Source organism: Lissotriton helveticus, chromosome 10 (genome assembly GCF_964261635.1).
Source record: "Lissotriton helveticus chromosome 10, aLisHel1.1, whole genome shotgun sequence".
Taxonomy (NCBI): Eukaryota; Metazoa; Chordata; class Amphibia; order Caudata; family Salamandridae; genus Lissotriton; species Lissotriton helveticus.
This window is the reverse complement of record NC_136071.1, coordinates 488,856,551-489,000,729: the sequence shown is the minus strand read 5'-3', so window position 1 is coordinate 489,000,729 and position 144,179 is coordinate 488,856,551. Positions and strand designations below refer to the sequence as shown.

Here is a 144,179-nt window from a genome sequence, read left to right as displayed (position 1 = left end):
CAGAGGCAGAGCAAGGGAGAGCGAGGGATGCAGGCAGAGCGAGGGAGAGAGAGGGAGGGAGACATAGGCAGAGCGAGGGAGAGCGAGGGAGGCAGGCAAAGTGAGGGAGAGCGAGGGAGGGAGACAGAGGCAGAGCGAGGGAGAGTGAGGGAGAGCGAGGGAGGGAAAGCAAGGGAGGGAGAGCGAGGGCGGCAGGCAGAGCAAGGGAGAGTGAGGCAGAGCAAGGGAGAGCGAGGGAGAGCGAGGCAGAGCGAGGGAGAGCAAGGGAGGGAGACAAGCAGACAGAGGGAGAGCGAGGGAGGGAGACAGAGGCAGAGCGAGGGAGAGCGAGTCAGAGCGAGGGCAAGGGAGGGAGACAGAGGCATACCGAGGGAGACCGAGGGAGGGAGAGCGAGGGAGGCAGGCAGAGCGAGGGAGAGCGAGGGAGGGAGACCGAGGGAGAGCGAGGGAGGGAGACATAGGCAGAGCAAGGGAGAGCGAGGGAGAGCAAGGAAGAGCGAGGGAGAGAGAGGGAGAGCGAGGGAGAGAGAGAGAGGGAGGGAGAGCGAGGGAGGGAGACCCAGGCAGAGCAAGGGTGGGAGACAGAGGCAGAGCAGGGGGGGCAAGGGAGGGAGGGAGAGGGAGGGAGAGAGAGGGAGGGAGAGAGAGGGAGGAAGACAGAGGCAGACAGAGGCAGAGCGAGACAGAGGCAGACAGAGGGAGAGCGAGGGAGGGAGACAGAGGCAGACAGAGGGAGAGCGAGGGAGGGAGACAGAGGCAGACAGAGGGAGAGCGAGGGAGACCAAGGCAGAATGAGGGAGAGCGAGGGAGAGCGAGGGAGGGAGACATAGGCAGACAGAGGGAGAGCGAGGGAGGGAGACAGAGGCAGACAGGGAGAGCGAGGGAGGAAGTCAGAGCAAGGACGGAGACCTCAGAGTGAGGGAGACCTCAGAGTGAGGGAGACCTCAGAGTGAGAGAGGGGGAAGGAGAGAGAGGGAGACAGAGGGAAGGAGAGAGAGGGAAGGAGAGAGAGGGAGGCAGAGGGAAGGAGGGAAAGGGAAGGAGAGAGAGGGAGAGGGAAACAGTGAGTGAGAGGGGAACAGAGAGAGGGAGAGGGAAACAGGGAGAGGGAAACAGAGAGAGGATGAGGGAAACAGAGAGAGGGAGAGGGAAACAGAGAGAGGGAGGGAGACAGAGAGAGAGTGAGACAGTCAGAGTGAGTGAGACAGAGGGAGTGAGACAGTCAGAGTGAGTGAGACAGAGGGAGAGAGGGAGTGAGAGGGAGTGAGACAGTCAGAGTGAGTGAGACAGAGAGACAGAGGGAGAGAGAGGGAGGGAGAGGGAGACAGAGAGAGAGAGAGAGAGAGAGAGAGAGAGAGAAAGAACGACAGAGAGAGAGACAGAGAAAGAACGACAGAGAGAGAGAGATGTGTGTATGCCGGGTCTGGTGGCTCAGTGGATGAAGGCGTCCGCTGCAGGGACCTGTGATCAACCTCATGGTCACAGTTTTTTTTATTGCTCTAGCCCCGCCCCCTCCCCCACTGACCCCGCCCCCACCGGTGCAGCCCTCAGACACAAACCACACTGTAAATTTGGCCCCAGAGAGAAAGTTTGTGAGTACCCATGCTCTAGAAGAATGGAAAACAGAGGCATTTGAACGAGACAGATCTAGAAGTACTAGGAGGTATAGAGGATTCTCTCCTAAACGAGTGCGTGAATCACGTGAAGATCAGATGAAACAATGGAGACAGGCAATGGTTACGGAAGGACTGTATCCTGTAGTGATGTTAGAGGAACAGAAAGAGGTAAATGTACCTAAAAAAATAAGCATTTAGGGATGACAGGTTTTCGGGAATCAGAAGATGAGTTTATGGAAGATATCCTAACAAAGAATCCTCCACCATACCAGGAAGAACCTAATAGAACTACCCCAAGTGCCCCTGCTTTAGAAAAAACATTTGTTCCTCAGATTATGCATGACTCAATAAACAGAAGAATACTTCGGGAGAAAGAAAGGGAAGCAATAAATAAAAATAGAGAATAATTAATACAGAAAATAACCCAATTAAGTGCACACCCTGAAGCTTTAACTATACTAGTGACTATAGGTCCTGTTGTCCCATTGTATGGGGATAAGGGAAGTTGTCCAAAACCACCAGTTGTAGCCACTCCTATAATAGAACCTAGAAAGGAGAATATATTAATTGAAGATCAAGTCAGTGAATTCGAATCGGTTATATCTCTAATGGATTTGCCGATAAGGGAACAAATATATGAAACTCCAAGAAGAGTTGTTCCCAGTTGTTCAAAAGAAATACGATTAGAAACATCTACAGGAACTAAAAGTGCCACAATAGTATCCCCAGAAAAATTAGAAAGGTGGGCACAGGGAATAGACAAACCGAATTAACAACCGAAGATTTTAGACATTTTTAAATTAAAAGTAGAATTGGAAGAAATGATAGCTGGAAATGTAGGAATAGACAGGCTAAATACATTCAGTGAAGAAAATTTGTTGTTCATATTGAGAAGCATAACAAGAAACGTAAAATTATTCCATGAAAAATTGACAGAGCTTGCTTTGGAGATGGGAATTGAAATAGGGAGATCAAAGGTATTATAGAAACCATACAGAGCAGATTTTACTGACAAAGACTTGGAAAATATGAATATGTCCGGAAGTAAATGACAGATTAAGGAATTAATGACAATTCTGCAAAAATGGGGAGAATTGGACAGGTGGAAAACTAGGTCGGCAAAGAAAAAGGTGGAAGCACAAGCAAATAGGACCGCATCTGAATATTTTTTAAGAGAATCCAAAAAGACAGAAAGATTATGCCCAATGAGAGAGGTACCAGGAGGAGGATATGTACATGTTCCATGGGCCCGACAAGATATTCTGTCATTTACTAATGACTTCCTGAAATTGAGAGAGAAGCCAGTTGAATGGTATAGACAGGTTGAAAGATTTGTGAAAGTTTCGAAAGGTTAGTTAAAGGATCTAGATGGTTTATTTGACATAGTAGTGCCTACAGATTTATGGACTGAATGTAAAATCAAAGTTGATTGGCCTAGTGATGAATACCCAAGAGAGGAGGAAACGGGAGCACCCTCAGAGGAGGTAATAAAGAAATATCACCAGGTGAACACTTTCTTTTTTTTTTTTTTTTTTTTTAAAAGACCTTTATTGTCCAACATACAGTGTACACAGCATTGTAGCTTACAACCCAGCCGGGCCAGCTGCAGGTAATGAACATTGTGCTAGGTAGGGCAAGTGAACACAGCTTCAAGGCCGACAACCCTGGGGTCCGGCAGCGCATACCAACATGTCTCATGACACCGTAATCATATTTTTATTTCGTGTTAAGTAAGTGTGTGGTCCATGGTTTTTCTTTATATAGTCAGAGGATCAAAGTAGCTGTGCCGATCCTATCCTCGTCGCCAGCAGTGGTGGCAGCAGAACCTACCATATCATACATGTGTCATCGGGAAGTGTCTCAATGTGGGTCAACTTTCAGACGGGTATGGTGCCGCATGAATGAGTGACGAGGGTGTTCAGCATCTAAGCGCGTTTGGGGCGCACGACCGTCTCGGTCACCCATTCCTTTGGACAGAGCTGTTCTGTATCGTAGCGCCCAGGTGTGCTTCTGAAGCCTCAGCCGTCACGTCCGAGGGCGCCTCGTGGTGCTGAATGGTATGTAACATGGAGTTGTATGTGGACGGACATGGTCTAAGGGGAGATGAAACCAAACCAGTAACGAACTACAAAACAGGAACATGAGGTGAGTGGGAGGTAGGTGGGGGTGGTTGTGCGCAGAGTTTGCCATATCATTGGGAGGGGGAGTCGGAATCGATGTGCCAGCCGTGTCTCGCGGTGCGGGCGGGAGGCTGGGGGGGGGGTGTGGGAGAGTGCAGGTTGTCCGTGTAGCGGAGCTGTTAGGGGGGGGGTCCTCGAGTGTTTAGTGGATGTGGCAGTCCGGTGTGGTGCCTGGGCTCTTGTCGTAGCGCCGCATCAGGCGGCGTGTGTCCGGGAGTGGGGTTGGCAGTCGTCAGTGTGAATCAGTTAAGCACATGGCAAACGGTGGGCAGAGCCTAACTGTCGGTTGGGTGGTGCATGTCTCATCATGCGCGGTGCGCAGGAGTCCGTATCGGGGAGTGGAGGTGATGGTACATGATTCTTCACGTAATTCCCTGTTCCGTACATTTCTGTAGGAAGGAGCGCAGTACGTCCTCCCATTGTTGTGCAATGGGGAATTTTCTAAGCCCTGCCGTCTCTTCCCACCAGGTGAACACTTTCTTGAAAAGGAAAATTCCTCCAAAAGAATCAGATTGGATCAAAATAGACAGAACAACTCAAGAAATAAATGAGACTGTACATGCTTATTATGAACGCTTGTTGCAGGTGTTCAAGCAGTATCGTGGGTTTGAGAATATCGGAGATAAGGGTATGGGACATTTTGTGTATCGGTTTGTTTCTGGACTGAGACCTGAGATTTGTCAGATGATTCAGCACCATAAGTTATGTTGGCAAGGAAAACCAATAGATGAGGTACTTAAATATGCAAAATACTGTGGAGATGAAATTGAAAATAGACGCAAAAAGTTAGAAGAAAAGGTAATGTGGGCACAAGTAAAATTAACAGAACAACAAGAGAGTAAATTAAATAATTAGACTAATGAGCAATCAAAAGGATATGGACAAAATAAAAATAACGGGGGAAAACCAAAAGGGAAAATGAGTAGATAGGAAGCAAAGAAGAAATGTCCCTGTCATGGGTGCTGAAAATTGGGGCATTGGAAAAACGAGTGTAAAAATATTCAAAATACTAATGGCCCAAATCAAAATTTAAATCCACAGACGCAGAATGAGGTGATAATGAGTCAACCGCAACAGGTTGTTAATCGACAGAGTCAGTTACCACCTGCCCCTATGCCAAATTTTGTGAACAGAGCAAAGTTCAGTGTGGATGCCGGAATTCCAGGAGAAAGTGGTAAGATAAATTCTGTAACTTCACAATTTCTTTTGTAGAATAGTTGTTCATTTGAAGATGATCAATGCCAGTGCCTGAGGGGGGAGGAAGTGGAGTGCGTACTTGGCGCTTCCTTACCGGAAGATCAATCTGGTCCATATATTGATGGGAAGGTAGAAGGAAAAGATATTACCTTTTTATTGGATACTGGTGCTACCCGCTCTACTGTGAGAACAGCAGACGTCCCAAACCTACCCCTCTTGGGAGAAGCCATTCAAGTAGTAGGTGTTTCAAACAAACAGATTAGAACTCCAATCACAGAACACATGGAGATATTCATTGGTAATTTTAGGAAAATGCACAAATTTGTAGTGTGTGATTCTAGTCCAGTAAACTTGCTAGGAAGAAACTTATTATACAAGATGAATTGTACAATTTATTGCACACCATATGGTGTTGCGATTCCGACCCCTGATGAAGATGGTGTTTACAAAATAATGCTAGCAAAACAAGGTGCAGAAGTAGATATGATGTATTCAAGATGACAAAAGATGACTTGCCTGATGAATTGAAATTAACAGTAAATCCAGAAGTGTGGGATTTCACTGGAAAAGAAGTAGGATTGATGGCAGATGTAGATCCAGTGAAAGTGACTGTAAAGGAAGGTGCTGTCTACCCAAGCACAAAACAATACAAAATGAGCCCTGAAATTAAAGCAGGCGTCATGACAGAAATAAAACGGATGATTGAACAAGGTATTTTAAAAGAAATAATGAGCAGTCCTTGTAATTCACCTATAATTGGCATTAAGAAACCTAACGGGAAATATCTGATGGTGCAGGATTTGAGAAAAATCAATTAAATTGTGGTGCCTTGTTGTCCTGTAGTGCCAAACCCAGCAGTAATGTAATCCTGTATTAAATACCATAGAATGCAGGATGGATTACTGTAATTGATTTATGTCATGCATTTTTCTCCATCCCTTTACACCCAGACAGTTAGTATCTTTTTTATTTAAATTTAAAAATCGTATTTTTGTGTGATTTTGAAAAAGTGTTTAGAAATGCTAGTAATGCCCTGGAATTCAGTTTTGGTGCAATATATTGACCACTTGCTCGTTGCATCAAAGTCACGAGATGATTGTGTCATTGACTCCATTGCTTTATTAAATCATTTGGCTGATGGAGGACACAAGGTATCACCAGAAAAGTTACAATTTTGTCAGACTAGAGTTAAATATTTGGGACATCAATAAGAAAGAGGAGTAAGAAGAATGACACCTGAGAGAATGCAAATAATAAAACAAATGCAGTTACCACAAACCCAGAGGAAAATCAGAATTTTTCTTGGGGTGGTAGGGTATTGTAGATAATGGATTGTAGGGTTTTCCTTACTGGCCAAACCACTAATACAAATGACAAAAAAGCGAGCAAAAGATCCAATAGTCTGGGATGATAAAAGCATGGAGGTTTTTGTGAGATTACGAAATTGTCTATGTGAAGCACCTGCCCTAGGTATGCCAGATTATACAAAAGAATTTGCATTATTTTGTTGTGAACGAGAAAATTGTGATTTGTCAGTATTAACTCAGCGACATGGTTTGATGCATCCTCCGGTAGCATATTTTTCTGCTACTTTGGACCCTGTAGCCTCAGCATTACCAGGCTGCCTAAAAGCAGTAGCTGCTGCTTGCATGAGCCTAGAACAAAGTTAGTCCACAGTGATGGGGCATTCAGTGGAGATTCTTTTAACTAGGACAAGGACTCAGTATCTTACCCCAAGTCTAATGACTAAGTACGAAAGAATAATTTTGGGAGCAGAAAATATCACAGTATTCAGGTGTACAATCCTAAACCCAGCTACCCTATTGCCTGATGTACATGGAGAAGAAGTGAATGCTGATGTTGAGCAGGATTGCCTAGATGTCACTGAATATTGTACCAAACTTCGCCCAGACATACAGGAAGAGCCTCTGAAAGAATGTGAAAAGTAGCTTTTTGTAGATGGCTCATGCATGAGGCATGAGGAAGGAGGATTAAGTGCTGCTTATGCTGTCTGTACATTGGCTGGAATAGTTTAAGCATCCTATTGAGCAGGAGTCAAGTCTGCACAAATAGTCGAATTGATAGCCTTGATTAAGGCATGTAAAATTGGGAAAAATTGAAGAGTAACCATTTACACTGATAGTATGGTTACGGGGTTGTGCATGACTTTGGCCAACTCTGGCTGCAAAGGGATTTCATAACTTCTTCAGGAACCCCTATTAAAAATGGAAAATTTGTGAAAGAGCTTTTAGAAGCAATGCAATTGCCAAAAGAAGTGGCAGTGGTCACGTGTGCTGCACATCAGTCTGGAGATGACTATGTGACTGCTGGTAATCGATATGCTTACCAAGTTGCCCAATACTGTGCCAAAACCAAAATGGCAGTAAACAAGAAAATTGAAATGAGTGGAATCAGATGCCAACTTATGTTAATCTTAGAATTAGAAACATGGGATGAAGTAAGCCATTTATAGGAGGAGGTGGAAGTGAGTGAAAAGGAAGGTTGGATTAAAACAGGGTGTCACAGGAGAGCAGAAGATGATGCCTGGATATATCCAGATGGTAGACCGGTCATGCCAGACTGTTTACTCTCACAAATGGCCAGGATGTACCATGAAGATACACATATAGGTAGAGATGCCATGATCAGACTCTTTAGACAAAATTGGTATATTCCGAAGTTTAGGACTGTTGCAGAGAGGCTTTGCCGGATGTGTTTAATTTGTCAACAGAACAACCCAGGCAGGAAAACAGTGGTCAGTTTGGGTAGAATTTGCAAGGCAGAAGGACCATTTATAAGGTTGCAGATTGATTTTATTCAGTTACCACGATGTAGAGGATGGAAGTACATTCTTGAAATAGTATGTTTATTCTCATGATGGGTGGAGGCATATCCTACTAGAAGGAATGACAGCATAACAGTTGCCAAATTACTGTTGAGAGAGCTGATTCCACGTTTCGGTTTTCCATTAACTGTGGAATCAGATAGAGGATCTCACTCTAATAATGAAATTATTTGTTTAATCTTTGAAGCATTTAAAATTGAACAAAGATTGCACTGTGCTTACCGTCCAGAGGCTTCTGAAGTGGTAGAACAATTGAATGGCATGATAAAATCAAGATTGGCAAAGGTGTACGCATCTACATCATTGTGTTGGCCAGATGCACTACCCCTTGTTCTGATGGGACTCAGAAATAATCCTAACAGAAACACAGGATTGAGTTCCCATGAAATATTCATGGGAAGAACAATGAGATTAGCCTTTATACCAGGACATAAACTGTTAAGTATAACTTATGATCTGGTATTAGACTATTGTAAAAGATTGGCTGACCTGGTGCGTTCTTTCTCTCATCAGGTTGGAGAAGAAATAGTTGTCAGGCAGCCGGATCAAGCACATGATCTCAATCCTGGAGACTGGGTGGTGGTGAAGAATCACACAGGAGAGACGTGCCTAGCACCCAAGTGGGATACCCCAAAACAGGTCATACAGGTTAAAACAACAGCAGTGAAACGTGCAGTTTTGCCTAACTGGATACACGCCAGTCATACCAAGAGAGTACCAGCTCCTGAGGAAAAATATTCACAACTGATACTAGCAGTTGAGGGTGCTGAAAGTTGTGCAGCTGAAGAGTCTAGAATAACAAATTCTGAAGTAGCTGATCAAGTACAACCAAGCACAAGTCAGGGGTATTGGATACCAGTGGTTGATGTACCTGATGTGAATATCAAAACAACAAATAGAACCAGATTAGAAAATCTAGACACTAGAGAGGACCAGGCAGGTATAGAAGAACAAGCTCAGGAAATTGAATTTGAGATTGTTGGAGACCCTGAGCAGGAACAGATAAGGAAAGACAAATATACTCAGACAGAGGTGAACCAAAATATTCACAACTCTGATGAGGGACAGGCAGGAATATAAGAACACATTCAGGCTGCAAACAAGCAAAGTGCAGTAAGACCTGAGCAGGACCAGTTAGGAAAAGAAGAACAAGTTCAGAAACAAGAAGAAAGGGTGTGTCACGGGACGAGGGTTACGAGGGAGGAATTACACTCAACCAGGGACAGGTGGGAGGTTCCAGATGTCACCACAACTCTTGTTTCCTCACCACAGGACAACTGGTTCCATCTGTCGGAAGTTACTCACGGGGCACCGATGGAAAAAGGACATGGGCCCTTTAATCGGGACATAACGTTCGAGGGCTCCACCCACAGAGCTGAAGTCACGGACATCGGGCCAATAAAAGAGGATGAAACCAGGAAGTTGGTGTGCTGTGACACTGGAGAACGGGAGAAGCGAGGAGAGGAGGACGTGAAGTAATTGGAGGAACAGAAGCTGCCCAGACGTACACCGAGAGAAGGAGAAACCGCCGAAAGAGTGAGATCCATGGGAGAGCCAGGAGGCTATCAGGAACGTGCTACGTCCAGCCACGCTCCAGGAGGAGCGTGGCTAACACAGGTACGCGAGCAGTTCGCAGCCTGGGTAGGGAGGCGGGAAAGACTGGACGCCTGAACCCGTTAGTCACCTACCGGTCCCTGGGTTGGTCAATTCCCCACCCCCGCACTATCACTCCCCTCAATAGACGTCCGTCACAGCCTTGGGGTTTGTTCCCTAACTCCCCTCCCTGATCATACAAACGATACACAAACACTCAACTATACTTTACTTTTCTTTTGTTTTGAGCGAACGTGAATACTACTATACCCGTCCTCATTGAGGTCCCAGAACATCAGACGGAGACTATCCGAAATCATACAAACAAGAAGAGGAAGACCCAGATTTGGGATAGAGACTTTTTTCTTTGTGGTGACTTTACAGTTGTTTTATTCTTTTTGTGATACTGGCTTTGAAATGAAGAGTGCTTCATAAAATAAAACCTTCCCTCACTAGGTCTGTTGTCCAGCCCAGTCATTCGAACCCGCAACAGGGTTGAAGTAATACCTGAACAGGATCAGATAGAAGAAAAACACGTCGGGCGAATGGTGCCACAAAAATAAGCCCTGAACCAGGACAGATAGAGAGGGACTCAGAAGACGAAAAACATCAAATTGTGCCACAACTTAACAAAAATAAAAGAACTCTTGAGAGAGACGAGGACAGTGAAAGTACAGTGCAAGGTAAAAGAGTAAGAAAAGGTGATAACTGGCCTAGATTAAAATATCACCTAAAGATAATAAATGAAGAACCTGAAAAAGTGAATGAATTTACTAGTCGGTCAAGACAATCAATTGAGAAACACAGGCGAAGAAGTCAAAGACTAAAAATACTGAATAATAAATTCAAAGGCCCTAAGTGGACCAATGTGATTGTCGAAGAACTTGAGAATTTAGATTTAAATTAAGAAAGTGATGAATAAATAATTGCTGAACAGATTGAGGAAGGAGAAGTGAGATCCCCTTGAACTAATAAAAGAAAAATTTAATTACGAAAATGAAGGAAAACAAAAAAGAGAAATCTTCTTAAAATGGCTAGAGAAAGAGTTGCTGAAAGACCGAAACAAAATTGCTCAAAAAAGTGTTGTAGAATATGTATATGTAGCCCAGTGTTAGTGATGGTAATTTGGTTATTTTTAACAATAGCGATATCTTATTTGATGAATGTAGAAAAGAAAAATAATACAGACACTAATTGAAAGTTAGCTAACATAAAGGTCGACAGAGTAGAATTAGAAGTATCAGATGAGTCAGAAATACATCACACGGTAACAGATAATAACACAGCTTTAAATGTCTTCACCAAGTTATTGTTTCGGTATGTAGACACTATGGAAATGAGTGATTGTTATGTATGTATGAAATTACCAGCTTCAGTAGCAAAAGGTGTCACATATCACCATTTACCGCTAACATATGGCATATCACGTAGCGTATTAACCAGTCTATTTTATAGAACAGGAAAGATACAATATTATTATTTAAATGTAGATGTGTTTTTTTCCGGAGTTTCCTATTCAAAAGAATATGAATACAGTGCTTAGTAATCAAGCTGCACAGTTTATGGGTGCATTTTTCTTAACACAAAAGAAAATTGATATAGAAGAAGCTCATACGAATAATTTAACTTGCACCATAAAAGAAGAAAAGAAGATATTTTTGAATTTAGTAGAAGAGAGGAGACAGGATTTTCAGAAGAAAGCAATTGACCAGAAAAGCCATATTCCACCTTGGGCTGAAAAGTAAGGGATTTATACACCTGACAAGACTCATGCTGCGATATCTCTAGATTTCGAAAAGAAAGGGAAAATCTGTCTCCATAGATTAAAGACTGACTATACCAATGTATTTTTTGATTCCAGTGAGTGTGAACATAACGTCCTGATTCTTGGAGGTTGGGGACTAAAAGGGGGAACTGATCAGTATTTCCTGGAATTTACTATGTATGTGGGAATAAAGCTTATTTCAAGCTACTCGACGATAGTATGGGAGTTGCTATTTTGGAATAGTATTCCCTAAAGTTTATCATGTGAAAAGAATCACTGGAAGCAATGAAAACAATAAAGAACTAATCCGTAATAAGAGAGTCAGTTTTTATGAAATAGTAGGTGACATATTTAGTGCATTGATACCTTCAGTGGGAGTAATTCTGAATTCACAAAGAATTTGTCAGTTATCAACAGAAGTTTCTCATGATCAATACTGAAATGGTTGCGATCAGATTAATGGTTTTACAAAATCGACTTGCCCTTGATATATTATTGGCAAAAGAGGGTAGAGTCTGTAAAATGCTGAAAGCGCAACATTGTTGCACTTATATTCCAGATAAAAGTGTAGAAATTGGAGGATATATTAAAAATATTAAAAGATTTTAAACCCCTTGAAGTTGATAATGTATGGAAGAAATTAACAAATAGCCTAACATCAATAGGGTCTTGATTTGCTAACCTAGGTAAAGGAGCTGTACCTCAAATAATACTACCTATACTTGGAATAACAATAATAGCTCTAGTAATAATGATACGGTGCAAATGTTGCAGAAGGAGAAGAACGTACGAAGTAAATAAACAGAGAAAGGAAAGTAAATATGAAGAAATCAAACTTGAAGAAATAAAGGGAGAATTGTACAAGAAGATGAAAAACATGAAAGAGTAAGATAAAGTGGAAATTGAAAAGACAGGGAAGGGATTTGAGATGTGCTAAAGTTGGCATCTGGTTGGATATAAGTAGTTTATGATGGCATAAATGCAATCAGAGAGGGGATTGATGGAGCAAGGACTCGTATAAAAGAGACTTGCTCGGGCGCAATCCTCTCATATAAACCATAACGAAGTAATAATAATGTAATGTTATACTAATATGCACATCATTTCACATATTTCATAAATAGGGAAAGCTTGCCTATGTGTTCTACTAACAAGTAACCCGAGTGTGACATAAAAATGGCTGCTAACGCTGGAAGATCTATTGTGCATGCGTCTGTTGCACCTTCGCTGAATGACGTCTTTACGCTTGGAGGGAAAACTTTGCTTCTGCGCAAATGCATCTAAAATGGCCGCTTGGAAACTCACATGCTAAGCATCTGCTTTGCTGAAACTAAAATGAGTTATATACTAAATGCTAATGCATGGAGAGTCTTTATAAGTAAATGGGGTTAGAGTAGAGATAGGTGGTATACAGTGAAATAATTTTATTTTGAAATTAATACTTTCTCTTTTGACCTCTCTATTAGTTTGTATTTGGGCCTCTGAGTGATGCTAAAAGCCTGCACCCCACATGGTTCTTCACGCATGCGCAAAGATGGCAATGCCTAAACAGTGATGTAAAAGCTTGAAACTCGTCCAAGGACGTTCTCGGTACATGTCCTGGGAACCAGGTGAACATCCTGAAGAATCAGTGGACAAATGAAAATTGTATACATTGTTGTTGATAAAGTTTGCAAATATGGGTGTGAAATAAAGCTTGGGAGAAGAAATTAATGGGTGGGAACCTAAAACAATGAACTAAAGAAAATTATTAAAACTTAGCCTGGTGTGATGATCATCCCCTTAGCTTGTCCAATTAGAAATAGGGATTTCTAAAGTTAAAACATTTAGGGGTGTTTCATGCCATTAGGAAAGTATAATTGAGGTTGTTTAGTTAGAATAGTAGTGAAAGTCGTATCAAGAACGCTGAGAGATGGAGATGCTGTCCGAATGCTGATCGAATAACTGAAGAAGCAGACTTAGAATTTTAGAGCGAGATAAATAGAAGAAGGTCATGGAAGATTCAAGGAGGAGATAGAATTAAAAGCAGATCGCGGAAGAATCGAGGAGGTACTACAATAAATAGATGATCACGGAAAAATCGAGGAGGAAGTTAGTGTTAGGGAGGGGTAAGATGCAGGTGTCGAATCCAGAAGAGGTCATCTATCCTGTCCTGAAGTCCCTGTCACCCGTCTTTTCCCAGAGGTCCCATTAAACTCTCTGCCAGAGGGGGTCTGGTTTTCACAGGGTCAGACTGATTTGCATATGGCCATGTCTGAACTGGGGTGGCAGAGTGGGCTAAAGAACAGTGATGGATTAAACCCAGATCTGTTGACTGGGTGTGAGTGTTTGATTGGTTCAGATGCTACGTCCATCACCACCCCCTTTTGTACCGTCTGGTTTTCACACCATCCTAGGTAAATATATCTCCATGTATTGTGTCAATGTACTTCTCTCTCTTTCTATCCTTTTTTAGGTCTCGCCTGGCGTTGCAGCGTGAAAGCGCTGTCGCCAGCGAGACCTATTGTTGTTGTTTAGCCTCCCAAGTGGTACACACCGGTGCACGAGCCAATTAGGGTCTGTGGACGCGCTTCGCGCGCACATACACACAGCGTTACTTAGGTCGGCCGAAGGCACGCACACACGTGCATACACACACAGACAGACGCACACACACACACACACAGACACACATACACACACACTGTCGCCGCCCCCATCGGCGCACACACACACACACAGACGCACACACACAGACACACATACACACACACCGCCGCCGCCGCCCCCGCACGCCCCCTCCCTCCCACAACTAAGCCCCACTTACTGCCTCAGCCGCCACTCCTGACTTCTGCTGCCACCGCGGGGCTCTCCCTCAGGCATGGGAGCCCCGCGTCACCACTGCTCCTCTGGGCCATCCACTCCGTGGGCACGGGCTTCTCGCAGAAGACGGAAGTCCCGCCTCACGACAGGCGTGACGCTCCCGAACTTCCGGTTTCGGGATGTGCACGCTCACGCCTTGTTTAGCAATAGGTTTGCTTTATAGTTTAACCGTTATTGGTGTTTATGCCTATTTGATCTTGATAACGTGCTCTTAACGGTAGTACGTATAAATTCCTCCTGAAACATTATTTTTTAGGTTCTTAATGATATTTTAACCGTCCAGCTTTATTATATTGAACAAAAAGAGAGTATCTTTTAGTATTGTGTAGCGTCAACTTTCTGTAGATTCAATCATGCTTGCTGACCCCTGCTTTGTCCGATTATCCGTGTTTTACAATAAATTAGCTCTCAGGTGTGATGTTCAGGGCCTTGTACGTTTCATGTAGCTGACACATATTACACAGATCTCGTCCTGAAATCTTCAGGTTGGTTAACAGCAATCCAAGCATGCATGGTTTCAGTCACGGGCACTGTTGGACTTGGGCCTTAGGGCAGGTTCACCCCTAGACTTTTTGCTTGAAATGGTGACCTGGCAATGGTGATTTTAGGGATTCTGCGCACTTTCACTGTGTCCCAGTGGAAAGTGCGTGCGCACTCTGAGTGCATGTGCTGAGCTAGGCCTGCCCGCCCATAGGAATGCATGGGGAATGTATGTGTCCCTGGTAGTTCCTGATGCGTGGGGTGTACAGGCTTGAGTCTGGTATGTGTGAACTCGTGAGAGTGAATGCTGCGAGATGGTGTATGCAGCATGTATATGTCTAGTAGGGAAGTGCCATTTCTAGACATGGCTGTACGTGTGCAGTGAGGGTGCTGGAGTGTGATTGGCTGGAGCTGGCTGGCATGCCAGGCTCCAGGAAGTCTGGATGGGTCTGCCCGGTGGTGAGTGGGAGATTAGCATGAGTGATGTGTGGGAGGAGTGTACCTGTGTCCTGGATGGGCTGGGTTTTCCCCACACAATGCTGGCTCCGCCCCCCTGTGGTGTGTCTAATGACCCAAGCCCTGCCAGTGAATAGAGAGGGTGGTTGAGGTAAACAGAGTACTCAAAAACCAGCTGCGACTGGTTCCGCCCCCACCCTGCACCTTCAGACAAAGGGAAATACTGTATAAAAATGGGGCTGTGTCCCCACAGTTGTTGTTCTCTTCCAGGATCCTGAGGGGGCTGTTGCTGCTGCTGCTGGGCCAGAGGACCGCCACTTGGACTGTCTCCCTGCCTGGAGAGCCAGTGAGCTGGCTCTGGGCCCAGCCTTGCCCCCCTGCCTGCCCAAGGACTTGCTGGAACTCTGCCCTGCTTGCTGAGGGCACCTGGGAGCGCTTTATCCTGTTTGTAGCGCTAGGAGCGCGCCTTATGCCCTCTAGCGCTTGGAAGCGCTTTATTTTTTATTATAGCGCTTGGAGCGCTGTGATTGTCCGCCTAGCGCCTGGGAGCGCTGTGGTTGCAGAGGCCGGTGCCCACCCGGCATTGTCCGCCCCAAGCGAGTGCCCACCTCGCTTATTTGTGGTTCATTTGCTGCTTTTGCCTCGAGGGAGCCCACTCCTCGGTAAATTCAGCCCCCGCCTAGAAGCACCGGAGACGGGCCGCCGCGCTGCCCGCAACGACCCGGAAGTGTTTCTGCCGGCCGGCCAATCCGAGAGCGGGCCGACCGGAAGTCCCGCCCCGCAGCCGCGACCTGGAAGTCAGGCAGGCCGGGGGCAGGAGAGAGGCAGGCGGAAGCTGCTGCCTGCCGAGGCTCCCGAGGACGAGGGAGAGCCCCGGAGAGAGGGAGAAGTGTGGGAAGGGAGCCCCCGAGGAGCGGGAGCTCCCGTGAAGAGCCGCCGGGCAGAGGAAGTCTGCAGCAACCGCCGGAAGGAGCCCCCGCCTACAGAAGTGCCGGTAAGTGAAGCCGGCTGGGCGGGAGCTCCAAGTCCAGGGCAGTTGAGAGAGAGGGGGGACGTCGGGGCACATTGTCGGTGCTCGCGCCCCCCCCCTCCTGTGTTCAGAGCCTGCGAGGCTCTCGGGGCATGATGTGTTTCTGAGTCCCCCATGAGGGACCCCAACAACCCAACAATTGTGTTTTGATCCCAGAGAGGCTCAACGAGGGCATTGTGATTTACTTGGAGCCCAGAGAGGCTCAGGAGGCATGATTGTGCTCGAGTCCCCAGGAGGGGGGACTCCAACAAAGCTTGCCCCAGCTGTCTAGAGCCCTGAGAGGATCAGGGGGCCAATTTATTTCTTGAGAGCCCAGCGAGGCTCCCACATTGGCCCCATTGTTGTTTTAGAGCCCTGAGAGGCTCTCCCTTGTTGCCCACATTGTTCTGGCCAGAGCCTGCGAGGCTCCAGCAGTGGCCCAACAGTGATTCAGCTGCCCAGCACTTCGTGGGCAGCTGCCACGTTTAGGACCCTGACACTTTGGACACAGGGACAGTCACAGGTGGTGACTTACGTGGGTTTGGCGCAATTGTACTTTCTGCACCTCTGAATGTGTTTTTATGCGTCATGTGCCTTACACCTCTGAATGTATTGTGATGCATCATGTGTTTTCCTCCCTTACACCTCTGAATGAATGTTATGCATTGCATCATGTGTTATGTGCTTCCACCCCCACAGGTATTGTGATGTGTAGGTGGTTGTTTTCTCCCTAGTACAGGTGGTGCTAGTGAGATCCTGGTTACCAGTGATTACTGGTTGTGTGCTATTTTGTGCTAAAATAATTTTACATTCTAAGTGCTATTTGTGAAAGTGCTACTTCTGATTCCTGACAGTGGTCCAGGTGGCCCTGTCTTGTAAATATCCCCTGTAAATTCTGCCCGTGCCTCTGGCACATTGTAAAGTGTGTGTTTTATCTAATGTGTTTTGGTGTAATACAAAGGCTATTTTTATATAACCTTGTGTGGAGTTTCCTTTGTGGTGGGCCTGGGTGTTGTTGCTGGGGTGCGTGCGCAAATACTTAACTTACATCGCCTCCAAGTTTAGCCTTGCTGCTCGCGCCACGTTACCTAGAGGGTGAGTAGGGGTTATCTTGGCGTGTAACTCCCTTGCCCTGACTTGGGAGTGGTGGTCTCTGACTGACTTTGGCGAAAGCCCTGGCCAGCCGGGGATCCCATTTCCAACATTGGCGGCAAGCGGTGAGGATAAGGATTTGTGTTTGCCTTGTACCTTAGTAGCAGCTGGCTGCACCACAAACTCTGCATTTTAGATGACCACATTTTAGGGGATTGTTTTTGTTGGAAGTTTCATATTTTCTTCTCCTGAAGGTATCATTGTGCAATTGTGTCAGTACATTTGTCCCCCTGCCCTGCGCCCAGAGTCCGGTACCTGTGTCACTTGTGGTCAGGTTGAGGAATCAGGGGTGGTAGAAACTGCCTTACCAGTCCGAGGGGAGGGTTGTGTGTGGATGAATGGTGTGTGGCACTAGGCAAGTGAGTAGGAGTTCTCTGGGGTAGAGAGCTTGCTGAATACCTTTGTGAATTGTGTACTCCTGTGTTAGCTCAGACCCCTAGGTTCCCTGTGTGATCTCTTCTCTAGAACGTCCGCCAGAATGGAGCCTGCTTTTGATTTTTGTGTTCTGTTTAGATACAGTATGGGAGAGTTGGTAAGGTTCTGTGAAGAGAGAGACATAGGGATGGATGAGTTAGACACTCAGTCCGAACTTAGGAGCAGCCTGATCCTATGGCAAAAGGGTCAGTGGGATCTTGAGCGCAGTGAGGAAAGGGCCCGGGCTTCACACCAGGAGGGTGGTGGGTCTGTGGGGAGCCCTGAAGATTCAGAAGAGGAGGAAGAAGATGATAGCACAGGGACGCCAGCAGATAGTGAGGACCCCATAGATAGGGAGTCCCTTGCTGGGTCCAGCGTAGGAGGCAGCGCCTCATCCCTTTCCCTGTCCCCAGAGGAGCTGGAAGATAGGAGGAGAGAAAGGGAGCACCAGCTGGCTTTAGAAAAGCTCAGGTTGGAGCATGCCCAGGCTATGGCACAGCTGGGCGTTAGAAAACAACAGCTGGAGGTTAAGAAGCAACAGCTAGAGACCGAGAGGGTCTTAGCGCAGGGAAGGATAGAGGAGGCTGAGAGGGCCGCCACCAGAGGCAAAGTAGCTCTGGAGGGTAGACTATCCCCTGCGCGCAGTGTTGAGTTTCTGGATCCCCCAGGGAGGGTTGGGTCCAGTGGTGGCAGCTATTTAGATTTCAGTGTAGGAAATCCCAGTCCCAGTTCCCCCAGTCTGGTACCTGTTTCCCCAGAGGAGGAGTTAAGGGTGAAGTTCAGAGACAGTAGGAAACTGTCTCACCAGTCTTGGGAGGAATTTGAGGATGAATGTTGTGATACACTGTGGGCTTGGGTGCAAGTTCACACAAAAGATGATTTTGACGTATTGTTTGGTCTGATTGTCAAAGAGCATCTGCTCAGTTGTTGTTCACCAGGGTTGCGCCAACACCTGTTGGGGTGTGGATTGTCTGAGGCATGTGAGCTTGCAGATGAAGCAGACCGCTGGGAAAGGGCCAGAGGTTCTCTAGAGTCATTAGGGAGTGATTCCAAAAGTAGCGGTTCAGGGACCTTCCAGCCCAGCGTGGTGGAAGAGGCTCAGTGTAGCCCAGCTAGGTCCCAGGATAGCGAGGAGGGTGTAGGGGCTCACTGCCTGGCTCAGTGGAGCAGGAGTGAGGGGGAGACTGAGGTTCCCCAGACGCCCAAAGCCCTGTGTTAGACGGGGACCCTGAGGGTCGGCCGGATACTGCGGGAGAGATCCCCGAGGGGGTCCGTCTCCGGCGATCGTACAGACAAGTTACCTCCCTCCCCACAAACAGGCACCACACCAGGTCGAGTTCAATACTTTATATAAGGTTCGTAAGGCAAGGATATCAGCGATACAGGATATCTCGGACCCGGGGGTCCTCTCACTTCTAGTCTCTGTAGGGAAAGGGGGTAGCGGGACAGTCTTGGTACCGGATTGGTACAGGTAGTGGTAAGAGGCGAGCTCACAATCCTCGAGCTGGAGAGTCTGTGGGTCGGGCCGCGGCAGCGCCAGGCAGGCCAAGACGATGGTTTCACGAGGCAGAGGCCCGCGGCAGCGCCAGCAGGTCAAGACGATGGTTTCACGAGGCAGAGGGCCGCGGCAGCGCCAGCAGGCCAAGACGATGGTTTCACGAGGCAGAGGGCCGCGGCAGCGCCAGCAGGCCAAGACGATGGTTTCACGAGGCAGAGGGCCGCGGCAGCGCCAGCAGGCCAAGACGATGGTTTCACGAGGCAGAGGGCCGCGGCAGCGCCAGCAGGCCAGTCACGGATGATTTCTTCTCGGGTCTCTCGACTCCAGGATACAACTGCCTTCCTGGTCTGGCACTGCCCCAGTTATAGGTCTGGTCCCCTTTGATGTCCGGACCCTCGCGCCTGGGGGCCGGGAGGTCCGGGATGAGGGAGTCCAGACACCCAGCAGGGGGGTGGAGCCAGCGCCCAGGGCGGCCGGGGGTGATCGACACCTGGCGGAGGAGAGCCGTTGACGATTCCTTCTCCCATTGACTCGCCAAGTGGTCACTCTGCCTCCTGGGGGGAGGTTGGTGCCTTGATGGCGGGGCCGGCCGGGCCCAGGGTTAGGGTCGAGTTGAGGCCACGCGGCCTCGTGCTGCAGTGCCCCAAGATGGCGGCCGGGCCGATGTCGTGGTGTGGATGGTGACCCGGGCCAGCTGGGTCCGGAGCTGGTGTCTTGTAGTGGAGGGATTGCAGGGTACTTCGGGTGGTCGTTGGGGACTCTGGCTGGGGATGCAGGGAGAGCCAGGGTCCCGATCCCATTGCGGGGAGGGGGGACAGCCCGAACATGCGGCCTGTCCAACATGCGTCCCCCCCAGCTGAAGGCGGGGAGAGTCAGCCATCTTCCTGGGGACTCTCCTCGCTGAGGCGGAAAAAGCGTGACAGGCCGTCGGCGTTGGCGTGGTCCTGACCTGGACGATGTTCCACCGTGAAGTCCATCCCCTGCAGGGAGATGGACCAGCGCAACAGCTTCGGGTTCTCCCCCCGCATTTGCATCAGCCATTGCAGGGGTCGGTGGTCTGTTTGCACCCGGAAGTGGGTGCCGAAGAGGTATGGCCGGAGCTTCTTGAGTGCCCAGACTACGGCGAAGGCCTCTCTCTCAATGGTGCTCCAGCGCTGTTCTCGGGGCAAGAGGCGTCTGCTGATGAAGACCACCGGATGGTCGACCCCTTCGGCGTTGAGTTGGGAGAGGACGGCCCCCACACCATGATCGGAGGCGTCCGTCTGCACAATGAATTCCCGGCTGTAGTCGGGAGCCTGGAGCACGGGGGCCGTGCACATGGCGGTCTTTAGTTTCTCGAAGGCCGATTGGCAGTCCGGGGTCCAGTTGACGGTTTTGGGGCCCTTCTTGGAGGTGAGCTCTGTGAGGGGCCCCACGATGCTGCCATAGTCCTTCACGAACCGCCGGTAGTATCCGGTGAGCCCCAGGAAGGCCCGGACCTCCGTTTGGGTCGTAGGGGGTTGCCAGGCCTGGATGGCAGCAATCTTGAGTTGGAGAGGGGCCACCAGCCCGCTTCCCACTTGGTGTCCCAGGTAGGTCACGGACCCTTGGCCAACCTGGCACTTGCTGGCCTTGATGGTGAGCCCGGCTTGCTGGAGGGCGTGTAGAACCTCCCGCAGGTGGCGGAGGTGGTCGGTCCACTGGTGGCTGTACACAGCAATGTCGTCCAGGTAGGCGGCGCTGAAGTCTTCCAGGCCCGCCAGTACCTGGTTTACCAGCCGTTGGAACGTTGCCGGGGCGTTTTTCATGCCGAAGGGCATGACTTTAAAGTGGTAGTGCCCGTCTGGGGTAGAGAAGGCGGATCGTTCTTGGGCCCGAGGGGTGAGGCCGATCTGCCAGTAGCCCGCTGTTAGGTCGAAGATGCTCAGGTAGCGGGCGGCCCCCATCCGGTCAATTAGCTCGTCGGCCCGGGGGATGGGATGAGCGTCGGTCCGGGTAACTGCATTCAGCCCACGAGAGTCCACGCAGAACCGGAGCTCAGGGGCAACGCCCGGGGCAGCTGCCTTGGGAACCAGGACGACTGGGCTCGCCCAGGGGCTGTCTGAGGGTTCGATCACTCCTAGGGTCAGCATTTTGGACACCTCGGTCTGGATGCAGGCTCGTACCCGGTCTGGTACGCGGTACGCCCGGTGTCGAATAGGAGGACTGTCCCCGGTGTCCACATCGTGGAGGCACCAGGGGGTGACTCCGGGGGTGAGGGAGAACAGGGCGGCGAACTGCCTCAGGAGCGTTTGGCAGTCTTGGCGTTGCTCCGGGGACAGGGCCTCGGAGAGCTGGACCCCTTCCACTGAGCCATCCTGCTCGAAGGCCCTCAGTAAGTCCGGAAGGGGTTCGGAGTCTTCTTCTGTCCCATTATCGGTAGCCATCAGGAGGCTGAGTTCGGATCGCACAAAATGGGGTTTTAGCCTGTTGGCATGGAGGACCCGTAGGGGGTTCCGGGCCGTCTCCATGTCGATTAAATAGGTGACGGGCCCTTTGCGTTCGATTACCTTGAAGGGCCCGGACCATCGGTCTTGGAGTGCACAGGGTTCAACCGGGGACATCACCCAGACCTGTTGTCCCGGTTCGAACTCAATGGAGGACGCGTGCTGATCGTACCACCTCTTCATGTCCTCCTGACTGGCCTCGAGGTTGGCTTTGGCGGCGTCTCGGAACCGCCGGGTCTGGTTGCGGAGAGCCAGGAGGTACCTGTAGATGTCCGGGGGAGTTTTCTGGGGGGGCTGCTCCCAACCTTCCTTGACTAGGCTGAGGGGGCCCCGGACGGGGTGCCCGTACAGGAGTTCAAATGGGCTGAAGCCGAGGGACTTCTGCGGGACCTCCCGATAGGCAAACAGGAGGCATGGAAGTAGCACGTCCCACTGGCGTCGAAGGGGTTCTTCTAGGCCCATAATCATCCCCTTGAGGGTGCGGTTGAATCTCTCGACCAGTCCGTTTCCTTGCGGGTGATAGGGGGTCGTGAATTTGTAGGTGACCCCGCATTGTTGCCAGAGAGACTTCATATATCTGGAGATAAAGTTCGTGCCCCTGTCACTGACGACCTCCCGGGGGAACCCCACCCGGGAGAAGATCCCCATCAGAGCCCGGCCCACCACGGGGGCCGTCACCGTCCGAAGAGGGATGGCCTCGGGATAGCGAGTGGCGTGGTCTACGAGGACCAGGATGAACCGGTGTCCTTGGGCTGTTCGAGGGTCGAGGGGCCCCACAATGTCTATTCCCACTCGTTCAAACGGGGTGGTGACGACAGGAAAGGGTTGTAACGGTGCTTTGATTTTTCGGCCACTTTTTCCGCTGGCTTGGCAGGTGGGGCAGGCCTTGCAGTGGTTGGTGACATCCTTTCGCATGTGGGGCCAGAAAAAATGGGTCACCAGGCGGTCGTATGTTTTATCCTGCCCCAGGTGTCCGGCCAGGGGGACATCGTGGGCTAAGTTCAGGAGGAAGTCTCGGAAGCGAAGGGGCACCACCAGCACCCGACTGGCCCCTAGTTCTGCCACTTTCTGCTCGCTGTAGAGCAGGTCTTGGTCCCAGTAGATCCAGTGGGCCCCCGAGGTATCCCCGGTGCTCTGGGCCAGGGCTTGCTGCCGGAGTCCTTCGAGAGAGGGACATGTCTTCTGTTCGGCCCGGAATTGTTCCCGAGTGGGGCCTCCCTCCTGCCGCCATTGTGCCAGGTCAGGGATGTCCCGAAGCTGGTCGGCTCCTTCTTCTGTTTGGGTCGAGGGACTGGCGTCTGGGGCGGCCTCCTCTGGGATGAGTGCGGGAGGAGGTTCTGGCCACTCGGGCTCTTCTGGACTGGGGACCGCGCGGGCGGTCATGGACCGGGTCGTGACGCAGACCCATTCGGGGAGGCCGAGCATCCCCAGGTGCTCCCTCCGTTCGACAGCTGCCCAGGGAGAGCTTTCCAGGTCGTTTCCTAGGAGGCAGTCCACGGGGGCATCATCGCGGACAGTTACCTTTAACATCCCCGTTACTCCTCCCCACTCGAAGGGGACGCAGGCCATGTGGCATAGGCTTTCGGAATTGTCTGCTGAGCGGACAGGGCAAAGAATGTTCGGCAGGATTTGGTCTGGAGTGACGAGGTGGCGTCGGACCGCCGTTACACTGGCCCCGGTGTCGCGGAGGGCTTCCGCCCGGCGGCCATTAATGTTGACCCATTGACTGTACTTCTGCGTGTTGGCGGGAAGGGGGGCCCGCGGAATCATGTCTCTCTCCCCTAAGCAGACCAGTGCCATGGCGGCGGGTGCCCATTCCGATGGATCGGTCTCGTACTCTTCTTGGTCTTCCGGGCTTAGTTCTTCCCCTAGGGCGGCCGCTGCAACCTGGCGGGGGGTAGTGTTCGGATTCTTTGGGCAGTTGGGATCACTGGCGTAGTGGCCGGGTCGCTGGCATCTGTGGCACGTAACGTTGGCCCGGAAACCGGCCCGGACGGCAGGGCTTCCTCGGCCAACCGGGGTCGAGGGGTTGCTGGGGGGTGACGAGGGGCCGGGGTCTCTCCCCCGACCCTGGCCTCCTCCTCCTCCTCGGGGGCGATGGGGCCCTAGGTACGGTCTGGATGATTCGCTGGGTGCGTTCCGGCCAACTCGGGTGCTTTCCCACCGGTCGGCTTCGACGGCGAGTTGTCGAGGTTCGGTTAGCTTACTGTCCAAGAGGTGTTGCCGGAGCTCCACGAAGCAGTTGTTCGATAGGTGCTCCCATACGATAAGGTCAAAGAGTTGTTCGTAGGTGGTCACTTTGTTGCCCTTGATCCACCCCTCGAAGGCTCGGCTAAAAAAGTTCACGTACTCCACCCAAGTTGTACCCGGAATCCGTTTGCAGTCGCGGAACCGTTGGCGGTACATCTCAGGTGTGAGCCCGTATCGAGTGAGGAGGGCGGCCTTCATGTGGTCGTAGGAGGTCATCAGATGGTCCGGGAGTTGCAGCAGGGCGTCCCGCCCTTCGTTGACAAATCTCCCCCATAATCCGGCTCCCCAATCGCTTCGGGGAATCCGGTGGGAGGTCATTGCCACCTCATAGGCTTTAAACCACTGCTGTATATCATCGTTCTTGTGGTATTCCCGGATGACATCTTTGGGGATGTGAACCTTGGGCTCGGTCGAGGCAGACGGGGTCGGTCGTTCGGGGAGCCCGAGGTCTCTATTCTGTTTCTGGATCTCCAGTTCTTTGAGATTGCGCTCATGTTCGTACGCTAGTTTCTTTTCCTCTAGCTCTCTCTGTCTTTGCTTTTCTTCTCGCTCTTCCCGGAGCCGTAAGTGTTCCAGGGTTATTTTTTGTTCTGCCAGCTTGAGTTCCCCATCCAAGCGAAGTCGGGCTAGTTCTAATTCGTGGAGTCTGGTTTTTTCTCTTTCTCGGATCTCTTCCAGGGAGAGACCCGCTCTTCTTTCTTCAGTTGGTGCGGGGCTCGTCTCGGTTGTTTGTGTTCGGGGTACGGCCGTACCCGTTTCCGCCCAGGCTTCTAGGGCTCGTTTGAAGTCTTCCTTCGTACTCAGACCCGTGGTTGGGAGACCAAGTTCTATGCAATATTGCTTCAGTTCTCGGTGGTTGTAGTCTCCCAATTTTTCCATCTGGAATTTCTCCGTTGTTCCTCTCTCTGTTGTCATGGTGGTCGTGTGCCGTGGGTCGGGTGACTTTCTGTACGATTATGCGTAGGTTCGGATCCCGTCGCTGGCCACCAATGTTAGACGGGGACCCTGAGGGTCGGCCGGATACTGCGGGAGAGATCCCCGAGGGGGTCCGTCTCCGGCGATCGTACAGACAAGTTACCTCCCTCCCCACAAACAGGCACCACACCAGGTCGAGTTCAATACTTTATATAAGGTTCGTAAGGCAAGGATATCAGCGATACAGGATATCTCGGACCCGGGGGTCCTCTCACTTCTAGTCTCTGTAGGGAAAGGGGGTAGCGGGACAGTCTTGGTACCGGATTGGTACAGGTAGTGGTAAGAGGCGAGCTCACAATCCTCGAGCTGGAGAGTCTGTGGGTCGGGCCGCGGCAGCGCCAGGCAGGCCAAGACGATGGTTTCACGAGGCAGAGGCCCGCGGCAGCGCCAGCAGGTCAAGACGATGGTTTCACGAGGCAGAGGGCCGCGGCAGCGCCAGCAGGCCAAGACGATGGTTTCACGAGGCAGAGGGCCGCGGCAGCGCCAGCAGGCCAAGACGATGGTTTCACGAGGCAGAGGGCCGCGGCAGCGCCAGCAGGCCAAGACGATGGTTTCACGAGGCAGAGGGCCGCGGCAGCGCCAGCAGGCCAGTCACGGATGATTTCTTCTCGGGTCTCTCGACTCCAGGATACAACTGCCTTCCTGGTCTGGCACTGCCCCAGTTATAGGTCTGGTCCCCTTTGATGTCCGGACCCTCGCGCCTGGGGGCCGGGAGGTCCGGGATGAGGGAGTCCAGACACCCAGCAGGGGGGTGGAGCCAGCGCCCAGGGCGGCCGGGGGTGATCGACACCTGGCGGAGGAGAGCCGTTGACGACTCCTTCTCCCATTGACTCGCCAAGTGGTCACTCTGCCTCCTGGGGGGAGGTTGGTGCCTTGATGGCGGGGCCGGCCGGGCCCAGGGTTAGGGTCGAGTTGAGGCCACGCGGCCTCGTGCTGCAGTGCCCCAAGATGGCGGCCGGGCCGATGTCGTGGTGTGGATGGTGACCCGGGCCAGCTGGGTCCGGAGCTGGTGTCTTGTAGTGGAGGGATTGCAGGGTACTTCGGGTGGTCGTTGGGGACTCTGGCTGGGGATGCAGGGAGAGTCAGGGTCCCGGTCCCATTGCGGGGAGGGGGGACAGCCCGAACATGCGGCCTGTCCAACACCCTGCCTCAGGACTTGGATGGTTTCTGTAGGGAACACCAGGTTGGGGACCTAGGCTGTCCTGTTAGTCCATTTGAGGAGGATCTCCTAGTGAGTAGAGGACCTGGAGCGTCTGTAACCAGAGCTCCTGTGGTTCTAGAGTCTGGCAGTACCGCTCCGGTAGGGAGGGTACAGGAGTCCAGCGTGAGGAGTGATTGGGGGATGAGTTTCCCAGTGGATGCACCAGTGGACCAGGGACTAGCCAGTTGGGCTAGATCTTCTTGGGGGGACCCGGGTGGCGCCACTTCTGGTCTGGGGTATCGTCACGCACTGTCAGGTGGACAGAGGGCGGGAGATCTGCGCCAGACAGACAGTCACGCAACAGATGTGTCATTTGTTAGCCTCAGGGGGATTGAGTGTGAATCCCCAGAAGTCCTGGAGTGCCAGGCAATTGTTCCACCGAAGGTTTTAGACCAGAGGTTGGAAGGCCAGGTTCAGAATCAGCCTGACCTGAAGGGTAGGACGACTGTAACCAGTGTCCTGACCGGTTCTTCTTCCAGAGGAACTTCTCCAAGTGGGAGAGGGCAGACCTCTGGAAGGGGGTGCAGAGGGTGGGAGAGCCCACCTCTGACCCCGGTGCAACCTGAGTGGATAAGCCCTGGGTTGGAATGGCGTTCTAGGTGTACCCCTCGCCGGAGGAGGAGGAACCCTAGAAGAAGAGGTAAGGGGAGGAGAGCCTTCCGTGAGACTCCTGGTCCGCCTGAGGTTGTAGGCCCTAGGCTGGAGTACCAGTGGCAGTCTAGTCCTGTCTTGCAGACAGGAAGAGTGGAAAATGGCCGCTATGTGCCAGGGGTTACTACCCCCCGCTCTGCGAATAGGCAAGGACCAGTGGCACCTGGGTGGCCCAGGGCCTGGTCCTGGCCGCGGACAGCTTGGGAGTACCAGTGGGGTAGCCCAGTTGGTCCAGACAGTGTGTTGGGAAGGAATCCCATGGGTTCACCGTGGCGTAGAATAGGAGGGTGTCCCTGCAGTTGCGGGCCCGCGTCCGTGTTCTATCGCCCCAAGCAGGGAAGTCCATCACGGTGGTGATTGGTCTCCCCTGCGTTTTGGCTGGAAGGGGGTTGTGTTGGACTTGGGCCTTAGGGCAGGTTCACCCCTAGACTTTTTGCTTGAAATGGTGACCTGGCAATGGTGATTTTAGGGATTCTGCGCACTTTCACTGTGTCCCAGTGGAAAGTGCGTGCGCACTCTGAGTGCATGTGCTGAGCTAGGCCTGCCCGCCCATAGGAATGCATGGGGAATGTATGTGTCCCTGGCAGTTCCTGATGCGTGGGGTGTACAGGCTTGAGTCTGGTATGTGTGAACTCGTGAGAGTGAATGCTGCGAGATGGTGTATGCAGCATGTATGTGTCTAGTAGGGAAGTGCCATTTCTAGACATGGCTGTACATGTGCAGTGAGGGTGCTGGAGTGTGATTGGCTGGAGCTGGCTGGCATGCCAGGCTCCAGGAAGTCTGGATGGGTCTGCCCGGTGGTGAGTGGGAGATTAGCATGAGTGATGTGTGGGAGGAGTGTACCTGTGTCCTGGATGGGCTGGGTTTTCCCCACACAATGCTGGCTCCGCCCCCCTGTGGTGTGTCATATGACCCAAGCCCTACCAGTGAATAGAGAGGGTGGTTGAGGTAAACAGAGTACTCAAAAACCAGCTGCGACTGGTTCCGCCCCCACCCTGCACCTTCAGACAAAGGGAAATACTGTATAAAAATGGGGCTGTGTCCCCACAGTTGTTGTTCTCTTCCAGGATCCTGAGGGGGCTGTTGCTGCTGCTGCTGGGCCAGAGGACCGCCACTTGGACTGTCTCCCTGCCTGGAGACCCAGTGAGCTGGCTCTGGGCCCAGCCTTGCCCCCCTGCCTGCCCAAGGACTTGCTGGAACTCTGCCCTGCTTGCTGAGGGCACCTGGGAGCGCTTTATCCTGTTTGTAGCGCTAGGAGCGCGCCTTATGCCCTCTAGCGCTTGGAAGCGCTTTATTTTTTATTATAGCGCTTGGAGCGCTGTGATTGTCCGCCTAGCGCCTGGGAGCGCTGTGGTTGCAGAGGCCGGTGCCCACCCGGCATTGTCCGCCCCAAGCGAGTGCCCACCTCGCTTATTTGTGGTTCATTTGCTGCTTTTGCCTCGAGGGAGCCCACTCCTCGGTAAATTCAGCTCCCGCCTAGAAGCACCGGAGACGGGCCGCCGCGCTGCCCGCAACGACCCGGAAGTGTTTCTGCCGGCCGGCCAATCCGAGAGCGGGCCGACCGGAAGTCCCGCCCCGCAGCCGCGACCTGGAAGTCAGGCAGGCCGGGGGCAGGAGAGAGGCAGGCGGAAGCTGCTGCCTGCCGAGGCTCCCGAGGACGAGGGAGAGCCCCGGAGAGAGGGAGAAGTGTGGGAAGGGAGCCCCCGAGGAGCGGGAGCTCCCGTGAAGAGCCGCCGGGCAGAGGAAGTCTGCAGCAACCGCCGGAAGGAGCCCCCGCCTACAGAAGTGCCGGTAAGTGAAGCCGGCTGGGCGGGAGCTCCAAGTCCAGGGCAGTTGAGAGAGAGGGGGGACGTCGGGGCACATTGTCGGTGCTCGCGCCCCCCCCCTCCTGTGTTCAGAGCCTGCGAGGCTCTCGGGGCATGATGTGTTTCTGAGTCCCCCGTGAGGGACCCCAACAACCCAACAATTGTGTTTTGATCCCAGAGAGGCTCAACGAGGGCATTGTGATTTACTTGGAGCCCAGAGAGGCTCAGGAGGCATGATTGTGCTCGAGTCCCCAGGAGGGGGGACTCCAACAAAGCTTGCCCCAGCTGTCTAGAGCCCTGAGAGGCTCAGGGGGCCAATTTATTTCTTGAGAGCCCAGCGAGGCTCCCACATTGGCCCCATTGTTGTTTTAGAGCCCTGAGAGGCTCTCCCTTGTTGCCCACATTGTTCTGGCCAGAGCCTGCGAGGCTCCAGCAGTGGCCCAACAGTGATTCAGCTGCCCAGCACTTCGTGGGCAGCTGCCAGGTTTAGGACCCTGACACTTTGGACACAGGGACAGTCACAGGTGGTGACTTACGTGGGTTTGGCGCAATTGTACTTTCTGCACCTCTGAATGTGTTTTTATGCGTCATGTGCCTTACACCTCTGAATGTATTGTGATGCATCATGTGTTTTCCTCCCTTACACCTCTGAATGAATGTTATGCATTGCATCATGTGTTATGTGCTTCCACCCCCACAGGTATTGTGATGTGTAGGTGGTTGTTTTCTCCCTAGTACAGGTGGTGCTAGTGAGATCCTGGTTACCAGTGATTACTGGTTGTGTGCTATTTTGTGCTAAAATAATTTTACATTCTAAGTGCTATTTGTGAAAGTGCTACTTCTGATTCCTGACAGTGGTCCAGGTGGCCCTGTCTTGTAAATATCCCCTGTAAATTCTGCCCGTGCCTCTGGCACATTGTAAAGTGTGTGTTTTATCTAATGTGTTTTGGTGTAATACAAAGGCTATTTTTATATAACCTTGTGTGGAGTTTCCTTTGTGGTGGGCCTGGGTGTTGTTGCTGGGGTGCGTGCGCAAATACTTAACTTACATCGCCTCCAAGTTTAGCCTTGCTGCTCGCGCCACGTTACCTAGAGGGTGAGTAGGGGTTATCTTGGCGTGTAACTCCCTTGCCCTGACTTGGGAGTGGTGGTCTCTGACTGACTTTGGCGAAAGCCCTGGCCAGCCGGGGATCCCATTTCCAACAGGCACGTCATAAATCTTAGTTCTCAAATTGCAGCATAAACCCTCAGGCATTTTAGAAAAGTATGTAGTGGTTGTTATCGTGTTAGTATTATGTCGGAAACACTCAATTAGTCACATTAAAATCACCAGCAAATTGTGTCAGACTGTTATTAGTGCTAAGCAGCGCGCGGATGCTGGCACGTGCCTAGTGACAGCCTGTCCAGAAGTTAGGAACAGAAGAGCGCGTGCGCGGGATGTTCCTCTTGAGCAGCACATGAAGTCTGCAGCAAATGAAGTCTGCTCCTGTAGCTAGACGTCGACTGTAGCTCTGCTTCCTCGCACAGATTACAATCCCGTTTCTAAAGCATTTTGCAAACTGAGACCAGCCGTGGAGAGCGCTTAACCAATTGAGCGTTTGACAAATGTCACTGGCGTACAAGACCATAAGATAGTAGGTGATATGTCAGCTGAAGTTTGCTTCCTACAGTTTTCATCTTATTGCTGGTTTATTCTTGTCTCATGTTCCTTCTTATGATTTTACCTGAGCTACTGCATCTCATTTTATTCCTGGTTTACCCTAAGAGAAGGCCTTACTTGCCAGTTGGCTATCTTTGTTTTGTAGTTGGAAACCCATCCAGGCCACTGTGACTCAAAAATAATGTGCACATAGCCTATATAGCAACACAGCATTAGCTGAGGGGGGGTGTGAGAATACACTTCAAATAATAATCACCATCCTTGTCAGGGTGAACCACTAAAGTCACAAATAAACCTGTACTTAACCCTCTGCTCTGGTAGCTAGGCACAAAAGCATTCAGGCTTAATTTATAGACAATGTGTAAAGTATTTATGCTTTACTCAAACACTTTCAAAGTGAAACAAGCATTGGCAAAGCCAATAGGTCTCACCTTTGGGACCTTATAAGTATTTAGATATTCAGTACAATATCCTTGGTGCAACAACAACTGTTGCATGGCTAAACACTTATAAGGCCCCAAAGGCGAGACCTATTGGCTATGTCAATGCTTGTGTGTAATGGCTTCGGGAGCAAGGGGAGGAGAGAGATTTAGTTTGCTACGGGGTGGGGGGGGGGTTACTACTGCCGACGATCACACATTCCGCTGCCTGAGCGATGCTGCACTGTAGCTGGTAACAGATGGCTGCCAACCAATTCACAGGTAACACCTGCCGTAAACTCTTTTAGTCTAGCTTTTAGGCAGACTACAAGACCCTTATTTGTGTCCGAGTGGGGAGTGGGGCATAGCGGAAGTGAGTTCCCGCCATGTTTCTTGTAATCCTGACTGCGTTTATTTTCTCTTCAGTAGTGCAAGCTAGACCCAAGGGCATCAAAGCGCTTTAAAAGAGTTTGTTCCTGGCTTGAAAACTAATTGAAGCCTGTGCGTTTATTTCAGGCACATATACAGAGCGCTTACTTCAGACAACTCCATTGATTGCTTTGCTCCTTCTTGTCATTAGAAATTGCAATGAAATGTGCACGCTGCGCCGACCAAGCCGTTTGTTATTAAAAGGGCATAAACAACCAGTAAAGGCCCGCTTTGCACAACGTTGAATCATGGACCATTACTCCATCACCCAGTCAGAGTGTGATTCCATTCCACTTGTTGCTGCTGCTAAACGCATTACAAAAGTGCATTTGACACCAACTCGCAGAATTGTTTTTAAACTACGTACACATCAGGGGTAACAAGCCCTATACAATTGCACAGGGGTAGTAATAGCCATATAAATGCAATTACAATACAATACAATACATAAGGATGTTTCCGAACCCGTGCTGCTCCTACCATTTAAACATATTATAACAGCAAACGTTCTAACGGGCAATGACTTTCACAATCGCCTGTCATCATCGTTAAGCGCTATCGCCTTTGGGCCTGTACATAAAGTGGCTGGGCAGTTATCTTTTGATAATGCCCTCTGGGACTTCTATTAATGACATAAAAAGCCCCCTTTATAGCTTTCTTCCGAGTATGTAGGTGTGTTGAAAACACCTAACAGGTTCGGAAAGCACACACAGGAAGCACTATAAGTGTCCGATGTTAGCAGGCAATGTAAAGACACTATGAGTTCGCATGTTGCTGTACCGTTCTTTGTGTGTTTTTATAGCATTTTTATGATTGCATTTTATGTTATCCTTATATATGTATAGCTCGTATAGAGGTCATCCAGGGAGCTATTCAAATATTCTCGATGTTCTAACTCAGTATACATACTTCTATGTAAACACTTATTTTATGGGCACTTTTATCAACCCGTGGAACTTCACTCTCCTATTTGATTGCCCGCAAAGTTTGAAAGGCTGAGGCAATAATTGCGCAGTGCTCCTTTACCCACATGGATTCAGTAAAGTGCCTACACACAGTTGAATATTCGGTCACGGTTCTCAAAATAGTGGACTTATCCGCCGTGTGTAAATAGAGATTACATACCCTACCACTACTACGCATTCATATTTTATTAATGTTTTAATGGGAATAGAGTGCCCTATTCATGATACGCCAGACTCCATCTGTACATTGATGCAAAGCTGTGACCCAGAGTTCACTCACACTGTACCCGTTTGTGCCACCTATGCCAAGCTCGGCGCTCTTATGTCTTAAGTTAAACTTCCTCAAAATCCACGTGACTACTCGAAATCGGATCCAAACACGCAAAGAAGAGCAACCATTACGTTCCTGATTATTTTAGTAGGTTTTCGACGTCAGATATAGGAAGACCAAAACACATTAATATAGACAGGCCCAGTGTGGGCGCGTGAATGTGACGCCCGGAAGAGCCCACGCAGGTATGTAACTTCCTCAGCCCTGGTCCTTTCCCTGGCTCTTCCTAACTCTGAGAAGCAGCCCCGGTGTTCCATAAAGCAGTTAACAGTACACATGTTAACGTGCTATTAAAAGGGTAGTGCCTGGCTCCTCGCAGTACAGCACCTTGCAGGTCAGTGTGGCGGTGAGCTATGTGCTTCCGCTGCTGGGACACAGGGGCTAGGCGGCCTCCTTCGAGAAAGCAGCGCACCCGGCCGGATCTCATGATTTACGGTTCTGGACTCTCTGGACAGACACGGGCAGTCTGCAGGAACTGACTAAAGTCAAAGCGGCCAGACTGTAAGCAAGATTAGTGTGAGTTAAACTAGTGTGCTAAGCTGTAATAAAAAATCTTTTAGGAACACTTTGTCTATCTCTACAGACCTTGTATTACGACCCCTTTCAGCGCTTTACACGGCATAATTTGCCCTTTTTTTGCCTCACAATTTTGTCATCTCTGCTGCGTAATTTGCGCTTCCTCTATTAGTAATTCCAGACCAATGTATCCTCAATAGGTACAATTGTGCAGCAACCAAAGCACAGATACCTAAGCCCCAACCAGCCAGTCCACAAGTATTTAACAAGCATTGGAAATGCAATAGGTCTCGCATTAGAAAAGTTGGAGCTATTGGTCTTGTAAAATGACAAATATTTTATTTATTTGTTGGTTTTTTAAATAGCTAAATTGATATCTTTGTCATTTACAATGCCAATAGTTATAACTTTCGCGAATGTGACACCTATAGCATTTGGAATGCAACATGTTTTGTATTTACGTGACTTAGATGGCAGCTCTGGTCGTTAGGCCACATCTCTAGAGAGCAGGAGAGTGCAGCAGGGGAGAGAAGCACAGCAAGGGGTGTCGGAGGATAGGGGGGGGCAGCTGGGGTTCTTGGTGCTGGCTTCACTGGCCCGGGACCGTGGGGGTCGGTCGTGGGCTAGCTTGGGGGTTGGTGAGGGGCGGAGTAGGGGCAAGGGGTCTTGTGCTGCACGCAGGCAAGGACATCGCGGGGTGGCAAGTAATTGTGAAAGTTATCGTTTAAAGGGAAAGACGAGGCGGATATTACATGTGTAGCAACATCATATTGTTGGAGGTCACTCGTTGGTGAAGAGGCACGCAAGGTATACTGGAGGGATTAGGCATATATTTGTGAGTATGGAGCTGGTGGGGGCTCCCAGCAGAGGTGACTAGTAGATGGAGCGATTAAGGCATAGAATGTCATTAAGAGCGGTCCCAGTGAAATGTACGGGTGGTTGGGCTCGGGGTGATAGCAGGGTGCAAAAGAGAAACTGTGGTAGAAGGAAAGGGCGCCAAAGGGATTGGGGGGATGGGGCACCAACGCAGGCAGCCACAGAAGACCCGGTCTAAGGGGTAAGTGGCACCCAGCACCTCCCAAGGGGGGCGCATCTGAGGAAGGCGCTATACTTTTAATGGGCATGTACAGTACTTCACAGCGGGGACACTATGTAATACACAGGTTATTACATGTATTTCTCGGGATGGCTGCAAAGTTTGCATTTTTTTAAATAGAACAACGCCTAAACTCCTTAGCGTGAAAATAAATGACGTCAGGGAGGATCGTGGAGTTCTAGACAGGCGTGCCACGCACCGAATGGGCGCCCCTGCATTGCTTGGACAGAGCGGCTGTACTTTTAATAGGGCAGGACTGAGACGTTTGCCGAAATCAGGGAACATCTCTCTGTTCAATTCAAACGCTCACCCAGTTTCTTTCTATCTCTGTTTCTGTCTGTCTCTCCCTATCTCTCTCTCTTTCTGTCTCTCCCTCTCTTTCTCTCGCTCTATTTCTTTTTTTCTGTCTTTGTCCTTCTCTTTCTGTCTCTCACTCTCTGCTTTCTGCTCACTCAGGCATCATTTCTTTGGGGGGGAGGGGGAGGATATCCTTAAATTAAGCGCTGCCTGGACTACAAGGGTAGAATGGGGTTTCTAAAAGTCCCAGGATACTTGCGTTTTCAGGTAAATGATTTAGGTTAGAAGTCTGGGGCTCACCAGCTGCAGCAGGAGGCCTCTCGTCTGCAAGTTGACAGCCGCTTCTAAAACTTATTCTACGTCATGTGATAGCTTTTGTGCAAGCACAGCGCCAAAGTCCAATAAAGAGCTGCATTTGAAGAAGAAAAAAAAACAGTCAGAAGATCTGTGGAAAGCAGGGTCGTGATTGGGCGGGAGCCTTTGTGGGACCTACAGGTGATGTGAATGCATCGAGTCGGATGAAGAGTCCTCGCACGCTCGCCAGCCTCTTAGGAGGTCCCACTTTTTATTAAGGAAGTTCTCCACAAATTGACAAACATGCACTCTTTAAAGTGCCACACTGCAGGCTTCAAAGTGCCACACTGCAGGCTTTAAAGTGCCACACTGCAGGCTAATTTGAACTTGTCAGTGTTTCATTTCCCTCTTTTATGCTGGCTTGGCTGGTTGTATTTTATCATGCTGAGTTGAATTTCTTTGTTTATTAGTTTCTGGAAATGTGACGTTCTTTCGTTGTTTTGCCATCTAAGCAACAGTGTAGCTCATTTATGACACTAAGCGTAGCATCGAGGCGCTGAACACAGCCAGCAACACAGAACAGAAACAGAAAGCAGCCCGGGCTGAGTGAGAGGGCGGGGGCTGCCCGCGCATGCGCGCTCCGAGCCCCGGCGCCAAAGCGGAGTGCGGCATCTGAAGTCCCGGGTCCCAGGAGGGGGCCCGGGTGAAGACCAGCGCTGCGGAGGAGACACGGAACACGCCAAAAGAGCCCGGTGAGTGGTGGGGGAGTGTTGGGGGGGTGGTGTACGCGCGTGTGTCTGTGTGTGTTCGAGTGTGTCTGTGCGTGTGTCTGTCTGTGTGCGCGTGGGTCTGTTTAAGGGGGGGTGCGTGTGTGTATGCAGGGTCTGTTTAAGGGGGGGTGCGTGTGTGTATGCAGTGTGTGTGTGTCTGTGTATGCGTGTGGCTGTGTATGTGCGCATGCGTGAGTGTGGCTGTGTAAATGTATGCGCACGGGAATATGAGGCACGAGAGGGGCACGGCGCCGTGCGCGCCCACTAGGTGAAATTTGCGCTCGTGCCCCTCTCGTGTCTACATTCCCAAATACGGGCAACAATAGGTCTCGCGCAGACTCTGTCTGCTCGACCTAAAAACCCAACACTGCAAGGTTATAGAAGCCACTGGTGATATTGGAGCAGCCCCCAAGTAGATATCCACTTATTATAGTTTTCATAAAACCTTGAACTGGAACTACCATAAGACTAGAGCCCATTGCTACCAAAGACTGCTATTGATGTACACCCCCGCTGACAGCAGACACATACCAACCGTGTTTTTGAGTTGTACATTGAATTGCAGAAGGAACAAGGGCATTTGTTAACGTAATCAGCGCTTTACTGCTTTGGCAATTGTCCTTATTGGCTGATGTTGCATTTTGATAGGACATGGTTTTCATTTAAAATCATTTGAACTTTAAACTTCTGAGCAATGCTGACACAAGCCCACGAGTTCACTGCATCTTGTATCTCTGAATATAAATGGCATTTTCTTTAGAAATGTCTTGTTTATGGAAACCCACGTTATTAGTAAAGCTGAGTCTGTCTCATCTGCCACTGTGTTGAGGAGCCACTGCCTCATTTCAATTAAAGGGTGATTACGGATTAGCAATCACTCACTTCCTCAGATCACCAGGCGAACAAAATGTCCATTACTCCTAGAACTTAATGGTATTAAGGAAGAACGTGCCCCTCTGGATCAGTTCTTACGTAGCATACAAAGTGTAAAGAAAGTCATAACGTAAGAATTTTTATTGGCATATTTTCATTGCGTTACTTAATGCTTGTTGGTTGTTGTGTCGGGGCACTGCAGAGCCAGCCATCAGCATCATTTCACTCAGCGCCACACAGTTCCACGCAACATAATCCCACTCCAAGTAATTTTAGTACACTCAATACCACATAATTCAACTACCCAAACATGGGCGTCCGCAGAACTGTTTCCGGGGGGGGGGGGCAACATTTTAACGTCATCACCATCCTCGACTTGATTGAGCACAAGTATTAAATACATTTTTTTTTAAATCTAATAAGACAAAGAGCTTAAATAAACAAAGAAACCCATAGGGGGGAGAGAAAAATCTTGTGAGGCGCCACAGCAGACGACCTGGCAACTACAATAAAATAGAGAGAAAAACAAAAAATGGCCGGAAAAAAACAAAAAAATTCTAAATCAGGTTGATTTTGTTCTAGAGCATGGGCACTCACAAACTTTCTCTCGGGGGCCAAATTTGCAATGTGGTTTGTGGCCGAGGGCCGCACCGGTGGGGGCGGGGTTAGTGGGGGAGGGGGGTAGGGATAAAGCAACAAAAAAAACTATGACCATGAGGTTGAACACATGCCCCTGCAGCGGACGTCTTTGTCCACTGAGCCACCAGATCCGGCATACACCCATCTTTCTTTCTCTCTCTCTCCCTCTCTCTCTGATTCCCTCCCTCTCTCTATCTCTGTCTCCCTCCCTCTCTCTATCTCCGTCCCTCTCTCTCTCTCTGTCTCCCTCTGTCTCACTTACTCTGTCTGTCTCTCTCTCCCTCTCTCCCTGTCTCCCTCCCTCTCTCTCCGTCTCCCTCCCTACCTCTGTCTCCCTCCCTCTGTCTGTGTACCACCCTCTGTTGCCCTCCTCCCTCTGTCTGTCTCCCTCAGTCTCTCTGTCTGTCTCCCTCTGCCTGTCTCCCTCTGTCTCTTCTGTCTGTCTCTCTCCCTCTGTCTGTCTCTTTCCCTCTGTCTGTCTCCCTCTCTGTCTCCCTCCCTCTGTCTCCTTCCCTCTGTCCCCCTCTCTCTGTCTCCCTCCCTCTGTCTGTCGCCCTCTGTCTGTCGCCCTGTCTGTTGCTCTCTGTCTGTCACCCTCTGTCTGTCGCCCTTTGTCTGTCGCCCTCTGTCTCCTTCCCTCTGTCTCCCTCTCTCTCTGTCTCCCTCTGTCTCCCTCCCTCTCTCTCCCTCTGTCACCCTCTGTCTCCCTCCCTCTCTCTCTCTCCCTCCGTCTCCCTCTCCGTCTCCATCTCTGTCTCTCTTAGTCTCTGCCTCTATTTGTCTGTCTGTCCCTGTCTCTATCTCTCTGCCTCCGGCCCTATCTGTCTCCCTCTCTCTGTCTCCCTCTCTCTCTGTCTCCCTCTCCCTCCCTCTGTCTTTCTCTCTCTCTGTCTCCCTCTGTCTCCATCCCTCTGTCTCCCTCTCGGCCTCCCTCTCTCTGTCTCCCTCTCTCTCTGTCTCCCTCTCTCTCTGTCTCCCTCCCTCTGTCTGTCTCTGTCTGTCTCCCTCTATCTGTCTCCCTGTCTGTCTGTCTCCCTTTGTTGCCCCCTCCCTCTGTCTGTCGCCCTCTGTCTCCCTGTTTCCCTCCGTCTCCCTCCTTCCCTCTCTTTCCCTCTGCCTCCCTCTGTCTCCCTCTCTCTCTGTTTCCCTCTGTCTGTCTCTATCTCCCTCCCTCTGTCTCCCTGCCTGTCTCCATCCCTGTCTCCCTCCGTCTCTCTCTGAGTCTCCCTCTGCCAACCTCTGTCTCGGTCTCCCTCTCTCTGTCTCCCTCTCTGTCGCCCTCTCTCTCTGTCTCTCTCTCTTTCCCTCTCTCTGTCTCCCTCCCTCTATCTGTCTACCTGTCTGTCTGTCTCCCTCCCTCTGTCGACCCTTCCCTCTGTCTGTCTCCCTCTGTCTGTCGCCCTATGTCTCCCTCCCTCTCTCTCTCCCTCTGTCTCCTGCCCTATCTGTCTCCCTCTCTCTCTCTGTCTCCCAACCTATCTGTCTCCCTCTCTCTCTGTCTCCCTCTGTCTGTCTCTATCTCCCTCCCTCGGTCTCTCTCCCTCGGTCTCCCTCCCTTTCTTGCTCTCTCTGTCTCCCCTCTGTCTTCTTCCCGCTGTCACCCTCTGTCACCTCAACCCAGCTTCCCAGGCACACACACAGCTGCACCTGAGTACTTCACAGGTCTTTAAAAGACCATTTACTTAATAATGAGGCTTTGTTGTGATTCACCCAGCCCCCATAGAGCAGAGTGTCTGCCCACACTCCTGGTGTTTGCTGACACTCTTCAATTTTTTTAAATAAAAAATAAAACACAGGTAGGATGTCTGCAAGGCACGTTAAAGGTAGACGGCCCATTGTCATTGTTTATGTGATGATCAGCAGCAGACAGAATGACAATGGGCCTGTCCACAGGGATGGAGCAAGGTTTCACTCGTAAAGAGACTTGCTTGGATTCAACCCTCTCGAAATAATATATAATACTCTAATAAACATGTTTTGTCTTACTAATAACGCACCACAAGACATTTCTAGTATCTAAGGGAAGCTTTTCAATATGCTTCTTACCAACCGTAACTTGAGTAAACCAAAATGGCCGCCGCAACGTGGGAACTTTTCTGCGAATGCGTCGGTCATACTCACGTGACATGACGTATTCTTAGCTTGGTGGGAAATCTTTGCTTCTGCGCACTAGAACTAAAGATGGCTGCTCTATGTTTCACATGCTGATGCTTGCACTGCTGCTTGTACTAAACCCTGTTCGTTCTGCCTAATCACTACTGCTATAGTTAAAATAAATTATTGGGAATAAAGTAGAGATAAGTGGTATACAGTGCATTTGTTTATACTTTGTTCTAAAACTGTTCTTCTTTGATTTTGCTATTAGCTCGTGTTTGGACCAATCAAGTACAATGTTGCTCCATCTTGGGTCCCGCGACTGCGCATGTACTGCATTTTCAAGAGTCCACAAGCCATGGCATTGAATTCATGCCAACGACAGTCTTGCCTGAAGATGCGCCTGGGAAACTCACCCCGCGACCTCACAAGAGGAAGACATTTTGGTAACTTGTTTAACATTGTATTGACTATCAGAACATTCATTGTTGGGTGGAATAAAATGCATGGGTAAAATTAAAGTTATGGGCGGGAAGATAATTTGCATTATTGAATCAAGTGACCTCATAACTGGTATGGTGTGATGACCTCTCCTCGTCTTTTGGCCAATCAAACTGAGGGAATACACACATTTGCAACATTGGGGGGTGGTACACTGCCCTGGAAAATGGTATAACTAAGGTAGGCTTAGCTAGTTAGATTGTCCGACTTGTCCGAATAGCTGACCTGTCTCCGACCCAACGCACTCAATAGGCGATCTAGAACAGAGGTGCTGGCGGAGCACTCTGTCAGAAGATTCGGGAGCAGAGGTGCTGGCGGAGCACACTGTCAGAAGAATCGATAATCCAATTGGGGTTCTGGGAAGGAGTTTGATTACCCAATCGGGGTTCTTGAGGTAGAAGATTCGCTAACCCAATCGGGGTCCAACTGTTAGCCGCAGTGAGGGGTGTAACGCTGGCATTGCACTTAGCTGAGGGTATCTGGTTCCATCCTGAATCCATCCTAATTTGGTCTTCACTGGTCCTGATCTACACCTGTGCAGTTTTACTGGCATCTGAAATACAAGAAGTCCTGTCTTTTATCCCAGCCCGTGGCCGAGGGTTGGTCTTCACACCATTCTAGGTAAATATAAAATTCCTGTGTGTATGTCATTGTACTGTTTCCCTTTTTTACCCTTCCTATGTTTCAATGTTTAACCCCTTGCATGCTGGTGACGAACCACAGCCGTCACGCTCCGCGGTGCTCGTGTGCTGATGACGGCTGGGGTTCGTCATGGCCCTGCCCTGTTCGTTTGTTTACCGCACAGCGGCGGAAACGGGCCAGCAGCGATGGGGTTAAAGAAAGTTTCATAGTATTTTCGCATCATCTTGCTTTGATTGTATTCTTCCTAATTGAACGAGCTTTGATTGAATTAGTATGGAATCTGACATTTAATAATTTACATAAAGTGTTTAATTTCTTCAGATAATGTGTTTATTTTATGAGGGCAAATGTTTATTTCCTACCTATTATGCTAACACCCTTGATACCTTAGGACTCTAGATACCGGTGACAAGAATTGGTAAGACAAATGGTATAGGTCCTAAACGGTTAAAATAAATCCTGATTTAGTGTAGGCTTACCTGTTCAAAGTGTGTATGTGTTTACGGGCCCAGGTGAGTATGGTAAAATATGGGGCAGGTGAGCAGTCTGCTCGAGGTCGGGGAGGGTCTGCAGCAGCCTCTAGAGTTAAAAGAGAAGAGCGAGAGGCCCCAAGTGAGAGAACATTTAAACTCCTAGGGCTTCTCGCAGGGGAACAGCACAGTCTGCTGTTATTGTGAAAATTAAGGGGACCAAAGGCTCCGTAAAAGGAATGTTGACGGCCTCCCTGCTGCCAGCACTGGACGGACCAGCGATCCAGGGGGGAGCAATCGCCCCTCCTTGCCCCCCCGCGGACGCCCATGTATCTATACTACATAATTCCATTCCACACCACTCCATATCACAAGTGTAAAAGACATTGTCGTTTACAACGCCAAAATCTCTAACTCCCGCAAAAGGGAGACCTATTGGCTTTGCAGATACTTGTTCAGGATTTGTGTTTGAAAAAACCCACTCATGTTATGACAATGCAAAATTTGATTGACCAGAGCTAATTAATTTATGATAACTTAAGATCCAGCAAATGGAAGGTGTTTTATATTAAATGCCTGCGAATACGATGCTGTTCGAATAAGGTGCTATCTTTATTCTGGGGATAAGATGTCGGCTGAATAAAACGCTTATATCAGCATTCAATGAGATTTTGTCTAAATAAAAAGAGACTGAGTAACTTAAGCATCCTGGTGGTAGCGGTCGCATCTTTCAACAAACCGTACTTGAAAGTAATAAAACGCCTTTGCTCATTACACGAGGGATCTAATCATGACCCACAGAAGTGCATCATTTTGGGGTCCCCCCCCCCCCGTCATCATAAGAATTAGGCAAAATACTCGCTGACGAGTGTTTAGGACCTAAACAAGGAAAGAACGAAGAAACCATTGTGTGGCTCCGCCTCTCGTAGTAAAGGAAATCTGAGGAACAACCCAGGTCCTACTGCGGCGATTGGTGGACAGCATCGATAGACTCTCCCTTCAGTGGTACATCACACTGTACTTCACATTGGTCGAAGAAACACAGCCAGCTCTCATCCACTGCCGCGATTGGCAGCTGCAGTGATTGTCAGCCGGGTGTAAACACTGGTGCTGGAAGAAAGGTTCATTGTTACAGCGGTCCAGCAGGAGAAGCCGCGTGATCCGAGACAATGAGCGTGCCAGCTGAGAAAGGTGAGAGCTTGTCCTGCGCGTGGTCGAATTAGGGACACGGGATCCGTGGAGAAAGAATTCCTAGGGCGACGTGCAAGAGCTGTTGCAACATAGACATAAAAGTTGGACTAGTGCTGCTCATTTAGAGACGGTGGACATATTGGAATGTGAATTTTCATCTTGCTGTTATGTCTTAAGTAACGACAGCTACTTTCTAGCTAAGTCTTGGCGCTTATGAAGTTATAATTAATCATGCTACGAATAGCGGCGTGGCGGCTAGTATTTTGATTAGTAAATGTTACCAATTTTTTTTTTATTCATATGCAGTAGTTATAAGAATGTGCATACTTGATTTTCAATCTTAAAGTTCTTCTGCCATTCCATGTAGCTTGGAGGTAAGGGCGGTCGCTTTTGTTCCAAGATGACGGCTTTGATGTGTACTGTGTGATCTATCCAGAGAAGGCGTCCAAGCTGTCATGTGATGTAGTCTATAGCTGCCAAGTTTTTCAGACTGCTTATGTGTTTAATCTTGGTGGTTACAGTGTGCATATGAGTGACATTCCACTGCCAAATGAGTGACACTTTGAGTGAGAGTGCTTTTCTTTGAGTTTCCGATTATTATACCGAGACACAGAACAACATTTAAACACACACTTAAAATGAGTCAGAACTGTTGTAGGTATTACAAAAGCTCGTAAACATTTTCAGCTAAAGGAGGAATAATGTTTTTGTTGGGACTTCAGATTTGAAAATGTTTCAAGTCTTAAAAGATTTGTTTATGAATTAATAATTACTAAGATCTGTGAAAGGGCTGCGGCTACTGGTCTTTAGAGTTTCTCATTCTGTTTGCTACTGTCTTCCCTTCACACTTCTTTCAACTGCAGTCCTTCACTGTTAGCCCCTCTTTCTTCGCATCTTTCTGAAAATCCTTAATCTGCATATTTTACACGCCATATCTCCTCTTCATCACTGTTTTTTTTACTTTGTCCTGCATGCATGACGTGTATGGCCCCTGTCACTATACCCCCACCAACCCTCTCTCTCTGCACCTGTAAACACTATTTATTACCTTTAGTCAGCCCATGTCTCTTGTCTTTGCCCACGATAACAGGTTGACACAGCAGCTGCAGCGCAGGATGGCAGAGGCGATCTGTTTAAGTGTCCCACAGATAGCGCCATATAGCCTGCCACCCATATACACAACAGCCTAGAGGATCGCGCAGCACGAAAAACATTACAAAAATAACATCATCTAACAAATACAAATTCGCGCAAGAACTCCTGTCCACAACTTCTTAGTTAGCAAGAAAGGCCACTTTATTAAAACAGGTGTAAACCAAATACTGATCAAACATCTTCAATTCATTATTTATTTCATGAACCAAAAACTTCTCAGCTTAATTTACCATTCTTACTAAAGAGGAAACCACCCCCACCAAGCTAACCCCAACAAACCCAGAAGCAAATGACTCTTGTTGATACCCCCTCCTTTCCTTTAACTGCCCTTTGAGAATGGACCAACCCGCTCCAGGCTGCCCAGCCCCCATAAAAACCCGCCTAAGCTGATAAAAAACAACCTAAAACCTGTCTTAGCGTGGCAAACCTAAAAAAAAAACCTAGAAGCTTAAAAACTAATACCGAAGGGGAAAGGGAAAGAAAGAAAAGAGAAAATAAAGCAAACAAGGGGAGGGTGGGTGGTTGCAAAACAAACTCCTTTAACCCGCCTCCCTCCTACGCCGTTCCTTTCCCGCCCTGGACGCTCCTATTTATGCCCTCTGCCTCCTACCTAATTGCCACCTGTCCCTGTGGCCAGCCCTCGCGCGAACCTACCCAGGGAGAGACCGGCTCGCGCACAGCTCTCCCTCGGTCCCCCCCATGGACTGCAACATAAGGTAAACTGTGGCTGTAATGCTGAATTAGGTTAAAGAGAGTCAGGCTGTTGCTGCCTGTTTCAGTTTTGTTCGTGAGCCAGGTGCAATCATATGATGTCTTAACACATCAGATACTTAAGATAACAACGTTCTATCTTTTTACAGGCTTTTAAAGCACTGGCGTCAGGTCATAAAAAGATATTTAAGAGGTAATCTAACCCACAGCGTATCATTATCGGCGATCTCCCACACTGGGGTAGGGGCGATGCCATCCCAGCGGACTCAACCGAAGTGCGCTATCCCAGGATTTCTAATATTATTTCAGGACAGCCAATGGTCCAGTTTATATCATAAGAATTAAAAATACCTAGGACTATACTCAAGGAATTTCCTTTATTAATGAGTTCCTCTGATGTTGATTAAAACCAAAGGAAATGGTCAGTGGATGAAATATAATGATATCTGACCATGCAGAAACCGTTAACTGCCAACATGTTTCGATCTATAAATATACTAATGCTGGTCAAAATTCTTTGTGAGAGTAATAGGACTCCCTAGCTATGCTATGCCTTCATACCATGCAAAAAAGGAAATTTTTCTCCAACTAGATACACATTAGGTTGGACGTAAACCCAAGTCATACTAAACTACAGGCTGCATGGTTCAGTGTGTGGGAACGTCACCTCTGTAATCACACTTTTGTCAAGAGGAACGAACGCATTGACTCTGCACCTAGTCCGGGCCCCAGGTCCACTGTTGTTTCGCAAACATATGATGGGTTGGGTCTTTGACCTGCTCTCTCGCCGTGGAGGGAACACCCGACCCCGGCCACTGACCATGTAGTGTTGAATAAAATAACTGCAGTGGTGGCACCGGATACATCATGTGAGGCTGGGCTGGGCTCTTGATATTTGTTTATTTTGTAAAAAAAACTCCTCTGTCAATACTTAGGTGCCTTGCAGTAAGTTGATCCAGGGTCGCAACTGTGTCTCTAAGGAGCGTAGCCTCCAGAGCACAATTTGTCCTTTGCTGTGCATTGCCAAAACAATGTTTCTGACTCAAGTCTAATAAAGCAACGAGTGAGTGCCTCCGGCTGCAGGATATTAAGCTGTATGTAACGCAGGAAAGAATTGCTTGCACGGTGTTCTTTTATTCAGCCAAGGAACACCTTTCATGATTTCCCAATGTGTTGAGGAGTTATGTAAACGCATGGGTAATGCATTTTAGTGTGGTGATGCGGCACCAGTGTTAAAAAGTGTTAGTTTAACCCGTGATGCGTGGTATCTGGCAGGGCTGATAGTCATGTAATTCGGGCTGTTCTGACTATCCACCTGCTGAGAACAAGACTTTCACCAGAGCACAGGTGGTACTTCATGTTTGACCCGCCGAGAACAGTAGATAACGAGAGCTCTATCGCTTTCTGCAGGTTGCTGCTGTGAAGGTAAAACAAAAAATGCAGTTGCTGCTGCTGAATGTTCCCAATGTTGACAAACCAGACGTAGACGGTCAGTAGGTTTCTTCAGGACTACTGATTAGAGGTCAATGTGGGGAGAGTCTGTGGGGAACGACGTTCACATACTTTCTTAATTTTACGCTTATATCTCCTACTTATTGTTCAAAGACCACCATATTTGAATTGTTAATACCAACAGCTGAGTTTTTCTGGCTTAAAGAGAAAGGGAAGTGTTTGCTTGTGCTGTGGAGTTGAAGGACTAACAGCGTTAAACAAGCATTGGCAAAACCAATGGATCTCGCCTATGAGATCCATTGGTTTTGTCAATGTCTTTAAGTCATATTGTTCAGCAGTGTTGCTACTGTGCAGCATGATTGAAAGTATAAAAAAAAGATGTGGTCCGCGCTCTTTATTTTTTCTTTCAGTTATGCTGCACAGCAGCTGTACAACATGGCTAAAACACAATAACACAACCAAGAACTCTTTTAAGCTGATTCACAGCCCATCTAACAAGAAAAGATATCAATAGATTTTTCAGAATTCCCTGTTTTTCTGCTGCTGAGTAGAGAGCTGCTGAGGATCGGTCTCATTACCAATTATGGCTAACCATAGAATTAAACGTCTAGTTCTAATACCTGATGAAAAGATAAGCAATTTATCAGGATGAGAAAGAGTGTGTGCGTGGGGGGAAACACACTGCCTGCACCTATCTTGTAACTGGTATTTGTGTTAAAAAAGCTAATGCTGCTTTATAAAATTAAATTATTGAAACTAGTGCAGGGGGACGGAATACAAGATAGAGGGGGGCACAGTGCACAAGGGGGAGCTTAGGGTACAATCATCTCTTCACAAGCGTACATAGTCAGCATTGGGCTCAATCATTGTCTTTTCAGATCACTTGGTCAGCGGCAACCATAAGCCTCCATCCTGAATCTTCGTTAAACAACTTAATGCATTCTCTGAGTTCACTTAAGTACAGCTAACTGACTGACACACTTTAAAATAGTGATTTTCTTTTTTTCATTTTTAAAATGCTATTGTTCTAGCAGAGTAAAGAAAGGCAAAAACAAGAAAAGGTATGGTGTGAAACATTTCGCTATTTGAAGATAGGAAAAAAACCAATATACATAAAGTTACAAAATGAATACATTGTCTAGCCACAAAGCATGATGCTCGGTCTATATCTAGCGCATGGAACATCTGTGAGTTTGAGTTAATTTGTGAAGTTACAATGACTGTAGAAGGAAAAGCCCAGAATTGGAGGACTGTGTCCTTGGTGACATAAAGTTACAGGGTAGCATTATCAGACAACCATGTCTTCATCCTACAAAGGAGGTGCTGCGCAGCTTAAGATAAAGACATAGCATATTAAGAGGGGCTCCAAGTCAATTCAATTTGACTTTATTCGGTTAAAAGAATCATAACCATAAAAGTACATAAAAAGCAGTTCATAATAATACAGTACCATATAAAACATGAATTAAATTTAAGTACAAATTGATTTGCGTAATCTAAAAACATTGCTAAAAAATTCCGAGATGCAGGCATTATTAAAAATAACATCTAGTTTCTGGAGTTCCAGAAAGGCAACCCTACAGCGTCTCACCCCCATTTCCCTTAAAATTAGTATACTCAATCTTTTCCTGGGTAGAGTATAATATTTGCAGAAAAATGTGATATGGATATCAGACTGTTCCGATAGGTCATCACATGGGCATTTAGACAAATTACAGGACAAGCAATTCATTTCGGGGAAAACTTAAGGCCCTAAAGAGGATACCTAACCTGAATCGGGTCAAAATATGCAGCGAAAATTCAGTCAAAGAAAGGGTTAAGTATGGTTGGATTTTCCCTTGAGTTGATACAGGTAGGTGGGCTAAGACAGTTTTCTTTTTAAGTTCCACTGTCATTCTACATTCTTCCAGGTGTTTCATACATTTTGTTTTTAGTGCCTTTCTCGTGATGTTACACATGGACAAAGGATTGTCATAATAGCTCGTACAGTCCATATCTCCCAAAAAGTCCCTAATGTATATAAACCACCTTATCCTCCCAACATAATCCAAACTTAGTCCATCCCTTAGGATAGCACGGTTCAGTACACATCCATCACTAGTCCAAGCCCTATGCCACAGCAGTATTGGTTGAATTCTAATTGTGTCTTCAATATAACATTGGCCCAGTTCCATATGACAAATATAACTTGAGGTACTCTCAGGTACAGCCAAGATGTATCTCAAAAATTTGTTTTCAACAACTTGTATAGATTTAACATTGTCATACCCCCAAAGTCCAGCGCCATAAACCGCAATAGAGACACAAGTGGCATTATAAATTTTCAAAAGTTCTACAGTTGGTTTTTTCCCCATCTTTTTTGCAAAATTTTTAAGGGCAGTGATAGATTTACAGAGCAGGGCTTTCCTTACTTTTATCGCATCTGTCCAGTTCCCTGCTTCATGAAATAGAATGCCAAGATAGGAAAAGGTGGCGGTGTAATCTATAGGGCTGGCTTTAATGAACACCCGCCTCTTTCTTCTACTAGAACCAGGGCCACAGTTCATGGTGAATGTCTTAGAGCAGTTGATTTGCAAATCCAGTTTAGACATAAATGTATTAAAAGATGTTACAAGGCGTTGTAGAGACACCGGCGTGCGAGCCATTAGGACCGCATCATCTGCGTATAGTAACGCAGGGATCGGTCTTTTTGCTACCCTGGGCATATCAGAAGATGTTTCCACTAGGGCATTCTCTATTCCATTTATGTATAACAGGAATAGGAATGGTGCTAAAACGCAGCCCTGGCGTACCCCACGCCCTATATCAAAAGGTCTAGTACATTCACCTTTTTTACCATAACGCACTGTTGCGATGGCACCCGAATACAAGTCCTTAAGGAAGGAGATTATATTTCCCTCAACACCAAGAGATTCCATGATAACCCATAATTTGCTGTGTGAAACACAGTCAAATGCTGACGACAAGTCAACGAAGGTGAAATAAATGGGTTCACGTCGTGCCTTGATATTTTTCTGCTGGAGGATAAATAAGTTCAAGCCCTGGTCTATTGTCCCCTGCCCCTTTTGGAACCCATATTGAAGATCACTGATTATAGAGTTATCTTCCGACAATTTTTGTAGCCTGCCTAGGATTACTCTTCCTAATATATTTACAGTGATGTCCAATAGGGAGATGGGGCGATAGCAGATAGGGTTTTGCCTATCCCCTTTTTTAAAAAATTGGGACAATAACAGACATAAACCATGATGGAAGTAGGCTCGTCTTTAGGGATGCATTAAATAATTGCACTAAAAATGGGCCCCATAAATCAATATTATTTTTAAACAGGTCAGGAGGTATGCCATCTGGACCTGGGGCTTTACCGCCCCGTGTTGCTTTGAGGCTCTCATGTATTTCCTTTAGGGTAATTTTTAATTCCGTGCCATTCACTCTCACTTCCCCCTGGTGAGGCATTAGTAATTGCAACGATGGAATCTGCTCGTCAATTGGGGTACTGTACAGGCTAGAATAATGGTCCACCCAAGAGTCCTCGGTAATGGCAACTTCAATGCGTGCTTTTTCTGCGTCAAAGAAGGGGGCATTTACTGCTTTCCAGAAAGCGCAAACATTCTTGCTCAATGAAGCCTCACAGAGCGTCTCCCAGGCCTCAATTTTAATTGCCAGCTTCCTTTTTTTCAATGCATTCTGGTAAGATTTCCGCACGTCCCTGACCCTTAAAGGATTACGGGGGATAGCATGTAAAGCTCTCTTGAGCTCAGAATGAGCCTTTGTACATGTGGAATCAAACCATTTTACCTTCTTTTCCTTACTTGATTTAGAAACCACCCAAAGGTTGCCCTTAATTTGAGAAGCAATGACCTCAAACTGCGCAAGAATCTCCTGGCTAGCCACACTTTCATCCAAAATGGTCAAGAAGCTAGGCAAACATTTGGTTACTAAATTGCGTAAAAAGTCACTTGGAACCACCCTATCCCATTTTAGTGCGTAACCATTTTGTTTTGCCATACTAATATCAGAGACATTCTGCACAGATCTCCCTTCTATGGCCAGTGCCTGAAAGGGATTTATAATCTCCATAATTGTCAGGTAGTGGTCACTAAGTGGGATATCGAGGGTCCAACACCTTTTAACCATATGCCTATGTCTAACAGAAGTTATTATAAAGTCTATTGTAGACAATACGCCCCTGCCATTAAACGTAGGGGCAAAGGGGAGCTCTACTTGACCAATTTCAGTTGCATACCCTAAATCTTCGGAGTGAAGAATCTCATTTAATAGGTCTCCACAAGTGGAATGCTTAAAGTGTGTTAAGTCAGTATCAGGGTCCAACATGAACCCACATGCTCCTTTCTGGCTTTTCTTGCATATGGTACAGTTAAAATCTCCCCCCCAAACAACCCAAACATCCTTAACATTTTTAGCTGTTTCTTTACCTAAATCATTACCTAGCATCTTAAGGGTCAATTCCAGGTCTGCAGGAAGAATATTGTTATAGAAATTTATAATTAAAAGACACAATTCCTTACTTACATCTATCCGCACTAGCTGGTAATAAGGTTTATGGGAAAATAATTGAATCTTCTGGCAGTTTAGGGAATTAGAGATAAAAGTGATCAATCCCCCTTTAGGCCTACCATGGTGAACCTTAACTGCTGATGTAAACAAGGTTTTGTAGCCTGGAAGATGGAGGGGTTCTAAGGTCCAAGTTTCCTGTAAACATAGAATTACCATCTCTTCTATTGTTTCTAACCAGATGGGATTCAGTATTTTGGACCTAAGCCCTGCCACGTTCCAGAACATTACACAGACAGTTTCCCTGCTTGATGAGTCAACTACTGAGCATTGGCCCATATCTGGAACTGGATTATTATTGGTGGTTCCCATTCCCTGAAAGGGTGAGTAGGCCGGTGCAATAGTAGAAGGCGTTACAGGGGTGGGAATGAGAGAAGAACTGGTGCCAGAAGTTACAACAGAACCATTGCCAGGAATGACTGGGATTGAATCTAAATCTAAAGGCAGTCAGTCAACCCCATCCAGTCCGTTAAGACAATTAAATCGGTTGTAATCATGGAAGGGTGTCTCCGGGGGTCGGAAAACTGGTCGTGCAACATACCCCCGATATCTGCCCCTCCGTTCAACCCTCGTCCAATTACCTTGAGATAAATCATGGTGGATATGGTGCATATGGGTAGGGGGGAGAAAAAGGACACTGGCAAGGTCTGAATGGTGGAGTCGAGAGATCTATTGGACCCAGCACATATATGTGAAACAGTCCTAGGATCTCCAAAACTCACCATAATACAGTCCCCATTTATAGTTTTTCTGGTTTTCCCCAACCAGGGTACCCTTCTCACCATGATGATTTCATTGTTAAAAATGGCCGGGAGGGGTTGTTCCAATTCAGCCATCTGATAATTTTACTTTTAAGTGAGTGGAAGTTCTCACCTTCACCCACTTCAAGGGGGGGAGCACCGGCCATAACTACCATAAAGTTATTAGCCTCAGGGGGCAGGTCAGGTCTCCGTGGTCTGGGGACAGGTTTATCAGGGGGTGGGGGAACAATACTGTCATTAGGTATAGCCCCATCAGAGGTTGTCACAGGAGGGACTGGGCCTACTAGTTTTAAGGAAGGAATATTGGGTTTGTTAAGTTGTGTCGGGCTAAGTTGGCCATAAGAGGTTGCGGAATGGGGGCAGCAGTAGTCACCAAGGGGACTCCCGAGTTAACTGAAGGGATTTTAGTGTTAGGGGAGGGATTTGAAAGGGGATTAGACTCAGAAGGTCTACCCTGGATAATACCCAAGGTTTTCATACTGCTTATAGTTGCCTCCAAGATAGTGAGTCTGATCTCTACTTTCTTTAGGCTCTCACTGATGGGCAGGAGCAGTGACCTAAGTAAAAATTCCAAGTTCCCTATAGAGGTAACGGGAGGTGATGTGTTGGATGAATTATCCCCAGAAGCATTAACAAGATCAGTGATGTTAGTACCCTTAACAGGAGGAGCTTTATGTACATCTACTATTATCCTATCAGGGGCAGAAGGGAGCTTAGGGGCTTTCCCGAAATCGGAGTGGGGGATTTTGGTTTTACCCTGCCCTCCCCTCAACTTCCTTCTACGCATGTTTGGAGGTGGGCCGTGCATCTCTGCCACAACTACTTGCTTCGGCTTTGTTTTCCTTGGTTTAACTACTGGGGGGGTCTGAGTGATTAAATCAACAGCCATACTACTGGGACTGGGGGGGGGGGGTGACGCTAGAAACCTGCTCCGTGGGTAAACAAAGGTTAGGAATACGATCCCGCAATAAAAGAGGGATGCCTTCCTGGGATAATAACTCACGACTAGTGTTAAGAGAACCTCCCTCTTGGGAGATAGAATGAGTAATAATATCACTAGGAGGCCTATTTTTCATGTTCTCAATTGAGCGGCGGCGCTCCGCCCTACGTTCCGCCAGAGACGTTTCCTTATCCCCATCACCCGGTGCCCGAGAAAAATAATTGTCCAGGGTCCCAATTCTAACTCCCCCCGCCTTTGCTGGTATTCCCTCCATAGCCGGTGATGGCATATCCGATACCTGTATCAAGGTCCACGAAAAACCAGTACAATATAGGCGAAAGAGAGTAGGCCCAGCCCGGCCTCGTTTGGCCCCTGATGGCCACAGACGGTCCCGCCCTTCTCCCGGGCTTCTCCCGGTCGCTCCCGCGCGGCGGAACACGGCTGTAGAAAATATACAGTCAGAGTGAGAGGGGGGGGAGGAGCCTGCAGGGAGAGCGTCCCAGGTGGTGGCAATTGGTGGTTGCGGGCGCTCCTGGGACTTGTAGTCCTGCGCCCGCAACACGCTCGCAGCCCTGCTCGATCAAACTCCCTCTGGCAAGGTACCAGCGTTGAAAGACTGACTCCTCATCTAGCACAGACAGCCCCACACGAAGCGGGACCCGCGCGGCGGGTTCCGCGAGCAGTTAGCAAAGATGCGGGAAGAAGATCTGCAGCACACAGTCCCAGATTGGAGGTAAAAACAACTTAGAGTGATCCACCAGAGAACCAGCGTTGACGGCTTTTACCGTGAAGATGATGGGGAGGAGCCTGCAGGGAGAGCGTCCCAGGTGGTGGCAATTGGTGGTTGCGGGCACTCCTGGGACTTGTAGTCCTGCGCCCGCAACACGCTCGCAGCCCTGCTCGATCAAACTCCCTCTGGCAAGGTACCAGCGTTGAAAGACTGACTCCTCAGCCAGCACAGACAGCCCCACACAAAGCGGGACCCGCGCAGCGGGTTCCGCGAGCAGTTAGCAAAGATGCGGGAAGAAGATCTGCAGCACACAGTCCCAGATTGGAGGTAAAAACAACTTGGAGGCTCCAAGTCATCTTTTCATTCATTTGTCAAAAACTCAAAGAGCAATGCGTTCATTTCCCATGTACAACGAAAGAGTTATTATTTCAGACCAACGAAGACGAGGTGTTTCCTGGAAAATTATGTGTACAGCTACAGAGGGTAAGAATGTTTACACATATATTCATTTATGCAATATTATATAGCCCAAACTTTACCCAGGGGTGTCGGAGCGCTTTACAATAGAGCAAAGTAAATTGTATAAGGAATGAGGGTAGCATGGAAGAAGGTAAAACTAATTACTGGTACTCGTGGTGAGAGTTACAGACTAGCAAGTTATAGTTTCCTTCAAAATTTCATAATATGTAAAGGTGGCGCAATTAGGGTTACATATTTACAAAATTGAGCTCTCATGATTGTTATGTGGCAATCAGGGTCATGACCTGGTATGAGGTGCATTATTCATAGGAGTGTCTTTGGAAGAGAAGAGTTTCAAGATCTGTTTCGAAAACCCGGAAAGAGGTTGCGGTCTGAAGATCTGGATGTAGCCAGTTCCAAATTCTAGTCGCATTACCTGAGAAGGATTGCTCCACAAGTCTTTTCCTTTTGAAAGTTCGAGCAGTACATTTTCAGCATTGCGTGAAGGTCTGCAGCCGCCTGATATTTTGAGTTTGTTAGCCAGGTAGGGGGGGGGGGGGTGTAAGTGTGTAGGCTTTATGGGTGTTGCAGGCAGTCTTGCAAATTACCCTAGCTTCAATGGGAAACCAACAAAGAGAAATCAGTATGGGTGTAATATGGTTATTTCTTTTGGCCTCATAGACAAAACGTGCCGCAGAATGGAGGATGGATTTCAGAGGGGATAGGTGGGTTTTGGGAAGGCTAGCAAGGAGAAAATTACAGTAGTCCATAATAACAAATTGTCTAGAGTAGAAGTGGTTTGGTTTTTGCCCTTTGTGGGAAAGAAAACGTATCTTGTGGGTAAAAGTATCAATATTCGTGTCATATATTATGGTGCTAAAGGGTTGAAACATCTTACTACCCAAGGTGTAGTTAACAAGTGGGGTTAAAAATCCCACCTGTATACAGTATTTATGCAATCAAAAACCCGAGCACTTATGTAGTATTATAACAATATGAAATCCAAAAACAGTTTATTAACACAAAGGAAATATTCTTGTTTTTTTCTATACAATACACTTTAGTAGTTTCTTGTTTCACAACCACAGCGGACACGTGTTTCGTCACTACATGCCCTTTTCAAGGCTGTAAAATTTTAACATGTGGAAATAAAATTAATGTAGAGTTAACTAGGTCTGAAGGTGCTTGAAATAAACATGGCTAATTAAGGTAAGAAATCCATTTTGGAATCTGTTCTGTTATGTGAATTATGTAACAATAATTCGTTAGTATGCTGTCAAAGAAATTGTTTAGTAATGCAGCACTTTAATTTCTTATTCATTGAACCACGTGCCAAATAGTGAGCTTTTGCTTTGTTAAAAAAAAAGTATCTGAACCGCAGGCACAGCCTTCAACCAGATGTCGGCAGCTAGAATTGCCTTTTCATGATTTTTTTTTCTTTGTCATGAATAAAAATGCATTATTCGACAGTATTTTTTGCGGAAGTGTCAAATTGAGCAACAAGGCAAAGTTGTTGATTTTAAAAAAATGGTTAAATGCTTGGTGCACTTTTTCCGGGGTTAAATCTTCACTGGTGAACAATGGGTCGTTCTTGTTTATTTCATGTTTGGAGCACTTCTATGCTGATGGTAATCTTTGTAACCAACCCTGAAACTTGATCAACACACACTATTGTGAAACTTCCAAAGAAACAAAGAGGCCAGTCGGCAGAGTCAATATCTATCTCTATTGCACTGGTCAGCAAATCCGTAGTCCGTTTTGAGGGAAATGAGTAAGCGACAAAAAAAGTCAACATTTCATCTTTTATTTTAAGGTCTGGCACCGCGGCGCTAGCACTTAGAAAGCGTCTTGTAATTTAAGAAAAATAGTAATACTTACACAATGCATATACCGAGAGGCCGAGGGACTTTCTATGCACCCCGTGTCACTGGAGGGGGTCGGGCAGAGGCAAGCAGGGCTGTCAGAAGGGAGGGGAACAGTGAGCGTTATTTCTCAGGGCACCTGCTTTTTTTCGGGGCCACTGCGGGGCCTGCGCTCGTGCTGAAAAATGTATTCATAGATTTTAAATGAAAGATGCATTGTTTATTCGGGGCGAGGCGCCTAATACTATTAGATTGTGTCACGTGTCATGTATTTTCTTTTCCTGTAGGACATGTTTTGTTTAACGGGCGCTCCTTTAATTGTAGACCCTCCTTAAGCTGTTGACTTGGGTCCCGCAAAAAACCTGCCATGCTTAATGTCGGGGTGCACTTGTCCCCGCAGCCCCAGTACAAACCACACTCAAATGTAACCCCTGCCCCCAGCAAATTCGGGCGCGGTGTTCTTGCACCCATTGAATCTGGGTGCGGGAATACTCAACTTTGAGCTGTTTTGCTCTGCCGCAGGCAAGCCAGTCTTTACTCGACAGGCACTGGGGAGTGATGGCATTATGCCTGCTTACTGTGCTACTGACTAGTAAGGGTCAAGTATTGCCAGGCAGAAGAGTCCACATCAAAAAAACACGAGAAAGAAGCAGCTCTCCAATTTCCAGGGCCTCGCTCTCTATTGTTTATGGCAAATACCTTACAGGAAGGGCAGTGCTAACACTGTATTTCATTGACTTTTATCTGCCACCTCTCTTCATCTCCCAGGGGCGTAGAATTTTTTGAAGAATCCAGTAGTCCAAGAAGGCATGCTTTTGAAAAATGTTCTGTTATAAAAATGTACTTGTTCCTTTTTGTGCCATATGATGGCAGCATTCTCACTATATTAGATCCGTGATAGTAGCCTCTCTGATTATGCCAAGGCGCGTATTATATCAGTGTTTGGATTCCAGCTAGGTTCTGATTTTGCCTCCTTTTTGCAGATGGTAGGTGAAAAGCAGTAGTTCCAGGATTGGAATCTGTTCACCGCCACAAACAGATATGTGTCCAGTGGGCAAAATAAACGTAAAAACTTCTTGTCCTTGACCCTAAATTATATTTTCTGGACTAGGGCAATGGGCATTTCATACCCCTATGCTCCACGCAACGTACACACTCTGCAGCGCAGTTTCCATGGCAGCGGATGTGTAATGCCAGCCAGAACTCTCAGCTTATGTGCCTTTTGGTCCTCTCAGCACTTCTTCAGGTGTTGTATTCAGTAACCCCCAAATTTCCACCCGTAAATATATTGCCTTTCTTCAGACATTCTGAGACAAATAGTTTTTTGTTTTTTTTGAGCGCGGCTTTGTTAGTTTAGTAAGAGGGTCAAATACATATAGTTAAATATTTTCAGCTTGAAGGTTTCCCAGGGTGTGAAAAAAGAGCCTGGTCTCATTAAATTAAAAGCATATGCCATACACGTTATGAGAATAAATTTGCTTTTAAAGATGGCTCCTTCGCATGGAAATAAAATGTTGGAGTACATGTGGAAGGACACCCGCCTCTTTGTCCTTAATCACATGCGCATTAAGCAGCTCTCACCAGTCCTGATTCTACAGACTATTCCCCCAGATTCATCATTGTCCTCTTTTGCGAGTCCTTAATAGCGATTATTAAGGAATCGCTATTAAAGACTCGCAAAACGGGATTCATGTAGAAATCGCAATATTATTTGCGATTTCTACAGCTGCCTTATTTGCGATTAGCAAATTGCTAATCGCAAATAAGGAATGACTCCCCATTCATTCCTATGGGCCTAAAGGCAATTCCTCGCAATTTAGCGATTTCGCAATTTGCGATTTTTGCATTTGGGGTGATGAATCCCAAATGCAAAAATTGCGCTCGCAAAAGGCCAGATTCTCAGAATCTGGCCCTTTGCGAGCCGATTTTCCGTTGATGAATCTGGCTGCTAATGTTTGTGTCAGAGGTGCTGGCGGAGCTGGAGTGAAAAGTAGGGGGGTCTTGTGGAACTAGGGTGATCTCGGTACCATCAAGTCACTCTGTGCTATTTTTAAGTACTATTGATGTAGTCAACAGGAATATAGTTTTGCTACTCCTTTGTGGTAATAATCACAGTCCTGGTTGTTTTCACTTTGTCAAATGATAAGTTCACGCATACTCCAGAATTGTTTGCTGTCCTCGTTCTCATCTTTTGGAATCCCAGACAAAGATTTCTGGGAATGGGCCCAACAGTAAAAACCGTAACCTTCTACAAGCACTGAGCTTGTGGGTGGTTGGTTGCTAGAATGGGCGAATCAGTAGATGAATGAATACATTAGTCTAAGGATGAGCGAGAGAGTGCTTGCATGCTGAGTGATTGAGCGCATAGGTAGGTAATTGAGCCCGTCCAATGAAGAGACCCCTTCAGTTATACGACAACTATGTACTTTGTCAGTGCTTGTTATCTACTTGTTAAGTAGACGTGAAAAATGTCTATCCCTGCAGACAGAGAGACAAAGAGATGGAAAAGGGCAAAGAAGAAAAAGACCGACCAAGATGTACCCAAGGAGGAGAGCCGGCTGATGATTAAGGGAGCAAAGTGGTTTATTTAGAGTTAGACTGAAAGGGAAATCTAAGTAGGGAAGTGATTGATGGAAAAGACAGAAAGATGGCAAGTATAAAGGCAAATGTCCACAGAGTAGGAAGTAACACACACATTAAATATGTATTTGTCCTTCATTTTGAGCGCACACATCATTTAAAGATGTAAATATTAAACAAGCACTGGCAAATCCAACATGTCTGGTTATAGCAGAAACTCTTCATTCTCCTTGATTGGTGAGCTTTTATGTGAGTTATTGTAGATGAGTGAATGGGTGAATTCTGGAATGAATCAAGGTGTGGTTGAATTTATGCATTAGTGCATTGAGTGGCAGAGTGTGTTGATGCACAAGAGTGTTGCATGGCAGGGGCCAAAGATGGACGTTTCTCAGTCATGGTTTGCCCAAAGTCATACAAGGTAGCCAAGCCGTATAAGCGGGAGCCACCTCTTTTAATTTCAAAGTCATCACTTTAATCTCTAGAGCACATCTCCTGTGTCGTGCCAATGTGATTCCAAATGGTCAACTGGTGCAAATATCACTCTCAGCAGACGTTTACATCGGACATTCTGGCTGCATACTAAACCAATAGCATGTGAATATATAGTGCTTCTGTTATGTGATTATATAATGTTACAGTCTTCGGGTGGCTTGGTTCAAACACTGGTGTGCTCGATGACCAACGTTTGCGATTCTCCCACTGAATCAAACATTGATAGCTTTTAAACACTGCTTGGGGCCGGTGAGAGGCAGTACATATACCAGTGGTTCTTTAGGAAGAAGATATAATTAGGCACTAACTAGGGTATAGCAATAACTATGACCTGTTGCCACTTGTACCCATACCATTTCATTGAGTGGCAACAGAACACTTCTTAAAATAAAGATTTGTCGGTCTAGCGAAACCCAATGGTGACCTTCATCTTTGCGCCGTTACTTCCTATTGGTGGCACAATGGGAGTCAGGAAAATTGATATTTTTGCAAGAGATAAATCACTTGCATGAATCACAGGTCCTCTGCACCTTTCTCTTCTAAGAATGTATTTCAGGTGTGATAGCAGGAATTGGGGCAACATGTATCTAAGAGTGCAGAGCTTGCTGTCTCAAAGAAGACTGCTGCATCCATGCTCAAATGCATACATGTAAGCATCCAAGCAGTGTGCGTTTGTTGATGGCAATACTCCCATCTGAGATGGAGGCTGCGTAATTATGTTACTTGACAGCCATGTTACAAGAGAACTATTGAAGTTTGCCTGGCAGGTAGTGATTTTTTTAACTACTAATTAGTGATGTCATGGGTCTGTTATTTATGGTGGCAGCTCAAAAGGGGGTGGGGGGGGCAACATTCACTGAGTGGCTGAGCAGTAGCAGGGAAGCCACTAGGCAGTCTTTATGTTTAATAAGTAGAACGCCTCAGTTGTCTAAGCTCTCATCCTCATGTACTGAGTAGCGACTGGCAGCAGAGATGCTGCCAGTTACTCTGAATGGGGGCGGGGACTGGAAGCCGGGCATGTCCAGTAAGTAATAGTGGTAGTTACAGTCAGTGGCAGCTACCATGTACGGCAGGTGGGGGATGTTAATTTTTTTTTTTTTTTAAAGTTACTTTCCTACACAACATCCTGCTCCGGTCTTCTGGCAGGCTCCAATGCAGGACCTACAAACTCCCCTAACCAATCCTTTCACTGTTCTCACCAGCATGAGAGCAGCGCCAGCATTGGATGAGGTGGGTTCACTCAGCGCTCTAAAGAGCACTGGAGACCTGCGCTTTCTCTAAACCAGGTGTCTAAGACAGCCAGGTTAGAGAACTTTAAAATGTGGATGTCTGGCTGGCCGTTGCAAGAAGGCCGCCCAAAGGGATATGGGCATTTTAATGCGCACAGCTCCCTGCTGCTGCCACACGGCAGTACTGGCCCCCCCCCCATTCCAACACTTTTTTTGGGCTGCTTAAAAATAAAATGGTAATAAATAAACTTTATTACCATTTTATTTTTCAGATCTGGCTTAGGGCTTTTTTTAGTGGAGCGACGCTCCTCCGCTCAACCAGGTGAGCCGCCCCTATTGGAACTATTTATTACCTATACCATAAAGTCAGTTTCACAATGTATCCATTCTTTAAATGTATACGGCTTGACTGATCGGTCATCCAAGCAATTTCTAAAAAGTAGGGAAGCCCGTGACTTAAAGGGACTGCACTAAAGCCCACTCTCTTTATCCTTCTTCTTTGTATTTAAAAAAAATAATAATTTATGACCAGGGTTTTCCAAGTTCACAGCTAAAGCAGTATGTAGCCAGACCTAAAAGCGATTTACAAATGTGAACAATATATTGCCTACATCCTGGTGGTCCACAACATTTTAAAGGTTCATAGTGTTTCAAATTTGCTCTTTATGCAGGGTTACCCTAAGTTTTATGCCTTTTTGCCTTTTTGCTGAACTTTATTTCTGCTGGCTTTAGAGCTCTGTGCACTTTACCTCTGCTAATCAGTCATAAAGTGCTTGTGTTCCTCCTATCAATATTACCATGTTGATATAATTCTGATTGGCATAATAATATTACCTAGAAGCCTAGAATAGCCTAAAATTGCCTAGTATATGGTATCAAGGTATCTGTAAGTTAAATGTCACAAGTGGACTGCAGCACCCATTGTGTCATACACTACAGTGACAATGTAAATATGACTGCAGACTTGCGACCAGTAGCATGGCTAGGCAGGTTTTAACTGCAAATTTGAACTGTTAAAATAACCCATTTTCACAGGCATAAACCTTCCTTTTAAAGATGTGTAAGGCACCTCTATGAAGGTTTTATTGCCCATAAAGGCAGGGTGCATGATATTTAAAATTAGGGCATTTAAAAGTTTAGTGTTAAACTTCTCCTTACAGTGAAAATGCCTTCACTTGTTTTACTTTTTCACAGGAAAATACTGCTGCGAGAAGTCTTTGTAGGAAAAAGTACAAAGGGATGATAGTGCACCCTGTTTAGGTCTCGACTGTGAGATAGCAGTAGCCGTGTAGCCAGACTTTCTAAAAAATATTTATTTCCACTGTGCTTGTATGGTTCAGTCGCACTTCAATTATAAAGTCTTTTTTTGAGTTGCCAATAACTTTTGACCCTATAGATGGGTTTGTACCAAATGTAGCAGTCACTCGGCATAGCGAGCTAAGGTCTGGCATGCCAATTTTGTTTTTTAGGTCTCGGCTAGCGTAGGCTGCGCACATGCGCAGTCTCACTGGCGAGATTTAATGACTGAGTAGCGAGGGTAAACCCCGCCCCTCTTCTCCATTGGCTGGCCTCCTAAACGGCGGCCAGCCATTGCAGAAGAGGTCTCAGTTACGCCATTCTCTCGCTCTAAGCCCCGTCTTTTTTCAGATTGGGGGGGCGTGTTTTTTAGGTTTGTTCTACCCTCTTCTCCATTGGCTGGAATGGTAAACAAGTCAGAAACACGCCCGTTGTTTACATTCCAGCCAATGGAGAAGAGGGGAGAAAGAAAAACACGCCCCCCAGTCTGCAAAGGACGGGGCTTAGTGACAAATGGCGAGCGCGTGGAGCAAAGCCTGCCCCTTCCATCAAAGCAGAGCGGCGTGGCTGGAAGAACATGAATGTCACTGACCCGTCTTTCTGCAATGAACTCCTGATAATCAGGGCTTCCTTCGATTTCTATGTGGCACAATCGAGTCTGAAATGCCAACTCCGTCACCTGGTTTCCAAGCCCACATTCAAGTGACTCCGCGAACAGGGTTATTTACAGCAAGCCAACACACTGCCCGGAAAAGCCACGAAAACACAGCATAATAATGATGGAAGATAACAACAACGCTCTCGGGTTCTCTGGTTAAGTTTGCCTGCCTTTGCTCGTGTTTTCGGAGGCTGGATGATAGGTTTGCGTGCTTGTTTATTTAATACCAGAGAACTTCCGAGCTCTCAGCACCACCTACCCCCGCCCTCTCCCCCCAGACACACACACCGAGGAATGCTGACTGGAGTGAAAGTCGTAAATTAAAATAATAGCGGAACCGAGGCTCAAGCGATCTCTTCACTGCACAGAGTGCATCATAGTGCTCCGCTCGTGACTTGGCACTGCCATTATTTACATTTATGACTTTTAATCCAGTTGGCGCTCTGAATCCCCTCTCCTCACACCAGAATTGTATAAGTGCACCTGTTTACTTTCAAAGACCGAGATCGTGCTCGATGTTTTTAGTGATACAACCTCCGAATTCAAAATAAGCTTTGACCCGCAGTATTGAGGCGCATAACATGATCTCCAGTTACCTTACATTAATTAAATGGATTCACTCACATTTATAGGTTTTTGAGATAATACGGACACGTGAAACTGGCCGCCGGCAAAATTTTACAGCGCTTGGTGCTTTGTTAGCAGTTGAGCCACCAGGCATGTACCCTATCATGGTACACGTCACTGCAAGCGCCATCGACACAAGCGCTCGTTGCTCTTATCTGTGTGTCACCTGCGCCCCATAATTTTAAATCTTGTTAGGAACAGGCCAGCCTGTCATCTTTCTGACTTTAATGAATGGGGTAGTATTTCGCTAACAGGTGTACAAACTGGGTGTTCTTACCCCCTACACACACACACACATACTCTCACCACACCGCATGCACACACACGCAACTCCCTGCTCCTTGGTTTGCCTCAGCCGGTTAAATTTAACACTTCGGGGCACGATATGGAACTTGCTGGTGTGTTATGGCCTTTTCTATTTATATACTACTAATTGAAAACAAACTCCTGGGTTGGCAGCTCCAACCGCACGTCCTTTACAGCATGTCTGATGCCGTTTCATTGCTGTTTCTTAAATGTTGCCAGATGGAGTAATTTATAAGCTCAATTGCTGTTCAAGTCACATTTGGTGCCGTCTCTCCCCGCCCCCACACCGCTTTCATTTTTTACATCACGTCTTGTTTCCTGCTTACCCTGTGCCATCTGTGTGTGTGTGGCTCTGTGTGTGTGTGGCTGTGTGTGGCTCTGTGTGTGTGTGGCGCTCTGTGTGTGTGTGTGTGTGGCGCTCTGTGTGTGTGTGGCGCTCTGTGTGTGTGTGGCGCTCTGTGTGTGTGTGTGTGTGTGTGGCTCTGTGTGTGTGTGGCTCTGTGTGTGTGTGTGGCTCTGTGTGTGTGTGTGTGGCTCTGTGTGTGTGTGTGTGTGGCTCTGTGTGTGTGTGTGTCTCTGTGTGTGTGTGTGTGTGTCTCTGTGTGTGTGCGTGTGTGTCTCTGTGTGTGTGTGTGTCTATGTGTGTGTGTGTGTGTCTCTGTGTGTGTGTGTAGCTCTGTTTGTGTGGCTCTGTGTGTGTGGCTCTGGGTGTGTGTGTGTGGCTCTGCAAATGCAATAGGTCTCGCATTTGCGAGAGATTAAGCTATTGGCATTGTAAATGACGATGCCATTTATTTATCTGTTTTCAAAACCAACACATAAATAACAATTTTGTCATTTACAATGCCAATAGCTCTAACTTTTGCAAAGGCGAGACCGTTGCATTGTAAATGCTTGTTTTCTTTCTGATCATTGCAGGAGTAACCAGAATCACTGAAATGTAATGGTTTTGCATGTTTGAGCCAGAACCATAACTTGGTTTTCAACTGTGTTTTTTTAGTTAAAAAATATAATACATACATATGTGGGGGTAGTGCTTTGGATCATGAAGACTTCATCCACTGGACAAAATTGGCATTCACATTTTACATTCTCCACCCACCATTCACAACTGGCTACCTTCACTGAACTTTTTCTGAGCACATCAGCCTTTGTGCAGGTTAGAGTCTGGGCACTGTTTTGTTTCTTTGCAAATGTTCTGTCATACGTCCGTCCTGTGACCGCAGAGAGTGTGCACAGATGCTGCTGTCATAAGCAACAGTGCCTCATCATGAGTCCCTTGTTTGGACTTTGGGCACTGTATACTTAGGCAGCGGGCTGGAGGCACCACTGGAAGTGTGTGGAGCTAGTAACCAAAGTAGGCAGCACCAATCGGCAAAGTGGCCGGCCGCCTCCTAAGACAAAGTTTGTGGCCTGCACTTATATTTTTCCAAACTAAGCAGTTGATGCAAATGACATACATAGGCGGCAACATTCAGTAGGTGGCAGTAGATCCGTATAGGGGCTTAAAGCCACGATGGGCAAAGCAGAATGATCTCTAGGTTCAGTGATGATGGAGTAGATGGTTTGAAAATAAATATCTCATGTGCAGGTAAGTCAAAATAAATACAAGTCCATTCTACAGTCTGGCTAATCACAATCATATTAAGAGAAAAGAGCAATCATCTGGGGCCTTTCCAACTGGGAGTATTGTCCTAATGTTTAGGGTAAACACATAGAAGAGTTCTGAGAGGTCTCATTACCACCTCTGTGAGTGTAAAGTAAAACAAATGCTTTCTTCTGCAGCATACTACAGGTTCCTGGTGCTCTTCTTCAACTGCCTCTTGACGTTCGGCTCCTACTTCTGCTTTGATATCCCAAGTGTTCTGCAGGATCAGTTCCAAGGGGTGAGTAAATGGGCATCTGGGCTCCGATGATGCCCTTCTCTCTGGAGAGTCTGTCTCAAGTGTGACTGCTGATAATTGGTCCAGACAACATGTCTTCCAACTGTTCGGTCTCCTTTAATTGCCTGAATTAATTTAAATGTACTTATTAGTGCCAACAGAGAGGGGTTGGCAGCACCAGTTAAAGAAAATGGATAGCGTTCATGTGGATCCCATGACACGTGTCTAGCAATGCTTTTCTTCCTCCTTCAAACTATAGAAACATCTGACCCCATTAGGTGGGAGGGCACAGGGCAGAGAGGAGCTACTGGGCACCATCCCTGGTGGTTGAGGTAGTTTGCCTCTTTTGACCAGTGGTCTCTTCTGCAAAAAGTATGCAAACTGAGAGAAGTACAACTCTTTCTGCACTTAACATACAGGGTAGTGAGCATGAGCAGTCACAGGCTTCTCAGGGAGTCAGTGTGTAGATGTGTGGGGAGGGCGCTCAGAAAGGAATAGTCATAAAGTATTGTCCAGACCAGTACTAGTTATTTAAGTAACAGATAGTTCTTTAATCACACAGTGTTACTAAATCCTATACATTTAAAGGTCGTTCAGTTACAGGGTTTTATACCCCCTATGGGACCTATTGAAATGCAAATATCCCTATGGTGCCTACCTTCCCCCACCCCTTTCACTCTCTCATGGCACTTTGACAAAGATATAAGTACAGGCATAGGCTAACTACAGGCACAGATCATTATTGTTTGTGCAAAAGATTGGTCTATAGGTCAGTGCAGTTTTCTTTGTTAGAAGCAACAGGTTTCCCTTGGTTCACATTCAGGCACAGCCTATGTAGACCCAGTAGTGTGTTACCTGCTCAGTGATGCTTGTCAGTGGTTGTGGCATTCTGGCCCGCAGAGGAGCCCATACATCTTTGGTAGTTGTGGCCCTTGGGACACTCGCCTTCAGCAATTGCTGAGTGGGGGCCAGTACATGTGGATACTCCTCTTCCATAGTTGCGGCCCTGGGGGGCGGTGCAAGCGATCACTCCTCTTCAGCATGTGCAGCCCTTTCGGCTGATGCAGGCAGGTGCTTTCAGGTGGGCACTTCGGGTGGGAGTGACAGCAGTGAGTCCTCAGGGTTAGTGGCAGAAACACCAGGCCGCACAGTTACAATGTGATGAACACTTCTTTCTACAACCGATGGCAGGAGCGGCAAAAGGAGACCAGGGGACCTTTTTGAATTCTGTTCAGGAGCAGCTTTGCTCCCTCTAAGGAATCCTCTATTTAAGGGTACACCACACCCCGAAATATACTAGGCTTCTTCTCCTGGGTAGTTTTTCTCCCTGCAGGGTCAGGCACCCTCTTTCCCTTTCTGAGCAGCCAGACGTGCTCTAGGTGCATAGGCATACTCTTCGCTTTTCCAGCAAGATGCCGACTTCAGGTAAGGTCCCATCACCCCTTAGAGACTCATTGTCGTCTTGATACAAGACCTGGCTGCATAGCACTCATCGAAGTGCTGTAGGAAGTGCTCCCTTCCTTGCTACTTAAGGTCTTGAAATGGGAGTAAGGCGAGGTAGTTCGGATCCCACTTTTATACACCTTTTCCAGACTGAGAATGTGGATCCACTGTTTTAGGCTTCTGTACCAGTTTGAGTTAGTTATTCTTCAGATGTCATTTCTAAGATGTACTTAAGACACAGCCTTTGTGCCAAGGGATGATTCCGACAGGTCAAACAATGGGACTGGCTCTTAGCGGCTGTATGTCAACACATGGCTTTTCCGCGCACATGCCTTTAGAATGCAGCCATTTCACATATAAATATACTATTATATATAATAACATAACAAGTGCCTGAAGCTTTCCTGGTGGAATTTGGCTTACCTTAACAATTTGTGACTTCCAGCAGACCCCCAAGGTGACACCCAGCTTTTGTTGTGAAGAGGACGTAGCTATCGCTTGGGGGGAAGCCGATGCGGCTGTCTCCGCCGCCGCAGGGGACTATACATCCACCCCCCCCCCCCCTGTCCTCACACCTGTGCCTCATTCTGTGGGAATTTAAGGTTCCCTGCAGTCCTGCAGCACGGGGGAAAGTGCCTAAAGCTGTCCTGGTGGAATTTGGCTTACCACAGCAATTTTTGAATTCCTGCAGCCCCACAAGGAGTCATGCAGCTTTTGTTGTGCAAAGTATGTAGCCATCGCTTGGGGGGACGCTGCTGCAGGTGTCTCTGCCGCCGCTGGAAACTACATGTCCCACAACCCCCTCTGCCCACACACCTGTGCCTCATCCAGTGGGGATTTAAGGATGCCTGCAGTCCTGCAGAGCAGGACGCGCCCAGGCCAATGGCGGGCCCAGAGGAGGCTGGACTGGTCCACCCCACTTTTCGTTGCTCCTTCTTGGACTGCCTAAGGTAATGTTCCCTAAGAACTTTATTGATTTTAAGATTATTCTTCTTATTGAGTTTAACTATACTTTAGCGATCCATGATATTGATCCCTAGACTTGATGTTGTTCTCTGTCGAGAATACATTTTGAAGTTGTGTAAGTTTTGGCATATAACTGTGTTTAATGCCCTCGTCCTAGATGGGGGATAGGAAAACAGTGGAAGGGGGGCTGGATTAGGGCAAAAGAAAACAAAACAAAATGTTGTTGGAAATTGTGTGCTTGATAGAATTGATAATTTATTGGGTGACTGTGAAGATATTGTTCCGTCAGTACCAACCATTTAAAGTTTAGCTGCGATCAGATCTCCCTCTTCTAATGGCTCGAGCAGTAATAGGGAGAAAAAAGTACATTGGATGTTTAATATACAAAACAGATGGGTTCAGCTAGTCACTTTAAATGGAGCGTAATCTCCTTTACCATCACCGGCTTTGACTGACACTGTTCCCGACACGCAATCCCAGGCAACTGCTGACGATGTATTAACATGTAGCAATCATTTTTCTGTTCTATCTGAACCCTCAACTGATAGTTACTATGGAAATAAATCTAGGTCTTCTAAAGTCCCTCCACCCATGCCATTTGATCATGCTCATTACTCTGCTCTTATTGCTGAATCAAGAATTGAAGTGGGGATATTAAAATGATTGGTCTGCTCATTAATAGAGTCTCTGAAACAAGTCATGGTATCTACTAAAGAGTCTGGAGGTCCTGAACCCAGTACACAATCTATGAACAATTCCCACTCATCCATTTCTTCTTCCAATCAGTTGATGGTCTCCCTTGTGGTATGTCCTACACCACTGCTTGTTTCTGTGCTTATTCCTGATCGTGCATGTATTTCATCTAGACCTGTGGTGCCTCCTCCCCCTGACAAATCTAGGGAATCTTTAACCGGCCCTATACCCAGCTCCAAGAAAGTCTAGCAGGTTGCCATGATTTGTAGCACCATTCACCGTCTTTTTCCCGAGGGGTCTTCTTTAGGGGGTGTCGCCAATTCTGCTTCCATCTCCTATATTGTTGCAAAAGTCTGGTTATGACAGGGAACATTCTCTCCAAACTAAGGTAACACATTGGTTTCGTCACGTTCGGGGCTGTCACTCACTTATCCGTGATGACATTATTAGTGCCAAACAGATGACTGTTTCTCACTGTCCCTATGATCAAATAGAATTGACTTTAAGGTCCAGGTTTTTGGCTGACAATTTAGTAGCCTTGGATTTTAGGTCTTGTCCTCCATCCGAGTCAAATATCCAATTCAGATACCCCAAATCTTTCAGTCAACAATACCTAGCAAAAAGGAATTTGTTTGGGATCATTTAACTCTTCTGTTCGATCTAATGACAGGGGTGCCCCTTCAACATTTTACTGGCCAATTCTCCACTTAGGATTTTAGACTGACAGGCATTCTCTAGCATCCTGAAAGGCAAGGGAGATGTCCACCTGGCTATCCCAGACTCAGCAAAACGGGGCGTGTTTTCGTCCACTTTTACAGCTGTTGTCACTGCCACTCACTCAATTACATCTTCTTTACCACTAGAAAATTCAATTCATAATGCTTAATTTCTTATCCTCAAGCACTGATAACCAAGACATGATTGTTCTAGAGATCGGTGGCCAGATGTCAGGTAGTCCTTTTAACAGTATTGTCGAGCCTGATGTAATCAAATCGGTGTCACCTGACCAATGCTCATCTCGGAAGTCTGCTTTGATTAATAATGGGATCTCCTTCTGTTTATTATGAAATGTTGTTGGCCTCCAGCCTAAAACTTATCTTCCTGATTGAAATTCTTTTATTGAGCTATATGACATATGTTTGTTTCAAGAAACTTGAAGTGCGAGAACCAGTTTTTAAACCTGATTATTTTAATTATGTTGTTCCTGCCACCTGTGGACCGGTTGGCTGGCCTTCTGGGGGCCTTACCATTTGGGTTAGAATGGATTTGTATTGTAAAATCCAATTGCTTAACATTAATTTTCCTGACATCCTGGCTATTCACCTCTCTGTCAAAAGAGAGGGGCTAATTGATATTGATATATTCAACATATATGCTAGAGGTGTCAGGGGTGGCCTAAGGTCTCGCACCATTACAGCCCTAGAGGAATTTCTGTCAGTACACCATTCCAATCCAGGTTTGATAGTTAGGTTGATTTTTAATACTGCATTTGAGCCTTTAGACAATGATGACTTTCTTGATGTAGACAACAAGGAGGAGATCTGGGGAATACCAAAGTGTGATCTTCCCCCAACATTGAGGTGGACAGAGGCTGCTCTTCAGTTGAAAGTACTTAAGCTGAATTTTGGTCTGAGAGCCACCAATGGTAGAGCTCTCTCTGATAGGAAGGGTGCAGACACATCTAACAATTCATTCAAATTCTAGTCAAATTCATTACATTCTTTTAGATCGGTCTTTGGTCATAATGTGTCGATATGTCCGTTATCATTAGGAGCGATAGTGATCATGATCCATTTAGCCTTTCCTTGAACTCCCTTTTTTTCCTACATTAGGAACTGATCAATTGTCGATAGCTACGTCGGGGGATATGATACCAATGAATGATATGCACCAGCTCAAATGATGCCAGATTGTGGAGACGGTCTGTCTGTTTTAGAGCAAATAAGCTTGAGTGCCATGAATAAAATGTTCTTTAAGAAAATATTGTGCTATCTCTTGGTTCCCCCTACTAGTCATGGAAAGAAATCTCTTAAAGAGAATAAGTGGTTTGATGGAATGCAGTAGTTCTCGCAGAGATTTGGGTCACGCATTAAGGGCCAAGCATGTTGGAGAAATTCATCTGGCCAGGAAGAGATTTAAAAGGGCCCAACTTAATGCTAAGAAGGCCTGGGATGAAGCCAGATGGAAGGACCTTCAATACGCCTGCTCCCACAAAGACTCCACTAGGTTTTGGACCCTTGTCAAACAAGGGAGGGATGTTTTTGTGGATCCCATGCATATAAATATATCTCGACAATCATGGATTGAACTCTTGATCTTGTAAAGGTGATAGAGATTGCTGAAGATTGTATAGATACAGCAGATCTTTTTTTTACATTGTGATGTTTTGTCTGCCTTGAGTGCCATAACCTGAGGCAGAGCCCCAGGTTTGGATAGTATCCCAGCTGATAACTCTTTGCTTGAAAGAGATAAATGGGCTCAATATATCCACATGCTGGCATATGCATTTGCGCGCAGTGTTCCAGTACCCGATTCATGGAAGGGAGCATAGATCATTCCAATATAAAAAGGAGGACAGATCCATCCCAGCAAATTGCAGGCCGATCAGTTTGATCAACTGTATACAAAAGATCTTTGCTCGATTGATTCTAAGCAAAATTTAGGTATGGATTGAGGAAAAGACCATCATTTCCTCCTTTCAGGTTGGATTCCAGAAGAAGATATCTACGATCAACCACATTTTTTGCTTTCTTCTACTTTATTGGAAGACCGTTGTGGTTGACGGGGGTAACCTTTATGGCTCTGTGTGACTTGTTATGGCAGGTTCTGGGTGATCTGGCTCTCCCCAACAAACGTTTGCTACTTTTGATCTGTCTCCATGAAGGGAATATTCTCAAGTCCGCTGGGGATCCCAAGGACAGATGACAAACCGATTCTCCATCATGTCTGTCAGGGGTGTTTACTGGCTCCCACCCTGTTTTCTCTCAACCTCAATGATGTTGTCTCCTAGCCGTCTTCCCTTCCAGCTAATGCTTCATCCATAACAGATATTAAGACATTGATCCTCCTCTTTGCGGATGATACCTTATTGATTTCCATGACCTGAGTGGTTTGCAACAGGCATTAGATTGAGTCTTGGAATTTTGCACCTCTTGTGGTTTGGAAATCAATTGCTTGAAGAAGACAAAGATAATGTTTTTTTAACAAGCACTGGTCTTTAAAAGGGAAGCTTGAGCTGGGAGGCAAGCCTCTTGATAGTGTAGAGATATTTAGCTATTTGGGAGTCACCATAGCCTTGAACCTTTCATGGAAACCCCAGTTGGATCTTCTAACTCTTAAATATTGCCAAATAACAGGGGCCAGAGCAAGAGAACCTAACAGATTCCTCATGACATGTATTTCTCCCACTTTGAAAATCTATGGTGCTAAAGCTGTTAGCACTTGTTTCTGTGGCTCAGAGCTTTGGGATTTTTCAAATCTATCGCTGCTGACCAGATCAGACCGCAGTTTCTTGAGGAATTTGATTCATTTACCACAAAAGCACCCCCCCTCAAACCTCTGATGATGGATCTGGGTCAACGTCCACTGCCAGACAGAGCTAAATTGTGCCCCTTGTTGTTATGGAGGAGGCTGTGGTTTCAACCTGAACTGGTACAATATGGTGATGCACTAAGGGACGTGATGGCTGTTGAGTAAGTTCATTCATTAATAACTTTGTTCAGAGGTGTAAAAACATCAATTAAAGCATCACTCAGTACAAACATCATTATACAATTCTTATCATAAGACAGAAGTGTACATAACATTGCATACAATGGCATACAGTTCAGGAAACAGACGAAAACTGTTAAATCTTATAACTATCAAACATAAGGAAGTTTAAGCATGTGTATATTAATTGTGGGTTTCTAATTAAGGATGGAAGTTTAAGCATGTGTATATATACTATCCGAATATTTCGGGCGGCCCGCTTTATAACATCTTCCTTGGCGATTAGTTCATAAAAACCAGTCTACAGCAATCCATGCTGGAAACTAGTAAAATCTATTAAAAATTTAACAGAATACTAATGATTCAAGTATTAAAATATGACTGTTAAGATTAAAATGAATTGATAGAGGACCAGGTCTACTAACAGCTGCCCCAGCGCCCTGTTCAGTATTGCAAACAAAATGGAGGGCAGCAGTAATACGGGAGGTCTCAACTTAAATGACTTTTCAAAAGCCCATTAATTTTCCAACAGCAAACACTCTCCTCACAAAACTCAGAAACGATTTAGTGAAACGTCACTAGATTAGAAAGGCACAGCAGCTTTTATCCTACTCTGTGCCTTTTTTCAGTTTAATGCATTTCGGCTAGCTATTGCTAAGGTATGAGCCAAATGTAGAGAAAACCAATGTGAACAAAGTTAATTGAAATAAATGTACCTGGACATGCGCAGTACACATTCACACCTCCTCCCTCCATAAGTCTGAGAATATATGGAGGGTTGCGCATGAGACTCACTGCTACATTATGCATATCAGGATGGGTCTTGATTATACAAGATATGCAAATATTTCCTTAGATTGTCTGACGGGCCTAGGATGGATGAAAAGGGCCTCACACAACCTCCAGGGCTGCCCATAATCAGAGAGGGGCTAGACATATGAATCCAAGCCTAGGCCAAAGGGGTGGGTGGGGGGGGGGGACTGGGGTGGAGGGGTTGATTTTGTATCCTGTCCCCTGTTTTGCCTAAGTGCCGTGGAGGGGTGCAGTATGCCCGTACCCTCCCGCTTGCCAGTACGAACATGAAAAGGGAGTTCAGGTTGACTAATACCTTTGCTGGTAGATTCACCGCTAAGCCTTTAAAGGACATGAATTAAAAAAGTTATGGTGCTACCTTCCCTTTTCACTTGATGTTTTTAGGGAATATATATGTATGTGTGCATATTGTGTATTTAAATGTGTGTTTATATATATATTTATGTATATATATATATATATATATAGTTAAAATTGTTGTTATTGTTAAGGAGAGTAATGGTCGTGACACAAAAAAGAAACAAAACTGAAATTGGTCACATATAGTAATTCTTGTTAGTAGAACAAAACGGCACAGAGTGTAACATTTGAACTGAAATAAACATGGATTGCAGTATATTGATTATTCGGGTGAAGGCGATTCTGATGACAGGAACTGGACATTTAGTTTTTTTCCGTAAGCATACAGCTAAATTGAGCGAAATATGCCTTAATGTAAGACTGTTGGAGGACACTGAACTTGAGGCATTAACTTTACTCCTGATTCTGATCAAGTACACACATGCTGACTACCCAAGTGTATATAGAGACACAAAATGTAGGAGAAAAATCCTTATAGAATATGAAATGAATGGTAATATCCTGAAAAGAGTATTTCAAGTGAAACTAAGTTCATCCTGAGCTTTGCTAGAGTCCTTCAGAATTGTGTTTAGCTTCCTTCTTTCTGCAAATGATTAATTAGAACTTCTCTTTAATTTCTACTAGAACTTGACCTGTATCAATACAACTCACCACAATGGCACTTTGGACTGCGTGGAAGGGCTGGGGATGACACCACAGCAATACAACCTTCTTTACGCCATCTACGCCTGGACGTGAGTTTCAAATGTCTATTTCCAGCCAGACAAGCTTTCAGTGAAAAAACTGCCTTATTTATATCTATTAAGAGGTAGAGTTTATCTAGCATCACGCCTGCACGATATCCTGAGGGGGCAGTTGTGTACTTAAGACTTTGACAATATATGGGATGCTTTTAATAGATAGCTCTACTAGTTAGGCTTTATTCCTATTGTATCTGTGAACCTATGATTAGGTGCACCATCTGATGACATGGGCCTTGGGAATTCAAATGTACACAAAGGGCTTACATGGCTATTAAAAACGGAAGGGTGTAATTTGGAGCTGGTTGCTAATACAGCATTTATCAACTATAGCAGGTGATCTTGAACCTATGGAACCAGGTTTGAGTCTCAGCTAAAGGCTTAAAATCCAATAATTATTAGCAAAATAATTATTATCTCCGTGCCTGGGAATGCCTCCTATTGTAATGCAACTGGTGCACGTGTAAAGCGGTCCGAGAGTTCGTGCTATCTTAAATTGCTACGATCTAATAAACAAGCACGCCTGAAATGCATGCAGCCATGGAGAGATTAGGTAAAGGTCGGAGGATAAGCAAAGCACGTGCTGTGCAGGCAAAACCTTAAAACAAAAAGTCCCACAAAGCAGATGAAAACAGTACTTGTGCCATGGGAGATTGATAAGAGAAATACACAGCGGAACAACAAGAAATAGTATGCTATAAGCCAATAGAAACAGAGGAAAAGTAAGTGGCAAGCACAGGAACCAATGAAAGGCAAACAAACAGGGTGTATGCCCTTTTTATTTGAAAAGTATTTTTATTGAAAAGATAACAAAAAAACAGGAGGTCAGGCATTTCAGGGACATATATTCCCAACAAGAATAGCGACATTATGTATGCCCCTTTTATGGTTTATATTGAATACAATAGATTTCACAAGCACAGCACATGCACTGTGCAGGCAAAACCTAAAAATGGGCCATGTAGGTGGGAGCACTTTCAGCAAAAAAAAAAAAAACTGTAAATAGTGTGAGCTGCAGTGGCTTGGCTCCTAGCCCACCAAGGACTAATTGAGGGTCTAATAGAGTGCCACTGGATTTATGTGGCAGGAGAGGGCCAAATTGTGACAGAATTTACCAAATTATGTGGCAAAAGAAGACAAATTATGCGGCACAATTTGTGTTAATTATTTTGGGATTCTGACCTCCGTAGTACCACTTTGACACTGAACTAGAGCAATAAGCTACTGAGAGGTGACCAGTCAACCTTTGGGAAGGGTATTCCATTTTGCGGCAATACGTTGTTTTTATAACTTTTGAACCCTTTAAGCAAGAAACTATTCTTTTGTTAACATTCGTAAATTATTGAGGAGAAGATGGATTATGTTTGGCAGATCCATAATTATGACAAAAGAGCTACCGATCCCATAATCCCATTATTCCAGTGGACTCGGTTGAATGAAGAGTGTATACAGTTGCAACCAGAAGGATTGTGTGAAGGGTGAATGGTCATTGGGATCAAGCCTTCCTCAGTAGTTTCTTTTACCATTTCCTGGGGAATAAATGTCCACTTTATTGTTTCTCTTCCTTATAGGAATGCCTTAGTGGTGATTGTGGCTGGATTCCTCATTGACAAGTTGGGGAATCGCTGTAAGTAATTGCGGTTTTGCATATCAAATACAAAAGTGTTTACTTTACAGGTGGGTTTGTTAAGTCCATGCAGCACCACAGCCTTTTACTCTTACTCATTAGTCATGACCTAGGCATCTTTTGGACAGTGAATATGGAGCTGGTCCAGTTAAGTTATTCTTTTTCCCACATACATACAAATGCCCACCCATGCATTAGGGTGCTCAACACCATTTAGAGAGTGTATGATGTCCACATAAGGCACCCCACAAAACCAATGAAGTCTGACCCCTCATATGTTTGGGAGATTCCTAATTTGCAGTTAACAAATCCCCTTGTTTTGTAAAATCACTGATGCTCATAGGTTTCTACTGAACTGCAACTCTGTAGTGTTTCCTCCGGTCAGAAAGGGCCATTCAGGGCTCCTAAAAAACAAATATCTGCTAGCAGCTGCATGTGTACGAGTAAGTTAAAATTGTTAGACTTAAAATCCTGGTGCAGCTTCAATAGGCTAGAATGATAAAAGTTGGATTAGCATGTACTGTTGGACCTTATATTATGTTTACTATTATGTGCATGTATTTATTCATATTTTTATGTGCTTTTATGATTATTTTTGAATGATCGAATAAAGTTTGGTCTACCTACTTTGCATTGAATGCGCAACTTTTGCATATTTGTCCCCTTCTTTTCCAACTTGTTCCTGTCTGAAAAGAGAGTTAGTACTCACCACATACGTTGCTTTGATCTGTGGGACACAAATTTCTATCCAGGTGAAACTTTATATGCCAACGTCAATAACATGATTACCATTAAATTGGATAGTAGTACCTTTTATTTACAATGTTTAAATACTTAAAATATGGAAGAAGAGCAGTGTAGCGCTTTATGAAACAAATGATTATATCGTTCCTAATAAGGGTCCTACTCTTTGAGAAATACTCTTGAAGTATATAGATAATTGTATGGTGTATCAAATTCACATTCTGGTATTTATGTAGGACCAGAACTCAGACAAATGGTGAATTACAGTGTTGGGACTTTCAGGCTTCGTTGGTCGCAGTGGTGACTTCTTGGGGGTTTAGGGCTGGGAAGCCAGAGTTCCAAAACTCCAGTGATTGCTACCATCTGTGCAAAGTGTACTGTACCCTATTTGGTCTTGCAGTTCTCCTAGTCCAACGCTATGCGGGTCACTTGCCATTGTCCATTGGAGATGTCTGACTGCATTCATTGGCTTTACCTAGCAGCAAATCATAGACTGTCAGTTGTGTTCACCATCCCATCATTTACCTTTGAAGTAGCTTGGAGCGAAAAAGGCAAACATGTTAATTTTCTCAAAGTTTCTCAAATACTTTGTTTTGCTAATGCCTCCTGCATTTGTCTCGCTCAGTAGTTAGGTGTTCTTAAAGTGTTGCCATTGCTTACTGTTCTCCTCTCTTTGCAGTTGGAGTCTTCCTCTTCTCCTTTCTTACTGTCCTGGGCTCCTCTGTGTTTGCCCTTGGCTCTCACTTCAAAGGGACACCATACCTTCTGCCACTAATGTTGACTGGTCGACTACTCTTCGGCTCTGGAAATGGGTCACTGACTAGTAAGTATGCACCATCTTCATTGCTTTGTGGCTCAACTCTTCGTCTTTATTCCTTCCTTTCAGCATCTAAATTCAATTGTTGTCTCTCATGGAGACTACTAGAATAGGACAGCAGACCTTTCTAGTCTGTTATCCCCAACTGTAATACTACAGACTGGGTCAGGTTTTCAGCTTTATCCTGGTATTCCTTTGGACCTATTAAGTGTTGTGAGAAAGTGCCTCTTTTGACATGGTTAGCCCACACTTTTTGCCTGGAAAATGATGTGGATTTGATTGTTGTGCACAGGCTATCTGCCATCCAGGACCCCTGTGCCAGGGCCTCTTCCTTAAAAATGATTCCACAATTGGCCATTCAGGCCTTCTTTAAGTCCCTAGTAAATGGTACTTTGGTACCAAGGTCATTGGGACTGAAGACCCCTCACCCTGGCCATGCAGATTGGCACTACAGCATGCATGTCTTGGTGCAGAAAAAATGACAAAGTCGACACAGCCTGGGTGCCATGGCAGTGCCATGATAGAGATAAGTCACTCTTCTAGCAGGCCTTACCAGCCCTAAAGCAGGGTGTACTGTATTACAGGTGTGGGCATATCTGTATGAGCATATATGCCCCTACAATATTAGGGTCTATTCCTAAATGTTGTAAGTGTTGGTAATACGTCACAGAAAATTGGGGACCTAGACCGCATAATGGTCCAGCATACATGCTCCACTGTTAATTCTCCAAAGAAAAGGGTATTCTGTTGCTAAAGGGGATAAAGGATAAAGGGGAGTAGGTCAGAGAAAAGGAGCCACTACAAGGGGAGTAGTTCCCTTTTGGAAGTGGGGCCCTCACACAGCCTGGCGGTGTCATGCTTCATCATCTGGCTTGCTCCTCGTTGGGCCTGCGCTGCAATGTCGGATGGGCACCCTCAAGGGGGCACTTTATCAGAGAGATTTTTCCAAAGCTGTGATGTGAAGTGCAAGTTAAGGGCCTTTTGTGTAAATTGAGGAAACATAGGTGTCGATGTAGTGATTAGTGACTTAAAAAGGGCTAGGCAAATCTCAAATCAAATTTAATCTAGGAGCATGACTGACTTATTAAACAAGCATTTGCAATGCAATAGGTCTCGCATTACTAAAAGTTGGAGCTATTGGCGTTCCATTATTATTTGCAACACCAATATCTCCAACTTTTAGTAAATGTGAGACCTATTGCATTGCAAATGCTTTTTTTTTGTGCCGAAAGCAGTGCTGTAAATGACCCGGTACTGTCTGGTAATGAGTACTGGCACTTTTTAATTTTGCAAGGGAACGAACCGGAACTTCTCAAGAGAAATGCAATACCTTTAATTGGAGAGTACCAACACTTCTCAGAAACAAGTAGGTACTCTGGTGCACAGTGCCTACACTTCTATCTTTCCATTTCAACCAGTGGCCGAAAGTAAGGCAAGGCTCTCAAACACTTCTTCAGATATTCGAGGACAAGAGATAGTATATTAATTCACCTTATTCTCTAACATTTGGGAGTGTTTGTTTTCACACCTGCCAAGTTACAGGTGAAGTATAGAAATACGAGCCCTTATGTGGCCATAGCAGAATGGGTGAACTTACGTGAGAACAGCTGCAGTTTCTGTGGTGGCTGCTCTTGGTATAGCAGAGTGCACTTAAGACCCTATGTTCTTGTACTTTTAAGCTGCATTTTACGCAGGAGAGATGTATTTGTTCCTCCAAAAGCCACATTTACCCAAATGCACAGTTTAAATGCTAGGGTCCTTGCACTGTTCTATTGTCATTTTGAGCAATTTTATAAGGCTGGTGTATTCTTCTGCCGCTGGCGAGAAACAAGCAGACTTGCTGGAAGGCATGATAGACTCACCACAGCTTACGTCACGCAGACGGGACATGTAAACTCCTCCGTATTTAAAGTTCATACGACTGCATGACTCTGGTTAATTAAAGGAGAGTATTGAAAAGCAGCACACGAACCACCAGTACCCACAGTAATGAATGAAGACACTGATTTGCTAGGCTGATAATTCTCGCCGATGGTAACAGCAACAGTTTAATATGAAAAGAATAATAACGAGTGTGAGCTATTGGCATTGTGGGAAATAAATAGAAGAGGCGAAGAGATGAGAAAAACTGAAATGAAGACGACGGACAGCCAAAGAAGGAAGAGGGCATGAAAGAGCAATAACTCGAGGAAGACTAAATACACAGACGCGAGAGGAGTGTATCAAACAGAAAAGTTATAAACGAGGGAAGAAGAAATCTAAGACAAATAATGAAATTAGGGAGAATTGAAGAGCATAGAAAAGGGAGAGGACAGGACATAAAAAGAAAACAATGAAGAAGAAATAGGTGGAAGCAAAATAAAGTAAACGAAATAGAAGAGAAAGCGTGACAATAAAGGCAAAGAATAGAAAGTAAAATAAGCAAAAAGGGCAGGATAAATACAAGAGAAGAAAAAAGAGAAAATAAAATAAACAGAAGACAGGAGAAAAAAGGCCACCAAATACAAGAAACACAAAGGATGAAAGCGTAAACACGCAGTGGGACGATGAATGTACGGAGAGAGAGGGACAGAGAGGAGGAAAGGTGGGAGGGAACACGGCCTGGAGGAAGCTGGCTGGGGAGGGGGAGGAGAAATCTGAGTGAACAGATGGCCGTGAAGCAGGGGGCGGGGCGGGGCAGGACTGTCGAGTCATGGCCTGCGGCCGTGAAAAAGTGATGTGATTAATTAGGGGAGGAGAACTTTGCAGAGGCCGGCCGAGCGCACGCTGGGAAAGCCTGTGGGAGGGCAGCTGATGCCTTTGATGTGGGGAGGGAAAAGCGCGTGCTTGTGTGGTGACTGACTCTGACTCGCATGCACTGTGAAGAAACAGGAACAGATGGCCATGAAAGTGTATGGGCCAAATGCGCGTGCCGCGCGTGCCTGTACGTGCACTTGAAGAAAACGCCACGGAGAAAAGCGGTGGTTTGACTATCCGATGGAGCACATGAATTCTCCCCCATTTCCCATTGCTTCGCAATGGAAAAGGACGAGACCTAAAAAGTGATGTCACCAGTGGGGAACATGATCCCTGTTGACTTATGAGGTCAGCATGTTTCATGCCGTTAATTAGTCAAGATGTGATCTTGGGCAGTTCTTTAGGACCATAACAATTCTAACCAATTACAGTGTCTGGGACCAAGGATGCAACAAGAATTGTCCAAACACTAAGTACCCTATTAGTGTACTCGCAGAATGTAAAATTACTGATCTGGGGGAGGAAGATATGAAAAGAAATAATAAAATCGCTCCATACAGAGCAGTCTTGTATAGTGCTTGTAGAGGCATGCAATACTAGCATGCATTAATTTGTGATTTGTAACAAGTAGTGACAGTACGGAGAAAACAAATAATGTGTGAAAATCGCATATGGCCAGGATGAGATTATGGAATGATTACTGAAGGCTACCAGTTGATCTCTCCCCATGGTATATCTTCATTCAATCTCTGAATATGTGTGGACAGACAGAAAATCATATGTTGTTCCATTTTAAAGAGTGCACCCTTTCTCAGACTGGAAGGGGCTTCCTGCAGAGTCCATCGTAAGTCATCAGCTGTGTGGTCAAGGTCAGTAATGGGTGTGAACATTTTAGTGCTAGTTCTCTTACACCAGATATTGCTGCAGTGCTCAGTAATACTGGTTTTGACCGGTCTGGTAGTCATCCCTATGTTTCTTTTATCACAGAGGCGTGTGATTGTGTAAATGCAGTTTTTTGTATTGCAGTTGGTATGTGCCTTTTGTGTCCAGGTGAACGTGTTTGTCAGTTGTATTTCTTTTGTCACTGTAGTCAGTTTACAGACAGTGCTGGAACCACAGGGGAAATGTCCCTTCACAGGTGGCAGGGACCAATGGGTCCCTTGGTCTGAACTGTCTGATACCCAAGGTCTTTTGTGCAGCAGCATGTCGTTTATGTTTGAAGTGCGTATGAAAGCGAACCTAGGTTGTGGCATGGTTAAACTCCCAGACTAGAGGATGTTCCAATGTTTCTTTATAATCTTACGTATTCTGTTAGCTGTGTATGTGGTAATGCAAGTGAGCGTGTCTTCTGGAGGTTTTGCTTGTTCTTCCAAAAGTCGTCATATGCGCCCATTCTATGGCGCACTGACACAAAATTGATTTTCACGCTCTTTCGACTGGATGCCCCTTTCCCATTTATTCAGACCATGTTTATTTCTTAAACGAGCACCAATTTCGTGTCAGTGCGCCATAGAATGGGTGCAATATGACGACTTGTAAGGACGAGTGAAAGAGGCACTTACTGACAGCTTCTGCAGGAAGGATTTGAGGATTTGAAGTGAGTGGTGTTTCTTCACCTTAAAGAATTGGAGTAACCAACACTTATATTTAGCCCTGAAGAAGTCCCTTGAGAATGGGACGAAACGCATAGGCTGTATCTTGTGACTGTACCTTATTATACCTGTGTATTGAAATGAAGATTTACAAATAAAGAAAAGAAAAAGAATACAGACTAACTAAAAGAAAGAATTCACTGTGTTGTCTCTTTCCATCTCAGAAGTATCTATTTGTTCTTTCTCTATTGTGCTTTGCACCTTACAAGACAATAGTCTTTTAAAAGATTGCATTCACACATAGTTACTGTGCTCCTCTACCATTGTCCTTTGCATTTTATTTACTTAGGGCGTTTTCAAAACGGTTGACTCAAAGAGTGAGCACTGTAGAATACTCTGAAACAACAGTGTGCGGCAAGTGTATACCATAACCATTTGTTCTAGTAGTACATAGTATCTCATATTGGTAGTGGGGGGTGAACCAAGAAGTGTTGCGTAGTCCCGAGTCAGTTTTTTGAAGACCAGGTTTGTCCTGGAAGAATGCCCTCAACCTTATTTTCCGGAAGAAATTATGGAGTTCATAATTATCCCGGAATTTATCTATTCAAGGTGTGAGGACAAAGCCAATGCTCTCTTAAGTACCTTGGTCCCTGTATCATTCAGGGTTCTCTTCGACAGGTTAACAACTAGTTTTTCTTCCCTGTCTGACTCTTTGTTTGTACCTGGTGCGGGGGTGGTTTCTGCCGATGTACACGCTTGTGCCTCCCTCTTCTTCGACCTCTTCCTCTGCCCCAGCCTCTGTCTAAAAAAAAAAGCAGGGTTGTAGGGTTGAGGGAAGAGTTGTTGGCCTTCTGGAAACAAGGGGTATTGCCAAAAGGGGTCTGCCTGAAAGGGTGGCGTTCTGTAATTCATGAAGGGCCTCTCTTTCCCCGATTGTTGCTACTCCAGCTATCCTTGCTAGAGTTGCTGAGGAAGGAAGAAGTTCTTCTGCGAGATGTTTGGCTTGCATCTGACGATGTCTCATCTGTTGTGACAGAACTGCAGGGAAGCCATAGAAAGTACCTGGGCTGGAAACTCGGGTTCCACAGCATCATGATGGCTTCACTGAACACAGGAGTGTTTGGTACCAAACTTATCCTCTCAATAAACCCACACTGATGCTAGTGTGTGGTTTATTTGACTATATACCCAGAGGGCATGTCAGAGGTGCCCCTTGAAAACCTACCAACCCATGTGTGCTCACAGACTGACTGTAGTCCGCCTGCCACCACCAGACAAGTTCCTGGACCCCTGGGTCGAGAGCCTTTGCTCTCTCGGACCAGAAACAATGCAAATCCTGAGTGGAGGTGTCCCACCTTCTCCCCCAAGATCGGGGAAGCTTTAAAGACCTGCCACCTTTGTAAAGTGAACCCCAGCCTCTGCTGCTAGCAACAAATTGCAGCCCCTGGTTTACACCCCCACTTTGGGCGGGAAAAAGGGGTGGGATAAATTAGACTAGGAGGTGTGCCCACCTCTGCCAACTCCACCCCTAAGGTGGGGGAGGCGAGGTGAAGCACATCTTTCATTCCCTGCCATCTTGAAGATGGGAAGACCTCTCCAAAGCAGGGCTAAGTCTATGTCCCCTCCCACAGGAGGGTGGCATAATTGAGGGAGTAGTCACCTCAGGTAAGGTCCCCATTGGCCCTACCTGCTACTCCCCTAAAACGTCCCTAAATTCAGTATTTAGGTGGCTTCCCCAGACCTGGAAAATAGTTCCTGCTGACCTAAGAAAAAGTATGAAGTAGGCGCCGTGCAGTGAAGCCTGAAAATGGCTCACTTGTCCGAAGCCCTACCAGACTGTCTCTAGCTTTCAAGAAACCTGTGGAAAAGGCAATGCCTGTTCTGTAGCCAGCGATTCCCAGAACCTGTGCAAGACTGTCTGCACTTTGACAAAGACCAGAATTCCCCTGGTCAGTGGATCTGTCTTCAAGAAATCTCTACAAAGGACTCAAGTGCCCTCTGGGACCGCAAGTCCTCACCAATTTGCACCCAACGCCTCAGGCCCATCTGCAAGTGGCATATTGATCTGGGACCGATTCCTCAGTGATCCTAACCGCAAGTCCAGCATTGGCTGAACCCTCCTGGAGTCCACAACGACACCTGCAGCCTGAATCCAGATACTCCCCCGGACGGCGACCAGCTCCTGTAAGAAGAATCTGTCATCTAAAGGCACTCCTGCACCTGAAACCCCAGGTACTTAGTGAGCTGAACCACCATTGCCCCTACGACCCCCAGCATCATCTCTACATATGTTTGCTGTCGCTGGTCTCCCTCTTGCAACCTCCGGTGCAGCACCTTGGGGGCCTGATTCTAAATTGGCACCCTGCAGCCGGCCATCCCTGTGCCACAGGTGGTGTATGTTTGATGCTGCTTAGTGGCCCCCCTGTGCTTGCTCTAACTGCATAAGCTTGGCCCCTGCAACCGATCTGTTTACCTGCATGCAGCTTGGCATCAAGCACCTCCAGTCTCCATTGAAATGCATTGGGCCAAAAGCCAAATTCGACCCATGCACCCGGCCTCCCCTGTGCCGCTGGTGGAGCAGTTTTAGCACTTACCTTACCCTTGCTGATCTTTGATCCCGAAGACTGGAACTGTAAGTTGTGTACTTTCCTGTATATCCACATTATTGTTTTCCTCCATAGGATATTTTCCCTGCAAAACATACTTACCTTATTGCGAAGATCTTAGTCTTAAAATAAAACTAAAACAAAGCTTATTTTTCTAAAATTGGTGTAGATCTCCTTTTTGAGTAGTGTGTCACTTATTGGTCAATGTTGTGCAAAAAATGTCTTGCACTCCTTTATGTTAGGGCTAAGGCTTCTCGCCTACAATACCACTAATAGAGCTCTTTGGGTTTACATTGAGCCCTGTACACTTCTGGGCGAATCTCTGGACTCTGTGCAAGGTATAACCACTTAGTAGTATACCATGTACAGAGCCAGCTTCCTACAAGTGTATTTTTGCAATAGTTGATTCTGCTCCTAAGACTTCCAGGACGTGGGACAGTGATGTACCATTGCTTTCCATGAGGCGAGAGGTCCATGCGGTTCTCTTTCCCATTTGTGTCTTTACCCAAATTCTTTTACATTTTGGAGCTTACTGCAATAACTGGAAATCCATGTCATTAGCACCTCCCCCCAATTACAAAGTAGCTGCATTGAGAAGCCAATGAGCCTGGCTCCTCAGTGCAGGCTCCACTGGCCTTTCCCTGTACATCCCTTGCACGCTTTACCGGTTCTAGCTAGTCAGTGGGTAGTTCCAGCTTAAACGTGTGCTAAAATAGAGTCCTGTTTTGATACTGGCCATTGGTAATGAGAAAAAGTAAAATTATTACTATGTTGAAGCACCCTTTCTTGGTTTGGAACAGATGGGCAAGCTACAAAGAACGTGCATGTTGTGTCAAATTCTCATTGCGCTTGGAATTATCCTTCTCCAGAGTTGTGGATTGAAAGGGGTCTAAGGCTAACTTAAATCAAAGCGGCACTCTGATTGGGTTTTTTTGTCAACATAACTGCTCAGTTTTAATGTCATCCAATGTATAACTGTCTTTTTGTGAGATTAACCATGGCTCTGTCTCCTGGGCTATGTGAGACGTTTGGTGGCAACTGCATGTTTGTCGTCAGGGGCTCAGACCTTTTTAGGTCTTGCGCCTAGTGTTGCAGTGCGCACCATTGCTCGTGCAGCATGAGACCTCTTGTATGTGGGTTCTGAAAGCTGACCACACACTCGTGCGTGTGCTTTTGCTTTCGCCGGCTGCCATTGGCTTTAGCGTGTTTAAAAAAAATAATAATAAGGCACGCAATTGGGCAAAGGTGGGCGCATGTCCCGCCTTTGCTCCGCCCATTCCCACCGGTGTCTATTACGCGCACCAGCAACAGACAACAGGCTCCCTCACCCCCGCTCCTCTGTGGTGCGCACGCACGTACTCCTTTCTTTTATTTTTCAGGGCGCAGTTGCAGGGTGACTTCCACTTTTGTGAAATGCGGGTCAGGTCGCTTCCTCCCTCCCATGACATCGTGCACTGTGAGCGCGGGCCGCCTGGGTCGCCCCTGCCAGCACTCCTTTGTTTTTTGCACCCCCGCCGGCAATCCAGTACGGTGCATGCGCTCATAATACTCCTGCAAAGGGGTCTGTGCCTTATGTGAATTTTCACACACCCTCTCCCCCCGCCCACACTCGATGTGAGCCTTCCACGGCTCACCTCAGACAAGCTCCGCTACACTATGGTGGAATTCAGCAGGATACTCGGCATGCAGGCGATGCCGCTTTGAATCCTCCAGGGTACGCAAGTCGGGTTTTCTTTGTGCCGGGAGCTTCACGGACAGTATAAGAAGCGATGGACTTCAATAATAGTGCTGCAAATGGGTCTGTGCCTTTATATAGACCCCCCACGTGATTTCATCACGGTGGATGGCTCAGAAAATGTGTAATGACAAAATGTACGGCTGACTGTTGGCTACACGTTTTGTGCAGCAGAAAAAAGCAAAAGTGTAAAATCCAACGCAAACCTTCACCTTTGTTTGTGAAGTTCCCTGGCTACAGTAAGCGCATCTTTTTAATGTGGGTTTCCATTTGCTGTTCATACACACTTTTCCTTCAAATGTTTGTATGCTGTCTCCAGAATACTTAAGGACCATTGTGTATTCAGTCCCCGATGGCACTTAGCTGGCTGCATGCTTTTTTTATTTATTTTTTTTATCATGGGATTCATAACATGCGAGGTGTTGCACTCGTTTCTGGGGTGTAATATGCACAGAGTATGCTCACAGACCTGCAGTGGAATTCAGAGATCTTCTCATTATTTTATTATCGATTATCGATATCCTCAGCATTGCAAGAAAAACACATTGCAAAATCGGAGAACAGCCTTTTTCATCTTTCTTTTTTTCCTTATTCTTTTTTCCATGTTCAAATATTGCAAATCTACTTTGCCAAATAAGTAAGCTCTTTAAGCCGGATACACGTTGTCGATTTACACATACATTCACGGTATAAATATACTGACAGTATGTGCTTTCACTTTTTTTTAAGCTGGAAGGATACTTGACAGGTAGCACTCTTCTTTTATTTTAACCACCACTGGTGTGAATTTAAGAGACGCACCAATTCTTGTGCACTTGAAGCCCTGGCGGTAAGTGTGTACCTTCCCTATCACTGTTAGGAACAAGTTAGGAAGAGGGTTGGGAATTGTTCGCTTTTAACGTGACTATTCAATCACTGGGCCTGCACATTCTTGAAAAAACACGACGTTTCCTTAGCTTCAAAAAGACAACTGCCTGCTTTGCTTGTGTGAGAAGTGACCTAGCAGATTGTTCCAAGGCGCCCACGTAAACAAGACACGCTCCTGAGCTTTGTGGGAAGAGTGAGGCGGCTTTGTTTTTTTACACGTGAACTTTAGCAGTCACCGTTCATTTTAATTTTCAGAACATGTGTTCAATAGACTACACTATTTGCCAAACACAAAATCGCTGACATAATGTAAGCTTGTACACGGTTACTGGAAGCAGATGCGTTTGTGTAATGGACGTCAGAGGGGGTAGCAACTGCTGCTATTTATCTTGCCTTGTTACCTATAATCTCAGGGAGCAGAGAGGCATAGGAAGAAAAGAAAGGAACAGAACCAAATGAGCCATGTTTACTGTGTGTAGATTGCACAATAGGCCTTCGCTTGGCATGTGGAGAAGTGTGGCTCAGGGGTTAGAGGCTGCAGACCCGGAAGCTGAGATCGTTCCTGGACCAGGGTTCAATTCCCCGCCTCGGCGGGTCTTGGACTAAATATTCCACGGACTCGATAATTCTCGCCCCGGTGCCTCCTCGACTCACGGGTTCACACTCTGCGACTCTGGGCAATAGCTTGCTTAATCTCCACAACGGCCCCTCGCGACGGGATGCCTGACTTTCACCTTGTGGATACCCTGCTATCTCACAGGGGAATACCAGGACGGGTTCCCTAAGCAAGCGCCGGGAAACCCACTGCGGGTAGCTGTGCGCTATATAAGCTCAACTACATTTACATTTACATCTCAGCAGCATAAAGCTTTTGTTGGGGAAATGGCGGGACAAGGACCATTCTGTGATGTCATCCATAGGAAAAGGATGGATAATACTCGCTCTGCTTTGCATGAATTGACTTCCATTAATTATTGATTTATATTTTGATTCTGTAACATTAAGTGTAAAGTGGAGTTTACATTATAAGTAGTGTACATTAGTTGTCTTCTCTTTCTCTCAAACTGGATATTAACTTTTGTGAGAGAGTTGTTGTTTGCTATGAGGTCTTTTTGTGGTATTTCATATAATAATACTCCATATGATTTCTGCACTGGGTTGTCAAGTCTGATATTTTGTTTACAACTCATGGTCCTGAGCAGGCATGTTTGGTGAGAGAAGTGTTCAGGAAGATCTGCTTGGATTGACGTTGTTACTAGCATGTCATATCTGAGTGCTATTATAAGATGTAAATCGGCACCCATAGGTGAACTAAATGGAGGATTGCTGTGATGAGCACACTATAGGCACCCATTATGGGTGTTTCAGCAAGTGGAACTTAAAATATGGAATCGGACTTTGCTTATAGGGGCTTCGCAGAGAGTTGCACAACTGACGGAAGTCACAAAGGTGCTTTTCCCTGCAGCTTTCTTAAAGAATGCACTGTTGATACAGTATTACATAGTTTATTTCTAATGTCTTGTGTATTGCTACAAACACAATATACATCTCAAGCACAGCTCATGGCACTATGAGGCTCTCCCTAAAACCTTACACCTAAAACAAAACATGCAAACATTTACAATTTCTAGTGTAACATTCAAGTAGCAGTTGAGTGTCACTCAAAAAGTAATCTATTAATTCTTTCATCCATCATTCAGTCTTTCATCATTCATCTATCCTTACATCTGTGTGCCCATCCATACCCAAACCTTTTCAATCATTTGCACACCTATCCATCATCTGTCCTTCCATCCAATCATTTCACTCATCCATCCCTTTATGTACCCTTTCACCCAATCCATCCTTTCACTCATCCATCCAATCATTTACCCTTTCACCCATTCATCCACCCATTCACTCATGCATCCTACCTTTCTTCCAGCTCTCCACCCTGCGATGCAATAGGTCTCGCATTTGCTAGAGTTTAAGCTATTGGCATTGTCAATCACAATGCTTTTTATTTATGTTTTAAAAACCAACACGTATAAATAAAAGGCATTATCATTTACAATGCCAACAGCTCAAACTCTCGCAAATGCGAGACCTATTGCATTGCAAATGCTTGTTTAAGTATACCACTGTGAGGGACTGCCTTGAGGCTCCCCTTCTAAAATGTCTGTTTAGTTTCCTTTAACTCGGGTACTTTTGCATTCACATGTGTGTTCTTCACAAGGAAACGGGCTTCATTGTGCACATCTGGTGAACATGTTGCACATGTCAAACCACACGTAGCCCTGTCTTATTCCTCTCCCCATAACAAGCCATGCATGGTAAGTGGGAGTGGAGGTAACATGTCCTTTCTTTTAATGTGTAGTTTCACTCCCAGTGCGAAATCCACCCGCCCTTGTCTCCTGTTTAAGGCAAACATGCTTCTGTGAAATGGCTGCACAGACGGGAACAATGACTTGCCCCACCAGGCACCAGAGGATGATAAGTACTGATCTCCTTAGCCAGTACTTAGTTCAGTGTTTCAACTCGACAAACATGAGGCCTGTGCACCATCATCGTGAGGGAAGAGGCAAAGCCAGGAGTGAAGCGTTGGCATGGCTGCCAGACACCCTCTGGATGGGGCCTATATGAGCTTGCCAGTGTCCATCTGGAAATTTCCATCTTGATCAGCAGTGGCCAGAGGGCTTAATGTTGGAGTTGCTCTTTTGCTCATATGTTGCTAAGACATTCTGGTTTTCTCAGCAGACTATCTTTTTAAGTGTAGTATATACTTACCTTCTATTTAAATAATTTCTTGTCTAAAAATAAAGTAGTAACATGACATTCATGTTATTAATTATTCTGTATTGTGTTCTGTTGCATTCCGAGGTCTTAATCCCCTCCATTTCTGGGGTAAACCGTGACTGTTTGCCATTTGTTAAATGGTAGAAGCAAGTACTTGGCAATTTCGCTTTGAGCGCAAAATATTGTTGCCTTAATTACCAGTGATGAACAGTTTTGTTGCACATGATAAAACCCAGTAATCTCTGACTGAACCATTTATTTTAAAATATATTTATATATGTATTATATATGTATTGTAGTTTACAAGAAAGAATTAAGCATCATACAACAATGAACATTATCATATCACATCATGCATTGTTATGCAGTAGAAGCTTTCTGTGCCCATATCTACCCTTCATGTCTGTGGCCCCCCCAACAGCATTGTAGATCATCACATAAGTCACTAGAACCCCAGATGTCAGTTTGGCGAAGCTTGTTGTATCGGTAGCCCTCCCTAGTCTCACCTCACTGGCCACATGGATTACGCTATGACAGAAGTCAGGAATTCACATCACATGTTGAGCAGTATAAACCATAAAAGGGGCCATTATGTCTCTGGGTCGACTCGTTGTAGACATCAGCTCCCAATAGTACTTTAACTGCTGCTGGCGAAAGGCAGTGCCCATTCAGGCGAGCCACGACGTGCCCAGTGCATGGCACGCCTACACCTAACCAGCAGGAGTATCCTAGCTGGTAATCTGCGTGTGCTGGCAGGGATATCTTTGACATGGTCCAGGAGAGCAGCCAGGGGTGTCCTTGGTACAGAGTGAGTGACTATGTCTCGCAGACAAGTATAAACAATAGTCCAAAAGCTTGAACCCCAAGACAGCTCCACGTCAGATGCAGGAAGTTCATATCCGCAGAGAAAGCACTGCGTGCCCGGTCTAAGGCCCATCTTGCACTTCTCAACTGGTGTGCAATAGGTTTAGTGAAGATATGTGACATGTAGAAGGTAGAGACTGTAATTGGAGGAGAGCAGGCAAGTGGTATCACCGCAATATTTCCATTTCTCCTTGAAGAAGTCCTCCCCAACATCCTCCCTCCACCTCTCAAAGGTTGGGGGTTTGATCACAGCAGCCTTCTACAAGGATATGTACAGCCTGGTAATCATTTTTCTAGGGAAGGAGGTAGTAATCACAGAATTTGGGGCATGCAGTGTTTCGGGCTGTCAGGGAAATGTGGGGTGTGCCACTCCCCAGGCACTCTGCAGCCTGTAACAGGGGAAGGTGTCTAATGAAGCGCAGCCAGAAAGCAACTGCACAACCTGTAAAGATAGGAACTCACCAGTAGGGTACAGATATCTGAGTATGTTCTGTCCCAACCCTTTAACTGTTGTACTGTCTTCTCTCTCATGGTGGGTGCAAGTTTATGTATGAGCCTTAAGCCAGCGGATAGAGGAAGGGTAGCTGTGCCCTGTGGCTCAACCTCTTCCATGCCCATGTCATGCATCTGACCATACCAATTTCCGTAGTGGTTCTTGTCGGTGTGTTTGCACAGAACCATAGATATGGGGCAGGGGCTGGTATTATTCGCCTCTACTGCAGCATGGGGTAGTTGTTTCGTAGGGTGAAACCCATGATGAGCATATTGGGCCTGTGTGCACAAGTTCTATAGATCAAAATCCGGGGCACCCAACCCTCCCTGCTATAGGGGGAAGGGTGAGCGTCTCCCAGGAGAGTCTTGGTTGTCTACCAGCCCGCACCAATTGAATCATAAGGGTGCGAAGGCAGGTGAAAAGGGCTTTGGTGAGGAGCATAGGGATGTTTATGAATAGATAAAGACATTTAGTAAGAGCTACCATTGAGCTAATACTGGTCTTCCGGCTAAGAACAAGGGTAAACACCTCTGCACAGATATGCTCTCTTCCAGTCATACCACTGCTCTCTCATAGTTTTCTCACATCACAAGCAGCATAATTATGTTGATTTAGATCCCCAGGTTTCATACACATGCACTCGCCCACTTCAGGGATCCCAGGTAAGCCCTCGAAGAGTATAAACTCACGGAGTAGAAGGGCCAAATTTTGTATCTGGTTCCTTATGTAGACAGTAACATCATCATCAGTAACAACATCACTTGAAAACAGTGTACCACACATTCCACATACACGCAAGCTCCAAAGATGAGAAAAGAAATGAGCATCAGTTATGGTTAGTGGATGAACCTTTACCCCAGGAAATACAGGCGGCATTCACTTCAAAGAGTACTATTAAAAAGGTATGTATCTTTGGAGTAGTGTTTGCTTCTTTCAAGAGAAAAGAGGGACGCTTGTGGGTTAGGCATGCAACGGGGCTTATGTGATGGCGGTCTAACAGAGTTGAACGGAAGATGAGGTCTTATGGCCCCTTCCTTCTTCGGATCTTTGTCCTCTACCTTCTGCCGCCTCCTTCCCCAGTCCGCATACTCTCAGATACCATGGCAGGTTAAATGTGAATATTTTGCCTTTCTGTTCTTGCTGACAGTTCACTGCTGTGCCTGCACCCAACTCTGTCTTGTTAGTGTGTTGTAATTACTGATGCTTGTGTGTTTTGCTAGTTCTGTTTCATTTCAAACTGGCAATCTCCCTCTTCCCTCTCGCTGACCCATGCTGGTTCAATGCAGTATCCGCCCTTTTCCTTGTCTGCGGCTGAAGTGTGTGGTCTGTGTTGGTTTTATTCAACCATTGTCTTCTCATGGTGCTCATTTTCTTTGTAAGTTTCAGTGTACTGACAGTGCTTTTCATGTTTTCTCTCACTTTCTTCTGCTTCAGTGCTGGGATGGTGTTTCTCCATCTTGTCTCTTGAGGACCTGCAGAGAATTTGCCTTTCCCCTCTTTGCTCTTGTTGTTCTGTTTTAGTTCATCAGTGTGACTTTGCCTCTTCTTTGCTCCTCACTCAGTTGTGCAGAACAGGATAACAGCATTCTGGTTCAGAGGGAAGGAGCTGGCTCTGGCCTTTGGACTGACCCTCTCATTCTCCCGCCTTGGTAGCGTCCTCAACTTCTTCTTCACCCAGCAGTTTGAATCTCATTTCGGAATCCAGTGGACACTCTGGGGAGGTGAGTTGTTTGAAGCTGCAGACAACTTTGTGTTCTGAGCTCATTGCTGAGCCAGCAACAATGTTGCTTTCATCTAAATCTTAAGAACTATGACCTTCGGAAAAAAAGACCATGAAACAAATACACAATGAGAAAAGACCTTATGTTAACAAGACTACTGTGAAAAAATACATTTGAAGTTAATGTATTTTATTGGGACTGTGCATGAGAGAATTTGGAGGGATCATCTGTTTTGAAACCCTGAGTTTCCCGGGTGAGGCAGAAGTTGTGGTGCTTTGTGCCCAAATCCTCCCCCCAAGTGGATGTTTAACAGACCCAAGAGTAGACCCCCCCCCAGCTATTTTCTCTACAGAACATACCTCTGTCACCAAAACCATGCATTTGCAAAGGCTCAAAGGGATGGGGACTGGCAGCCTCGAGGTGGCAAACACTATCATTCTTATTTAAAGGACGCAGCACTGCGAAACGCGACCTGGAAATATAAAAAACTGGTGGAAATTAAGAAGGAAGAGGCAGTGGCAGAGGCATTGTTGGTGAGCTACAGAGAAGCTTCCGGGTAGGGAACAAAAATGCTCAAGCGACAATCTGGACATGGGACTAGTCCCAAAGTTGGATAAAGGCTCCTAGGACCTAGGGAAGTCAGATAGAAGGTATACCACAGTGCAAGTAAAAAATAAAGACTAAGGAATTCAGTGCAGGGAAATTACTTGTGGGGAGACATAATCAGTACAAACATCAGGGATCAGTTTATCTAAAATATGATCTTGTAATGGGCTTATCTGCTATAAATGTAAAGTATAGCACAATGGTCCTATCTTCGTGGGTCATGTTTCAGTGGACAAGACTCCTGCTGTCATGTTTACAGCAGTCTTTTCACATGGAACACAACATAATTATTGGTGGAGGAGGAGAGAGAACTTGTAACTCTATCAATGCAGCATAACTAGTGTTCTTGTGAATTCACAGAAAATAGCATTGGTTATCTAGAGGGCTGAAGTGTCTGTTCTTTGAATCAGGCTTCTCTTATTGCTCTTCACAGCCATACCTTTCCTATCCTCTTTATGAATTTTGTGCTATAAAGTAACCCATCTTATTTGTGTTTTGTGTTTAGGCACCATCCTGTGTGTACTGGGCTTCTGCGCGGCAATCACAGTCAGCGTCTTGGACAAAGTTGGCATGAAGCAGCGGGGGCTGGATGGAGCCATCCAGGAGGAGTCCAAAAAAGTGGTAGGAAGATCAAATAAAAATGGATTTGGAATCCTTATTAGAAGTCTCTGTTGGTGGCATAACCCAAATGTGTCCAAAGTGGACCGTGATAGATAATTAAAGGTATAGGTTGTCTGCTTTTCTGTTACTCATGAAGGATAGAAATGCTTGCTTGGTTTCTCTCCGCATGTCTCGTTTCACTTTGGATATAACTAAGATCCTTACCCTGAATCAGAAGATTTTGTCACTTGACAAAGTAAATCATAATATCAAGCAACAAACTATCATTCTGCAAAAAAAATTGGTGCCTGTATATTGACTACCACAGTATTGTCAAGATGAGTACCTATTTATGATATTAGATTTGCTATCCTCAGTTGTCTTCTTCCCTTTTCCCAAAAAGTTCAAGAAGGGCTAGTGATGAAGTACCAGACAGGTGCAGGGTCTCCACCACATGCCCTCAAATCATTAGCAAGCACAGGTGCTGAGAGGGAAAGGCAAAGTCACTCAGTCTTTCCTCAGGGCACAAGCCAATGCCCTGCACACGTGACTGTAGCACAATGGCCCATTTCTAACTACAAATGGTGTTGAAGCCATAGAACTATCTCCCAAGAAGAATTTGGTATGGAGTATGAGGAACTGACTTTTTTTTTATTTTAAAAAATCCATCTGACAGACATATGGAGCGAAAGTAACTGGAATGCTAGAGAGCAGGTGGAGTTTCCTACTAGAAGAGATAGGGAAACAAAAGGTATGGACAGGCCCGGCGGAAGAGGCTGCCAACAGAGTTGCGGGACAGCACATTTGTGAAACAATTCTGCCTTCTCCACATTCCCGTGCTGTAGGGCCGCCTGCAAGTGGCACAGTAAATAATGCTAGATAAATCAGATAAAATAACATGCAGGGTCAGGCTTAATGCTACTGTTTATGCATGCTTACCCCATTATTGGTCCACTTTCCGAGCAGTGAGCCTTGGAATTAGGCCACACATTGACTGCAACTACTATTTTCGTGTGCAATGAAACCAGTGGACTTGAAATCAAGAGCTGTAGTATCTACCAATGTGATACCACAATTTGTCTCCACTTTCTACCGAACCTTTTACAGAATTTCTTTTTGTAAAATCTTTTTATTAACAGGTGCTCAATCAACAGCACACCAACATAATAGTGATTCATTAAGCCATCAATCATTTGGTAAAGAGGTGCAGTACATGTATCAAGAGACGAATAACAGTCTGTCGTAATCCAATAAACTGGAACAATACCCTGTCGATCACTGGTAACTTTTAATCCTGCACGCCATCCCATCCTCACTATCTATAAACCCCTATACCCCTACCACCCTCACAGGCGTTCCCACTTGCACCGACACCCTCTATAAAGATAAACCATTTGCTCCGCTCGCCTAAACCAGTCGAGGTCAGCCTCCCAGTCAGCTACATTTGCGAGAGAGACCGGTATCCATCACCGCACAATGTTGGGCTAAGCCACTGCCCAATCCAGTGCAAACGATATTCTTTGATATCGTGGTCAAACCTCCTTACACAAATTGTTGATTTGTTTTGCCTTTCATTGCAAAAAAATGGAAAACAGTACAGGCCACATGCAATAAATGGAAAACAGTACAGATATATATCCAAACGGGCCCAGACTCCAATGTTGCTGATGCTGTATATTGTTAATTGCTCGTTACATGTCATGACGCGTTTCGGTCACCACACATGATCTTGATCACATATTATATATATATATATATTCTCCATAGTGTTATTGTCATAATCAACCAGACTTAGAGATGATCAGAAGCCCCTCTGCGTACATTTTACAAAGTTTGAAAACCGGGGAAAATTCTTCTGTTAATGGGCTGGTATCTGAGGAGCTAGTTATATAGATTGAATTAGTTCTGATCAGATGGTTTGAAATTCAAAAGGCTCCAGAATGACCATTTCACACAAAATGGATATTGGCTCAACTGTACAGTTGGTTCAAATTGTTCTACCTATCCTTTCCCCTCTTGTCTTATCCTTTTTCCTTTTCAACCCACACTCTTCCCATTGCAATTTCCCTTGTTCTACATAGTGTTGTCCTTTTCTCCTTTAACGGGATTTGCCCTACTGTACACCACACTTTTACACCCTATACTCGCTCTTGCTCCTTGTTGTACCTTTTCTCGTATCCCTTTTCTCTCTATGCTTTATTTTTTTTTTTTTTTCATATTTTCTATTTTTCATACTATTCCTCCTTCTCACATTTTATTTTTACGCTTATAGTAAGTTGGAACGTTTTTGTTTGAAACTGCTTGTAGCAGGAACTAAATTAAATGTAGTGTAGATTGTGTAACTCTAGGGCACGGGTACTCCTAGTACAGCCCGTGGGCCGCCAGCGGCCCGGCAAGCCTTCCTTGGCGGCCCGCGGATCTTGCAGTCATCCTACTGGTGTTCTTTTTTTTTTTTAAAGAGTGTCAGCAAACACAGACTCTGTGCTATGTGGGAGGGCGGGCGATTCCAGCGATGGTCAGAGTGGAGCTACAGGGGTGCTAAGAAGAGGTGAAATACAACAAAGCCTCATTAATAAGTGAAAGGTCTTTTAAAGACCTGTGCAGTACTCGGGTGCAGCTGTGTGTGTGTGCCCGGTAAGCTGTCTCAGCCTGTTCTGCCACACATGCAGGGTGAGGTGACAGAGGGTGACATAAGACAGCAGGATGTGAGAGCCAGGTGAGGTGAAAGAGGGCATCAGGGAGTGAGAGCTGGGACAGGGGCAGACCGATGAGGCAGAGACAGACAGAGACGAAGAGGTAGACGGAGGGAGACGGGGACAGACCGAGACAGATAGAGGCAGAGACAGGGACAGTGTCAGATAGAGGCAGAAACAGACAGAGACATAGAGGCAAAGAGATGGAGAGAGAGACAGAGACGGAGGGAGCGGAGGGAGAGAGAAGCGGGCAAACGGAGACAGAGGGTGACAGAGGGAGGGAGACACAGAGGGAGGGAGACACAGAGGGAGGGAGACTCAGAGGGAGGGAGACACGGAGGGAGACAGAGAGGGAGACACAGAGAGAGGGAGACACAGAGAGAGGGAGACACAGAGAGAGGGTGACGGAGGAGACAGGGAGAGAGGAGACGGAGAGAGAGAGACGGAGAGAGAGAGACGGAGGGAGACGGAGAGAGGCAGACAGAGGGAGACAGACAGAGGGAGACAGACAGAGGGAGACAGAGGGAGGAGGGTGACAGAGGGAGGAGGGCAACAGACAGAGGGAGACAGAGGAAGTAAGACAGAGGGAGGGAGGGAGAGAGAGGGAGTAACACAGAGGGAGGGAGAGAGAGGAAGTAAGACAGAGGGAGGAGGGAGAGAGAGAGGAGAGGAGATGGAGACAGAGGGAGGGAGACAGAGGGAGGGAGACAGAGAGAGGGAGACAGAGAGAGGTAGACGGAGAGAGAGGGAGGGAGTCAGAGATATATATATGCATGCATGCATGCCAGGTCTGGTGGCTCAGTGGACGAAGGCGTCCGCTGTAGGGGCCTGTGTTTAACCTTATGGTAACAGTTGTTTTCTTTTATGCTATTGTCCCCTCCCCTCCCCCACTGACCCCGGCCGCACCGGTGCGGCCCTCTGCCACAAACCACACTGTAAATTTGGCCCAAGTGAAAATTTGTGAGTACCCATGCTCTAGGGGCACTTTTGTAGCGCATGACATAAAATGTAGACGGATCCATTGCAGGGTTGCACAACGGCACAGGAGCCTGCAGGTGCACAATCTCAGTAGTCCATGCAAGAGAGCTCAATTCAACACAGCAGATTGTCTCAAAGTAGCAGTGAATAGGAGAAGAAATTAAGAGTCCGATCCATGCAGAACCTGAATACAGAACCTCACTTGGGGAGCCAGTATGGTCTGTGGAACCTTTCTTGCTCTTTCCACCTCATGTGAAAGGCCTGCAATGGGACAGTGCACTTTAAGCCAACCCATTGTGCTTTAAAAAGTGTGTTATTCTACTTAATCCTGGCTCTGCTGGTGAATTTCCCATCAAGGTGAATTCATTGGCAGAAGGACATGGAATTTATTTCACAGAGGTGTATAGCCTGATGTATGTTTTTCAGAGGGTACGGGCTTGCCAAGTACTGGCTGTTTTCTGAACATGTTATCCTAGTCTGGATATCTTGAACAGCTAAAAGCTTTGGATTCACCTGAGTGAGAATTTTAAAATACACAGCTTGCTCTCCCGTCCTTGCCAAAAACTGAATATCCGTTTTCTGTTTCTTTTCCAGCGAATACAGGACGTGCGACTGCTTCCACTGCGCTACTGGTTACTTGTTTTCACCATCATGTTTTTCTATAATGGCGTATTTCCATTTGTGGCTGATGCCAGGTAAGTGAGCCATTATCATCGCACATTGCAGGGGAGGGGCTTGGAAAAAACTGAAGTGCACTGTGCTTTTGGCAGATGGGAAAATGCAAGAGTGTGCATGACACCGGCACAAAGGATGGGATATGCAAGTACCAATGGGCTGGACCCATGCCACATTTTCAGGATAAGTACAGACTAAGTAATGTGGGCCATTTAAATTCACCTTCTGTACATCTGTCCCTCTTGGATGTCCTGAAAATCTAGCACAGTGTAGACACTCTATATCTAGGTCAAACACCCTTGGCTTTAGATTACTAGGGGTCTGAGGCATCATACATTTATTGGATGAGATGAAGAATTAAGAGGGTTGCTTGTGAAGGCTGATTGCGTACCCTGGAAGCCCTATGCCAAACCAGCTTGATATTAATGTTTTACATTTAGAGACCTGTCTGAACATGGGCAGCTAACGTTCACTATGTCCATTAGAAGGCTTTCAAGAGAAGAGCTCTAAAACTGAGTTCCAATGGTAGTGTTAGGCATCAAGCTGAGTGTGATTTCACAGGCGTGATGCTCAACCTTTGGCTGTTCAAGAAGCATTGGTAGGGTGCAGCTGCTTCATTCTGTTTAAATGTGGGCCATATTTGACAAAGTGCTGAAGTTTAAAAAACAGAAGGCTGAAGTGCAAAATAGTAAGGTGCTTAAAAGCAGTGGGCATCAAAAATACAGAACTGCAAAATGATGCTATCTCCAAAGGGTAGTTCATGTTGGGGTGAAAGTTGATGTGATTAATGGAGCGTTGAGAATTTACATGTGGGGAAGGACTTCCTATTGCATATTCTTTCGCGTTATCATGGCTACAGGTTAGTTTATTTATTATGTACAGTGCTTTGTATAGCATCTACATACTTGTGTATAATCACTCTGGAATAGTTTGAAAGAATGTAAATGTAAAGCTCTTCCAATGTATGAATACACATCATAAGAAAGACTAGTATTACAAGTAGAGACCCCAGCAAAGACAGTGAAGGTGGTGCACTATGGGTGTAAAGCAAGGCCGGGACCTGCGTGCCTGCACATGGACACAGTCCCACATTTGCAAAGATTCTTAGAAAGATGGCAGCAAACAATCAAACACCTGGCATGCTCAGTCACTCCATTTGTTCCCTCCTTGCTCCCTTCTGGATAGCCCTTCAGATTGAGAAGTACCAGTTAAAGGAAATGTCCATAGACCCTTCACCCCACTCCACCTACCACCAATAGAAACAACTAGTGAATGGAAATGGATATTACATTTATTTCTTCCTACATGTACAAGGGGATCCCTCCAAACATTGAAGGGGCACACTTGTAAAGCAGTGTAGCAAAGGCTTGCTCCTTCATGTTTCAGCCTATGCCTCAGATATTTCAAATCATTTCCCACAGCAAAACATTTACTGATCATGGTCAAATCATAAAACCATGAATCATCTCACATGTAGCATTATACAAGCTCTGTGAATCCATCCTTGCTTCTTGGAAGGGCTTGTACCAGCCCAGACACACTTACGAGTGAGATTAAAAATGTGCGATGCTTTACTTCTAACACCTCTTTCTTTCTCACAGCAAGTTTATCCAAGATAAGTACACAGGGTACAGCCAGCGGGAAGCTGCATATATTGCCGGCGCAGTGTATGACAGCTCCTTAGTCCTTTCTGCAGCAGTGGGAATATTAATTGTGAGTATAAAATGGTGCACACCAGTAGGGTGAGGGATGGTTTTTGATGATTGGGTGCAGTGACAAATATTTGTACTTAGTAGATATGCCCACCCCCTGTTAATCAGACTGCAGTTCAGACAAAATAATTTCAAGGCCACCGACGTTCAGCTGAGCTGTGGCATAAAAGTGATTATAAGCAGTATCAGCAAGGTGCTTGAATGGTAGGACAATTTTTTTGAAAAATCCTTTAATCACGTGTTTACATTTACCAACATACAGTATGTCAAATTGTCCCTTCCAATTCAACAGCATTAAGCGTACAGCAGAACATCCCTTTATGTTATGTTATGTGATTTTTAAAGCGCTCAGCTGCCCCAGCAAAGGGGCGTCCCGGCGCTAATCCTGAGTAAAAGCACAACTGAGAACAGAAAGGAAACAAAGAATATTTTCAAGGAAAATGGTGAGTTTTGATGGCTTTCCTGAATTGATACAGCTCCTTCATTTCCCGAATATGGACAGGTAGAGTATTCCATAATTTTGCTGCTAAACGGAAAGAACGTCCACCAGCTCTACATCGTTTGAACCGGGGGACCTCAACCAGATTCTGACCAGCTGAACGTAGAGCCCGCGTAGGCGCATACATCTTCAGCAATTGCCCCAGCATTTTAGGGGTCGACTGTTTTAAGATTTTAAATGAAATACATAAGGCCTTAAACTGTATCCGCTGAGCTACAGGAAGCCAGTGGAGTTTCCGAATAGTACTGGAGGTAGGACTGAAACGAGGTAGGCCTACTAAGGCTCTAGCAGCCGCATTTTGAATGCGTTGCAGACGGGCAATTTCCACTTTATTGGCACCCAGGAGCAGTGAAGAGGCATAGTCCAATCTGGACAACACCGTAGATTGAACAATTAGTTGCCTGGTAGCAGGGTCAAAATATTTCAGGACTGCTTTCAAACTGCGTAGTATGCCAAAACAGGTAGCGGAAACTTTTAACATAAAACAAATAAGATCCTCCAGTCAAGATGTGTCCCCCCCACTGCCCACATTGTCCCTATGGCAGAAAGCAAAATTACAACATGTGCTGCTTGAGGTTGCCTATCAAAACCACTACAATTTGCTCCCAACATTGGGCAAGCCTGGCTACATACCCAAATCACATCCTATACTCAAGGATGCCCCAGCACAGACTAACATAGTTCAAAATGATCAAGATGGTCAAGTAGCATGGATTAAATAGCTTAAACATTTACCTACGTGGTAGAATGTAATTTCTATTTTGCAAAGCCAATTACATCCCACACATTCACATCTGAGTATTGCCTGAACTGATGCTACATAGATATCAGAAAGTCACCTTCCTTGGTTGCCCATCTTAGCTCTTGTGGCAACCACTATTAAACGAGGGGGGTTTGCAGACTTTCAAACCAGAGCCACCTGGCGTAGTCCCAACAGCCCATCCATGTCCACGAATCTTTCTTCCAACTTGGAATTATCAGAACTGCCTCCAAGCCCCATGATACATCTCTTTGCGTGTCGAATAGAATGGCAAGTTATGAGGACAACTTTCTGAAATGGGATGATTTCTGTCACTAGATTCTCCCAGCAAATGGGGCATCGTTAGCTAACAGGAGTTCCCACAGAGCCCAAGGATCGTGTTATCTGCCAGTCTGCAAGTTGATGGTTTTTGTCACATCTCCTCAAATGCTGCATCAACCGTGGTGTTTACCCTGGGGCAGACTGCCCTCTCCCATAAATTGGTACCTTGCATAGAGAACCTAGACACTGCCTGTGTTTGAACACTAATATCATCTACTTCCTAGGTAATTAACCCATGTATGAAGATCCCTTTGTGAAAGCCTTCTCAGACTACAGGGCAGACCTGCTAGTGAGCTCCTGTTGGGTAACTTGTGTAAGAAGCTAGACCAAGGGTTTTCTAAGCTTTTAAAAGTACTTATTTCACTATCACACTACAGGCTAAATTACTTACATTGTTCTTGATTTTAAATGTTTGAGTTGTGTCAGTGATCCTTGCTGCACTTTCTCTATTCTTATTCTATATACTGTTTTCCTTGAAGAAAGCTAGGCTTGCGTGTTCTAACATACCCTGCTTCCTCCTCTGTAGGACTATGTGGGTCTGCGTGGTATTTTTGCCGTCCTCTGTGCTGTAATGACGCTGCCAGTATTTGCACTCCTGGCATTCACCTTCGTCCCTCCCCTGGTCTCCACCGTCTGGCTCGGGATTACCTACTCCTTTGCTGCAGTAAGTGTCAAAGACAGGAAAGTGCTTCAATTCATTTTAATTTACTTTTGCTTGAAGTGAATAATGTTTGAACTAATTATGGCCTGTTCCACTGCTGAACACAACTCATTTGTTCTTTTGTTTTATTACAGGCTAGTATGTGGCCGTCAATACCTCTGGTGGTGCCGCAAGCAACTCTGGGGACAGCGATGGGGCTTGCAACGTCAGTGCAGATGGTTGGGATTGGAATCTCAAACCTGATTGTGGGTCAAATACTGGGAACCAAATCCAGGTGAGAAATGTGATCTGATGGCATGATGTTACGTTAAGCTACTTAGGAGAAAGGACTGGCAGTTGAGGAGGAAAAATTTGCTCAACTAGTACAAAGTAGCGATAATGGACTCCACTCATGAGACCGTGTGGTAAGAAGTGTAGTAACAACTGCCAAAGTCTGTAGGCGACACTGTATGAGGTTGGAAAGGTCGACTCCACTAAGTACACACCGGAAGGAAAATGTCTTACATTGATCAGTGATTGGATCTGTGCCTGGGGACTGGAAGCTACCTCAACAATGAGTGCACTAGTAAAAGAAGCTACACTAGGCTTGTTAAGTGCAGGAAACACACTCTGTGTATGTCATCAACCCCATGTTGTACCCTGTAATGTCTGTGAGAGACGGTTTGTGAAAAATATCACATGCTCATCTGAAAATTGATTTTTTTTATTGGTAATATCTCTTTTCTTCCTTTTCCAACAGTGAAGCAAAGATCCCTCTCTGGCGCTGGCAACAGATGATGATCTTCATGCTTGCAAACACAATTGGCTGTATCTGTACCTCACTTGTGCTTAATGTGTTTGATAAGCGACAGGTAAGTAGCTGCTTTTGTGGGAATTGATGCACAGGGCTTTCCATCACCATTAGCAGAAAGGCAATTTTGGTCAAATGAACCCATGCTCAACAGCCCAGTAAATGAAAATCAGAACAAAATAGTTAAAACTTAAATCCTGCTGTAGCATCAAAGCCCCGTGACCCTCATTTACCTCTTGATGGTGCGTTTTCTTGGCCCCCTTGCTTACCGTTTGGTCCTCCAAGGAACCTTTGTCTCCGACTGGGAGGTGATAGGAGTTAGCATTAACATCTATCAACAATTTAATTAACAGTGCAATCCATTTGGCTAAACAGTGAGAACAGGAATCAGTAGCTTGGGTTAAGAGGTTTATGACAAATTCAAAATTAAGTTTAAATACACTACTTGCGGTACCATGCTATTAAGATATGGCAAAACAGCTGGGAAACCCAACCTCTTAAAGACGTTTAGGCGTACCAGATTTAGACCTACACGAAATTCTGTCACTGCGATACAAAATATTAAAGCTATTGATGCTGAGAGAAAAGCCTCAAAAGTTGTTGCCAATGCATAGGTACATTTAGTCACAGCAATTAAGGTCCAGACAAAGAAGATGGTTCTAAATTCGAAAAGTCTAAAAAATCAGGGACTTTTTTTTCAAAGGAAATCGGAATAGAGCAAAGGAAACTGAGTTTAAAAGGTGTCATCATTTTAGAAGCTCAGTCAAGAGTCTTCTATGAGTCAAGAGAAAAGTGTTAGCCTAAGCCTCACTTAGGAAGGGTTCAGATAGGCCTTGAGGTCTAAACCTCTGAAGGGAAGAGAAGGTTCGAAAGAGGCCTACATCATCTCTGGAAAAAGGGTTCTGCTGCAGTCTGACTAGGTGAACACTATTTTATAACACAAAGTCCATTGGGTAGCAACCACTTTGCGCGTATCATCAGGGGTCCATTGTTTCAGTCCAGTTCTCAGGTAGCAGATGGATACATTGGGAAAACATCCCATACTAGACATGGGAATGACCTCAGTTTCTCACGTACACATCACTTGGTAAAATATACTCAATAGGTCTTTCAATTGAATCTCTTGTTCCCCATGTTCCTTCTTCAAGGTCTTCTTCTTAGGCTCTTGTCTCTATCTCTTGTACAGTAGTGTATCTATTATACAACTAACAGTGCATTTGAATACCTGCAAGAAATGTCGAGTTAGTAGAAACATGAAATCTGCTTTTATACAGCATACTGAAATGCAGGACTACATATTAGAACTTAAAGGTCAACTTCAATGATGCACATTTAACATGCATGTGCACATTTACACACAAATTAATATACATTTCTAATGCATTAGGTTTCACATTACATGTAATATTCAGGAGGTCCTTAAAATAATCAGCTGTAAATATGACTAACAACTATGTTTAAATCTAATGTATGGAATATTAATGCACATTTTACATACACTTTATATCCTTTCCCATAAAATCACATAGGTAAGGATGGCTTCTAATTAGCTTTTAAATCAATAAATGTTATTCATGTGATATAGCACACACATTAAGGAAATAACACTTCATCTCTGTGGCAAGTACATTTTCTACTAAATGGGGACAGTTTTATTGTCACCCTCACTATGGTAAAACACATTAATATGAGTAAAGTCTCTAATCATACAGGAAAGGCACTCTTCAATAGTGTCAAGTGCAAAACTTACATAAGTTTATTACACCATACATGATACATGTGGTAAGTGCACTTTCATACCGTGTATCTCTTAAATGTCTGTGACATATCTTGTTGTGTAAAGGGTGGGCAACTTTTGCACTGCACCAATCTCCCCTCTGATGGTGAATCAACCCATCACATCATTGTCTTATCAGATGGACAAATCACAATCTGGCTGTTTTCATCATCTTCCTTCTGGAATCTCCAGACATTTCATGTCATTGTTAGAACTGTGGGTCTCTAGTTGCAATGACTTGTACCTTTGTCCAAATAAGGACCCTTGCTTCTAGTCAGAGTAAGGGGGCTACACTCCTAAAATAACACCTGCTCAACCCTGTGGTTGCTTGGCACGAACAGGAAGGCTTATCTCAGAGGCAGTGTGTAAAGCATTTGTGATCACATACAGTAATACAGTGGAAACACTACAGATGGACAAAATACAGGTTTTTATAAAAATAAGTATTCTTTAAATAGACTTAACACAAGACCCAAACAACAAAAATCCACAATACAGTAGTAAGAAAATGACTTTAAGATGGTAGAAGTAACTCAGTTCACTTTAGATGGTAAATGCGACACTTTTCTCACAAAGTAACTTTGGATGCGTTAAACAAGATAACAAAAGGTTCGCAGGGAGAACGATGCATTGGTTCCTTGCTTCAGGGGAGGCGATGGATCTGTTCCTCAGTGCTTGCTTAAAGTAGGCGATGCGTCTGTTCCTTACCGGAGAGGAGGTGATGCGATGATCTCGTGGTGCGTCCCGGTTGAGATGCGACAAGATGGCGCCGCGACGAGCCGGTGCGATGCGAGAAGATTGCGCGTTTGATGCGATGCGACGACGTGAAGGCGCTGCGTGCATGCCCAACGGCTGTGCGGCGAACTCTGTAACTTTGGAGCCGCGACAAGCCCTGCGACACACTTCTCCGGTGATGCGATGGCGACCCTTGCGGTGGCGACACGATTCTCCGGGGATGGGAAGACACACAGCTGCGATGGAGACACGCTTCACCGGTCATGCGACGGCGACCCTTGCGGTGGCGTTTATCTTTCAGAAGACCCCCAGACTGTTGTTTCTTCTCGCGGTTAGAACCGGGAGTCTGTTTTCAACAAAAAACTTTGAATCAAAGTGGTGACTGTTCGTGTTTTTCTCACTTGCATCACCTGAAAATTGCCGGTATCCGTTATAGATTCTGAAGACTCCACTGTCTACCTTATCCGAGGTTATTCAGAAGGTCTCCCCACAGGACAGACGGATTGTCCCCTGAAGAAGGGACTCTCAGGTCCCGAAATGCATCGGGCCCACGTTTAATTTTTTTTTCGTAAACAATTGATTATCTGTCTCTTTGTAAATGTTCTCAAGATACATGTATAAGGAATTCATGCTTTTGATTTCTATGTGAATGCAACTAAAAAATGATCAATGTAAAACATTTTTTTGGGGGGGGATTTCAACAATTACCTGTAAAGATTTACATTTACAAGTATATTTGCTATTCTTGTGATTCATTTTTGATATAGGGTTGTTAAATTGTATTCAATGACCTAGAAGGTCACTTTGTGACCATTTGTGGATAGTGCGTAGTACTAGATTGCACACAGGCTCTGTAATGGCAGGCCTGAGACACACTTTACAAGCTGCTTCTGTGGGTGGCACAATCAGTGCTGCAAGCTCACTAGCAGCATTTGATCTACAGGCCCTAGGCACACATAGTGCACTGTACTAGGGTCTGACAATTAAATCAAATAAGCCAATCATGAAGTCACTAATCCATTACAATAATTTACAATAGGGGGCACCAGCACTGTGGCACTGAATAGCAGTGGCACAGTGCCCAAAGCATCTAACCAGCAAAAAGGTATCAAAAACAGAGGAGATAACAACAAAAAATGGAAAGGAGACTCACGACAATGGTACCAGATCTAACAGTCTATCCTCCAGTTCCATATCCGCTCTTCACTCCATTTTTTGCTTGTACGCATCTGTATACCTTATAGATTACAATCAGGAATAATCCACAAAAAAACAATCATCACTAAGGCTTTGAGAATGGTTCCAACGATTCCACTACCTAGGCTTCCAAACCATCTTCCTTTAGCAAAAAATCAATTTCTTATTGCTTCCCAAGCACCTGTTGCTCTCCACCCTTTCAAATTTTTCTTTAGGTAAGTTATGTTGCGAATGTATTTCTTCAAGTCCTTACTCTCATCTGGAATGTAAGCAACATTGTGGAGCTTTTAACATCCGGCAGACTCTGCCCTCTTTTGCGAGAAGGACATCTAAAGCAAGTCTATTCTGCAAAACCATAAATCTACTGGCAACCATTTCTGTATCTATAACAAAAAATCCTACCGCAGTACTAGTAAATAATGCATCAACTACAGTAGAAAGCTTTCTAATCTTATGTGTATTGAGTTTCACTCCTACAGATGGTATCAAAGCTCCAAAGATATCTCCTAAAATGTCACTAGCACTAGCATCTTTTTTAGTTCTCACATTGAATCATCAATTTGACCTACATGATACATTTTTGGAAAAACTATCCCCATGTAACATGTTTCATACTATCTCTTGGGTACCCTATAAAATGCATTTTTCTGACAAATGTAATAGACTTCAGGGAAAACAAGATCTGCTCCATCTAAATATAATCCCACATTTCCTCGAACTTCAAAAGTATGGTCACATTCACTATCCCTACAAAACTTTTATTGGTTGAGTATTTTCTAATGGAAATGCATAATCTCCCTTTATGTTGCCAATCTAAAGATAATGCTGACAAGTATCCCACTAATCTATGCTCATTTTCTTCTTTGCTCATTCTGGTACTTTTGATTGGTTCGCTTTAGACAATGTCTCTCCATCTGTCTTCTACTGAATCTATGACTTTCTTTTCTACATCTGTTAGTAAACAAGTTAAGTTGTGTCTATGCACATAAGCACTGTCCGGTGTCATGGTGGGTCTAAAGAAATGTCCCACTGTCTGTGTTTTTAGCATTAAGCTGTTTATTCAAGTGCTTCAGCACAGGCACATCTGAAAAGACCAAGTCTTGATTTGAATAATAGTATTAGAAATAGCTTACACATAGAATAAACTCAGCAATAAAGCTATATAATATGTGAAGGGGAAATGGTGGTACGTTTTTTCCTCAGCAACTGATGCAGGTAACTGCATACAAACCTAGCAATCCCTGGCATCTATAATGTCAACATATTCATAAAGCAGTTTAAAATAAGAATTCAATGAGTACTCTCCTCTAGAAGCATCTACATGTAACACTTTCTCATTTACGGCAGGTAAGCTATTGTCGTAGGAAATGGCATTTGAGGGGTATGTGTAGACTTAGGTTCTGCTCCCTTTAAATGATGGGGCAAATTCAGAATTATAATTAAAGCAACTAGCACTAATGTCATAACAGCAAATACTCCTGCACCTATTTGTTTACGTCTTTTAGTGTTTGTGTTCGGCTCCATGAGTTCTTTCATGATAGGCCGCTAGTTAAAATGATTGCAGCACAGTTCTTTGGCCTTAGAGACCACAAATAAAGTGTGGACAGGCCCCCCGTGGTGCTTAGGCAACACAGACCAGCTCTATTTAGACAATTTCAGTGCCCCAGTAACATGGTGGCAAGGTGGCCTTCCAGGCAAGAAAGCCATGCCAATGGCCAGTCGGGGCAACAGGCGGGCCAGACTAGCAGACAAGCAGAGAGCGGGTCAGCATCCAGAGCTGAGAGGGAGCGCAGCACTCGCATCGCTATGGCAACTTTACTGCGACAAGCCTGCCTCAACCCCAAGCACTCTTCCAGTCAGAGGCAAGTGGGGGAGGCAGGGGATCCCAATCCAGGTCTCTGTCTTCCAGAAGGCCAGAGCGTCCAGAGCACAACTGCATCAAGAATCCTCTGGGTCTCTAGCTTCTCCCTCAGGCATCAGCAGGAGATGTCGAGCGGCTACTAGGGCAGACGAGGCATGCAGGGAGAACCGCTACCAGGATTGGTCTTGAGAGCGTTGGGCAGAGCGCATCTGCCTGCCAGGCATAAGTGAACTTCAAGTTTAGGATATGTTCAAAAATTGCACAAGTGAGTGGAATCAATTTCAATTATTTGAGTTCCTGTTAGTTTCTCGTTGCTGAAGTAGAAGTGGAGTGGATGGCAGGGTATAAATAAGATATTTACTGATGAGTGATCCCGAACTTCAGAGCTTTTTCTTGGAGCTCCCTCTCGGTGGCCATCTTGTCTGGTTATACTTTTTCATTACCAATAGTGACGACGCATGTGATGGAGGATGTCTCATCAGCTTCACCTTGGGCCAATCCGCAGAAACTTTTGTGTTAAGCCCATATATCACCTGGAACCACAATTCCAAATAAAGAATCCAAATCCTTGCATAAAATTTTCCCAAATCGATCAACCAGTCTGTACCATTCCACTGGGTTCTCTCTCAATTTCGGGAAATGATTTGTGAATGATGCGAGATCAGTCCTGCTCCATGGTATATGGACATACCATCCATCAGGCACTGCTCTCAAGGGAAGCATGTGTATATCCTCATCGTCCTCCTCTGATAGAGAGGGGATTTATCTAATTCACTTCATTTTCGAATGTATGTAATTAATTCCTTGATCTAGAATCTCATTCCTGGTTTTCTCATGTTTGCAAGATCTCTGTCACTAAAGCATAACCTGGAACTTTTCAGTTTGATTTTGTATTTCTGTATATCAATTCTATGTGTTTGGGCTAATTCAGATAATTTGTAAGGAAACTTTCCTGCACGTCTGATAATGTCTTTATAGAGGTATTGTAGTTCATCGTCTTGATTGGCATTCAGTTGGGACAGTTCAAGAGTCCCAATTATCATTTCTTCTAATTATACTTTCAGTCTAGCCACATCCATTCTCATCTCTCTCTCTTGGGGACCAGAGTATTTGTTCCACTCATTCCAGGATTCCTACTATTTGTCAGGGTATCTATGCCTTTAAACCAGTCATCAAGTTCTCGGGCAGTAAGACCTGGGTGTTCTGCTGGGATGTGAAGAATTATTTCTCTGCTATGGGTACCATTACTTTAACCAGGCGGTGAGCTCAAAGGAGACATGTCAAAAGTTGGCGTTCTTATTGGCATTTCTGTCCTAATGATACTGTAATTCATCATTAGTGGGGCATTTGTGTTGGGCAAGAAAATGGTGATGATTTTTGGGGAAATCTCCTTATCAGTTAAAAACCCTGACTAATGTAATGTGGGGTCTGCACTCGCAGCACATTAGGTATTCCCTTGTGTCGGAACCCAAGGATCCTGAGGAATGGGTCTTATTACCAAGTCCTCTGAATTGCTAGCCATGTCGCTCATCCAGGTAGGAACAGCCAAAGTATGTTTAGAATTTCCTGCTTCTCCAGACTTATACAAAGGAACTACAGGACCAATGATAACAGGGATGGTCAATGCGTCTGGGGCATTTAGAACTTGCGAAGTCCAAGGGACTGTCAATCCTGACTGTCCTCCCCCATCGGATCAGGATTTTCATTTACTGGTGCTGTAGGCACATCATATGTTTCAGTCATAGGGTCATTACTAACTCCACCAGTCTGGGTGTCATTGTACGGAGGTGGACAAGTTAACAGTAATTCTGTTATAAATTCATCATTTATATAGTTGTCACTGTCCTCAACTGCATTGCCTGTGTCATCTGCTTCTTTATTTTTTTTTCTTCTCCTTGCGTTTAGCTTTCCCTTCATCTTCTTTTGTTAGTGGAGAATGTAATCTAGCTCCATCAATCATGTCAGTTCTCTAGGATTTCTGTTCTGCATTCCATCTAGCATCTGCACAGGTGCATATGGATAGTGTGACTCTCACTTGAAATCTGTTTGGCATCAGCCATATGTTCCCAGGCATTAAGTACTTCATACTTTGTAGGTCTAGGAGGCAGTTGCGTTTCATACAGCGTCCTCCTTAAATGCAAAATATTTCTCAAATTGAATGTCTCAAAACTAGGAAATGTTAATGCATCATCTTTCTCAGTGATCTTATAACGTTGTGCGAGCCAAACACATGTGTGAAGACCCAAGTCTATCGTCATAATATGACCTAGCGTACCTTAGGGCGGTGCCTCCTCCCCCTTACTAATAGGCACAGTCACATCTCCCTATACTAGGCTTTTCAATGTTTTAAAGATTTTCATTTCCAACCAATATACGCAATATTCACAGATGAAACCAGGAAATTATTTGTTCGAGGCATATGAGCTGCAGATTGTACACTTAGCATTAGATCGCCACCTGGTGTTGGGCTCGGATGATTGCATGTTGTTGTCGTCTTGGAAGAAGTCTTTGTAGTCACGAGATAGGCGACTCCTCCCTTGGACGATAGTGCTCATGGGCATCGTCTCCATCCTTAGTTGGGTTCGGATGCAACTTTTCCGCTCCGGTTCGAAAATCTACTTTTCAAAGACTTTGACGCGCAAAACTTTCTAAAAAAAAACTTTAACTTCATAGACTCAACCTCATCACTTCTATTCTGGTCCTCGACGCGGGCCGTCGGGTCTACCCACGTGGTGAGTTCTACACCTCATGGAAAGGACACCATTCAAAAGATGCCCCGGGTGTGGAGCAAAATTTCCACACAGCGAACATCACGACGTGTGTAATCTGTGTTTATCACCTGAACACGACGAGTCGAGCTGCACAGCTTGTGCGTCCTTTCAATCCTAGAATACCATTCGAGATCGGAGGGCCCATCGACACGACATGCAGAGATCAGCTCCGGAACCGGTGGATATCTTCGCCGAAGGTCCATGTATCCCCGAGGAAGATTCCGATGATCTCCAGATCGTATCTGAGGCAGACGACTCTGATGACTCCATACCATCAGGTCAACGCGTGAGTACGATCGCCCCTACCCCAACCCAAACACCTAAACCAAAGGCTAAGGTCAGAACTCCGCCTTCGGGACCCAGTCGAGACCGAGACATTGCTTCGAAAGCCCCGCCATCGAGCCCGGCTCCGAAGAAAATATTAAAGCCTTCAGGTAGTTTCATACCGAGCAAACCGCACGTGCTGATACGACCAGCTCCCTCGGCACCGAAACCGAAAGAAGTCCCGGTTCCGAAAAAGACCCGGAAACCGTCGACTCCTAAAGACAATACGGCACCGAAACCAATGAAACCTGCTTCCACCCCAAAATCTTCGGTGCCGAAACCCACAAAACCTGCAAGACAAGCAAAAACCAAGCCGGGAGCCGAAAAAATCGGCACCGAAAGCAATTTCTGAAGAAGAGCTTTTTAGACCTGATCCTTTGCAAAAGTGGATATACATGGACACTGAAACAGGACATGTTTCCACCACACCACACAGGAAGAGGAAGTCCGATACAGCACCTACACCTCCAGTGCCTGTCAAGAAGAACGACTCTGCCACATCTCCTATGCACCCTTCTTCTCCTGTATCTCTCTCTCCTGCTCTCCCTTTAAACATTTCACCTCAAAATTCTCCTCTTCTTTCTCCACAACATACACCTCCTCAGGATGCTGAGGATGATCAGTATAGCATGGGGGGAGGGAAAGACCCAGATGACCCTTTTCCCTACCCAACAGGTTCACCAGACTGGGAGTATCCAAACCCACAGGATATACCAGATATTCCTGACCCATATATATATTCATCCAAACCTTCTCCTCCTGAAGACAATATTGGGTTTGGACACTTGATTAATAGGGCTGCCATCTATCACAATGTCACCATGCATTCAGATGAGGCAGAAGAGGACTTTTTACTAGACACTTTTGAACATTCCCAAAAATCTGTGCAAATACTGCCAATGATTAAAGGAGTTATTAAACATGCCCCAGAAATGTTTAAAGGTCCTGTACGGGCTAGAATCATAAACCCAAGGATAGAAAAAAAGTACAGAGCAGCTCCTGGGGATCCTGCTTACATTAAGGGACAGCTACCCTTAGACTCCCTAGCAGTTTTAAACGCTAGGAAAAGAGCAAATTCACAAACATCAAGAGAAGCACCACCTCCTGATAAAGAATCCAAAGTCATAGATGCTTCAGGGAAAAGAATAGCTGCCCAAGCTAGTAATGCATTGCGCATTGCTAACACACAGGCCCTTCTCGCAAGATATGACTGGGCTCACTATGATCAGCTAGAGAAGCTCTTACAACATCTACCTGATCAATATAAGGTACACGCAGATGACCTCATACAAGAGGGTAAGCTTATATTTAACACCTCCATTAAATGCGCACTCGATGTAGCAGACACTGCATCCAGGGCAATAAACACCAGTGTCCTTCTTAGACGTCACGCGTGGCTACGCATTTCAGGATTTAAGCAAGAGGTACAGACTACTATCTCAAATCAACCATTCAACCAACACCAGTTGTTTGGTCCAGAAGTAGACACAGCTCTTGAAAAAATGAAAAAAGACACTGACACAGATAAGTATATGGGAGCTTTGCAGTCCACCCAAGCAAGAGGCTCCTTTTGCCGCTCCTTTTACAGAGTAGGCTCCAAACAAGGTGGAGCAGACAATTCAGCTTCCTTTAAATCTAATACACAGGCATCCTCTAATAAAGGATACTTTAGAAGGGGCTACAAAGGTAATACCAATAAGGGAAGAGGTCGAGGTAACAACAACAATCAATCCTCTTCCACCACTAAACAGTGATTTCCTTCAGCTCCCCCAACAGCATACCACTCCTGTAGGGGGGAGATTAACACAGTTCCTACCTGTCTGGAATTCCATCACAACAGTCAAGTGGGTAAGACAGATTATCCAGTATGGTTACTGCCTAGAGCTTACAGCTACCCCTCCAAATATGCCACCCAGAAAGCGTCCAATGTCCACAGAACATCTAACGCTGCTTCAACAAGAGGTTCTCTCATTGCTACAAAAAGATGCAATAGAGCTAGTTCCATTGCAACATCAAGGAACAGGGGTCTACTCACTCTACTTCCTAATACCCAAAAAGGATGGGACACTAAGACCAATTCTAGATTTGAGGCCTCTCAATCTGTATATACACTTTGATCATTTTCACATGATCACTTTACAACAAGTGCTCCCATTATTGGACTAAGGCGATTGCCTCACTACACTAGACCTTAAAGACGCCTACTTTCACATTCCCATACATCCTTCTCACAGGAAGTATCTCAGGTTTGTGCTAGAAGGACAACACTATCAATTCAAAGTCCTTCCATACGGGGGTAACAACAGTACCAAGAGTGTTCACAAAGTGCTTAGCAGTAGTAGCAGCACATCTCAGAAGACAACATATCCATGTCTTCCCATACTTAGACGATTGGCTCATAAAGGCCAAGCCATTTAACCAGTGTGTTCAACACACATCTCACACAATTCAGACAGTGCACAACTTGGGGTTTACAATAAACCACACCAAGTCACATCTACAGCCCTCTCATGTACATCAATGCCTAGGGACTACCATAAACACCAATACAGCTCTAGCTTATCCTAGTCCGACCAGGATACAGAGCATTCAAGCCTTAGTCACAAGGTTTCAAAACCAACATTTTCTCCCAGCCAGAGTGTTCATGCAACTAATAGGCATGATGGCATCTTGCATTTTTATTGTACCATATGCAAGACTGCAAGACATTGCAGGAATGTCTAGCACATCAGTGGAATCAGGCACAAGGACAACTGACAGACCTGGTGTTGGTGGACAGCCGCACACATGGAGAGGTGTGGCTCCCTGGTTGGACCCGGCAGACCTGTAAGCAGAGAACGGCCTGGGACCAAGGTTCAATTCCCGAAGTGGCAGGGTCTTGGACCAGGGTCAACGGACTCGATAGTTCTCGCCTCAGTGCCTACTCTAACCAGGGAACACACTCGGTAACTCTGGGCATTAAGCTTGCCTCATCTCTACAATGGCCCCCCACAGACGCCGGGGATGCCTGGTTTTACCCTGGAGATACCCACAAAGGGACCATCTCACAGGGAAAACCAGGACAGGTTCCCCAGCGGTCTACAGTGCCAGGACACTCGGGTAGAGTAACAGTGCGCTTTACAAGTATCCCACATTTACATTTACACATCACTCTCTGCAGTGGTGGAAAACCAAAAACCTGTCCAGAGGGCGGCCGTTCCTCGAGCCTGTTCCACAAATAGTGCTAACAACAGACGCATCCCTGACAGGATGGGGAGCACATCTGCTCCACCACACAACCCAGGGAAGATGGACTGCTCAACAAAAGGTGCTTCACATCACTCACCTAGAGTTGCTGGCTATTTTCCTGGCACTAAAGTCCTTCCAAGTACACATACAGAACAAAGCTGTCTTAATCTGGACGGACAACATGACAGCCATGTACTACATACAGAAACAAGGAAGCACACATTCCCTGCAACTGTCCCAGCTCGGACAAAACATTTGGAGATGGGCCATTCCACAAAAGATATATCTGTTGCAGAACACCTTCCAGGAGTTCACAATCAGATAGCCGACAGACACAACAGATTCACGAATGGGAACTACATCTGCAAGTTCTTTAACCATTCTTTCACAAGTGGGGTCATCTAGACATAGACCTGTTTGCCACACACGAAAACGCAAGATTCCCAACCTTTGCCGCCAGGTTTCCACACCCGTTGTCCAAGGGCAATGCGATATGGATGAACTGGTCAGGCAGATTTGTGTATGCTTTTCCGCCAACCCCACTAATACCACTAGTGGTACACAAGCTCATACAACAGTCTCTCAAACTGATCCTGGTAGCTCCCACATGGGCACGCCAACCGTGGTTCACCACACTGCTAGAACTCTCTCTAGTTCCACACCAAAAACTGTCTCTCACACCATCGATGCTAACGAAGAACCATGGAGACATCAGGCATCCAGATCCAAGTCAACTGATTCTGGTGATCTGGCTCCTGAAGTCTTAAAGTTTGGTTACCTTAACCTGCCACCAGACTGCATGAATATCATTAAAGAAGCCAGAAGACCTACTACTAGAGCTTGCTATGCTTCTAAATGGAAAAGATTTGCCATGTACTGCAATAATAATCAAATTGATCCTTTAGATGCTGTTACCTTCTCCATTTACAAAGATGTAATCTCGCTTATTCATCTATACGTTTACATCTTGCAGCCATTGCCGCATATCTACAAAACAGACAACATATGTTGTTTAGAGTACCAGCAATAAAAGCTTTTATTGAAGGATTAAACATGGTTATTCCTCCTAGGTTACCACCCTCTCCAGGGTGGAACCTAAACATTGTTCTTACAAGGCTCATGGGACCCCCTTTTGAACCTTTACACAAATGTGAACTACAATTTCTTTCATGGAAAACAGCTTTCCTTGTTGCTATTACCTCTCTTAGAAGAGTTAGTGAGATTCAAGCTTTCACTATACAAGAACCTTTCTTACAATTACACCGCAACAAAGTGGTTCTAAGAACTAATCCTAAATTCCTCCCGAAAGTAATTAATCCTTTTCATTTAAACCAATCAGTTGAGTTACTGTTTTTTCAAAACCCAGACTCTGTAGCAGAAAGAGCTTTACACACACTGGATATCAAAAGAGCTCCTCTCTATTACATAGATAGGACCACGTCCTTTCACAAAACAAAGCAACTATTTGTAGCCTTCTCTTCACCACATAAAGGCAATCCCATTCCTCAATCAGGCATTGCAAGGTCGATTGTTAAATGTATACAAATATGCTATCACAAAGCAAAACGCACATTAACAGTTCCTCCTAGAGCGCACTCCACACGCACACTAGGAGCCTCCATGACTTGACTTACTTAGGAAACATTGCCCTAGAAGACATCTGCAAGGCAGCAACATGGTCTACCACACACACCTTCACTAAAGACTATTGTGTTGATGTTCTAGCCAAGCAGCAAGCTGCAGTAGGCCAAGCTGTCCTTAAAACTCTCTTTCAAACTACTGCAACAGACACAGGTGACCACTGCTAGGGGAGACACTGCTGTACAATTGATGCTAAGTGTACAATCTGCAGCTCATATGCCTCGAACGGAAAATGCTACTTACCAGTATGCATCTGTTCTTAGCATGTAGAGCTGCAGAGTTGTACACGCCCTCCCGTCTCCCCGGGACCTGTGTCTGTTCCAGTTTTATCTTAATTAGATATACACGCATCGACATACTTTCTTCTTTCTACTAACACCATCATTTCCCATCATGGCGAAAAACAATCTAAGGATGGAGCCGATGCCCATGCACACTATCGTCCAAGGGAGGAGTCACCTATTTCGTGACTACAAAGACTTCTTCCACGACTACAACAACATGCAATCATCCGAACCCAACACCAGGTGGCTATCTAATGCTAAGTGTACAACTCTGCAGCTCTACATGCCAAGAACAGATGCATACTGGTAAGTAGCATTTTCCTTACCCACATTTCTCAACAATCGTAACCAATCCCAGCGCAGCTCTCTATGACGTGTTCAGCCAATACCTATACCAGCACAGCACACAGTGAGATTAATCTCACTCCTTGCAACAGCTTATTGGATAAATAAACAGATTTCTAGAGTGCATGGCTACACCCAAGAATGCCCCATCACGAATTGGAATGTTAAGGGGCGCGAAAGGACGCATGTGCATGAGGACCAATGTCTTTTTTAAACAGGAAGTCAATGTAGGTTTTCAGATGAGACAAAATTGAAGCTTGCCTATGTCATTTGAGAGCCAGGGTCCCTGCTGCATTCTGAACAGTTTGTAGTTTCAGCAGCAGGTGTTGTGGTAGTCCCACATAAAGGGCATTGGCATAGTCCAATCTGGAAACCACCCTGGCCAGGAGAACGGTAATCTTTGCGGGCAGGGCAAGGATTTGCAAAACTCTTTTGTCCGTTCGCATCAGACTGAAGCATGTGCCAACTACTGTGTTAATTTAAGTTTGTAGTGTCAACTGTTTGTCAATCTTGACTCTTAAGTTTTTCACTACTTCTGCTTGGGCGTTGGGTGGGAGAGCCTCATCCAGCCAGTGACCTTGCAGTTTGAGAGCGAAATTATACCTAAAGCTAAGAATCTGAGACTTTGTCAGTGTTTCATTTGAGCTGATTAAAACCCATCCACTGAAAGACCGCAGATAAGCAGGGTTTGATGGCATTTGGTCGTTTGGCTCGTTTTTCTTGAAAGAAAAAGTAATGAGTGTTGTCGGTGTAGGAGATTATCTTGGTCCCAAAAGACTCGGCCAGTTTTACCAAGGGAGTCTTATAGGTGTTGGGCTGAGGGCCGAGCCCTGGGGCAATCCCTCCGAGACACTATTCTTTCTAGATGAAAAAGGTGGCTACCAAACCTCTTGGTATCTATTTTCAAGGAAGGATTTCAGCCAATTTAGAGCTGAGCCCCTGATGCCTATATCATGACGACGGATGCGCAGCCTGGAGTGCGGGACCATATAAACAGTGGCAGAAAGGTCCAGCAAAACAAGAACTGCTTACCACCAGCATCTAAAGTACATTTGATCTCTTCGGCAACTTCCAGGAGCACAGTTCCGGTGCTAAATTTAGGCCTGAACCCTGACTGGCTGGGGTAGAGAATTCTGTTGGACTTTACTTGTTTGGAAAGCTGCTGATTCAAAAACTTTTCACCAATTGTAGATGAGACTGGCAACGGGGAGATGGATCTGTAATTACTTGGAATATTGGGGTCTGCATAGTTTTTGATGCTGAGAGAAAAGCCTCAAAAGTTGTTGCCAATGCATAGGTACATTTAGTCACAGCAATTAAGGTCCAGACAAAGAAGATGGTTCTAAATTCGAAAAGTCTAAAAAATCAGGGACTTTTTTTTCAAAGGAAATCGGAATAGAGCAAAGGAAACTGAGTTTAAAAGGTGTCATCATTTTAGAAGCTCAGTCAAGAGTCTTCTATGAGTCAAGAGAAAAGTGTTAGCCTAAGCCTCACTTAGGAAGGGTTCAGATAGGCCTTGAGGTCTAAACCTCTGAAGGGAAGAGAAGGTTCGAAAGAGGCCTACATCATCTCTGGAAAAAGGGTTCTGCTGCAGTCTGACTAGGTGAACACTATTTTATAACACAAAGTCCATTGGGTAGCAACCACTTTGCGCGTATCATCAGGGGTCCATTGTTTCAGTCCAGTTCTCAGGTAGCAGATGGATACATTGGGAAAACATCCCATACTAGACATGGGAATGACCTCAGTTTCTCACGTACACATCACTTGGTAAAATATACTCAATAGGTCTTTCAATTGAATCTCTTGTTCCCCATGTTCCTTCTTCAAGGTCTTCTTCTTAGGCTCTTGTCTCTATCTCTTGTACAGTAGTGTATCTATTATACAACTAACAGTGCATTTGAATACCTGCAAGAAATGTCGAGTTAGTAGAAACATGAAATCTGCTTTTATACAGCATACTGAAATGCAGGACTACATATTAGAACTTAAAGGTCAACTTCAATGATGCACATTTAACATGCATGTGCACATTTACACACAAATTAATATACATTTCTAATGCATTAGGTTTCACATTACATGTAATATTCAGGAGGTCCTTAAAATAATCAGCTGTAAATATGACTAACAACTATGTTTAAATCTAATGTATGGAATATTAATGCACATTTTACATACACTTTATATCCTTTCCCATAAAATCACATAGGTAAGGATGGCTTCTAATTAGCTTTTAAATCAATAAATGTTATTCATGTGATATAGCACACACATTAAGGAAATAACACTTCATCTCTGTGGCAAGTACATTTTCTACTAAATGGGGACAGTTTTATTGTCACCCTCACTATGGTAAAACACATTAATATGAGTAAAGTCTCTAATCATACAGGAAAGGCACTCTTCAATAGTGTCAAGTGCAAAACTTACATAAGTTTATTACACCATACATGATACATGTGGTAAGTGCACTTTCATACCGTGTATCTCTTAAATGTCTGTGACATATCTTGTTGTGTAAAGGGTGGGCAACTTTTGCACTGCACCAATCTCCCCTCTGATGGTGAATCAACCCATCACATCATTGTCTTATCAGATGGACAAATCACAATCTGGCTGTTTTCATCATCTTCCTTCTGGAATCTCCAGACATTTCATGTCATTGTTAGAACTGTGGGTCTCTAGTTGCAATGACTTGTACCTTTGTCCAAATAAGGACCCTTGCTTCTAGTCAGAGTAAGGGGGCTACACTCCTAAAATAACACCTGCTCAACCCTGTGGTTGCTTGGCACGAACAGGAAGGCTTATCTCAGAGGCAGTGTGTAAAGCATTTGTGATCACATACAGTAATACAGTGGAAACACTACAGATGGACAAAATACAGGTTTTTATAAAAATAAGTATTCTTTAAATAGACTTAACACAAGACCCAAACAACAAAAATCCACAATACAGTAGTAAGAAAATGACTTTAAGATGGTAGAAGTAACTCAGTTCACTTTAGATGGTAAATGCGACACTTTTCTCACAAAGTAACTTTGGATGCGTTAAACAAGATAACAAAAGGTTCGCAGGGAGAACGATGCATTGGTTCCTTGCTTCAGGGGAGGCGATGGATCTGTTCCTCAGTGCTTGCTTAAAGTAGGCGATGCGTCTGTTCCTTACCGGAGAGGAGGTGATGCGATGATCTCGTGGTGCGTCCCGGTTGAGATGCGACAAGATGGCGCCGCGACGAGCCGGTGCGATGCGAGAAGATTGCGCGTTTGATGCGATGCGACGACGTGAAGGCGCTGCGTGCATGCCCAACGGCTGTGCGGCGAACTCTGTAACTTTGGAGCCGCGACAAGCCCTGCGACACACTTCTCCGGTGATGCGATGGCGACCCTTGCGGTGGCGACACGATTCTCCGGGGATGGGAAGACACACAGCTGCGATGGAGACACGCTTCACCGGTCATGCGACGGCGACCCTTGCGGTGGCGTTTATCTTTCAGAAGACCCCCAGACTGTTGTTTCTTCTCGCGGTTAGAACCGGGAGTCTGTTTTCAACAAAAAACTTTGAATCAAAGTGGTGACTGTTCGTGTTTTTCTCACTTGCATCACCTGAAAATTGCCGGTATCCGTTATAGATTCTGAAGACTCCACTGTCTACCTTATCCGAGGTTATTCAGAAGGTCTCCCCACAGGACAGACGGATTGTCCCCTGAAGAAGGGACTCTCAGGTCCCGAAATGCATCGGGCCCACGTTTAATTTTTTTTTCGTAAACAATTGATTATCTGTCTCTTTGTAAATGTTCTCAAGATACATGTATAAGGAATTCATGCTTTTGATTTCTATGTGAATGCAACTAAAAAATGATCAATGTAAAACATTTTTTTGGGGGGGGATTTCAACAATTACCTGTAAAGATTTACATTTACAAGTATATTTGCTATTCTTGTGATTCATTTTTGATATAGGGTTGTTAAATTGTATTCAATGACCTAGAAGGTCACTTTGTGACCATTTGTGGATAGTGCGTAGTACTAGATTGCACACAGGCTCTGTAATGGCAGGCCTGAGACACACTTTACAAGCTGCTTCTGTGGGTGGCACAATCAGTGCTGCAAGCTCACTAGCAGCATTTGATCTACAGGCCCTAGGCACACATAGTGCACTGTACTAGGGTCTGACAATTAAATCAAATAAGCCAATCATGAAGTCACTAATCCATTACAATAATTTACAATAGGGGGCACCAGCACTGTGGCACTGAATAGCAGTGGCACAGTGCCCAAAGCATCTAACCAGCAAAAAGGTATCAAAAACAGAGGAGATAACAACAAAAAATGGAAAGGAGACTCACGACAATGGTACCAGATCTAACAGTCTATCCTCCAGTTCCATATCCGCTCTTCACTCCATTTTTTGCTTGTACGCATCTGTATACCTTATAGATTACAATCAGGAATAATCCACAAAAAAACAATCATCACTAAGGCTTTGAGAATGGTTCCAACGATTCCACTACCTAGGCTTCCAAACCATCTTCCTTTAGCAAAAAATCAATTTCTTATTGCTTCCCAAGCACCTGTTGCTCTCCACCCTTTCAAATTTTTCTTTAGGTAAGTTATGTTGCGAATGTATTTCTTCAAGTCCTTACTCTCATCTGGAATGTAAGCAACATTGTGGAGCTTTTAACATCCGGCAGACTCTGCCCTCTTTTGCGAGAAGGACATCTAAAGCAAGTCTATTCTGCAAAACCATAAATCTACTGGCAACCATTTCTGTATCTATAACAAAAAATCCTACCGCAGTACTAGTAAATAATGCATCAACTACAGTAGAAAGCTTTCTAATCTTATGTGTATTGAGTTTCACTCCTACAGATGGTATCAAAGCTCCAAAGATATCTCCTAAAATGTCACTAGCACTAGCATCTTTTTTAGTTCTCACATTGAATCATCAATTTGACCTACATGATACATTTTTGGAAAAACTATCCCCATGTAACATGTTTCATACTATCTCTTGGGTACCCTATAAAATGCATTTTTCTGACAAATGTAATAGACTTCAGGGAAAACAAGATCTGCTCCATCTAAATATAATCCCACATTTCCTCGAACTTCAAAAGTATGGTCACATTCACTATCCCTACAAAACTTTTATTGGTTGAGTATTTTCTAATGGAAATGCATAATCTCCCTTTATGTTGCCAATCTAAAGATAATGCTGACAAGTATCCCACTAATCTATGCTCATTTTCTTCTTTGCTCATTCTGGTACTTTTGATTGGTTCGCTTTAGACAATGTCTCTCCATCTGTCTTCTACTGAATCTATGACTTTCTTTTCTACATCTGTTAGTAAACAAGTTAAGTTGTGTCTATGCACATAAGCACTGTCCGGTGTCATGGTGGGTCTAAAGAAATGTCCCACTGTCTGTGTTTTTAGCATTAAGCTGTTTATTCAAGTGCTTCAGCACAGGCACATCTGAAAAGACCAAGTCTTGATTTGAATAATAGTATTAGAAATAGCTTACACATAGAATAAACTCAGCAATAAAGCTATATAATATGTGAAGGGGAAATGGTGGTACGTTTTTTCCTCAGCAACTGATGCAGGTAACTGCATACAAACCTAGCAATCCCTGGCATCTATAATGTCAACATATTCATAAAGCAGTTTAAAATAAGAATTCAATGAGTACTCTCCTCTAGAAGCATCTACATGTAACACTTTCTCATTTACGGCAGGTAAGCTATTGTCGTAGGAAATGGCATTTGAGGGGTATGTGTAGACTTAGGTTCTGCTCCCTTTAAATGATGGGGCAAATTCAGAATTATAATTAAAGCAACTAGCACTAATGTCATAACAGCAAATACTCCTGCACCTATTTGTTTACGTCTTTTAGTGTTTGTGTTCGGCTCCATGAGTTCTTTCATGATAGGCCGCTAGTTAAAATGATTGCAGCACAGTTCTTTGGCCTTAGAGACCACAAATAAAGTGTGGACAGGCCCCCCGTGGTGCTTAGGCAACACAGACCAGCTCTATTTAGACAATTTCAGTGCCCCAGTAACATGGTGGCAAGGTGGCCTTCCAGGCAAGAAAGCCATGCCAATGGCCAGTCGGGGCAACAGGCGGGCCAGACTAGCAGACAAGCAGAGAGCGGGTCAGCATCCAGAGCTGAGAGGGAGCGCAGCACTCGCATCGCTATGGCAACTTTACTGCGACAAGCCTGCCTCAACCCCAAGCACTCTTCCAGTCAGAGGCAAGTGGGGGAGGCAGGGGATCCCAATCCAGGTCTCTGTCTTCCAGAAGGCCAGAGCGTCCAGAGCACAACTGCATCAAGAATCCTCTGGGTCTCTAGCTTCTCCCTCAGGCATCAGCAGGAGATGTCGAGCGGCTACTAGGGCAGACGAGGCATGCAGGGAGAACCGCTACCAGGATTGGTCTTGAGAGCGTTGGGCAGAGCGCATCTGCCTGCCAGGCATAAGTGAACTTCAAGTTTAGGATATGTTCAAAAATTGCACAAGTGAGTGGAATCAATTTCAATTATTTGAGTTCCTGTTAGTTTCTCGTTGCTGAAGTAGAAGTGGAGTGGATGGCAGGGTATAAATAAGATATTTACTGATGAGTGATCCCGAACTTCAGAGCTTTTTCTTGGAGCTCCCTCTCGGTGGCCATCTTGTCTGGTTATACTTTTTCATTACCAATAGTGACGACGCATGTGATGGAGGATGTCTCATCAGCTTCACCTTGGGCCAATCCGCAGAAACTTTTGTGTTAAGCCCATATATCACCTGGAACCACAATTCCAAATAAAGAATCCAAATCCTTGCATAAAATTTTCCCAAATCGATCAACCAGTCTGTACCATTCCACTGGGTTCTCTCTCAATTTCGGGAAATGATTTGTGAATGATGCGAGATCAGTCCTGCTCCATGGTATATGGACATACCATCCATCAGGCACTGCTCTCAAGGGAAGCATGTGTATATCCTCATCGTCCTCCTCTGATAGAGAGGGGATTTATCTAATTCACTTCATTTTCGAATGTATGTAATTAATTCCTTGATCTAGAATCTCATTCCTGGTTTTCTCATGTTTGCAAGATCTCTGTCACTAAAGCATAACCTGGAACTTTTCAGTTTGATTTTGTATTTCTGTATATCAATTCTATGTGTTTGGGCTAATTCAGATAATTTGTAAGGAAACTTTCCTGCACGTCTGATAATGTCTTTATAGAGGTATTGTAGTTCATCGTCTTGATTGGCATTCAGTTGGGACAGTTCAAGAGTCCCAATTATCATTTCTTCTAATTATACTTTCAGTCTAGCCACATCCATTCTCATCTCTCTCTCTTGGGGACCAGAGTATTTGTTCCACTCATTCCAGGATTCCTACTATTTGTCAGGGTATCTATGCCTTTAAACCAGTCATCAAGTTCTCGGGCAGTAAGACCTGGGTGTTCTGCTGGGATGTGAAGAATTATTTCTCTGCTATGGGTACCATTACTTTAACCAGGCGGTGAGCTCAAAGGAGACATGTCAAAAGTTGGCGTTCTTATTGGCATTTCTGTCCTAATGATACTGTAATTCATCATTAGTGGGGCATTTGTGTTGGGCAAGAAAATGGTGATGATTTTTGGGGAAATCTCCTTATCAGTTAAAAACCCTGACTAATGTAATGTGGGGTCTGCACTCGCAGCACATTAGGTATTCCCTTGTGTCGGAACCCAAGGATCCTGAGGAATGGGTCTTATTACCAAGTCCTCTGAATTGCTAGCCATGTCGCTCATCCAGGTAGGAACAGCCAAAGTATGTTTAGAATTTCCTGCTTCTCCAGACTTATACAAAGGAACTACAGGACCAATGATAACAGGGATGGTCAATGCGTCTGGGGCATTTAGAACTTGCGAAGTCCAAGGGACTGTCAATCCTGACTGTCCTCCCCCATCGGATCAGGATTTTCATTTACTGGTGCTGTAGGCACATCATATGTTTCAGTCATAGGGTCATTACTAACTCCACCAGTCTGGGTGTCATTGTACGGAGGTGGACAAGTTAACAGTAATTCTGTTATAAATTCATCATTTATATAGTTGTCACTGTCCTCAACTGCATTGCCTGTGTCATCTGCTTCTTTATTTTTTTTTCTTCTCCTTGCGTTTAGCTTTCCCTTCATCTTCTTTTGTTAGTGGAGAATGTAATCTAGCTCCATCAATCATGTCAGTTCTCTAGGATTTCTGTTCTGCATTCCATCTAGCATCTGCACAGGTGCATATGGATAGTGTGACTCTCACTTGAAATCTGTTTGGCATCAGCCATATGTTCCCAGGCATTAAGTACTTCATACTTTGTAGGTCTAGGAGGCAGTTGCGTTTCATACAGCGTCCTCCTTAAATGCAAAATATTTCTCAAATTGAATGTCTCAAAACTAGGAAATGTTAATGCATCATCTTTCTCAGTGATCTTATAACGTTGTGCGAGCCAAACACATGTGTGAAGACCCAAGTCTATCGTCATAATATGACCTAGCGTACCTTAGGGCGGTGCCTCCTCCCCCTTACTAATAGGCACAGTCACATCTCCCTATACTAGGCTTTTCAATGTTTTAAAGATTTTCATTTCCAACCAATATACGCAATATTCACAGATGAAACCAGGAAATTATTTGTTCGAGGCATATGAGCTGCAGATTGTACACTTAGCATTAGATCGCCACCTGGTGTTGGGCTCGGATGATTGCATGTTGTTGTCGTCTTGGAAGAAGTCTTTGTAGTCACGAGATAGGCGACTCCTCCCTTGGACGATAGTGCTCATGGGCATCGTCTCCATCCTTAGTTGGGTTCGGATGCAACTTTTCCGCTCCGGTTCGAAAATCTACTTTTCAAAGACTTTGACGCGCAAAACTTTCTAAAAAAAAACTTTAACTTCATAGACTCAACCTCATCACTTCTATTCTGGTCCTCGACGCGGGCCGTCGGGTCTACCCACGTGGTGAGTTCTACACCTCATGGAAAGGACACCATTCAAAAGATGCCCCGGGTGTGGAGCAAAATTTCCACACAGCGAACATCACGACGTGTGTAATCTGTGTTTATCACCTGAACACGACGAGTCGAGCTGCACAGCTTGTGCGTCCTTTCAATCCTAGAATACCATTCGAGATCGGAGGGCCCATCGACACGACATGCAGAGATCAGCTCCGGAACCGGTGGATATCTTCGCCGAAGGTCCATGTATCCCCGAGGAAGATTCCGATGATCTCCAGATCGTATCTGAGGCAGACGACTCTGATGACTCCATACCATCAGGTCAACGCGTGAGTACGATCGCCCCTACCCCAACCCAAACACCTAAACCAAAGGCTAAGGTCAGAACTCCGCCTTCGGGACCCAGTCGAGACCGAGACATTGCTTCGAAAGCCCCGCCATCGAGCCCGGCTCCGAAGAAAATATTAAAGCCTTCAGGTAGTTTCATACCGAGCAAACCGCACGTGCTGATACGACCAGCTCCCTCGGCACCGAAACCGAAAGAAGTCCCGGTTCCGAAAAAGACCCGGAAACCGTCGACTCCTAAAGACAATACGGCACCGAAACCAATGAAACCTGCTTCCACCCCAAAATCTTCGGTGCCGAAACCCACAAAACCTGCAAGACAAGCAAAAACCAAGCCGGGAGCCGAAAAAATCGGCACCGAAAGCAATTTCTGAAGAAGAGCTTTTTAGACCTGATCCTTTGCAAAAGTGGATATACATGGACACTGAAACAGGACATGTTTCCACCACACCACACAGGAAGAGGAAGTCCGATACAGCACCTACACCTCCAGTGCCTGTCAAGAAGAACGACTCTGCCACATCTCCTATGCACCCTTCTTCTCCTGTATCTCTCTCTCCTGCTCTCCCTTTAAACATTTCACCTCAAAATTCTCCTCTTCTTTCTCCACAACATACACCTCCTCAGGATGCTGAGGATGATCAGTATAGCATGGGGGGAGGGAAAGACCCAGATGACCCTTTTCCCTACCCAACAGGTTCACCAGACTGGGAGTATCCAAACCCACAGGATATACCAGATATTCCTGACCCATATATATATTCATCCAAACCTTCTCCTCCTGAAGACAATATTGGGTTTGGACACTTGATTAATAGGGCTGCCATCTATCACAATGTCACCATGCATTCAGATGAGGCAGAAGAGGACTTTTTACTAGACACTTTTGAACATTCCCAAAAATCTGTGCAAATACTGCCAATGATTAAAGGAGTTATTAAACATGCCCCAGAAATGTTTAAAGGTCCTGTACGGGCTAGAATCATAAACCCAAGGATAGAAAAAAAGTACAGAGCAGCTCCTGGGGATCCTGCTTACATTAAGGGACAGCTACCCTTAGACTCCCTAGCAGTTTTAAACGCTAGGAAAAGAGCAAATTCACAAACATCAAGAGAAGCACCACCTCCTGATAAAGAATCCAAAGTCATAGATGCTTCAGGGAAAAGAATAGCTGCCCAAGCTAGTAATGCATTGCGCATTGCTAACACACAGGCCCTTCTCGCAAGATATGACTGGGCTCACTATGATCAGCTAGAGAAGCTCTTACAACATCTACCTGATCAATATAAGGTACACGCAGATGACCTCATACAAGAGGGTAAGCTTATATTTAACACCTCCATTAAATGCGCACTCGATGTAGCAGACACTGCATCCAGGGCAATAAACACCAGTGTCCTTCTTAGACGTCACGCGTGGCTACGCATTTCAGGATTTAAGCAAGAGGTACAGACTACTATCTCAAATCAACCATTCAACCAACACCAGTTGTTTGGTCCAGAAGTAGACACAGCTCTTGAAAAAATGAAAAAAGACACTGACACAGATAAGTATATGGGAGCTTTGCAGTCCACCCAAGCAAGAGGCTCCTTTTGCCGCTCCTTTTACAGAGTAGGCTCCAAACAAGGTGGAGCAGACAATTCAGCTTCCTTTAAATCTAATACACAGGCATCCTCTAATAAAGGATACTTTAGAAGGGGCTACAAAGGTAATACCAATAAGGGAAGAGGTCGAGGTAACAACAACAATCAATCCTCTTCCACCACTAAACAGTGATTTCCTTCAGCTCCCCCAACAGCATACCACTCCTGTAGGGGGGAGATTAACACAGTTCCTACCTGTCTGGAATTCCATCACAACAGTCAAGTGGGTAAGACAGATTATCCAGTATGGTTACTGCCTAGAGCTTACAGCTACCCCTCCAAATATGCCACCCAGAAAGCGTCCAATGTCCACAGAACATCTAACGCTGCTTCAACAAGAGGTTCTCTCATTGCTACAAAAAGATGCAATAGAGCTAGTTCCATTGCAACATCAAGGAACAGGGGTCTACTCACTCTACTTCCTAATACCCAAAAAGGATGGGACACTAAGACCAATTCTAGATTTGAGGCCTCTCAATCTGTATATACACTTTGATCATTTTCACATGATCACTTTACAACAAGTGCTCCCATTATTGGACTAAGGCGATTGCCTCACTACACTAGACCTTAAAGACGCCTACTTTCACATTCCCATACATCCTTCTCACAGGAAGTATCTCAGGTTTGTGCTAGAAGGACAACACTATCAATTCAAAGTCCTTCCATACGGGGGTAACAACAGTACCAAGAGTGTTCACAAAGTGCTTAGCAGTAGTAGCAGCACATCTCAGAAGACAACATATCCATGTCTTCCCATACTTAGACGATTGGCTCATAAAGGCCAAGCCATTTAACCAGTGTGTTCAACACACATCTCACACAATTCAGACAGTGCACAACTTGGGGTTTACAATAAACCACACCAAGTCACATCTACAGCCCTCTCATGTACATCAATGCCTAGGGACTACCATAAACACCAATACAGCTCTAGCTTATCCTAGTCCGACCAGGATACAGAGCATTCAAGCCTTAGTCACAAGGTTTCAAAACCAACATTTTCTCCCAGCCAGAGTGTTCATGCAACTAATAGGCATGATGGCATCTTGCATTTTTATTGTACCATATGCAAGACTGCAAGACATTGCAGGAATGTCTAGCACATCAGTGGAATCAGGCACAAGGACAACTGACAGACCTGGTGTTGGTGGACAGCCGCACACATGGAGAGGTGTGGCTCCCTGGTTGGACCCGGCAGACCTGTAAGCAGAGAACGGCCTGGGACCAAGGTTCAATTCCCGAAGTGGCAGGGTCTTGGACCAGGGTCAACGGACTCGATAGTTCTCGCCTCAGTGCCTACTCTAACCAGGGAACACACTCGGTAACTCTGGGCATTAAGCTTGCCTCATCTCTACAATGGCCCCCCACAGACGCCGGGGATGCCTGGTTTTACCCTGGAGATACCCACAAAGGGACCATCTCACAGGGAAAACCAGGACAGGTTCCCCAGCGGTCTACAGTGCCAGGACACTCGGGTAGAGTAACAGTGCGCTTTACAAGTATCCCACATTTACATTTACACATCACTCTCTGCAGTGGTGGAAAACCAAAAACCTGTCCAGAGGGCGGCCGTTCCTCGAGCCTGTTCCACAAATAGTGCTAACAACAGACGCATCCCTGACAGGATGGGGAGCACATCTGCTCCACCACACAACCCAGGGAAGATGGACTGCTCAACAAAAGGTGCTTCACATCACTCACCTAGAGTTGCTGGCTATTTTCCTGGCACTAAAGTCCTTCCAAGTACACATACAGAACAAAGCTGTCTTAATCTGGACGGACAACATGACAGCCATGTACTACATACAGAAACAAGGAAGCACACATTCCCTGCAACTGTCCCAGCTCGGACAAAACATTTGGAGATGGGCCATTCCACAAAAGATATATCTGTTGCAGAACACCTTCCAGGAGTTCACAATCAGATAGCCGACAGACACAACAGATTCACGAATGGGAACTACATCTGCAAGTTCTTTAACCATTCTTTCACAAGTGGGGTCATCTAGACATAGACCTGTTTGCCACACACGAAAACGCAAGATTCCCAACCTTTGCCGCCAGGTTTCCACACCCGTTGTCCAAGGGCAATGCGATATGGATGAACTGGTCAGGCAGATTTGTGTATGCTTTTCCGCCAACCCCACTAATACCACTAGTGGTACACAAGCTCATACAACAGTCTCTCAAACTGATCCTGGTAGCTCCCACATGGGCACGCCAACCGTGGTTCACCACACTGCTAGAACTCTCTCTAGTTCCACACCAAAAACTGTCTCTCACACCATCGATGCTAACGAAGAACCATGGAGACATCAGGCATCCAGATCCAAGTCAACTGATTCTGGTGATCTGGCTCCTGAAGTCTTAAAGTTTGGTTACCTTAACCTGCCACCAGACTGCATGAATATCATTAAAGAAGCCAGAAGACCTACTACTAGAGCTTGCTATGCTTCTAAATGGAAAAGATTTGCCATGTACTGCAATAATAATCAAATTGATCCTTTAGATGCTGTTACCTTCTCCATTTACAAAGATGTAATCTCGCTTATTCATCTATACGTTTACATCTTGCAGCCATTGCCGCATATCTACAAAACAGACAACATATGTTGTTTAGAGTACCAGCAATAAAAGCTTTTATTGAAGGATTAAACATGGTTATTCCTCCTAGGTTACCACCCTCTCCAGGGTGGAACCTAAACATTGTTCTTACAAGGCTCATGGGACCCCCTTTTGAACCTTTACACAAATGTGAACTACAATTTCTTTCATGGAAAACAGCTTTCCTTGTTGCTATTACCTCTCTTAGAAGAGTTAGTGAGATTCAAGCTTTCACTATACAAGAACCTTTCTTACAATTACACCGCAACAAAGTGGTTCTAAGAACTAATCCTAAATTCCTCCCGAAAGTAATTAATCCTTTTCATTTAAACCAATCAGTTGAGTTACTGTTTTTTCAAAACCCAGACTCTGTAGCAGAAAGAGCTTTACACACACTGGATATCAAAAGAGCTCCTCTCTATTACATAGATAGGACCACGTCCTTTCACAAAACAAAGCAACTATTTGTAGCCTTCTCTTCACCACATAAAGGCAATCCCATTCCTCAATCAGGCATTGCAAGGTCGATTGTTAAATGTATACAAATATGCTATCACAAAGCAAAACGCACATTAACAGTTCCTCCTAGAGCGCACTCCACACGCACACTAGGAGCCTCCATGACTTGACTTACTTAGGAAACATTGCCCTAGAAGACATCTGCAAGGCAGCAACATGGTCTACCACACACACCTTCACTAAAGACTATTGTGTTGATGTTCTAGCCAAGCAGCAAGCTGCAGTAGGCCAAGCTGTCCTTAAAACTCTCTTTCAAACTACTGCAACAGACACAGGTGACCACTGCTAGGGGAGACACTGCTGTACAATTGATGCTAAGTGTACAATCTGCAGCTCATATGCCTCGAACGGAAAATGCTACTTACCAGTATGCATCTGTTCTTAGCATGTAGAGCTGCAGAGTTGTACACGCCCTCCCGTCTCCCCGGGACCTGTGTCTGTTCCAGTTTTATCTTAATTAGATATACACGCATCGACATACTTTCTTCTTTCTACTAACACCATCATTTCCCATCATGGCGAAAAACAATCTAAGGATGGAGCCGATGCCCATGCACACTATCGTCCAAGGGAGGAGTCACCTATTTCGTGACTACAAAGACTTCTTCCACGACTACAACAACATGCAATCATCCGAACCCAACACCAGGTGGCTATCTAATGCTAAGTGTACAACTCTGCAGCTCTACATGCCAAGAACAGATGCATACTGGTAAGTAGCATTTTCCTTACCCACATTTCTCAACAATCGTAACCAATCCCAGCGCAGCTCTCTATGACGTGTTCAGCCAATACCTATACCAGCACAGCACACAGTGAGATTAATCTCACTCCTTGCAACAGCTTATTGGATAAATAAACAGATTTCTAGAGTGCATGGCTACACCCAAGAATGCCCCATCACGAATTGGAATGTTAAGGGGCGCGAAAGGACGCATGTGCATGAGGACCAATGTCTTTTTTAAACAGGAAGTCAATGTAGGTTTTCAGATGAGACAAAATTGAAGCTTGCCTATGTCATTTGAGAGCCAGGGTCCCTGCTGCATTCTGAACAGTTTGTAGTTTCAGCAGCAGGTGTTGTGGTAGTCCCACATAAAGGGCATTGGCATAGTCCAATCTGGAAACCACCCTGGCCAGGAGAACGGTAATCTTTGCGGGCAGGGCAAGGATTTGCAAAACTCTTTTGTCCGTTCGCATCAGACTGAAGCATGTGCCAACTACTGTGTTAATTTAAGTTTGTAGTGTCAACTGTTTGTCAATCTTGACTCTTAAGTTTTTCACTACTTCTGCTTGGGCGTTGGGTGGGAGAGCCTCATCCAGCCAGTGACCTTGCAGTTTGAGAGCGAAATTATACCTAAAGCTAAGAATCTGAGACTTTGTCAGTGTTTCATTTGAGCTGATTAAAACCCATCCACTGAAAGACCGCAGATAAGCAGGGTTTGATGGCATTTGGTCGTTTGGCTCGTTTTTCTTGAAAGAAAAAGTAATGAGTGTTGTCGGTGTAGGAGATTATCTTGGTCCCAAAAGACTCGGCCAGTTTTACCAAGGGAGTCTTATAGGTGTTGGGCTGAGGGCCGAGCCCTGGGGCAATCCCTCCGAGACACTATTCTTTCTAGATGAAAAAGGTGGCTACCAAACCTCTTGGTATCTATTTTCAAGGAAGGATTTCAGCCAATTTAGAGCTGAGCCCCTGATGCCTATATCATGACGACGGATGCGCAGCCTGGAGTGCGGGACCATATAAACAGTGGCAGAAAGGTCCAGCAAAACAAGAACTGCTTACCACCAGCATCTAAAGTACATTTGATCTCTTCGGCAACTTCCAGGAGCACAGTTCCGGTGCTAAATTTAGGCCTGAACCCTGACTGGCTGGGGTAGAGAATTCTGTTGGACTTTACTTGTTTGGAAAGCTGCTGATTCAAAAACTTTTCACCAATTGTAGATGAGACTGGCAACGGGGAGATGGATCTGTAATTACTTGGAATATTGGGGTCTGCATAGTTTTTTTAAAGAGAGACAAGATCTTGGCCTGTTTCTAGTTGGAGGGAACAATCCTATACGCCAGATATTTATTAAGTGGGGAGTTCAACACTGGATTGATAGCATCCACTCCCTTTGCAAGAACAGATGGAGCAAGGGGCAGAAGGAGAGCTTGACCTGAGATTTAGAATGGCCTGTCTCAAAGCCTCTATCGAGATTGGTTCAAAAGAGGAGAGTTTACAGATGAGATCATCAGGAAAAACTCACTCTCCTTTACAATTGCTCAAGCGTGTTCTTCAAGCATTTACGGAAAACAATGCAAGTAATTTCAACAACTAACTTTGTCTGCTCCGCTAAGGAATTTAAAGATTATTCACACACATGAGAAGCTATTAGGAACAACATTTTCTGACCTATTCTAACATTAATTTCAAGTGAAACCTTGACCAGTGGGATCTCACTGGCATTGATACAGTCACTCCCTGCGCACTGAGATCAACTATACCAACCATATGTCACTCTCACACAAAGATAAAGTCCCTATCTCAATAATGCTGTTGAGACATCTCACAACAAGCACCACAACACAGCAGACCACTACACCCAGTGTCTTCTACTCTGTGACTTGACTTTACTTCTCTTATCCCAGGATCTTAGGCCACAACGGACCCAATAACTTCTTCAACTTCTCTGCATCATGCGCCACTTTCACACATCAACTTAAATCAGCTCCGCATAACACCACACAACCATTTTAAAATAAGGCAATCTATGCATAAGTAATTGCAATGTATAACCCTATTAATACTCCCACTTCTCCACTGCTACAAGTAGTTTTCGAACCAGCACAACTCCATTAATTCTTTGACCTAACCATGGACTTTTGGGGTTTGGACTGGGCTTGGGCAATTTCTAGATATGACACCCTAACTCCCTCACGTCCGTGGAAAACCATTATCTGCTTTGATACAGTGTTTTCTGTGCCCACTTGTTTACATTTGATCCTTCAATGAACCTTTCTCTCCAACTGAGAGGTGATGAGAGTTAGCATTAACATTAATCAACAAATCAATTAATAGTGCAGTCCATTTGGCTACACAATGAGGGCCAGGAATCAGTAGCTTGGGTTAAGAAAGTTTATTGCAAATTCAAAATTAAGTTCTAGTACACAACTCGCACAACCATGGTATAACGATACAGAGTAATAACTGGGAAACCCAAACTCTTAAAAAAGTTTAGGTGTACCAGGATGAGATATAAAGGAAATTCTGTCACTGAGATTACAAAATATTAATAAAAGCACTTGATGCTCAGAGAAAAGTCTCAAATGTTGTTGTCTATGCATAGTAAAATGTAGAATCACAGCAGTTAGAGAATTAGAGCCATCCTCTTTGTTGGACCCTAACAATTCTAAAAAATCCGGGACTTCCATAAAGGAAATCAGAATCAAGCAAAGGAAAAAAGGTTTAGAAGGTATCACCGTCTCAGAAGCTCGGTCAAGAGTCATCTATGGGTCAAGAGAAAAGTGTTAGCCTAAGCCACACTTAGGAAGCGATCAGATAGGCGTTGCTGTCTAAACCTCTAAATGACAGAGAAGATTCGAAGGAGACCTACAGCATCTCCGGAAAAAGGTTTCTGCTGCAGTCTGAAGAGGTGAACACTAAATGATAACTAATAAAGTCCACTGGGTAACACCCACTTTGCACTCATCATCAGGTGTCCATTGTTTCAGTTAAGATTCTTAAGTACAGATTGATACATCGTGAAAAATTGCACACTAAACATAACGACATCAGTTTCTCATGTACACATCACTTGGTAACATATACTCAATAGGTCTTTCAGTTGATGCTCTTGTCCCCCTTGTTCCTTCATCAAACTCTTCTTTTCCGGATCTTGTCTCTATTTATAGTACAGTAATGCATTCATTCTACAACTTACAGTGCATTTGAATACTTTTAAGAGATGTCGAGTTAGCAGAAAAATTAAATCTGCTTTTATGCAGCATGGTGAAATACAGGCCTACATATGACAACTTAAACATTAACTCCAATGGTGCACATTTAATATGCATGTGCACATTGAAACACAAATGAAAATACATTTCTAATGTATTAGGTTTATAATATTCAGTAAGCCCTTAAAATAATCAGCAGTATATATGACTAAGAACTACATTTAAATCAAATATATGGAATATTAATTCACGTATTACATAAACTTTATATTGTTTCCCATAAAATCACATTCTACGTAGGTAAGGATGGTTTCCATTATCTATTGTGACTGCATTATCGAGTAAATGAGGACCGTTTTATTATCACACTTGGTTATGGTAAAACACATTAATAGGAGTAAAGTCTCCAACCCTACAGTAAAGGCACTCTTTAATAGTGTCAACTGCAACACTTTTACATTATTTTGTTAAACCAAACATGATACATGTAAGTGCACTTTCTTACCATGTGTCTCTTAAATGCCTATTATATAGCTTGTGGCATGTAAAGGGTGGACCACTTTGTGCTGCACCACTCTGCTGCAGAAAATAATTTACACATCACTTGAGGGTGTTTCTCTTGTGCCATCACCACTCCACCCCAGTGCCCTGCACTCATTCAACTGTATCAGGGGATGACCTACAATCAGTCCTTCCAAAACCGAGATTGGAGCCTTGAGAATCCATTCTCACTTCTACCCTGCACTGCTTCCTGAGCCAGATTCCCTTTCTCTAGGCCTGCCCTGGCTACAAAACTATCAAATGCTGACACACAAATACCATGTAACATTAAGTATAATACAAAATAATATTGTAAGCTGAAAAATCATCTTAATAAGCAGAATGGTTGACCTATTTTAAAATGAGGCAGCTTTTTGATAGGCTGGTTGGGCTGAAATTGGCTTCAAACTTCATGTTTGTCTAATATCTGACTGATTCAGAGTTAAGGGCCCACTAGCATTTCAAACACATATCTTGACATTTCCTAATTGGACACTTCAAGTGGGCCTATTTACACACGGTCAGCAAACATAAGTTAATTTAAAATGGTGACATGTGTTAAGGGCAGCTTTTTATAAAATAGTGAGTAGTAATGTAGTCAGTTGATTGGTTGGTCTGGTTTAGCCAGTTCCACCTCTCTGATTGATCTACAGAATTCCTATTGAATTCCAAAGCATGAAGCTGGTCTGTGATTGCCATTCTAGCCTCCCAAGCAGGTCCTGATGCTGAACAGTCATGTTTGAAAAGAGATTTCAAAGCTTAAAGTGTAATCCCTGTAAGTTTGTGTGCAGTTTCTAATTGAAGCAAAACAAGGCTTCAAATGCTACATTTCTAATGAGGACTTATAAAACTTCAGAATCTGGGGCAAACTGTGCTAATTAAAATCCAATATAAAGACTCTTCTATTGAGAAAACACATTTCCTGAGACTTTCAGTTCTGTAAGAAATGCCAAGGCCATGCTTGTAAAATAAAGTGGGGTGGTCCGAGTTATATATGTATTTTACAGTTACTCTATATTGGTATATAATAAATTCTTACACACCACAGTTATTATTCACAGTACATATATTCAGCGCAATGAAAGTATAGTATGCAGTATTCAAGGAATTATATTTATTCCATATTAGTACAGTACCTGTGCTTCTAACTGCATGCCATTGTTTATAAATGATCTACATATAACTCGGACCACCCCACTTTTGTACCTATATACCGACCCAGGTCCGTGAGTTACGAGGGCATACCCCTTTATTACTCATAATTACTCATAATGTAAAATAAAGTGGGCGGCAACGCTGGTTGTGTCACTTTATATTGTCAAAAGTCGAAAACTGCAGCATTACTTCTCCATGAACAGGAGGTAATACAAAGTGACGTCAGGACGTTTTTCTTGATTTTTACACCCCCTTGTTTTGTCTTTGCAGGGCGGGGCCTTGAACGGCACTACAAAAAGGTCACAAGCGGCAGAACAGGAGGCCCGGGATTCAGTGGACACAGCCACACTGCTCTCCGGCGACGAGGATGCGGATGAGCGCAGATCGATAAATTGAGAGCATTGACCATATTTCCTGTGATGGAACAAGGAAGAGCTTCTCCCAAGTGGGAACCAGGAAGACTGTGGTGATGACATTTGGGTTGGACTTTCTGCCAGGAGGATCTATTGCAAGCCCACTTCAACAAGGAGCTTGTCCCTTTGGAAGCCTTTTCAGTTTTTTCCTGGAGAAATATTTGCAAATTAGCATCCTTTTTTGTGGATCACAAATGAGGTGGACTATTCACTTTATTGTATTAACGAATTAGGTGCACAAAAGTGTCATATCACCTTAAGACTGGTTAATCATTATTATTACATATTGGACCTGTGCGGTTCCTCACCAGAAATGAAAATGCAGCAGTGCTGCATAGAAAGCCACAGTATAGAGCCTGTGGAGAAGCTGCACATAAAAAAGTCTCCAACACATTTAAGTGCCAGCTGGCCCTGAACACTAAAACTTTCCTTTCTAACAATTCTGCTACTTTTGCATCTAAGTAAAGTTTTTTTTATAGAATCGCCTAAAAGTCACTTGAATAAAGGGAATTGGGTTAATATTACAGTATACTCAATACAAAAGACACTATGGAACTAGGACTAGTGAATCAAGGTTTTTTCCTAATTGTGATTGCACTGCCTTCCTCGTTTAGATTTGTGCAGGGTCACTGCTATTGATACTCATGGTTCATGGGAGAAGAAAGAGAATACACCACATCATGCATAAGCTTGTGCACTGATCACTTATGTTCAAATCATTTCCCTCTAAAAACCCAGATTGTGAGTGCCCTGTTGGGGAATGCTATATTTATCACACTGAATAAAATCAGATAACGTTCGTTTTCGTATTTATTGCATGTTACAAGTTACGCCCTTCAAAATTGAGCATAATATGCAGATGTTCCTACTTTCCGCAGGCAAATCCTCATGTCCCAATATTTTCTAGGTATTTTTTTATATATAACAGCAGACTTGACCTGTCAATTTGTACCTGAGGAAATTTGCGTGGTGCAGTCTTTGTTGTTCTAGGTATTCAAAGGGTGAGATAAATTCTACACTGCTCATAATTCTCATCCTTGTACAAATGGGGCTTGTGTGGGTGGCTGACTTTTCCAGACAAATTGTCATTGAGGCCTTTTAGTCTTTTCACTTGAAAATGGTGCGTTTGTGTGGCACTCGCAGAGTTAACAGGAGAGAGGGTCTGACTCTCCCTTTGGTCGAGGATTTTGACATTCTCAGTACTGGGCCATACCAGTGCAGGAAATAAGGGGATCCCGCCAGATCACGGATCCAGTAGCTTTATTGAGCCGGGAACCAGGATCTTAGCTGGCTTCCGTGAAATATGCTGTCCTAGGGTAATTTGACAACACCAGGACACAATCAGAGTTCCTACGTTGTCTGTTGTTCCGACATGCGATGTGCACACAGTAATGGGACTTTGCTATTTTCACTTCCAGCTAGGTGGAAAACAAAGGCCTTATTTAAAGGATCACCAGCCCTCCTTTTGTTCGAATACCAACCTCGATAGGATCTATCTGGAGCTTAATACCTTATGTGCCAGTGAAAAGGATGGAATCAAAGGCAAACACTTTATCGCTTCAAATACTTGAGAGAAACTATGGGTTGGAGGCAGGTTTGTCACTTTGTTCAAAACATTCACTTAAGAGATATATGCACGCACGGTAACAATGAGAGGTGCATCTCCCTGTATGAGTTGTTACTAAAATAATGATTTTTAAAAAGCATTTACTAATTTTATTCTATTTTTTGTAGTGGTGCTTATTCCATTGTTGGGTGTCAAACTCTTTACATCACACACACATATAACACAGAGACAGTATATCATGCAAGTGTGTATACCAATGTAGAGGAAATATTACATCAGACATGGAGGGTTCCAAGCAGTAAGTCGGGTATCGTACTGGTAGGCAATATATGTTATAAGTGCAAGAGTCCTGAATTGAAACATAACCGTTGTTGGGGTTGTCTGTACTAATACAACTTTATTCATATTCAAAGCTGTACTTTTTAGCAACCTTAGAATAATACAAGTTTAAGACAAAAAAGGTTCTAAACACATGCCTTGCAGTTTGTGTGCAGCTCCTAGATGCTGGTGTATAGCTTATTCTGCTGTAGTAGAAGAAGTGCAATTAATAAACTGCAAGTAACGCAAGATTTGTGTAAAGCAGTAACCAGCTTACCTAGCTTCATAAAATTAAATTGTGTACACAATGTTCTTTGCAGCAAGTATATTAAACTTCTACGCTACTTTATGGCTCAAAATTGTAACGAGGCAAAACCCAGATCTCTCCAGCAAGTGCATTAACCATCAGAGTTTTCTTATCATTAATATTATCCCCTAACGGTTGCTGGGCATGCAAAGATTACCTGTAGGAAAGTAGCCCTTTTTGACACGGTCACCCCTACTTTTGCCTGGTAACTGATGTGATTTCAACTGGAAGTGTAATGGGTTCCTGCTAACCAGGTCCCCGGTGCCAGAGCTCTTTTTCTAAACTGTACAATTGTTTCCCAAATTGGCAAAATCTTTAGCACCCTACGTAAGTCCCTAGTAAATGGTACCCTTGGTACCTAGGGGCTGAGGTACTAAAAAGTGTCCATAAGAGCAGTGCCACAAATTGTGCCACCCTAATTGACCCCTCACCTTAGCAAATGCAAGACTGCCATTGCAAGCTGCGTGTCTTGGTGCAGACAAAAGTGAGAACAGAACTTGTCACACATCCCTGTGTGCCATGCCCCCTAACACTGCATGTGATATTTGTAAGTCACCCCTACAACAGGCCTGACAACCCTAACGCAGGGCGCTGAATATTACATGCGAGGGCCTACCTGTATGAGCAGATATGCCTCTGTGCTGGTCAATCCTATTACTGCCAGTGCAAGCGGGCAAGGAAGCAATTTTAAAACATGTGCTGGACACTGGTGAAAACGAGTTCCCCAGCTACATAATGGCTTCACAGAAAATAGGGATGTTAAATATCAAGCGCCTTTTATTGATAAACCCACACTGGTTCCAGTGATGGATTTATCAATACATGCATCCAGACCTACCAGCCTCTGGTGTGCTCCCTGACTGGTTTCTGCCAGCCTGTCACCCAAGACACTGTTCTGATCCCCTAGTGTAAGAGCCTCTGCTCTTGGGAGGCCCTGAACCAAGGCCTGTCTGGGAAGAGGGTGTAACACCCGTTCCCACAGGATGGCCTGCTGATTAGCCTTCCTATGCCGGCAAGCTTCAAAGAGCTGCCGCTTTTGAAATGCAAATCTGGCTCCTCACAGGAGAGGAAGCCCGTCCCACTTATCCAGAGCCGCCTTTGGCATATTAACAGGCAGTAAAATTAGATGGTCAGGTAGGTGTGCTACGCCCAGGCTAGTACTACCCCTAAGGTAGGCTAAACTGAGATTGACACGATTTTTCAGAACTAGCCATCTTGTTCAGGGATTCGGCACAAAGCTGAACTATGCGTGGGATTATGGGACCTTAGTATGTGGGCACTGAGTTATCCTACCATCTTAGTACCCATGAGCCCGGGACCCCATCTTAGTACCCATGAGCCCGTGACCTACTAGCTATAGTGTCTCACTTGACCTCCTACTTACTCACAGAGGAACAAGTGATTAGAAACCTCAGAACACAACACTCCCAGATCTCTCTTAGGAATCACGGTTGCAAGACACACCCTTTCGCTCAAACTCTTGAATTCGTCCACAAGAAGTTATGACAGAGACACGAACAAGTTTAAAATATTAGTTTTAACTTATGTGCTCTAGTATGCAGTATACGTTCCACAATCAGCAGAAAAATGCATAACACAAATAGGGTCAGCACAGAAAGTAGCCTTTAAATCATAAAAGGAGCTGTCATGATGAATGACAGCGTAACCTAACCTCCCTCCCCTTGTATAGAAGCAAGATGATTACATGTTAGAAGATTTGGGGTGTTTTCAGCAGACCGGGTACCTCAGTCTATAGATGGTAGATCTACATCATAGGTGCTGTAATGCTCTTCTCCCTGGAAAGCTCCCTCTCCAAGTGTGCACCACCTAAGCATGTATTCTGAAAAGACCAAAGTACGTGTTCCCAAAGAACAGCTGCATCTCAGTGTTTGTCTAGGTGTTAGGGCCTGACCAGAACAGAATAACAAGGGGCAGTGTTGGTCGCCCTTGTTCACAATTTTCAGACTAAATCCCAGGAACCTGCAAAGCATTAAAACAACTGTATGTTCCTATGTGAAAGTTTGAGAATGGCACTTGCAAAACAAACGCATGTAGTAAAGTGCGCAAAGCAGCGGAAAGTCTACTGCATAGGGAAGACGACAATGTCCCTAAGGGCCATATGACACCCTCTTCTTGGTCTGGGCGTTAGCAATGGACTAATACAGAGGTCACAGTTAAGCAGAACCAAAGCATTTCAATCAGAGGCCAAATTGAACCAAAGTCCCAAGGCAGGACTAAGATAGAAAGGAAAAAAGGAGAAGAAAATATTTTGTACACAAAGCTATTTCTAATTACAGTGCATCATCTGGGCCAAAACCTTTGCGTGACAAGTGGAATGCTATGAGCTCCAATAGGGCGTCAGAACCTTCCTGAGTCAAAAGCGATGGCATCCAATAAAGCAGTTCAAAGGAACAGACGTGCTCCTCATATCCAGTGGCCGTTAGGAGCATTCCTGGGCAACCAGTGTTGATGTCAATGAAACTCCGATCCAAGAGGCGCTGTGCACAGGGACTCACTTCGGCCACTGGCCCCAGTGAAGGATTGTACACAAGCCGCATACCCAAGGAGCAGTCCTGGTTATGGGACATCAGCGGACCCATCAACTGTTCAAAATCCAGGGCAGCATGTGACATGGTGGACAAGCAGACGTCCATGGCCCACTGAAAGGGGCATTGGATGCAATAAAACACAGGTTGTGTAACCATAACGGAAGGTCAGCCAATTGTCACTGTCAAGACCATCCAATGGCATCAATCCAAACAGCTGCCACATCAGATCACGATACAGCTGCAACTGCTCCTGGCTTGACAGAACATCAGACATTGCAGGGACAGCAATAGAAGTACAAGGAAACCAAAAACCAGGAGGAGCAGCAGAGGTAATCCTCCAAATCTGCTCCAAAAAATACAATGAATAAAGGCAAGGGTTACTCCAAAAATTGTCTGAAAAGAGGATACGAGGGCGGATCCCACAAGTTTAAGAAAGTGGGCTAGGCTCGCCGTATCAGACGCATTAAAGATTTGGTGAACTAGGGGGAGATTTGTGTTTAGCAACAATTGAATTTCACTGGATGTTCTCATCACCTGCAATTTGAAGGTCTCACTAGCTGATGTGAGTGCCACTTCTTGTTGAAACAATAGTGCTTTGAGTCTGCTTAGCTTATTGAAATCTGTTTTCAAAGTCAGAATGAAAAGCCACAGCGAATATCTATACTCCCTTGTGGTGGGGGGGACAGGATGTTGCTGCAACAAGTAACTTGTTATGAAACAGTTACAATGTATGGGATGCCTGCCTGTAACCCACAGCAGTTCTAATTGTTGAGAATGAGATAACTGCCTTTAGAAAGCAAAGTTGGAATAGTAGCTGGAACAGGGGTTTCTTTTAAAAAAAACAAGCTAAATTAGGGCTGCAAAGTTGCAAGCGTCGTGAAGTTTTACTTGTGTACACACAAGGGAGTGGCCGACCGTGGAGTCACAATCTTCCCCTGTAAGAAAAACCTCTTTTTCGGTACGCTGGCAATAGAATGCAATTGGCAAGGAACACACCTCATGTATGTAACTGCTCCCAAGCGCTTCAAACCTACCCCCAGGATAGTGTTTCATATAAGCCGTAAATTGGAATAGTGAAATGGGTAATGAAATAACCCCATGTATTAACCATACTGCCGAATCCCTTTCTGCTACAGTAAATGGTAAATGTTCTAGTTTTTCAATGTGTAACATAGTATATATAACGTCTTTCAAGGAAATACATTTTTGTTGATCGGTCAAATTAAAAGGTAAAATCAATGCAGAAACATTCAAATAATCCCATAGTACCCTCCCATTTTTAAGTGTTTTTTTTTTTTGCAGAGTTTTCTATAGCGCGAACTAGAACCGAACCGAATCAGTTATCAGAGCGCTTTACATAGCACCAGTTACGTTACATGAGGACACACTTTCATTTTAGGCACGGGGAGATTAAGTGATTTGCCCAGAATCACAGGGGTTTTTTGGCGTCGTTACCGAGACTCGAACCCTGATCCCCACGTCTGAGGTCGAGCGCCTTAGCCGTTAGGCCAACCCCTCTCCCCTAGTGTTTGTAATGTCCATCCAAATTGCATAACAGATCGAAGTTGCTTCTGACCATGATACAAAGTAGACACTTCATTCTGAACAATATCAATAAAGAGAACACACAATTTTATCGAAGGTGTATATACAAGAAGATAGAGTGTTTATGGTGTTATCAACAACTACAAGGACCTTTTCCAAATTATCCTGATCTATTTGGCGTAAGTGTACAGCTGCCTCCATCTGCAATATTTTCCAAAATTCATTGTAGGCCACATAAATAATGAAAATATAAATGATGAAAACACAAATCCGTGTATAGGGTAGTGAGATAGTCGAAGATAAATGAAGACATGTCGGAAGAAAAATGAACTTAGTTGATATAGTATTGGCTGGAACTGAGCTGAAACAGTGGGGGGCTGCGCTACATTAGAAGTCGAATGTATGTGAGTTTTTGGGAGTTCAACAGGTGGGGAAGTATTCTTGCTTTCCACAGTTGAAGATGTAGAAGGTAAAGCAGATGATTGATCAACTGAAGACTCGATCTCCCCTTCTGGCTGCGGAGAGAATCAGGGGAAACAGAATTAATCTGATGTAGTGAAACATCCTGACGCTGGATGCTTGTAGGCATACTATTGAGTATCGGCCATATGGTGTAACTTGACATGTTCAAATTAAATGAACCGATTGTCCTTGCTTCCGGCTAGCGGAGATAAAATCACAGTTCGGGTGCCCTTCAGACCAAGGACCGGAGCACGGTATGTGGGAACAAATTCCTCCTTGTTCGCCACTTTCCATGGACCAGATCACCAACTTTATGGAGCCAGCTATAAACCGGAATCGGCACTGCTGTATCTGTTGGCGAGGGCAAATGGGTTTTTACTAGAGCATCTCAATTCTTTTGTAGATCCTGTAACATAGCACAGTGGTTATCTATGTCAAATGTTGTAGCAGCCGCCACAACGTCTACACCGTCAAGGTCTGGCACAAACATTTTAATGCTATAGAGCATTTTGTCCGGGGTCCGCCCACCCAGAGCTCTTCCAGGGAGGTTATTTAGTGCACGTTGAACCCATAGAGATGTTAACAAGCCTCGCCCTGTACCTAATACCCTTGCTGTTAAAGACTGTTGTGGAGCGGATGAACCGTGACTTAAAGCAGAATTGCACTCTGGCCTATATGGAGATGAGAAATGCACCGTCACCCCCATAGACGTCATCAAATCCTGGTAAGTCTTGGAGGCAAAAGTCGGACCTGGTAAGAATGGAGGGCGCCACAGGCACAAGTCCCTACAAAGACATGTAAATCTTTAATAATGGGATGAGCATCAGCACAGCGCTGTGGCCAAACCCAGAGGAACCTAGTGCATGAATCCACTGCAACCAAAATATATTTGAAAGCATTGTCAGATGTTAAGGGACCGCAGTGATCAAGGTAAATACACCCAAATGGATGATTTGAAATGAAGAGATGAGTCTATGGTGGATGCAAGACGAGAGAACTTTTATTCTGTTGACAAATATTACAAGAAAGCACATAATTGCGCATTTGTTGGTATAAGCCGTGCCACCAATAGCATTCTTGAAAAAGTGAAATTGTGGCCGTCACTCTTGTGTGCCCAGAAACCATTCCTTCATGGGCGGCCACAATCAGTGAAAGTCTGCAGTCTTTATTGGGAATCATGCGATCACCAACTTTGGGAATAGTCACAAATGGTACCTGATCAGTAGTTAACTGATTATATTAACGGGAAGGGAAGCCCTGGGGAAATGAGTACCCTCCTTCATTTCGGCTACAGCCGCCAAAATGTCATCATCAATTTTAGTCATCGACCTTGTAACAGCCGCAACCGAACATGTGGCTACTGCAGATTTGGCTGATTCATCAGCCATAGAATTACCAACAGCGTGTGTTCCCACCCGCTGATGTCATAGGTTATGGATAACATGCATGAATGACAAACTGTCCTTAAGAGCTACCACTCGGACCCAAAGTGTTTGCGATATAAAGCAGGAGCTAAGGCTAGACCCCACTCTGAAGCATAAGCTTTTTTAGTCTGCTCTGGGACATACTGAGAAAAAGATGGAATAATCACATCCTCACCCCCTAGGAGAAGCGAGGGCAAAAGGGGGAGGCCAATCAACCTCTGCCAGCAAAATGTCATAGGAAGAAGTCAAATTGTCCCAAAGCACTACATTTATAGTGCGTTTCACATGAACTTCGATTTCAAGGTGTACTTAATAAAGTCGCCCAGGGGCAGCTACGCAGGTGTCTGCGCTTTCAACATTTATAAAAGTGACCGTTGCTTTCTCCTCCAAAAACTGGCGGAGTATCTGGCGAATTATGGTAACTTCCACTGCGCTGTTGAGGAGAGTCACCGCCCAACTAGTCTAGGAGGAGGGTTCTCATCGTCAGGGGCATAGTTCACTGTCAAAGCGGGAACCTTTTTCTTCTGAAATGCAGCTCGATATTGAGGTGGTTCCTCCCGTTTGACTTTCACGTCAAACTGGTGCTGCTGGTCTCGCCTTTGTTGCGTGGACTCACCCTGTCTGTGATCCTGTCATCCCCCTCTGCCGAACTGTCATTCTGATGATTCCTGAAAGGAACGAAGGGAACGGGGATCAGGAAACTAGAACTTCTCTGGTGTCTTAATTTTAGAGCAGTCATGTAAATCAAATTTTCGTTCAGAAGCGTCCGGTGGAGGCAAACCAGCACGA

The 144,179-nt window shown here is 45.3% G+C and overlaps 1 protein-coding gene across 1 annotated transcript; it reads left to right on the top strand.

The window, feature by feature from the left end:
• The first annotated feature begins 41,411 nt into the window (after window positions 1-41,411).
• Window positions 41,412-136,016, top strand: LOC144784288 (lysosomal dipeptide transporter MFSD1-like). Its single transcript, XM_078662971.1, has 13 exons — window positions 41,412-41,601; window positions 63,220-63,320; window positions 71,928-72,037; window positions 73,615-73,670; window positions 75,094-75,237; window positions 90,462-90,620; window positions 91,732-91,847; window positions 96,092-96,192; window positions 97,774-97,885; window positions 99,991-100,128; window positions 100,260-100,399; window positions 100,865-100,976; window positions 135,076-136,016. The coding sequence occupies exons 1-13, from the start codon at window positions 41,580-41,582 to the stop codon at window positions 135,199-135,201; spliced, it is 1,437 nt and encodes a 478-aa protein (XP_078519097.1). The 5' UTR covers window positions 41,412-41,579; the 3' UTR covers window positions 135,202-136,016.
• Window positions 136,017-144,179: the final 8,163 nt, after the last annotated feature.

Excerpts from the sequence above, each read along its gene's own strand:
- LOC144784288 (XM_078662971.1), top strand. The coding sequence starts at position 41,580 with ATGAGCGTGCCAGCTGAGAAAG. Across the intron at positions 63,321-71,927 it reads TGCAGGATCAGTTCCAAGGG|AACTTGACCTGTATCAATAC; the intron begins GTGAGTAAATGG and ends AATTTCTACTAG. Across the intron at positions 72,038-73,614 it reads TACGCCATCTACGCCTGGAC|GAATGCCTTAGTGGTGATTG; the intron begins GTGAGTTTCAAA and ends TCTTCCTTATAG.